This window comes from Stegostoma tigrinum, chromosome 11 (assembly GCF_030684315.1).
Source record: "Stegostoma tigrinum isolate sSteTig4 chromosome 11, sSteTig4.hap1, whole genome shotgun sequence".
Taxonomy (NCBI): domain Eukaryota; kingdom Metazoa; phylum Chordata; class Chondrichthyes; order Orectolobiformes; family Stegostomatidae; genus Stegostoma; species Stegostoma tigrinum.
In genome coordinates this window covers 61626736-61756822 of record NC_081364.1, presented here as the reverse complement: position 1 = coordinate 61756822, position 130087 = coordinate 61626736, and the positions used below count along the sequence as shown (strand labels likewise).

At 42.8% G+C, this 130087-nt stretch overlaps 2 protein-coding genes and 1 non-coding gene across 6 annotated transcripts; 2 read left to right on the top strand and 1 right to left on the bottom strand.

The window, feature by feature from the left end:
• Positions 1 to 12779: 12779 nt before the first annotated feature.
• Positions 12780 to 49345, top strand: amt (aminomethyltransferase). 3 transcript variants are annotated; one of them, XM_048548156.2, is made up of 9 exons: positions 12780 to 12916; positions 25208 to 25375; positions 29837 to 29917; positions 32896 to 33027; positions 34610 to 34688; positions 35783 to 35928; positions 40910 to 41090; positions 44489 to 44644; positions 46317 to 49345. In XM_048548156.2, exons 1-9 carry the CDS (start codon positions 12818 to 12820, stop codon positions 46493 to 46495), a joined length of 1221 nt encoding a protein of 406 aa, XP_048404113.1. In that variant the 5' UTR covers positions 12780 to 12817; the 3' UTR covers positions 46496 to 49345. The 3 variants fall into 3 exon arrangements, with proteins under 3 accessions (XP_048404113.1, XP_048404115.1, XP_048404114.1); XM_048548157.2 differs by having other exon boundaries at positions 12898 to 12995; XM_048548158.2 differs by lacking the exon at positions 25208 to 25375.
• Positions 49346 to 54381: 5036 nt separating this feature from the next.
• trnat-ugu (transfer RNA threonine (anticodon UGU)) lies at positions 54382 to 54453 on the bottom strand. Its single transcript has one exon. It is a non-coding gene; the product is annotated as a tRNA-Thr (tRNA).
• A 431-nt stretch (positions 54454 to 54884) lies between these two features.
• Positions 54885 to 123019, top strand: bap1 (BRCA1 associated protein-1 (ubiquitin carboxy-terminal hydrolase)). 2 transcript variants are annotated; one of them, XM_048548200.1, is made up of 17 exons: positions 54885 to 54976; positions 75970 to 75999; positions 76174 to 76228; positions 84321 to 84453; positions 89502 to 89621; positions 94432 to 94493; positions 96996 to 97138; positions 99731 to 99809; positions 100486 to 100609; positions 102261 to 102408; positions 102770 to 102954; positions 106672 to 106805; positions 108714 to 109171; positions 112842 to 113014; positions 120675 to 120767; positions 121284 to 121356; positions 122219 to 123019. In XM_048548200.1, the coding sequence occupies exons 1-17, from the start codon at positions 54940 to 54942 to the stop codon at positions 122350 to 122352; spliced, it is 2181 nt and encodes a 726-aa protein (XP_048404157.1). In that variant the 5' UTR covers positions 54885 to 54939; the 3' UTR covers positions 122353 to 123019. The 2 variants fall into 2 exon arrangements, with proteins under 2 accessions (XP_048404157.1, XP_059505477.1); XM_059649494.1 differs by lacking the exon at positions 120675 to 120767.
• Positions 123020 to 130087: the final 7068 nt, after the last annotated feature.

Here is a 130087-nt window from a genome sequence, read left to right as displayed (position 1 = left end):
TAAAACTGCAGATGCTGGAGATATGAAACAACAAACTGAGTGCTAGAGAAACACAGGTCTGGCAGCATCTGTGGAAAGAAAAACAGAGTTAATGTTTCCCATCCTGCGACAAAAGATCATAGGCCTCATTTCTGCCATCTTGGTGAGATTTCACCCAGACATTTCTTCCCCCTCCCCTCCTATGTCAGCATGCCACGGGCCATTCCTTCTGGGACATGCTGGTCCACGCCTCCCCCATTCTCAAGGCACCTTGCCATGCAATTGCAGGAGATGCAACACTTGCCTATTTATCTCCTCCCTACAACATCCCAGACACACTTTCCAGGTGGTTTGTTGATGTCCACCCAAATATTAGATATCCCAAACAAAGTAACAGCCTCACTGATAAATGTTCTGATGGTGATGGCATTTCTTCAAGTATAATCAATAGAGAATAAAGTCTACACAGAATCTCTGAGTACCTCCTCTAGGGAACACCATTTAAAGACCTATTTATGACAGAGATGAGAATTGATTTCTGAGGATCGTTAGTCTGCGGAACTTATCTTCCCAAATGCAGTGGGGTCAGGGTCATTAAACTTATTCCATCCTCATTTTGATGTTTGATCCACAAAAGAATCAAGGGTTTTGGGGCAGAACTCAGGTAAGTAGGATTGAATCCACAGTCAGATAAACCATAAATGACAGAGTAGGCTTGAGGACCAAATGGCCTGTTCCCTATGCTTGTGGGCCAAATCCATGTTCAAAGCCCCCATTTTCTCCCAAGGTATATACAGCTGTTACACCACATGCCCTAGTCATAGCAAATTCCTTGCCAAGGGTAGATCTGATATATCCTTGGATATTCATAATGCACTCATCAACTGTAACTTCCTCAACAAACAAATGTTGAAGAACCCTGAGTACTGCCCCACAAAATGCCCTGGAATTTCCACCAAACTAATGTCATATACCAAAAATTATCGGATAGATTAAACCCCACAGTCTACACTGCCTCATAGTATCAAATATACTTTTTGCAGTCCAAAATATTTCATTGACTGTAAACTGCACTGTATAAACACAAGTTATATGTGTTTGCAGAGTTAGAGACAAAAAAGAACTGCAGATGCCAGAATCCAAGGTAGACAAACAGGAGGCTGGAAGAACACAGCAAGCCAGGCCGCATCTGGAGGAAAGGGGTAATCAGTGTTTCAGGTATTACCCTTACATTGACTGCACCTTTCATCCAGATGCTGCTTGGTTTGCTGTGTTCTTCCAGCCTCCTGTTTGTCTACCTTAAATTAAGTTTGCCAATGCCTTCTATCTGAGCTGTTATTTGAGGCTATCTTAAACCAAATACTTTTGCACTAATGGCCACCATATCTACCATGCTTATCATTACAGAAAATTTGTATTTAAACAGTAGCTTTCCTGATATGTTCTGACAAGGGCAGGCCAGTGAGAGTAGTGTGTGGAAGCAGGGTTAGAACTTGTAGAACTTCCTATTTGTCTAATCTAAAGCAAAGTATTTCAATTGGGGTAAGTAGAACATTTCTGGTAATAGTAAGAATATAAGGCCAAACAAGCCCATGGGGTTTAATACAAATTGAAGAACTCAATTTGTAAATTAAAACACTGAAGATGGCAGGGCAGGTGATATGTTGCAACTACAAAATGTAGGTGTTCATGTATACCAGTGTGATTTCAGGCAAGCACAGTACATTTCCGCCACTTGAGGACCTTCAGTTCAGAATCATTGAGGTGAAGCTGAAAACTCTGTATATCATAGGAGGCCAGGGAAGAAGGGTGAAGCTACCTAACACTTTGTTCCAAAAAGGCATAAAGTCTTAAAGCTGAATGTCCATGGCCTTTGTAACAAACAGGTAAATTGTCGGCTCCAATGGAAATAAATTTGCGTGTCTTGTTAGCCATTACATAACAATGCTCAGACCTGAACATTTCAGAGTACTTGCAGTTTTGGATGGCCAGGCAACTCGGAAAGAATGGTGCAGTTGCCCTTTTAATCAAGAATAACATCAGTACAACAATGAGAGGTAATCTAAGTTCTAAGGATGAAGATATAGAATCAGTTTGGGTAGAGATGATTTTAATAAAAATACAAAGGTGAGAGGTAAATCTTGCTGTGGGACAGAGTAAAGTGGAAGAAATTAATAGTGTGTCTAAGAAAGAGATAGCAAGATCTCGTGAGATGTTATTTTGTGTGTAAGTTGTATTTATCAGATTGGCAAAGGTAAACTACTAGATCTGTTCCGTGTTTTTATGACAGTTTCATAGAACAGTATGTTGTAAAGCCTACCAGAGAACAGGATATTCTAGACCTAGAAATGTACAATGACAGTGTACAATAATTAATGAGACCACAGTTAAGGTGCCTTTAGGTCACAGCAATCATGACATGATTGAATTTTGCATTTGAATTGGAGAGAAGAATGTGCTGAAAAACAGTGCCCTAAACTTAAAGGGAAATATAAAGATATAAAGACTGAAATGGCTAAAATGAAGTAGGAGAGTAGGTCAGTTAAGAAACAGTGAGTGACAAACACTTGAAGTTGAAATTTCATAATACTCAGTGAAGATGCATTTCAATAAGGAAGAAAGGTTTCAGGAGAAGGATGCATCTTACATAGCTAATTAATAAAATTAAAAATAGTATCAAACTGAAAGAAGGAACAGTACAATTCTTCAAAGATTAGCAGTACCTTGGAACTTTGGACAGAATTTAGAAGGCAACAAACTATTTCCCATTATTTATTCTCCAGTATCACTTGCCTAAGAATCCATGTTCGCTTTTCCTTGTTAAATATGTGTGAAAACTTGTATCATCATTTTGTATTTTAAGCAAACGTCCCCTCATTCTCTTAATTCTCCCTTTTTACTTTTTAGCAAAGTAAAGTGGCCATAGTCCTACCTGACCATAGGCCTGCTTTTTCAGAGAGAGAGAGAGAGAGAGACATGATTGGTGGTTTAACCTGAGGGTCACCATGCATCAAGTAAGGGGAGAAGTTGAGAAGGAGAACTCTTCGTAGTAACCTCAACAAGTGCAGGAATTGAACCCTTGCTGTTGGCATTACTCTGCATCACTTCTCCCCTTGCCTGAGGTATGGTGACACTCAGGTTAAACCACCACCACACGTGTCTCTCTAATAGGAGAGAAAACCTATGGTCTGGTAAGACTAGGGCTACTTTACCTTCACTAGAAAGTAAAGAGGAGGGAGAAATAAGAGCATGAGAGAAAGCTGTCTTAAAATATAAAACAATAGTGCAAGTTTCTACAAATATTTAAAAAGAAGGCGAGTAAAGCGAACAGGGATCTTTTGGTGAGTGAGTCTGGGGAGTTGATAATGGGAAAGAAACAAATGGCGGAAGTGTTTAACAGATATTTTGTATCATCTTCACTATAGAACATAGAAATAACATCCTAGAAAACTCTAAAACTCAAGGAGAAAGAGAGGAGGAATGTAAAACAATGACAATCATCAGAGGTAGGTTAGAAAATGACTATGGAAATAGTAGATGCACTGTTGTAACTTCCAAAATTCTCTGTTTTCTGGAATGTTGTCATCAAATCGGCAAGTAGCAAATATAACTCTTCTAGAAAAGAGAGAGAGAAAAGCAGAAAACTGTGCTAGTTTACCTAACCTCAGCCACAGACTAAATTTTAGAAACTGTTGTTAAGGAGCCCATAGCAAGATACTTCAAGATGACGACAGAGAAGGTGCTTTAGCTGGTGCTCATCCACTCCATCTGTTTCTTTCTCTTTGTTCCTCTTTTTTGTTTGTTTTTCTGTCTTGGCATCTCTTTCCAGCCTCAGCATGAAACCAGCGAGGTGCCCGTGGCAGTGACTCAGCCCACTCTCTTGGCAACACCGTGGCAATGTCTCAGTTGTTCATGGCGGTGTTTCAGCCGGTCTCTCGGCGGCTCATGGTGGTCTGACAGCCCGGTCTCTCGGCTTGGCGTGGCTGTATCTCAGTGTGCAAATAGGTCCTGACCGGGCATGTTCTGGAGCCAACAGGAGAAGATCCAGGGAGACAACAACTTCAGCAGCAGTGGTGGTGGCATTGTGGCACAATGCAGGAGTAGTGAGCAGTAAGGGAGGTCCCGTAGTATCTGCGGTGGAGTCAAGGACATGCAGCTGAGGTCTCTGGAGCTGTTCTGCTCAGTAGCCTCATCAAATATTGTTGAACTTTTAATTCATTTATTTTTCTAGTTTAAATTAAAAAGGATTTTTACTATTAATTATTACCTGACTTCTTTATTTTCCTACTTGTTCTCTGAAGGTAAGGCTTAACTTTTTAATTCTGTTTCTCTTATTATTTTGTACCTAGGTACCTTTGTACCTAAGATGGGGCCATGTGTGGCGACATTATACAATTTTCAGTTCTCCTGTACTTGAATATACATGACAATAAATCTAAATCTTAAATCTCAGAACATTTTAATGCAGTCAGGCAGAATCAATATGGTTTTGTGAAGAGAGCAATCATGCTTACCTAAATGAGGGGGGACCTGTAGGTGTGGTGTGTATACGTATTTTGAAAAGGCTTTTGTTAAAGTGCCACATCAAAGGTTACTACATTTGAACGTACAAAATAGGAACAGAAGTAGGCCATTAAGCCCATCTTGCCAGCTCCACCATTTCGTAAGATCGTGGCTAATCTATTTGTGCTTTGAGTTCCGCATTCCCATCTATCTCTGATCATTCTGATTCCCTTACCTAACTTCAATCTACCTGCTTCTGCCTTATAAGGCATTAAATGATCCTGCCTCCACTGCTCGAGGTAGAAAGTTCTAATGTTACTTGAGAAAAGATTTCTCCTTTAACACGTCATATAGGCTGACCCTTAATACTGAAACAGTGACCCCTGGTTCGAGGAAATGTCTTTTCCATAGCCAACTTGTCATAATTGTTGAACCATATAAAATCCTGAATAAAGTCTCTCCTCATTCTTCAAAGTTCCAGTGGAAACAAATTGAGTCTCTCGAATATATTCTCATTGTTCCACATATCAATCTAGGATTCCTCCTCTGACAGATATCAGTACGCAAGAGCTTATGGCGTAGAAGGTAGCATATTATCACAGTTGCAGGTTTGATTTCTGAACAGGAAGTCAAGAGAATGGATGTATTACTTCATTTTAGGTTGGCAGACTAATTAGTGGTATGCCACAGTGGTCAGTGCTGGGTCTCAAATATTTACAATCTGTATCAATGACTTTGAGGGCATTATGTATGATGGATATTTTTGCTAAGTGTAAAGGAGATAGGAAAGTATGTTGTGAGGGTGATACAAAGTCTTTGCAAGAGAGATTTTGCTGAGTGAGTGAGCGAAATGAGTGATGGGAAAATTTGAATTTGACCATTTGGGAGAGAAGAGAAGAAAAACAATGTTACTTAAATGGAGAGTTGGAAGTTTTGAAGTATCAAGGAATCAGGTGCTGGTGCATAAATTACGAGTGTTAGTATGCAGGTATAGCAAGTGATTAAGAGTGCAAATAGAATAGTTTCAGTTATTGCATGGGGAATGGAACATAAAAGTAAAGCATTGTTATCACAACTGTACAGAGTGGCGAGACCACATACCCTATACAGTTTTGTTGTCCTTAAATAAATGTATTGGTAGCAGTCAGAGAATACTTACTCCTCTGATTCTTGAGGTAAGTGGTTATCTTGTGTGGAAAGGTAGACAGACTGGGCCTGTATTCATTGAAATTTTGAAGAATAAGGGGTGCTCTTATTGAAATATGAAAGACACTGAGAGTAATTAACAGGATCTCCTGCTGCCTCCAGAACACACCTGGGCAGGACCCATTTGCACGCCAAGATACCGGGCTCACAGACAACCATGAACTGCTGAGACACTACCCCAAGACGCCAAGAGTCCAGGCTGAAACACTGCCACTTGTTGCCAAGAGACTGGGCTGAGTCACCACCATGATTACCCAGCCAGTTCCGAGCTATTCCAAGAGGATGTTTCCCCTTGTGGGAGAAACTGGAACCAGGGACACGTTTTAAAAATCTAGAGTCCCATTTAAAATGAAGATTAGAATTGTTTTTTCTTTGAGTGTCCATGCTCTATGAAATCCTTTTCCACTGAGTACAATGGAGGGTATGCCATTTAACACTGTTAAAGCTGAATTAGATAAATTCCTGACTATTGAGAAACTAATGAGGTATGGGGATGGACAGGAAAGTCAAGGCCACAACCTTATCAAATGGTGGAGCATGTTTTGAGGGCCTGAATGGTCTATTCCTGCTTGTAAAATTAACATTTGTGAAATGCAGCATCCATTTGTAGTAACACCCATAGCCTGTTTTCCAGTGTAACAGATATCCTTAGTTCGGGAAGGCATGTTCAGTTGAAAGATCATCAAACTGACAGGTGACTCTTCCTTCAGAGATAGTGAGTTATGTACTGAATATTTCCAAAGTCAGCAATAGTTTGGTCTTATAAAAGGTCCCTGTTCTAAGACCATATGAAATAGGAACAGGAGTAGGCCATTTGGCCCCTTGAGCCTGTTCCACAATTTGATAGGATCATGGCTGATTCAATACTCTTCACGTCCATTTGTAGTGGACAGTGAAGAAGATTATCTCAGAGTACAACAAGGCCTTGATCAGATGGGCAAAGGTGTGTAATTTAGATAACTGTGAGGTGTTGCATTTTGGTAAGGCAGATCAGGGCAGGACTGATACAGTTAGTGGTAGGGCACTGGGCAGTGTTGCCAAACAAAGAGACCTGGGGGTGCAGGTGCATAGTTCCTTGAAAGTGGAGTCGCAGATAGATGGTGGTGAAGGTGGTGTTTGGCACACTTATCTTAATTGGTCAGAACTTTGAGAATAGGAGTTGGGAGGTCATGTTGCAGCTGTACGGGACATTGGTGAGGCCACTTTTAGAATACTGCACACAATTCTGGCCATAGAACTGTCAGCACAGAAAAAGGCCATTCAGTGCAACTCATCCACGCCAATCTGATATCCTAAATTAATCTAGTCCCATTTGCCAGCATTTGGCCCATAGCCCTCTAAACCCTTCCTATTCATATACCCATCCACATGCCTTTTAAATGTTCTAATTGTACCAGCCTCCACCACTTTCTGTGGCAGCTCATTCCACATGCACCGTGTGAAAAAGTTGTCCCTTATGTTGTCCCTTTGAAATCTTTCCTCTCTTACCTTAAATCTATGCCCTTTAGTTTAGGCCTCCCCCACCCTGGGGAAAAGACCTTGGGCTAGTCTCCCTATCCATACCCCCCATGGTTTTGTAAACTTCCATAAGGTCACCCCTTACCTCCAATGCTTCAGCGAAAATAGCCCTAGCCTATCCAGCCACTTGCTATAGTTCAAAACCTCCAATCCTAGGGCAACATCCTTGTAAATCTTTTCTGAACCCTTTCAAGTTTCACAATATCCTTCCTATAACAGGGAGACTGGAATTGAATGCAGTACTCCAAAAGTGACCTAACCAATGTCCTGTACAGTCACATAACCTAAATCCTTTACTCAATGCACTGACCAATAAAGGCAAGCACAAGAAACACCTTCTTCACTATCTTGTCGACCTGCGACTCCACTTTCAAGGAACTGTGAACCTGCACTCCAAGGTCTCTTTATAGGACCTTACCATTAAATGTATAAGTCCTGCCCTTATTTGCCTTTCCAAAATACAGCACATCTCACCTTTATCTAAATTAAACTCCATCTGCCATTCCTTGGCCCATTGGCCCATCTAATCAAGGTCCTGTTGTACTCTGAGGTTACCTTCTTTGCTGTCCACTACACCCCCAATTTTGATGTCAACTCCAAACTTACTAACCATCTCTCCTATGTTCACATCCAAATCATTTATAGTAAATAACAGAAAGCAGTTGATCCAGTGTTGATCCTCCTGGTACAATCCTAGTCACAAGCCTCCAATGTCCCTCTGTCTTCTACCTTTGAGCCAGTTCTGTATCCAAATGGCAGTTCTCGCAGTATTCTGTGCGATCTAACCTTGCTAAGCAGTCTACCATGAGGAACCTTGTCAAACACCTTACCAAAGTCCACGTAGATCATCACGCTGCCCTCATTAATCCTCTTCGTCACTTCTTCAACAAAAACTCAATCAAGTTAGACAGACATGATTTCCCACACACACAAAGCCATGTGGACTATCCATAATCAGTCCTTGTCTTTCCAAATACATGTAAATCCTGTCCCTCAGGATTCCCTCCAACAACTTGTCTGAGCACAGATGTCAGGCTCACCAGTCTATAGTTCCCTCACTTTTCCTTACCACCTTTCTTAAATAATGACACTATGTTAGTCAACATCCAGTCTTCTGGCACCTTATCCATGGCTATTGATGATACTAATATCTCAGCATGGAGCCCAACAATCACTTCCCTAACTTCTCACAGAATTCTAGGGTGCACCTGATCAGGTCCTAGGGATTTACCCACCTTTATGCATTTTAAGACATCCAGCACCCCTGCCCTGTAACATGGACATTTTTCAAGATGCCGCTATTTATTTCCCCAAGTTCTCTAACTTCCAAATGTTTCTTCACAGTGAATACTGATGCAAAATACCCATTTAGCATCTCACCCATCCACTGCTGTTCCACACATTGGCAGCCTTGCTGATCTTTAAAAGGCCCTATTCTCTCCCTGGTTACTCTCTTGTTTTTAATGTATTTGTAGAGTCTCTTTGTACTCTCCCTAACCCTATTAGCCAAAGCTATCTAATGTCCCCTTTTTGCCCTCCTGATTTCCCTCTTAACTATACTTCTACTGCCTTTATACTCTTCTAAAAATTCACTTGATCCCTGCTGTCTATACTTGACATATGCTTCCTTCTTCTTCTTGGTCAAAACCGTAATTTCCCCAGTTAATCAGCATTCCCTGCATCTACCAGCTTGTCCTTCACCCTAACAGGAACTAACTGTCTCTGGACTCTCATTATCTTACTTTTGAAAGTTTCCCATTTTCTAGCCACCCTATGAATTTCTACTCCCAATCAACTTTTGAAAGTTTTTGCCTAATACTGTCAGAAGTGGCCTTCCTCCAATTGAGAACTTTAAGTTTTAGACACAGTCTATCCTTTTCCATCAGAAAACTAAGAGAATTAAAATCAGAAAACTATGAGAATTGAAACTCAGAGAATTATGGTCACTGGCCCCAAAGTGCTTCCGCACTGATAATTCAGTTATCTGCCATTGCCTTATTTCCCAAGAGTAGGTCAAGTAGGTACATCCACATACTGAATCAGAAACTTTTCTTGTACACACCTAACAAATTATTCTCCATCCAAGCCCTTAACACTATACAAGGTAGCGAGTTTTGAGAAGATTTGTAGCTCAGGTTGAGTTTCTGGATGTGAGTTTGCTCGCTGAGCTGGAAGGTTAGTTTTCAGACGTTTCGTCACCATTCTAGGTAACATCATCAGTGAGCCTCCGATGAATTCCTTCATCGGAGGCTCACTGATGATGTTACCTAGAATGGTGACGAAACATCTGAAAACTAACCTTCCAACTCAGCGAGCAAACTCACATTCGTTATACAAGGTTGCTGGAAAAGCTCAGCAGGTCTGGCAGCATCTGTGAAGGAGAAAACAAGAGTTAATGTTTTGGGTCCAAGTGACCTTTCCTCAGAAAAGAGAGGGTTCTGAGGAAGGGTCACTTGACCCAAATCGTTAACTCTGTTTTCTCCTCCACAGGTGCTGCCAGACCTGCTGAGCTTTTCCAGCAACTTTGTTTTTGTTCCTGATTTAGAGCATCTGCAGTTCTTTTGGTTTTCCCTTAACATTATGGCAGTCGCCGTCTATGTTTGGAAAGTTAAAACCCCCGACCATAGCCACCCCATTATTTTTACAGATAACTGAGATCTCCTTTCCAATTTGTCTCTCAAAGTCCTGATCACTATTGGGGTTTGACAGTACAATCCCAGTAAGGTGATCCTCTCTTTCTTATTCCTGAGTTCCACTCAGTTAAGTTCCCTGGTGGAATTCCCAAGAATCTTGCTCCTAAGTACAGCTGTAATGTTATCCCTAATCAATAATGCCACTCCATCTGCTCTTTTGCAACCCTTTCTAAACTATCTATAGGATCTACTCTCCAGAAAATTAAGTTGCCAGTCCTGTCCATCCCCAAGCCACATCTCTACAATCGCTATGATATCCCAATCCCATGTTCCCAACCATGTCCTGAGTTCATCTGCCTAACTGTTATGCCTCTTGAATTTGAATAAATTCAGTTTAATTTATCAGTACTATCTCGTTCTCTGCTTTGTTTCTTCCTGCCCTGAACTGTTTGATTTGTTCCTTTTCCCAACAGCACCAGTATCATACTGATCTCTTTTCTTACTATCTGTCTGGGTCCCACCCAACCCCATTCCTAGTTTCAATCCTCCCAAGCAACTCTAGCAAATCTCCCTGCCAGTATATTAGTCCCTTCCAAATCACATGCAATGTCTTTCTTATACAGGTCACTTCCACCCCAGAAGAGATTCCAATGATCACAAAATGTGAATCCTTCTTTCCTGCACCAGCTCCTCAGCCACACATTCATCGGCTCTGTCCTACTTCTACTCTCAATAGCTTGTGGCACCTACAATATTCCAGACTACTACCCTCAAGGGCCTACTTTAAAATTCCTGCCTAACTTCCTATATTCCCTATTCAGCATCTCTTCCTATGTCATGAGTTCCAATAGTACAATGAGTTTCTGCTGATCCCTCTCTCCTTTGAGAATATTCTCTGAGATATCTTTGATCCTGGCACCAGGGAGGAAATACATTCTAATGTCCATCGTCAGCCAAAGAAACGTCCGACTGTGCCTCTGACTAGAGTCTCTACAGTCCAAAGATGTGCAGGCTAGGTGGATTGGCCATGCTAAACTGCCCGTGGTGTTCAGAGGTGTGTCTGTTATAGGGGGATGGGTCTGGGTGGGATGCTTCAAGGGGCGGTGTGGACTTGTTGGGCCAAAGGGCCTGTTTCCACACTGTAGGGAATCTAATCTAATCTAATCACAATCAATCACTTGGAACCTGGCATACCTCTCATTACATTAGAGCCAGTTTCAGTACCAGAGACCTGGCTGTCAGTGCTACATTCCTCTGAGGGTTCCTCACCCCCTACATTTTCCAAAACAGCCCTTCTATCAGAAGGTTTTGTTAAACTTGAAAGGGTTCAGAAAAGATTTACAAAGATGTTGCCAGGACTGGAGGTTTAGAATTGTAAGGAGAAGACAAACATGCTGGGGTTGTTTTTTGCCCCTGAGTGTCAGAGGCTTATAGAGGTTTATATAATGGTGAGGGGCACAGATAGGGTGAACAGCCAAGGTATTTTCCCTAGGGTAGGGAAATCCAAAACTAGAGGGCATTAGTTTAAGGCAAAGGTGGAAAGGTTTAGATATGACCAGAGGTATAACTTTTTCATACACTGGTTGGTGCGTGTATGGGATGAGCTGCCAGAGGAAGTGGTGGAGGTTGGGATAATTACAACATTTGAAAGGCATCAGGATGGATATATGAATAGGAAGAGTTTAGAGTGATATAGGCCAAATGCTGGCAAATGGAACTAGGTCAGTTTGGGATGTTTGGTTGGCATGGATGAGTTAGACCACAGGGTCTATTTCCATGCTGTACAGCTGTGACTGTCACCCTTGATTTCCCAACTGGTGAAGAATCTCTATGCAACCACAAATCTCTTTGGCAAAAAGTTCCAAAGACTCTCAATCATCTTGAGAGAAGAACAAAAACAATGTTGCTGGAATAGCTCAGCAGGTCTGGCAGCATCTGTGGAGGAAAAATCAGAGTTAACATTTCAGGTCCGGTGACCCTTCCTCAGAACTGATAGTGGCTTGGAGAATGTCAGTTTATACGCAGAAAATAGGCAGGTGGGTGGGGAAGGGAGTAAACAATAGGAATGAGAGAAAGACAGGTGGACAGACAAAGCATTTGCTAACGATCAGACTGCGGGGGGGGGGGGGGTGTGAATAGTTGTTAATGGGGACTGTTACTCACTAACAGTCGGGGGCTGGGACATGGGGGAGTTTAGGGAGTTGTTGAGAAGAATAAATTCCTCATTTCATTTTAAATTGGCACCCCTTTATTCTAAGACTATGCCCTCTGGTCCTAAATACTCTCATGAGGGATAGCAGTCTCTCAGTGTTTTTTTTCTGTCAAGCCCCTTTAGAATTCTCTATGTTCCAAAGAGATTGTCCCTCATTCTTCTAAACTCCAGTGAGTAGAGTCCCATCCTGTTTAACCTTTGTTCATTAAGACAATCCCTCCACACTGGGGATCATCTGAGTGAAACCTCTCTGAACTGTCACCAGTGAAATAATACATTTTAAATTAGTGACTGAAACAGTTCGGAATACTCGAGATGTGGTCTCACCGCACCTTACACAGTTGCAGTAAGACTGCTGTGCTCCTATACTCTAACTCCATTAAACTAAGGACCAATTGAGTCATGAAATGCTTACAACTACTTGACAGGTCATGCAAGACCTTAATTCAAGTCTTATCTGACAGATAGCACTCTGTTAAACAGTTTGAGAATCTCTGAATTGGAACACAACTTTAAAAGTACAGTGATATGAGGCAATTACATTCACAGTAAGAAGCAAAATACGAAAAGAGCCATTTAATTCAAATGAAGAAGGGATTTCAAAAGTGCCAACTTCCCAACTGAGTCCAATCAGGTGGCGATTCCGGTGCACTATGGGGTTTGTAGTTCCAATCTGTCGATTGGTTGACCGGAAGCGGACCCAGATGGACTACAATTCCCCGACTGCAACAGCGGCGGCAGTACGAGTGCAGGCGTGGTGTCTGAGATGCTGGTGGCTGGAGCTCGACTCGGAGTCCGGCTCCGACTGCAGCCGGAGGCCGCCAGACGGCTACGTCGCAATTACAGCCAGGACCATGGCAGCAGGGTAACTCCTGGGCACCGGGTTACAGGGGAGTTGCATGAATGGAGGTGGGATGCTAATGGTGTTCACAGGTTAGAAGGAGGTTAGTATGACAGAATCTGCTGATGGACATAGTACCTGCAGATTTGGGGGGGGGGGCGGATTCAGACTGAGCCAAGAATGGTCTTTAATTACCTGACTCTCACTCGTGCCTGAAATATGGTTAGTGAATAAGCTTGGATTTACATTATTACATATGTTCCAGACGGGGAAATGGGAAGCCACAGAATCAGTTTTTGTTTTGGTTGGTTTGTTGAGATGTTTTCAAATTTGAAAACTTCATTGAGATCACTGCATCAATTTTTTCTTGCAGCATAAGATCACAGTTGTGATTAGTTGAACTGCACTGCTGACTAATTCCAGCTTCAATCACACTGTGTAGGAACAAATCCTGAGATCAGCAAGACTAACTTTGTTTTTGTGCTGTTAACTGCCCAGTGATTTATTCTTGAAAATTTATTGCATGGATTGCATTAGCACAGTTTTGGTTTTACTGTAATAATTCCTCCTGTATAATGAGTGGCCAATAGGAACATTTGGAAGGGCTGATAGCCCATGTACACTGAAATGAGAGCAGGGTAAGCATATTTTTAGTGTGTGTTCACTAACAAATCTGAGTTGTAGCAATATTTAAAGATAAATGTTAATCTGTTTGAACTTTGATTTATGACTGCCGAAGTCATTGATTGCTCCCTTGTGAAATGCTAACTTTGCATTATTTGCATTATAAACTAATCAGGATCAAGTCTTTGTATCCAGGATTGTTTGATATCTAAATCATATTGCTAACTATCAGAAAAATTAAAACACTGGGTGTGTGAGATTGCTGTAATATAGTTATTGAACCATGAAAGCGCTAGCAGAACCATGATCTTGCCATTTCCAACTTGAGTCATAGATCACAACAGTGTTTTATGTACTTAGGTTGAACATCATACAAACATTGTCTACATGTCTGCAACGAACTTGGGAGAAGTTGACCACGATGTTGGGTTCTGTTCATCAGATTCCAGACCCTGAGTAGCTCAGCATTCCACTTTCCATTTTTCTGGACCTTTATAGGTGTAGCAATTGCTGCTGATGACCGTGGATCAACTTTGAACGTGTCCATTTAACGCATGGTCTAATTAATCTTTAAAGCTGTGTATACTCTAATTACTTGCATGGGAACCTATTTAGTATTAAAAGAAAAGAAACTTCCCGTAAGTTATACAGGTAGAATAGCTCCAATCCAGATATCCGCGAACCAGCAGTATCTGCAAGAAGGGCCTCTTAGATGGCCACGCAGTGAAGAAACTCACTGGTTTGTTCCAGGATTTACTGCTTCAGTGTGGTAGTGTGCCAAGCAATTGTCTGCATTTTTTGTCCGGTGTTTCCTGTGCTCCATGGGCTTTGCAAGCCTCACCCTCTATCTAACGCAGCTTGGAAAAGTTTGGGGAACTGTTGCATTGAATGTTTTTGCACAAAATTAAGGGATCCTGTCTTTTTTACCCCCTCTTCCAAAACCTAGGACGTTCTGAAAATGATATGGATACTGTCCTAAAGTTTTGAGCTATTCATGTTGTTGAGGGATTTCACGTTTTCCCATCCTTGTGTCATTTAAGCTTTGATTGAAAACTTATAATGTTGCACTTTTGGAACAGGGAGGTCTGAAATTCTCTGCATTTATTTTGCTGACTTTCAGCGGCCAGTTTATATATAGGAGAGGTGGTAGCATAGTAGTAATGACACTAACATAGTCATCCAGAGACCCAGGCTAATATTCTGAGGACGTGGGTTTAAATCCCACAAATTCAACGAATAAATATGGATCATAAAACAGTATGGATTGATATATAAACCCTAATAAAGTCCTTTAGAAAGGGAAATCTGCTGTCTTTACTCATTTGGACCTAATGTGAGTTGAATCCTGCAGCAATACTTTCAATACTTAATGACTCTGAGACAATCTAGATGGACAACAGATACTGGCGCTGCCAGTGCTGCCTCCATCCTATGAAAGAATAATGGGGCAAGTAAGTATTTTCTCCCGAATAATGCTGTTGGATCGTGTGGTGATTTATATTCAGGACATTGGTTGACTGAGTACAATGGCGATGTGGTTATGTTATTAGAATTTGAATTTCATTTTAAAAATTCTGGAACTGTTGGGGCTGGTAACAATAAAAACGGTAATCAGATTGTCCTCACTGGTCTTTCAGGGAAGGATGCCTGCTAGCTGACCAGTGTATGTTCCAGGTCCACCTTAGGCAGCTGTGCCTTTACCTCCCAAAGGGTCAGACCTGTTAAACGGACGTGAAGTACTGACCAGATGGGTCTCTTTGGCAATGTAAAAGGTATCTCAAGTCCCTAAGGCAACTTGAAATGGTTGATGCTGAACTGGTAACAGTGCTAACTTGAGTATTGGGTATTGTTAGGATAGGAGTTTCCACATTCTGCCTATGTCCGTATGGGTTTCCTCCAGCTGCTCTGGTTTCCTCCCACAGTCCAAAGATATGCAGGTTAGATAGATTGGCCACGGGAAATGTAGGGTTACCGGGATAGGTTAGGAGGGTGAGGGTGAGCCTGGGTGGAAGGCTATTCTGAGGGTCGGTGTGGAACTTGAGAGACGAATGGCTTCTTTCCACACTGTAGGGATTCTATGAATGGGAATTCTGGTTAGATTGATCACCCTTGTTACACAACCAAACAATCTAATCGTAATCAGAGATAATGGGAACTGCAGATGCTGGAGATTCCAAGATAATAAAATGTGAGGCTGGATGAACACAGCAGGCCAAGCAGCATCTCAGGAGCACAAAAGCTGACGTTTCGGGCCTAGACCCTTCATCAGAGAGGGGGATGGGGGGAGGGAACTGGAATAAATAGGGAGAGAGGGGGAGGCGGACCGAAGATGGAGAGTAAAGAAGATAGGTGGAGAGGGTGTAGGTGGGGAGGTAGGGAGGGGATAGGTCAGTCCAGGGAAGACGGACAGGTCAAGGAGGTGGGATGAGGTTAGTAGGTAGCTGGGGGTGCGGCTTGGGGTGGGAGGAAGGGATGGGTGAGAGGAAGAACCGGTTAGGGAGGCAGAGACAGGTTGGACTGGTTTTGGGATGCAGTGGGTGGGGGGGGGAAGAGCTGGGCTGGTTGTGTGGTGCAGTGGGGGGAGGGGATGAACTGGGCTGGTTTAGGGATGCAGTGGGGGAAGGGGAGATTTTGAAACTGGTGAAGTCCACATTGATACCATATGGCTGCAGGGTTCCCAGGCGGAATATGAGTTGCTGTTCCTGCAACCTTCGGGTGGCATCATTGTGGCAGTGCAGGAGGCCCATGATGGACATGTCATCAAGAGAATGGGAGGGGGAGTGGAAATGGTTTGCGACTGGGAGGTGCAGTTGTTTGTTGCGAACTGAGCGGAGGTGTTCTGCAAAGCGGTCCCCAAGCCTCCGCTTGGTTTCCCCAATGTAGAGGAAGCCGCACCGGGTACAGTGGATGCAGTATACCACATTGGCAGATGTGCAGGTGAACCTCTGCTTAATGTGGAATGTCATCTTGGGGCCTGGGATGGGGGTGAGGGAGGAGGTTTGGGGACAAGTGTTGCATTTCCTGCGGTTGCAGGGGAAGGTGCCGGGTGTGGTGGGGTTGGAGGGCAGTGTGGAGTCTGCTTTCCGGAGAGACCACTCTCTCCGTGACTCCCTTGTTCGCTCCACACTGCCCTCCAACCCCACCATACCCGGCACCTTCCCCTGCAACCGCAGGAAATGCTACACTTGTCCCCACACCTCCTCCCTCACCCCCATCCCAGGCCCCAAGATGACATTCCACATTAAGCAGAGGTTCACCTGCACATCTGCCAATGTGGTATACTGCATCAACTGTACCCGGTGCGGCTTCCTCTACATTGGGGAAACCAAGCGGAGGCTTGGGGACCGCTTTGCAGAACACCTCCGCTCAGTTCGTAACAAACAACTGCACCTCCCAGTCGCAAACCATTTCCACTCCCCCTCCCATTCTCTTGATGACATGTCCATCATGGGCCTCCTGCACTGCCACAATGATGCCACCCGAAGGTTGCAGGAACAGCAACTCATATTCCGCCTGGGAACCCTGCAGCCATATGGTATCAATGTGGACTTCACCAGTTTCAAAATCTCCCCTTCCCCCACTGCATCCCTAAACCAGCCCAGTTCATCCCCTCCCCCCACTGCACCACACAACCAGCCCAGCTCTTCCCCCCCCCCCACCCACTGCATCCCAAAACCAGTCCAACCTGTCTCTGCCTCCCTAACCGGTTCTTCCTCTCACCCATCCCTTCCTCCCACCCCAAGCCGCACCCCCAGCTACCTACTAACCTCATCCCACCTCCTTGACCTGTCCGTCTTCCCTGGACTGACCTATCCCCTCCCTACCTCCCCACCTACACCCTCTCCACCTATCTTCTTTACTCTCCATCTTCGGTCCGCCTCCCCCTCTCTCCCTATTTATTCCAGTTCCCTCCCCCCATCCCCCTCTCTGATGAAGGGTCTAGGCCCGAAACGTCAGCTTTTGTGCTCCTGAGATGCTGCTTGGCCTGCTGTGTTCATCCAGCCTCACAATCTAATCGTAATACCTTCCCATCAGGCATGTTAAACTAAACTAACACTGTCTCAGTATTTGACAATTTTGTTTGCAGTATAGGAATGTTCCCTCTACTGCAGTCTCTGAAGTCAAGACCCTTGGGTGATGCAATATTTGTCTGCTATTTTGCCTGGTAAATGAAGCTGATGGGCAAGAAAGCATTTTCAAGCACAAATCTTACATCTGATCTGGAATAGCTGAGACAAGTATATTTCAAAAGAAGACGATAGTTTTCTCACGTTGAATTTTATGAGCACCAACTGGCCTGCAGACTTCACCCACCAACAACACTTTTAAAGTTCATTCATGGGAGTGGGCTAAGCCAGCGTATATCACTCATCCTTAATTAGCCTTGAGGCAGCAGATACCATTTTTCTACCACCTTTTGAGTGAAAATAAGTTTTCTTACATTTCCTCGGAACCACTTTCTTCTCACCTTAAACTTACGCCATCTGGTCTTAGATACATCTGCATGAAGAAATTCTCATGATATACTTGTCTACACCTCTCATAATTTTGCATACTTCAATCAGATGCCCCTCAGCCTCTTCTGCTCCAAGGAAAACAAACCCAGCCTTTCCAGTCTTTCCTTATAACCGAGACTTTTCATTTCAGGCAATATTGTGGTGAATTTTCTCTGCACCCTCGAAAGTGTAATTATGTCCTTCCAATAATTTGCCAACCAGAACTGCACACAGTATTCCATTTGTGATCTAAACCAAAGTTTTATAAAGTTTTAACTAGACTTCCTTGTTCCTATATTCTGCTCCCCGGCTAACGAAGGCAAGCATCTTTTCACCATCCTGCCTACCTGTGCTGACACCTTTGGGGATCTATAGACATGTACACCAAGGTCCCTTTGTTCCTGAGTACTCCTTAGTGACCAACCATTCATTGTGTATGACCTTCCCTAATTAGACCTCCCAAAATGCATCACCTTGCACTTATCAGGATTAAATTCCATCTGTCAGTGTAGCCTGAGACCACTTCCTTGTGCAGTTTGTGTTAAATTTCCCTATCTCTGGACTAGAAGGTGCAGTTTGAAGTCCCATCAGCTCAGGAAGTGTGTCATTACCTGTCTGAACAGGTTGATTAAAAATACATATAAATGCAGTTCTTGCACCACTATTGCTTTAAAAATACAGGCCACCTTAAAACTAGATCACAGAGCAGGTTTGTTACATGCCCAATTCCAGTCTGAAAGAGGAAGTCGTCCAGCAGACCATTAGGGAGATCTGAAAGTAATCCCATTCTAACTTGACTGCTAGGAAGGAATAGTGCTGTAAGTAATGTTGCTGTATAAAAGTGAGGTTGTCTTGTATGAATTGCCCAGCGTGTTGGTGAAACCATATCTGGACTACTGTCTCCAGTTTTGGTCTCCTTTCAAGGAGGAATGTACCTGCATTGGACCCAGTTCCGTAAAGTTCACTAGGCTGATTCATGGGACTTTGTCTAATGAGGGAAAGCTGAGCAGTTTGGTCCTGCACTCAACATTGCTTGAGAGAAAGAGGGAGAGTCTAATTGAAACAAGTAAAATTTTGAGAGGGCCTGACTGAATAGATACTAAAATGGTGAATTCCCTTGAGGGTAACTCAAGAACAATGGGCTTTGCTGAGGTCTCTCATTCTAGGGTGCAGGTGTGGTGGAATTTTTACCCTCAGAGAGTTGGTCTTTGGAATTCTGTCCAAGTGAGCAGTGGAGGCTGGATCATGGTCCAACTCAGCCTTGAGTGTATTCAGACATTTGATCTGCAGGGGAATTCTGGGTTAATGGGAGGCAGGCAGGGAATTGCAGGTGAGGCCGCAGTTAGATTATCCATGATTTTCTCAATTTATGGAGCAAGCTTGCTTCACAACCTACCCAACTTTCATTCTAATGTCCTCAATCATAGAACTGCACATTGCAAAGTGAGGCCGTTTGGCACATTCCACCTATGTTGACTCTTTGAAAGAACTATTTGGTTAATACATCTGTGCTGCTGTTTTCTCACAGCCCTGTGAATGTGTCCACCTTGTGTATTTATCCTTACTTCCACCAGCTTTTCAAGCAGATCCCTGCAACGGTAGGCCTAACGTATGATGAACGGCTGAGGATCCTGGGATTGTATTCATTTGAGTTTAGAAGGTTAAGGGGAGATCTAATAGAAACATACAAGATAATGCATGGCTTGGAAAGGGTGGACGCTGGGAGGTTGTTTCCGTTAGGTGGGGAGACTAGGACCCGTGGGCACAGCCTTAGAATTAGAGGGGGTAAATTTAGAACAGAAATGAGGAGACACATCTTCAGCTAGAGAGTGGTGGGCCTGTGGAATTCATTGACACGGAGCACAGTGGAGGCCGAGACATTAAATGTCTTCAAGGCAGAGGTTGATAATTTCTTGATCTTGCAAGGAATTAAGGGTTATGGGGAGAGTGCAGGGAAGTGGAGTTGAAGTGGCCATCAGCCATGATTAAATGGCGGAGTGGACTTGCTCGGCTGAATGGCCTTACTTCCACTCCTATGTCTTAAGGTTTTATGGTCTTATCTCAAATTTCCATGTCACCATAACCTCATTGCATAAAAGTATCTGATCATCTTGCCAGCGGCTGTTCTGCCAATCATCTTAAATTTCTCTGCCACTGGAACCAGTTTTTCATTTGCTGATAATAAAATGTGAGGCTGGATGAACACAGCAGGCCAAGCAGCGTCTCAGGAGCACAAAAGCTGACGTTTCGGGCCTAGACCCTTCATCAGAGAGGGGGATGGGGGGAGGGAACTGGAATAAATAGGGAGAGAGGGGGAGGCGGACCGAAGATGGAGAGTAAAGAAGATAGGTGGAGAGGGTGTAGGTGGGGAGGTAGGGAGGGGATAGGTCAGTCCAGGGAAGACGGACAGGTCAAGGAGGTGGGATGAGGTTAGTAGGTAGCTGGGGGTGCGGCTTGGGGTGGGAGGAAGGGATGGGTGAGAGGAAGAACCGGTTAGGGAGGCAGAGACAGGTTGGACTGGTTTTGGGATGCAGTGGGTGGGGGGGAAGAGCTGGGCTGGTTGTGTGGTGCAGTGGGGGGAGGGGATGAACTGGGCTGGTTTAGGGATGCAGTGGGGGAAGGGGAGATTTTGAAACTGGTGAAGTCCACATTGATACCATATGGCTGCAGGGTTCCCAGGCGGAATATGAGTTGCTGTTCCTGCAACCTTCGGGTGGCATCATTGTGGCAGTGCAGGAGGCCCATGATGGACATGTCATCAAGAGAATGGGAGGGGGAGTGGAAATGGTTTGCGACTGGGAGGTGCAGTTGTTTGTTACGAACTGAGCGGAGGTGTTCTGCAAAGCGGTCCCCAAGCCTCCGCTTGGTTTCCCCAATGTAGAGGAAGCCGCACCGGGTACAGTGGATGCAGTATACCACATTGGCAGATGTGCAGGTGAACCTCTGCTTAATGTGGAATGTCATCTTGGGGCCTGGGATGGGGGTGAGGGAGGAGGTGTGGGGACAAGTGTAGCATTTCCTGCGGTTGCAGGGGAAGGTGCCGGGTATGGTGGGGTTGGAGGGCAGTGTGGAGCGAACAAGGGAGTCACGGAGAGAGTGGTCTCTCCGGAAAGCAGACAGGGGAGGGGATGGAAAAATGTCTTGGGTGGTGGGGTCGGATTGTAAATGGCGGAAGTGTCGGAGGATAATGCGTTGTATCCGGAGGTTGGTAGGGTGGTGTGTGAGAACGAGGGGGATCCTCTTGGGGCAGTTGTGGCGGGGGCGGGGTGTGAGGGATGTGTCGCGGGAGATGCGGGAGACGCGGTCAAGGGCGTTCTCAATCACCGTGGGGGGAAAGTTGCGGTCCTTAAAGAACTTGGACATCTGGGATGTGCGGGAGTGGAATGTCTTATCGTGGGAGCAGATGCGGTGGAGGCGGAGGAATTGGGAATAGGGGATGGAATTTTTGCAGGAGGGTGGGTGGGAGGAGGTGTATTCTAGGTAGCTGTGGGAGTTGGTGGGCTTGAAATGGACATCAGTTACAAGCTGGTTGCCTGAGATGGAGACTGAGAGGTCCAGGAAGGTGAGGGATGTGCTGGAGATGGCCCAGGTGAACTGAAGGTTGGGGTGGAAGGTGTTGGTGAAGTGGATGAACTGTTCGAGCTCCTCTGGGGAGCAAGAGGCGGCGCCGATACAGTCATCAATGTACCGGAGGAAGAGGTGGGGTTTGGGGCCTGTGTAGGTGCGGAAGATGGACTGTTCCACGTAACCTACAAAGAGGCAGGCATAGCTGGGGCCCATGCGGGTGCCCATGGCCACCCCCTTAGTCTGTAGGAAGTGGGAGGAGTCAAAAGAGAAGTTGTTGAGTGTGAGGACGAGTTCCGCTAGGCGGATGAGAGTGTCGGTGGAGGGGGCCTGGTCGGGCCTGCGGGACAGGAAGAAGCGGAGGGCCTTGAGGCCATCTCCATGCGGAATGCAGGTGTACAGGGACTGGACTTATCGTGGGAGCAGATGCGGCGGAGGCGGAGGAATTATCGTGGGAGCAGATGCGGCGGAGGCGGAGGAATTATCGTGGGAGCAGATGCGGCGGAGGCGGAGGAATTATCGTGGGAGCAGTTGCGGCGGAGGCGGAGGAATTATCGTGGGGGCGGAGGCGGAGGAATTATCGTGGGAGCAGATGCGGCGGAGGCGGAGACCACTCTCTCCGTGACTCCCTTGTTCGCTCCACACTGCCCTCCAACCCCACCATACCCGGCACCTTCCCCTGCAACCGCAGGAAATGCTACACTTGTCCCCACACCACCTCCCTCACCCCCATCCCAGGCCCCAAGATGACATTCCACATTAAGCAGAGGTTCACCTGCACGTCTGCCAATGTGGTATACTGCATCCACTGTACCCGGTGCGGCTTCCTCTACATTGGGGAAACCAAGCGGAGGCTTGGGGACCGCTTTGCAGAACACCTCCGCTCAGTTCGTAACAAACAACTGCACCTCCCAGTCGCAAACCATTTCCACTCCCCCTCCCATTCTCTTGATGACATGTCCATCATGGGCCTCCTGCACTGCCACAATGATGCCACCCGAAGGTTGCAGGAACAGCAACTCATATTCCGCCTGGGAACCCTGCAGCCATATGGTATCAATGTGGACTTCACCAGTTTCAAAATCTCCCCTTCCCCCACTGCATCCCTAAACCAGCCCAGTTCATCCCCTCCCCCCACTGCACCACACAACCAGCCCAGCTCTTCCCCCCCACCCACTGCATCCCAAAACCAGTCCAACCTGTCTCTGCCTCCCTAACCGGTTCTTCCTCTCACCCATCCCTTCCTCCCACCCCAAGCCGCACCCCCAGCTACCTACTAACCTCATCCCACCTCCTTGACCTGTCCGTCTTCCCTGGACTGACCTATCCCCTCCCTACCTCCCCACCTACACCCTCTCCACCTATCTTCTTTACTCTCCATCTTCGGTCCGCCTCCCCCTCTCTCCCTATTTATTCCAGTTCCCTCCCCCCATCCCCCTCTCTGATGAAGGGTCTAGGCCCGAAACGTCAGCTTTTGTGCTCCTGAGATGCTGCTTGGCCTGCTGTGTTCATCCAGCCTCACATTTTATTATCTTGGAATCTCCAGCATCTGCAGTTCCCATTATCTCTGATTTCATTTGCTGTTTGTGATTTTAAGCACCCACATCTTTACTTAAGCTGCTGTGCTTTAAGGAGAACAACCCAACTCTGCTGATTCTCCTTGTATCTGAAGTCCCTCATCCCTGACACCTTCCCAGTGTATCTCCTCTGTACCCTTGCCAAGTCTTGGTGATTACACCTTGTTTTCTGGTTAATGGAGGGACAGGGACACACTACAGTCATGTATGTGCAATGAAAGCAATGGTTCATGTCATTAATGATATGATTGTGTATAGCAATTGAGACTCAAGGGTCTATATTATGTACAATAATATGTAGCTAAAAGATTGAATCAAACTCTTGAGAGTCAGATAATAGTCTCTTCTAGATGAAGCAAAGACAGAGATGCTGCTGCTACTCTGCTTCACGTTATCCCCATAATAACTGGTGAGGAGAATAGTTCATCTCTTTGAGCACACTGAAGCACTGGGCCTCTTGACATCCAGAAGAAGTGGCTTCTGGAGCAGCAACATGCTCTCCTACATCTTTAACCTCGGTGAAACACGTTTGAGGCATAGGGAAAATGTGGATGTTATGCGAATGACCTTTAGAAATGATGTGCTTGCATTCATGGCCTCAGAGTATCCCAAAACACGTCGCCTTTAGAATTATTGTGTTGTCATTTAGACCATTTGAACACAGCCAGACCCCACAAACTGCAGTGAACTCACCAGATCGTAGAAACTTGCAGCATGTTAGTGGACCATTCAGCCCATTGCAGGGTGTGCTGTCCCATGTCCTTCCTTACTTCCATAACCTTGAATGTTCCTTGTCTTCATCTCCTTTCCTATCCCTATCAACTAGTCAAGGTCCTGACAACTCTAAGTGAAATATTTCTTCTTATCTCCCTGAGTTGCAAAGAAGAGTTATGTCGGACTCAAAGTGTTAACTGTTTCTCGCTGCCGTCTGTCGGACCCACTGAGTTTCTCCAGCACTTTCTGTTTTTAATTTTTTTTTCACTGAATATTTATTTTGCCCCTAATATTGGTTACTTGTACCTTTCCTGCTATTGACGTGAGGCATAAAAGCAAAAGGCTGGAAATATTCATCGCATCAGGCACCATGTGTGGACACAGAAACAAAGTCACCATTTCAGCTTGATAACATTTGCTAAGTGTGTTACCCATTAGAGTTTTACTTTGTTGAGCCAAGGATAACATTATAACAGGTGGTAGCTGGGTTGAAGATGTTATAAGGGACAAGAATATTATTAAGTTTACTTTCATCTCCCCTATCCCAAAGTTATTAAAAAATGGACTGCAGTAGTCACCTTTTGGAATAGGTAAGGAGAAGTGAGGAAGACCAGTCCAGCTAGGGAGTCTTGTGCCTTGTAATTGGAGTCAGTCTTTGGAATAAGTGGTTTAACCTGACACCATGGATTGATCTACCTCCTTCGATTGGGTGGCACAGTGGCTCAGTGGTTAGCACTGCTGCCTCACATTGCCACGGATCTGGGTTCTCCCCGTGTCTGCGTGGGGGTTCTCCCAGGTGCTCTGGTTTCCCCTCTCAATCCAAAGATGTGCAGGCTAGGTGAATTAGCCATGGGAAATGCAGGGGATACAGGAGGGGTGGTAGGTCTGTGTGGGATGCTCTTCGGAGCTTCGGTGTGGGCTCGATGGGTTGAATGACCTGCTTCCGCACTGTGTGGATTCTATGATATATATCCCAAAGTTGTTGTGACCTCGTGGACTCTGTCTGTTATGCGGTTCGCGTGTCAGAGTTTGGCCCTGCATTGTAGAGACTGCTAACTTAGACTATACAGTCCATATTTTGAGTTTGCTGCCTCTCTGTCTTTGCCTTAACTAAAAGAGACTATTACCAGCTCTCAAGAGTTTGATTCAATCTTTCAGTTACATATTATTGTACATAATACAGACCTTTGAGTCTCAACTGCATATGATTGGTATACATCGCCATATCATTAATGTAAACATTCTTACTGCACTAAAATAATTGCAACTTAGGTTCAGCTCGAAGAACACCAATATGTTTTTGAGTTTACTTGAGGGAATCTATTGTGTTTTCTAATCAGGAATCCCTCAAGAAGACAGTGCTGTATGAATTCCATCGGAATAATGGAGCTCGAATGGTGGAGTTTGCTGGGTGGAGTATGCCTGTACAGTACAAGGACAGTCACATCAGCTCTCACTTGCATACCCGCCAGCACTGCTCTTTATTTGATGTATCCCACATGTTGCAGGTAAGACCAGAATCTGGAGATTGTACATCAAGGAACTTTGCCGTGCCATTGTAGCACTGACCAGGACAATCTTTTCTAACGTAGGTTTGACCAGTGATGCTGACCTCTTGGTCAAGCTCAGACACCTGAAAAATATAAGGCAGTAAAATGTTGTGGATCTTGAAATAACTCCACAGAAGTCAGCATTTTGTCTCTAAGTCATTCTTTACTTACACATGCTTAGTACTTAACACTGATCTGGCTTCCTCTAAGCTAGCTGTCAGAGCGAACAGAACCTCTGACACTCCTATTTATATTTTTTTTTCTTTTTCTGAGGAGTTTCTAAATCCCCTGCTCATACCTTCTTGAACTGAGGAGATTTTAAATCCCCTATTTATATTTTCCTTTTTGTTTTCGATCCCCCAGCCCCCACTACCACTGTATAGCAGTAATGCATTTTTTAAAAAGTTAACCTGTTTTAAATAATCAACCTGTTCAGAGATGCTATTACACACTCTGGAGCAGGTGAGACTTAAACCCAGGTCTCTCAATCCAGGGATAGGGACACTTCCACTGCACCACACGAGGGCCGTTATTACTCATGTTTATATCTGTCACCTTGGGCTCCCTGATTGGACCAAATTAGAAGCCCCAATCAGGGAACTCGTTTTCTATGATGTCCATCTGGCTGTCCTCATTTCAGTCAGTTAAGGCTTCTTAGGTAACAAGCCACAGAACACCAGAATGGTTTTAGCACAGATTGATTCACTGTGACTTGTCCATAACTTTGCCTTTCTCAGTCACGTAGCTTGTGTGACTGTGAAAGGAACCAGTTCGATACTGTGGTGGGGATGGATGCAAACCTGTTTGAAACTACTGGGGAGAGAAAGATGGGAATGGGTTTGGGAAGAAACTACGCATTCAAGGATTTTTGAAAGGAAGGGAAGGTTGGTGATGGGGTGATAATTGACAATAATAGTGACAACTGAGGTGTTTTACTTTGAGGAAAGGGATGATGACAGCATATTTAAAGGGAATGGCCAAACACCTGAAAAGTGTTGGCTGACATGAGATCAGGAGAGGAAGTTGGATGCTCAAAAGTTTTTAGTGGGAAAATAGTGACATGGGAAATGAGGATCAGAGAATAGTGAGAAGGGCAGAGAGCAACAAAACCTCGGAATGTATTGACAATCAAGACCACGTAACAAAAAGACAACATTTAAGGCTGCTTATCAGGATGCGTGTTACATTTATAACATAATGTTTATAAAACATATAATACAAATAATATGTAAATAATAACAAATGATAGTGCCCATTGAAGTAAAGAAATGTGATCTGAAAGACATCACAAAAATGTGGCTTCAGGATGACAAGAACCAGTCCTGACTATTGACATTGAATTTCTTGAATGTCATATACAGAAGTCACACGACACCAGGTTACAGTACCACAGGTTTTTTTGAAGTCACAAGCTTTCATACCACCGCCCTTCACCAGGTAAAGTGACTTCACCTGACAAAGGGGCAGCGCATCGAAAGCTTCTGATATCAAACAAACCTGGGGGACTATAACCTGTGTTGTGTGACTTCTGACTTCATCCACCCCAGTCCCACATCAGCACCTCCACATCATGACAGTCAAGAAAAATAGGAAGCTCGGTGAACTGGGGAGGGGCTGCATTGTTAATTAAGAATAACATTTGCACAAAAGTTGGAGGTGAAATTGTTTCAGGAGATTGGATAGGGATAAGGAGTAATGAAAAGAATTCAGTTGTGAGAGTGGTGTTCAGGCTCCCTAACAATAACCATAATGTGGGACAAAGTATAAAAGAAGAAATATTGGGTGCTTGTGATAAAGGGACAGCAATAATCATGGGTAATGTTAATTTACATATAGACTATAAAAATCAGATTGGCAACTGTAGCCTGGATGAAGAATTCCAAGAAAGTTTCTGAGTTAGTTTCTTATAGCTGCACATTCTGGAATTGATTAGAGAGCAGGTTATATTAAATTTACTATTGTGTAATATGACAGGATCAATTAATGACCTCTGACTAAAGGCACATAAAGGAAGCAAAAACAGTGTGATTGAATATTACATCCAATTTGAAAGAGAGAAGACTAGGTCTAAGACTAGTACTTTAATCCTGAGTAGGGATAACTACATGGCCATGAAAGCTGTGGTGAACTTGACATGCTAGGCTAGAGGATGGATCAGTAAAGACACTGGCAGATCTTAAGGTGATGTCTCAGAATATTCGGAATAAGCATTTTCGTACCATAAAAAAAATTTCTAAAGGGACGACTCAATGTCTGTGGTTAGCACAATAAGCTGGGGAAAGCACTAAACTTAGAGAAAGCATAAAACTACCCGAGGTTGATTGGTTAAAGTATAAAAGAAATGCAGAGAATGACTTCAAAGAGAGAAAGAAACATGTATTTCTCAACAGCTTATTTGTTTCAGAGTAGGAGAACCAGACTTGGGAGTGTGGAATTCAAAACTTGACAGTTTTGTGAGGAGAATAATGTAGAATTTCAAAAAGAACATCTAGAAGGTTATTGGAGTAGGCACATGAGATTGAATACCAAGAGGTGTGTGAAATGTTTCATTCTGGAGGGAAGAAACTGAAGAGGAAATAAGAGGATAACATTTCAGAGTAGTTTGAGAGCAGTGGGCCCTGGGTAAACATTTGCATGAATCATTGAAGGTAGCAGGATAGGTTGAAAGTGCAGTTAATAAGACTTGTGGAATCCTGAATTTTATCAATGAGGCATGGATTAGAAAAGCAAATATGTTGGACTTTGTATAGAATGCTGGTTCAGTTTCTACTGAATTATTAAGTCCAGCTCTGGGTGCCACAGTTGAGGAAGGAGCAGAGAAGATTCACAAGCATGATCTTAGGAATGGGAATCTGCAGTTAAATAGAAAGATTGAGGGAGTGAGTCTGTTTTCTTTGAAAAAGAGAAGGTTGATGGTGATTTGGTAGAGATGTACATGATCTTGACCGATCTGGTCATAGTAGAATGGGAGAGACTGATCCTGCATGTGGAGGATCTGATTGCTCCCAGGAAGATCTAAGGGTCAGACTTAAGGGATTGGCAAAAAGAGGAAATGGCAGCATAATGATAAACACTTTCATACCGCAAGCGACTAGGATCTGTTATGAACTGTCAGAGAATGTGGCGGAGGTAGGTTCAATTGAGGCTTTCATGACAGAATATTACCAGGAAGGGATGAAAACAGGGTTATGGGGAGAAGGCAAGGACATGGCTTGAGGCCCTTCAGAGGGTCAACACAGACATGACTGACAAACTTCTGTGCTGTAACCATTCTGTGAAATAAACTCGAGTGAGGCTCATGGGTTGAGCATTTTTCCCTCTGGAGTAGTAATTATGGAGCAAAGTCCCAGCAACTTGTATTTATCTGGCAGCTTTTGAAGTAGTCACATGTGCCAAGGCTGCTCAGAGAATTTTTATCAAACAAAGCTTGACATGAGCATGTAAGAATAGAGTAATTGGGTTGGAATTATTGAGGCAAATTTGGACTGAGATATCAGAAAATTGAATAGGAATTTAGAGAGGTAAGCTTATATTGAGGTGATGCAAAACAATTGAAAACCGAAAGGTCTGTAAAGCAGGAACAAAAACAGAAGTTACTGGAAATCAGAGTTAACATTTCGGGTCCGGTGATCCATCAGTTCTGAGGAAGGGTCACCAGACCTGAAACGTTAACTCTGCATGTTTTCTTCACAGATACTGCCAGACCTGATGAGCTTTTCCAGCATCTTCTGTTTTTGTTCCTGATGCAAAACGTTTATTTGTTTTTACAGCACCTTTTAACATAATAGGTATCTCAGGTGAGCTTTATAAAGCAAATGTAGCACTGAACAACATCAGGAGATATTGAGAGAAATGTCCAAAAATCTTGGTCAAAATGGCAAGTTTTATGGAGGACAAAAGAGAAACAGAGATTAAGGAATAGTTTAAATCGGGGATGATCATGAGGTCAAAATTTGGTGCGATTAAAGACATTGTGAATCAAGCACTGAGAGTAGAGTAGTACAGATAGATTTAAGTTGTTAAAACACTCGTAAAACAGAATGTTTAGCACTAGCGTAGAATGCTTGTCTGGTGGGCAGCAGAAACAGTGGAAATTTGAGGGTGGATAAATTGTCTGGAGTTTTGCTTAGGTCAAACCTGCATCATTGGTGTGGACATTTATTTTAATTATGTTAAAATACATATGAAATAATATGTATTTTAACATAATTAAAATAATGTCCACACCAAAGCATGTCACATGTTGTGAACTTTTTAAAAACTCAGTTTGTTCCTCGACCCTAGAGACCGAACAGAATGTGCGGGTGGTTCTCCACATTTTCATCTACAAACTAATGTGGCTGGGAGAACATCATTTTTATTTCACCTCTGGCATAATTAGGAGTTACCAGTGACTACACAGAGTCTCCTTTGTTTCAGAGCAAGGTGATGGGGAAGGATCGAGTGAAATTCATGGAAAGTTTGGTCGTTGGAGATATTGCTGAGCTGAAGGACAACCAGGTGAGGATCAAATTTGCTCCTCAAAAAGCGCACACTTTAATTCTTATGGTCTGCCACTCTGTTTCAGACTACTGCAGTGGGAAAAGGAAAGAACTTGTGTCTAAGCAGTGCCCTGCTCTTTCTCAGGTCATGCAGATAAGGGAGTACTTGTAAGCAGACACACTAGTCAATTTGCACACGGCATGATCCCACAATCAGCACAAAGATCAATTATTGAATCATTTGTTTCAGTGATATTGGTTGCTGGGGTAAACATTGCCCAGTACGTTGGAGAGATGCTCTCCTGTTGTTCTTCGAATAATGCTGTAGATCGGATGCATCCACTGAGAAAGGGGACAGAACAATGGGTCAAAATAATTTGAAACATAGCCCCTCCAACCATGCAGCCCTCCCTCAATACTGCATTGGAATGTTGGCCCACAATTTGCCCTTAAACCTCTCGAGTGGGACTTGAATCCACAACCTTCTGAATCTGAAGGAAAACCTGTACCATCCGAACCATGGCTGACCACTTCTAGGAAAGTGCCTGACATTTCCTTAAGCTATACAGACCAGAAGACTCTTTGCTTGTCTCCTGATCTTTGCTGTTTGTATTTGGGTTTAATGGTTCAGATCAGTTTCATGGGTTAGAATGGAGAATCACTGTTCTGTGGTTTCTGTGCTCCCGATTTCTGCTACAAAGTTTAGTGGTTAGCTGTGATGCTACCTTTTGCCAAATAGCCTATAATTTTCTCCAATCAAAGTTGAATGCATGAGATCCTGAAATGGATGGTTAGTACCAACAAAGCAAATCCAAAAACCAGAATAGAGGGAGGAAATGTCAGGAATGTGAAAGGGTTAAGTTCAACGTAATTAATGTTATTCTAACAGTCTTTGGCTTGTAACTATGTTGAAAGAAAGTAGTCCTTTACTCGAGCATTTCCAATATTCTGGTATCTATGTCCATAATTCACTGAAAAGTAAATGAAGTCTTGAAACAATGTCAGACCAGGAACTATTTCAATGCTCAGGCACTCTAAAATTACTCAATGTTGATGGGAACTTTGAGTTCTTTCATTTTGCCCAGTTTTCAGCTGTTGCAAGTGAGCCCAGCATTTCTCTCTCCATAATTGTCCTGAAGAAGCTGGTGGTAAGATACATGCTTGAACTACTAAGGTTATCTGGTTTGACTTTTCTGTAGTCGTTTGATGAATGGCTGACTAAGCCATTTCACAAGGCTGTGAAGTATCAGCTGTGTACCTATAGTCACTAGTCTGTCATAACAGATAACGATGGAAAATTTTCTCCTCTTAATGATAAAATGAGTTTTTACGGCAATTATAGACTGAGGCTAATGCATAATTATTCATTAATTGCATTTAAATTCCACAAGGTACCATGGTGAATCCATACCCCAAGAGCATTGGACTGAACCTCTGACCTACTAGATCAGTGACATGACATTACATTGCATTATGTTATCATCTCCCCAGTTGTCTGGTTTCATAGACCTAAGTTGACTAGCTCATGGTGTTGTGAATACGTTTTTTAAATTTACAGATTGTTTTGAAAAAAAGAGAAAATTCAGAACTGTTTGAAAAGGTTTCTTGGAAATTAAGTCAATGGTTTAATGTGTGCTGTAGTTTACTTGCTGCTTTAAGAAAGTCAAATGACTGAGGAAAGATGAGCAGGAGAAGAGATAGAACTTATGGTCCATATTTGTTAGGAAACCTAGATTTGGTATAAATATGGAGGCCTGTTTGCTGGTTCCCTCATATGCTTTGCCTTTCTGGTCTTAGTTTTTTTTGTTTTCACTCAGTAGACCTGAGTTGTTATAAGAAGAAGAAGGTAAAGTCTCTCTCACTCCTCCTTTCAGTAGAAGCTCTTGGAAACCCAATTTAAAATTTCCAAAATATCATCATTTCTGACCATCTTATCAACCTTTAAATTGTGACCACTTTGCAAAGACTCATATCCAGTTTGATCCCAGTCGAACTGAAGATCTTCCATCAGTCTACGGTTGTCATCAGGTTGATTTCATCGAAAGAAACCTGGTGGACTGTGAGAAGTCATTTTGTTTCCAGACTTTCGGACAGCAAGGTTATTTTCTTTTTTACAAAAAAAATCTCTGCAGAGACTGTTGTCTTTTTGTGTTGTGTGAGTGTGTCTGTTTTGGGATTGAGACACAGTCCTAATTTTGAATTATCATTCTGATGTTGCAGTGTTTGCTGCTTGTTTTAAAGAATTCATTTTGTGGTATAATAAACAGATTATTTGAGTTCACTCAAGATGCCTGATGAAAGTTTTCTTTTAGTCTGGATGGGAGTACAAAAGACAAGCAAATGGCCATTTTGGCGAGTGAGTCGATACAAGACTGACTTGATTACCAGTGCACACCTCTCATCACAGTCATATCAAAGGCAGGCATTGAGATAGGGTGATGCCATATTTGGCCGTAGTGGTAATTAGCAGAGTGAGGTGCAATGTTAACCAGGGAAAGTGAACATTGAGCTGTATTGTGTGAGCTGTACTGCGATTCCGCTGCAGTCACATGGTCTACTGATACTGCCTAGGTTGACTGGCTGTAATCCAACTCCAGTGAATTGCATACCAACAGATAGAGCATTTCTAGGACGTTTTCTGTAGGAAATCTTTTCCCAATGATTTTCCTGAGTCACAGTGTACTTCAAGGATTATTCCATGGTCATGGAGTGAAGTGGTACCTTGCCATGCTACCTCCGAAAACTCCAGGTCAGTAAGTCCCATTCTGTCCATCATCACATTCAGTATCCAGAGAAAAACTTGCTCTAATTTAGGAAAAGGAAGCTTTTGGAAACTGCTCCTAGAGCCTGCGGGTGCTAGTCAGTAACTGATTTGGTAACAGTGCACACATTCCTACTCATTGATTGCTCTAGTCTGTTCTTCCTGACTCGCTGTATTTATTGGGCCCAGCGGTCTACGCGTCCTTTAGTCCTAACCTTTCACTTCTTTGCGTTCAGGGTACACTGTCGCTCTTCACCAATGAAAAAGGAGGGATAAAGGATGATCTGATAGTGACTCGGACTTCAGATGGATATCTGTATATCGTATCGAATGCGGGCTGTGCTGACAAGGACTCTGCCCACATGAAGGTGTGTTGGCTTTGCTGTAGGCATCACAAAGACACAAGCTCACAAACATGAGGCGGCTGAGCTATCATTGTGGGATCTTGATGCCAAGTTCACTGCTGAGCTACAGGTGCACAGAAGGTTTTGGATTCAGTCATGGCTTTGCAAATCCCTGACTTGCCCGGCTTTAGGCAGTATGTGCTAATTTGGCTAATGATGACAGAACAGAACGTGGGGTCATTTTGTTGTATTTTTGAGTGAGACTGCTATTTTTAAATAGGAAGAAATCCATTGTTTTGCTCCAGCTGTACTGAACTTAATTCTGATTTTTGAGGACCGTGTGGGTGTTTTACAAATTACCGCATTGGCATTCAGCAAGGAAACATGTTGGATAATAAAATGTGAGGCTGGATGAACACAGCAGGCCCAGCAGCATCTCAGGAGCACAAAAGCTGACGTTTCGGGCCTAGACCCTTCATCAGAGAGGGGGATGGGGAGAGGGTTCTTGAATAAATAGGGAGAGAGGGGGAGGCGGACAGAAGATGGAGAGAAAAGAAGGTAGGTGGGGAGGTAGGGAGGGGATAGGTCAGTCCAGGGAAGACGGACAGGTCAAGGAGGTGGGATGAGGTTAGTAGGTAGGAGATGGAGGTGCGGCTTGGGGTGGGAGGAAGGGATGGGTGAGAGGAAGAACAGGTTAGGGAGGCAGAGACAGGTTGGACTGGTTTTGGGATGCAGTGGGTGGAGGGGAAGAGCTGGGCTGGTTGTGTGGTGCAGTGGGGGGAGGGGACGAACTGGGCTGGTTTTGGGATGCGGTGGGGGAAGGGGAGATTCTCAAACCTATACTCTCGTCTCCACCTATCTTCTTTTCTCTCCATCTTCGGTCCGCCTCCCCTTCTCTCCCTATTTATTCCAGAACCCTCACCCCATCCCCCTCTCTGATGAAGGGTCTAGGCCCGAAACGTCAGCTTTTGTGCTCCTGAAATGATGCTGGGCCTGCTGTGTTCATCCAGCCTCACATTTTATTATCTTGGATTCTCCAGCATCTGCAGTTCCCATTATCAAGGAAACATGTTGGGGTTGATTTGGGAATGGAGTGTGTAACTATCACAGAGTCTGCAGACTCATGCTCTTCCGTTTTTGCCCTGACTTGACACCCAATCATTGGTTTTCCTAAGTTGAAATCACCTTGAGGTATGCCTAACCTGGCATTCCATTCATCAACCCATTCGTCCTCTTGGTGGGGGTGAGAAAAGACTTGGAGCTAATTTAGGAGAAGGCAGGGGTGAGCGAGTTAGTAACTGGTTTGACACTTGTGCGCACGCACTGGGAGCAATCTGAGCGCCAGGAAACAGGATCCAGTGAACGGGGTCTCTGGAGCTGCAGGCAAAGGATGCAGGTCCACACAACTGGGAGACAGAGGGCGCAGGGTTCAAGAAGTGCAAGGTAGAGGGTGTGGGTCCCTGAGCAAGAGACAGAGAGAGCGTCAAGGAGGGTTATGGGGGAGTACGCTGCGGGCTTGCCACATGAGTGCCTTGATAGTTAATGAGGAGCACTCCTCCTGCTCTGGCGTTCGGGCCTCTGCTAATTGCCTTCCTTCTGTCCCTAGGAGAAGCTGGCCGAGTTCAAAGCCGCCGGGAATGATGCTGACCTGGAGTTTCTGGAGGCGGGATTGATAGCTCTGCAAGGTGACCACTTCATTCTATCACCATGGAATAATCCTAAACTGTCAGAGTTCCACATCAGGATTTCTGTCTCTTTGGTGCTGCCTGATCCACAGATTTAATGTTTATGTTTTAAGGTGTCATTCTCGCATGAATGCATACGTGTTCACCACTTGCACAAGCAAATGCATCCCTATATGTGAGCACAGCTGATCACACTCATGGGGTGACCCCCCCCCCCCAGTCCCTGGGGCGTGTGAAGTGAGGTGCCCCTGGGCCCAAATGCTGCAGCTGCCCTTTAGCTTAAATGTCCCCCATCCTCAAGCATTTACCTGACTCCCCCCACTCTCTCACCTTTACCCATACTCTCCTCCTCGGCACGCACGCACACACACACGCTCAGGCACCCAGCTGTGTGGAGCGGTGCCCTTTGTCTCCTGCTCCAGAGGCTGGATCCTGTTTCCTGGCACTCGGATTTTCTAATAAACTTTCATTACTCAAAAACATTCCTCTTCTCCCACAACTTCTGTGTAATCGCCATTCACCAATGTGTATTAGTAAGCAATAGACTGGTACTAGGAGGGAGGTGGTGACAGCTTTGTACCCAGAGGAGATCCTCAAAGATCCAGGCACCAGCTGGGGGGTCATGCGATCAGGCACACAAGCACATGTACAGACACACGCAGGCTAGGGAGAAACATGCTGCTCTTTGAAATAACGCCATGAGATCTTTTACACCTTAAAAGATTAGAGAGACAGCAATGTCTCACAGTGCAGCATTTCCTCAGGGTGAACTGGGAATGTAAACCTGTTCAGGCTCTGGAGTGGGTCTCAAGTGTTCTGTCTACTGAGTCAGAGATGAGTTAACTAACAACTGAACCACAGCTAAACAAATTCTTTCTCTCACCCACCTAACCATCGACTTGCCGTCGAAATGTGAGTCCCCACACCAGGCAACAAATGAGCATGAAGGTGCATCAGGGGTCCTAGTGTCCACCCCATCCTTTTCCATCCTTAGTGATCTTGCTTTGATACACTAAAACTGCAGTCATTTAACTTCCTTGCGTTAGGGTGCTGGAACCTTCTAGATCATTTGGAACTGCTGTTTATATTGCCAGGTCCATCTGCAGCAAGCGTGCTGCAGGAGGGTGTGTCTGATGATCTTCAGAAACTGCCATTCATGTGGAGTGCCATGATGACTGTATTTGGGGTGCCAGGCTGCAGAGTAACTCGTTGTGGCTACACTGGAGAGGATGGGGTGGAGGTGAGTTAACTTTTCATAATAGATACAGTGAGACTCACTGCTTAAATGGGTTTCCTTTGTTTGTGAATTTTGTTCTGATTAAGGGAGCTGGTAACTAACTGAGAAATATGTGGTTTTCACTCCAGACTTACCTGTATCTAAATTTGCTTCCATTTCGCACCTTTAACATAGCAGGGCATCCAAAGCCACATCACTGTGGCACTATCAAGCTACAGAAGCAGAAATTAAAATGCATGAACAAAAACACAGACGTAGCAGGACCATAAAGAGAAAGAGAGGTTTTTTAAAAAAGGGATTCCAGATCTTTAGTGTCCAGAGAGCTGAAAACAGATTGACCAGCCTGCGGCAGAGTATTTCCAGAATGCTAAGGAGTTCAATTCCTATCTATCTAATCGTAGTCAGAGTTACTCTTACTTCTCATCACACTCCCACCACAAAGATCTGGCCTTCTTCCCTCTCAATGCTCATCTACATGCTGTTCGACAGCAATAACGCATGAAAGAATAGACATTAAATTTCACACAAATATGAATGATCCCCTACTCCAACTCCCCATCGTTTCTCTCAACCCTTCCACTCTGTTTAAGTTCTCAGACTTGATATACAGCACTTGACGCACAGAAATTTCCTCTGGGTAAATATTGGGAAGATCAAAGCCATTCCCAATGGAAGTGCCACTCCTAGTCACCAATCGCATCCCTCTCCCTGGCAAGCACGTGAGGCTGTACCGCAGCATCTTGTCTGGCTGTGAGATGAGCTTTCTGCGTTGGCAGCCACGTGGCTTACTCAATTCTGCCCTGCCTTCTGCTGACAAGGCAACAAATAAATTGAGACCCCGCTCTGAGGCTTCAGTTTAACAGCTGCAGCTTCTGGAGAACACCCGATTGAGAAAATAACCATACAGTGATATGACAGGAAGGTGTGGGTTGATTAATTTGTGATTAACTGCTACTAGGAATTCTGTGTATATCGCTAATATTGAAAAGGGTCATTGTTTTTAATGTCCTTAATTGCCTACCATTATTCATAACTTTAATCTCCTTCGATCAGTATTGGTAAAGTTTGGGAGGCTCAGCAGTATCATTTCCAAACTAAAATCATTAATAAACTAAAAATACGATAAAGATGGAAGGCAGGTGATGTACTGCGACTGCAGGATATTAGTGTGTCTGGATGCCTGTGCAATCCAAGGCAAATATGTCTGCAGTAAGCATCTATAGCTGTGTGAACTTTAGCTCACAGTCACTGAACTGAATGCTGATCTACAGGTTCTGTTGCACATCCAAGGATGGTGAAAATTACCAAGACATTTTATTCCGGGGGATAGTGCCATGTGATTTTGGCCAGGGCAGGAGGGTGTGACCCAGAATGAAGCACATAAAGGGACCCAAAGGGCAGAAATCTCAGCCTTTGCAATTGTCTAACAGGTTTGATGTTCTTTCAGAGAGTGAGAGCTGAGCCAACTGACCATGGCACTGTGGTACAGGAAACCATTCCAGCAGATGGGGGGTCAACAAAGGACTATCCTAGTAGTAAGGCATATTACAGTGACAGGAATTGACACTCATTGATTTTAGAAGGAAGGAAATCAAAAACAGGCAACTGTCTGTTAGCTTGATGTCTGACATGAGGGATTTGTTAAAATCAATCCTAAAGAAGGTTATAGCTGGACACTTAGGAAAAGCTCAAGATAGTCAGGAAGAATCAGCATGGTTTTGTGAAAAGGAAATCAGTTTCAACAAATTTTATTGGAGTTCTTTGAAGGAATAACATCCACTAAAAGGAGAAGCCCGTTGACACAGTATACTTGGATTTCCAGGAGACTTTTGACAATGTGCCAGACGAAAGATTATTGGGGAAAGTAGAAGCACATGGTGTGGGAGTGACATACTAACATTGACAGATGCCTGGTTGGCTGGCAGAAAACTGAGTTTGCATAAATAGGTTTTTTTTACAATTTATATCGATGATTTGAGATTGGTGGGGGGGGGTGAAAGGATAGCATACATATTTGCAGTAAGGTAGCTGGAGAAGTGCGTTGTGAAGAGGACAAAAGGAGATTGTAGACTGACACAGGTGAGTGGGTAAAAATTCTGGCAGATGGAGTGTAATGTGAAAGAATATAAATCATAGAATTTCATGGTGCAGAAAGAGGCTACTTGGCCTGTCGTGTCTGCACTAATTCTGATAGTTTGAGCCAATCTTTTTTTTCATTCTTGGGATGAGGCCACTGTTGGCTAAGCCAGTATTTATTATCCATCCCTAATTGCCCGGAGGGCAGTTAAGAGTCCATCACATTGCTGTAGGTCTGGAGTCAGACCAGGTAGGGACAGCAATTTCCTTCCCTAATGGACGTTAGTGAACCATTTGGGTTTTTCCAATAATTGACAATGGATTCAAGGTTATCATTAGATGAATAATTCCAGATTTTCATTGTATTCAAATTCCACCATCTGCTGTGCTGGGATTCGAAACCAGATTTTCAGAACATTGTGGGTCTCTGAATTAACAGTCTAGTGATAATACCAATGTCTCAACTGAACCTGCCTCCACCATAATTCCAGGCAGTACAGTGTTTAGGGGCGGCATGGTGGCTAAGTGGTTAGCACTGCTGCCTCACAGTGCCAGGGACCTGGGTTCAATTCCCACCGTCGGCAACTGTCTGTGTGGAGTTTGCTCGTTCTCCCAGTGTCTGCATGGGTTTCCTCCGGGTGCTCCAGTTTCCTTCCACAGTCCAAAGCTGTGCAGGCTAGTCCGTGCTAAATTGCCTGTCGTGTTCAGGGATGTGTAGATTAGGTCAGTTATGGAGGGTTGGGCGAGGGTGGGATGCTCTGAGGGTCACTGTGGACTTGTTGGGCCAAAGGGCCTGTTTGTACACTGTAGGGATTCTATGATACTTTCACGCCCTAACATCTCCCTCACAATACCCATGTTTCACGTTGTTGTTCACCTTGACAGGAAGAAATATAAAATAGAAAACAACTGGAAAATTCTGAGGTAGAGGGGGATCTAGCTGTTTAGTACGAGTCACAAAAAGTTAGTATCCGGGTACAAGTAATTCAAAGGCTAATGGAATGCTTTCCCTTATTATGAAAGGACGTTTCCTCTTGTGGGTGAGTCCAGAAATAAGAAGCACCTTTTTAGAACAGCGATGAGGAGAATTTTTTTCTGAGGGATGTGCGAGTTTGGAACTCAGTGCCTCAGAAACTGGTAGAATCTGGGTGTTTGAATACTTCTAAGACAGAGATGGATAGGCAAGGAAATCAAAGGTTATCAAGAATAGATGGGACTGTGGAATTCAGAACACAAACAGGTCAGCCATGATCTTGTTGAATAATGGAATAAGCTCCAGGTCTAAATGAGCAGCTTGTGCTTCTAACTTATATTGGCTGTGTTTCCTTCAAACCTCACCATTCCACATTTTACTTGCTCACCATTTAGTAGATGTGCCTTCAGGTACCTCAGTCCCAAACTCTGGAATTCCCTTCTTAAAACCTACCTGCCTCCCCATCTAATTTTATGCCTTTTAAAGCACTCCATTAAAACCAGTGACTTTGGCTAAGGTTTAATCATCTGACTTGATATCGCCTTAATATCTCAGGGTCAAATGAATAAATAATTCTAAAATGCTCCTGTGAAACACTTTGAAACATTTTGTACTGTTAAAGTTGCTGCATAAGTACGAGTTTGCGTTGTCCATATATCCTAGAGAGTTGTACTTCAGCATTCCCAAAATGTTTTTACCACGCATTTAGATACATCTTCTTCATTGACTATTTTAATACTACACTGACCATCTCCACCAGATGGTGATAGAGCACATCTTTTGTGTCGATCATTAGGTGCTATGCCTCCAGCAAATGACTCCTCTTCAAGTATTTAATTTCCATTTGACAGTTAGGTACTGAATCTGCTTCCTCCACCTTCCAGATTGGATATTACCTTCCAGATTGTGAAATCTCACTGTGTAACATTTCTTTTTCTCCATAACACTGTTGGACCATAAGAATTAGGAGCAAAAGTAGGCCATTCAGCCCATTGAGTCAGCTCTGTAATTCAATGAGATCATGGCTGATCTGAATATCCTCAAGTTCAATTTCCGGCCTTTTCTGAATAGCCCTTGATTCCTTACTGATTGAAAATCTGACTATGACTTAAAAACATTAATGTAGTTTTTCAGAGGGTGGTTCATACGCTGAATGTGGCGGATGCAGGTACAACATTTAAAAGACATTCGGATAGATACATGAATAGAAAAGGTTTAGAGAGATTTAGGTAAAATGCAGTCAAGTAGCACTAATTCTGTTTGGGAAACTTGGTCAATATTAATAAATTGGACTGAAAGCTCTGTTTCCGTGCTGCACGATTCTACTTGAATATATACCTAATGACACAGCCTCAACAGTCCCATGTGGTAAAGAATTCCACAGGTTCACAACCCTCTGAGAGAAGAAATTGCTCTTGTTTATCTTAAATGCAGGCAGATGATCTGAGGAGAGTGTAACAATTAGTTGGGATTGATACAAAGCAGTGGGGGAGAGTGTAGGGCAGTGGGGATGAGATTGGGTTTGATACAGGGATGTGGGGGAAGAGTGGGAGATAGCAAGAACTGCAGATGCTGGAGTCAGAGTCAACACAGTGTGGGGCTGGAAGAACACAGCAGGCCAGGCAGCAGCAGAGGAGAGGGAAAGTTACTGTTTCAGATTTACATCCTGATGAAGAGTGCGAACCCGAAATGTCAACTTTCCTGTTCCTCTGATCTTGCCTACCGTGTTCCTGCAGCTCCACACTGTGAATATGGGGAAGAGGTAGAGGGCAGTGGGGATTACTTTGGGTTTGAAACAAGGATGTGGAGGATAAGTTTGGGATGGTGGGGATTTGAATTTTGATTGTTCTGGTGTGGAGGTGCAGCAATATAATGAGACTCTCTTCCTGTGCTCGGAATGTCTACAGTTCTGTTATTTTTGCCTTTAAATTGTAGATCTCAGTCCCTATTGAGCGCACAGTGGAGCTGGCAGAGTCGCTGTTGAAGAACAGTGAGGTGAAACTTGCTGGCCTTGGGTCGAGGGATAGCTTACGCCTGGAGGCTGGGCTTTGTCTGTATGGAAATGACATTGATGAGAACACCACTCCAGTGGAAGCAACACTTTTATGGACCATAGGTATTCCAACTGCCCATTCCCTGTATCTATACAGGATATGGTAACCTAGCTTCCTAACCAGACAATGAAAAACATCCCTGACCACTTGATGCTTTGATTCAGTGCATTTATTTAGATTTTTTACATGCATATATATACATTCTACAGATTCCGGTCTAGACTTCAGCCAGATCTATCCCTCACTGAGTGTTGCTGCGTCTTTCTCTTCTATACCTTTGTCCAAGTGTCTAGCATCAGACAGGCTTGGTTACAAAGGCACACTTTCCTAACTGCTGATCACATATCTAACTTGTGCAGAACATTTCACTTTGTTTTGCTAATGTTTTTCCTTCCTCCACTTCAGCCAATCCTACTATTTTGATTTATTCTCAGTTTGTTTCTCTGCCAGCTCTGTTATTTAAAATCTGTTAGGTTACTGATACCCATTTAGTTCAGATTAAAACTATCCAATCTGAACAGTTTTTTGTTTTGCTCCAAAACGGGTATTCACATTTGAGGATTTTAAAACTAAACTTAACTCCTCCAAGCCTCTCTGATGAAGGGTCTAGGCCCGAAATGTCAGCTTTTGTGCTCCTGAGATGCTGCTTGGCCTGCTGTGTTCATCCAGCTCCACACATTGTTATCTTGGATTCTCCAGCATCTGCAGTTCCCATTATCACTTAACTCCTCCAAGCACTGACTGATGTGTCTAACCTGATTATCCCTAACTGTTGTGGTGAAAGAATCAACAAGTTATCCTCTTTAAACTTGTACCTAACCCACTTTGCAACTATGTGATGTCTTTCCCTTCCCAGTGGGTATTCCTTTCTGCTCTGCTTCCTTGTGGTCTTTTATCAGGAATCTGAGAAGTGCAATTCCATTTGAAAATCTCCGTAACAGTTGCCAATCCTTCTCACCTAATGGAAGAAGTAAAGCTTATACCTACACAAAAGCAAAATGCTGCAGATACTGGAAATCTGAACAAAAGCAGCAAATGTTTGGAAATACCTCAACAGCTCATCTGTGGAGAGAGGTGTTTAATTTTCCATCTCTTTGGTTTCTCTGGCTGCTCTGTTGAAAGGCTGTTGACTTTGGAATTTTAAACCTGTTTTTCCTGTATCCACGGATGCTGCCTGACCTGCTCAATATCTGCAGCATTTTCTGTTTCTATTAAAGCTTTCAGTTATATGGTCCATGTCACATTAAATTGCATAAACCTGTTGCGATGGCTTCTGACTCTCAGGATCCCTGGAGCTGACCTACCTTCCTCCTCCTCCTCCCCCACTGCGCTGTCACTCACTATCCTCAGCTGCATGTATGCTGAGTGACTCCCAGTGATTCTGAGCATGAATAAGTCCAAATGAACCGATACTTGCAGCACAAATGTCCTGGATATGTTTGGCTTCCAGAAGTCTCACTTCATCTGCTCTTTCAGTTTTTGCTTGTTGCCATCTGATGGATGAGATCAGCTTCCTCTGTCTGAATGCCCCCTCTGACCGAACTCTCTATTCGTTTATGGGATGTTGGTCCCACTATCAAGTTGACCCATGCAGCTGAGTGTTTGTTTAGGCCATTTCAGAGTCCAACATGTTAGGGTACCACTGGGACCTCATAAAAGACAGACCTGCGGTGGTGGCTTCCCTCAAGACCATAAGATGTAGGAGCAGAGTAGGCCATTCAGCCCACCAAGTTTGCTGTGCACAACTGTTCTGAAAATCTTCAGCTCCACTTTCCTGCCTTTTCTCTATAACCCTACATTTCCTCATTGTTTAGAAGTTTGACTCTCTCAACCTTGAATATACTTAATGACCCAGTGTCAACAGCCTTCTGTGGTAAAGAATTATATGGATTCACTATCCTCTGAGACAGTAAATTCCTCCACATCTCTGTCTTAAAAGAGTGACCCCTTATCCTGAGATTATGCCCTCTGGTCCGAGACTCTCCCACAAGGGGAAACAACATTTCCACATCTAAGATGTCAATTCCACTAACAATCTTGTATATTTCAAGAAGGTCACCTCTCATTCTTCTAAATTCCAATAAATATAGAGCCAATCTAGTCATCCTTGGACTGCCTCCAATAAGGAGCTCAACTGTTCAGTAATCCAGTCTGACTAGTACCTTGTACAGTTTTGGCAAAACCTCCTTACTTTACACTGTATTCCCTTTGGAAATAAAGGCCAACATTCCATTTCCCTTCCCTATTGCCTGCTGAACATGGAACGCTGCTTTTTGTGATTCATGCATGAGGCCTCCCAAATCCCTTCATTCTGTAGCTTTCTGCAGACCTCCTCCGTTGACATTTTTCACGTCCTCTATTTTTCTTGTCAAAATGCATAACCTCAAATTTTCCCACATTATGTTCTGTCAGCCACATTTTCCCCCCCACTGTCTTAACCTGTCTGTATTCCTCCACAGCCTCTTTTTGTACCATCCTTACCACTTGCCTTCCCACCTACATTTGTGCCATTTACAAATCTAGACTGTTTAAAAAATGCGAGCCTGTGTTAAAACTGCAACGTGAAGCCCAGCTTCTTAAATCCCAATGTTACTCAATCTTGCAAAATGTACAGACAGTTATTTTCTGAGACACCGTCAAAACAGTTGTGATCAGAATAAAGCGTTAACATAAATGCAAGTTACAATGACAGTCAAACATTTGCCAGTGTTTCAGCTGGCACACTGGCTTCAGGTCTAATGGACTTCACAGTGGGAGAATACACCTCTTATATTCTGCCTCACAAGCAGGCCCTAACTCAAGAACCACTTAGTTGGAAGAGGAATGTACGTAGTTTCCCAATACATTCCTCATAAGTCTATCTTGGGTGTACCTTCAACCAAGGCTAAAGTGTGACCCCCCTCCCCCCCACAACCTTTACAACACAAGTACTCCCACCAGGTAACAATCCTATATTCAGAGCCAGTGTTATATGGCCTGGAGCCCAAACTTCTGACTTCTAGGTGAGAATACCACCCAAGTCGGTGGTCAGAGCAGGGTCAGATGATGTCAGCAAATCTGTTGGAGATTTACAACAATCTTGCCATTATGTGGTCACTTTTACACAGAATTTATTTTCCAGAATTTGAAATTCAGTTGAGTTCTCAAAGTTGACGGGACTTGAACTAGTATTCTGCGGTCACTTAGGGTGATTTTTTTTTGTTTGGTCACATAAGTAACATGTGCCATAACTCGCATCTCCTGCTCGCCCCACAACCTCCAACGTCCTTGTTTTGCTCATTACCTCAACAGCTCATGTGCGTGTCTTTTAACCAACCAATAACTGTTGAGGAAGGGATATTGTGTGTTCTGTGCGTTTGCCTCCACAGACAAGGAAGATAGTTTTTGCCATTCCCTGAGCCAGGGCCCAGTTCATCATCTGGGAATCTTCTTTCCCTTTGCTTCCTCTCTCTCTCCACAGGAAAGCAGCGGAGAGCTGCTGCAGACTTTCCTGGAGCTGAGATCATCCTGAGACAGATCAAAGAGAAAACTAAACGGAAACGAGTGGGTCTGACATCGGCCGGGCCCCCAGTCAGGCAGCACACACCAATTTTGAACCTTGATGGAAAAGTCATTGGTAAGTTCTGGAATCGCAGCCACGTGGTGTATGGGGTATCCTGTCAGAAAAATTGTAGAGAATCCGGAATTACACTGCAACTTCAAAAAAAATTGGGTTTACATACTTGAGTAAGGGTTATATCCAGTAGCAGAAGTCAGGGCTGCAGAACAGCATCAGTATGCCCATCCTTGGACCCTTGGTTTAAAGCGAATGTTGCTGGCTGCCCAAAGCTGGATAGCACTCTTGCCTCAGAGCCAGAAGTGTGTGTTTGAACCCCATTCCAGAATCTCGAGTATGTAACCTAGGCTGGCATTCCAGTGTGATACTGAAGGAACATTGCACTTTCTGCAGCCAGAGAGTTATTAGTAGCTATTCAATCCATCTAAGTCATGCCACCTTCTCCGTAGGGCAATCCAGTTAGTCCCACTCCCCTGCTCCAAGTTTATCTCTATCAAACATCAACTAATTTCCATTGTAGTTTGGATGAGAGGTTAGACTGAGGCCTTGTCTATCTCCTTGGCTTAGAGTACAATGACTCATGACATTATTTTGAGCAGATAGAGGCTATTGCCCCAACATCCTGGTCAATATTTGTCCCTTAATCACAAAATATTGGCCCTTTTTATTCTTACATGGGATATAGAAACACTGACTAGGCCAACAGTAGTTGCTTGTCTTTCATTTTCTTTGAGAGTTGGTGTGCTGCTTTCTTGAACTGCTGAAGTCCATTTGGTGTCAACACATTGTAACTGCTAGGAGGAGAGGACATTCTAGCTACAGATAACCAATTATGAACTATCGACCTATGACCCTACTAGTGAAAACTTTTACAAATGTCCCCTCTAGGTACACAGACAAAAAGGCATGAGTTTTATGGGCAAAGGGCAAGACTAGGAAGGCCGTTCACTGGTCCGTGTTCACAGGTTTTGCTGAAATAGGCCTTTTGATACTTCGTGTTTGCAGGAGGTACAGGGTGACTGATTCCCACTTAGAACAATCAATCACAGCTTACAGCAACTGATATGGGGAAATAAACTAGCTATCTTCAGGCTTGAGGTACTTTCTGAACTGCAGAGTAAGAACTCAGCTCCTTCCTTTCAGGACCTCTGATTACTTCTGCCTATCCTGTTCATACCCTAAGCTGTCCAATTACTTGGGAACCAAACACAATTTTTGGCCTGCAGAAAGCCTGGTGATAGTGAGCAGTTATCAAAGACAACCCACTATTTGTTGCCAGCTAAATCTCCATTCACGCAGCCCCCTGTACTGGTTGGAATCGTCCCTGCAACACCTGCTATTTAATGGTACGCTCTGGTTGAACCTGCTCCTCAGCAGTGGGGCGGGACACGGACAGTCAGGAGTTAGTGAGATCAGGGAACGAGGGATCGATATATTCCTTGTACATAAACTCCTGCTGAATGGCAGAATAATTCTTAATGAATTTGAGGATTATTTGCAAAGTAATTAAACAAAAACTGATAGATTTTGAACGGTAAAGGAATTAAGGGTTATGGTGAGCTGGCAGGTAAGTGGAACAGTGGTGCACGAAAAGATTAGCCATGATCTTATTGAATGGCTTTTGGGCCAAACAGCCTACTCCTGCTCCCTTTTCACAGTTTCTTATGTTCTGATAAGAAAGAATATGGAATACGTTACTAACCTCTTAGCCTTGCTTTCCATTCATTCTCAGGGGAGGTAACGAGTGGATGCCCCTCTCCCTGTCTGAAACAGAACGTTGCCATGGGATATGTGGAGACAGAGTACAGCAAGCCAGGCACTCCATTAAAGGTGGAGGTTCGGAAGAAGATTGTGGATGCTACTGTCTCCAAGATGCCTTTTGTACCGTCTAAATACTACACTGTGAAGTGACTGTCTCATTTTCAGATTGAGTGTAAAGCATACTTTGAAGAGGATGACTAGATTTAATTAGGAATTTTTAAATATTTTTGTGGTTTTGTTTACAAAGGTTAGCTGTTGGCTTGTTCTGACCTCCTGTACTGCTGCAATAGGACATTGTGTGTGTTTTCAGAGGGATGGACAAAATTGCACTGGATGAAGAACACTGGGAAATCGTGTTTATTTCTATCTCCATTTGAGCCTTGCTCCACCCAGCTGATCAGCATTCTGATGCTCTCTGACGAAGGGTCTAGGCCCGAAGCATCAGCTTTTGTGCTCCTGAGATGCTGCTTGGCCTGCTGTGTTCATCCAGCTCCACACTTTGTTATCTTGGATTCTCCAGCATCTGCAGTTCCCAATCTCTCTGATCAGCATTCATCTTCCTTTGTGAATCTATGCCAGAGTCTGAGAGCAAGACCAATGGATAGTCAACAAACACTGCTAGTGGATCAACAGCCATCCCTTTGCGATCGCAGAGACATGCCAGGTGAAAATTAAACCAGCTAAAATCCTAACCAGCAGTTCAGCTGCAGAGTCCTGCGTAGCTGACAGCACACTGGATTTTATTTTTTGGATCTTTCCAAGGACAGTAAAGCAGAATTGAGAGTGTACAAAGGGCTCAAGTTGTGGGTAGGATTCTTCATCCAGACCTTTAATTCATGGGGCCATGTGGGGGTCTGGCTTTTGGTTTTGCACTTCCTCCTTGACCACACGTGGCACGATGGCTCAATGGTTAGCCCTGCTGCCTCACAACACCAGGGACTGAGCTTTGATTCCACCACCTGGTAACTGTGTATATGAAGTTTGCACATCCTCCCCATGTCTGTGTGGGTTTCCTCCAGGTGCCCCAGTTGTCTCCCACAGTCCAAAGAAGTGCAGGTGAGGTGGATTAGCCATGGGAAATGCAGAGTTACAGCGATAGGGTAGACAGGAGTGGGTCTGGGTGGGATGCTTTTCAAAGGGTCAGGATGGGTTCAATGGGCTGAATGACCTGCTCCCATAATATAGGAATTCTATGCTGCCTTCTGAGTTCTGACCTCAGCACCTTGCACACTTGGCTATTTAATGTGCACTGTGGGATGGTGAAAATTCAAGGGACATTTTGAGCAGAGACAATACCACGATGCCACTCAGTCCTCTGTACCAGCGAGTAGCAAGTAACAGCCATTCGCCAGTTGCCCCTGTCTCTCTGTCCTTCCCTACACCATCCTGAGTTTGAGCCTAACAGTTGCCCTGCTGACCCTGATTCACTACAAACAAGGAGTCCATGGGGCTCAGTGGGAACTGGTTGTACTACAAACTGAGCCCTTGCAGAAGACCATCAGGCTGCAATCTCTGATGGCACCTCATCACCCCCTGCAGCAGCTGCTCCTCAGTAGGATTTGAGAGTGACAATGAAGTGACTTCCAGTCTTCGTCTAACAGTCTCAAGAAAATTTTTAATCCACCTGTTCAGAGATGCTATTACACACCTCTAGAGCAGGTGGGACATGTACCTGGACTTCCTGGTCTGTAGATAGGATCACTAGCACTGCATCATAAGAGCCCCTACCAACAATCTCAACACAATGAGAAGTCATTGTCACTAGCTGTGCCTGTGGGAGCAGGGATGATTACCTTTATTTCTGAAAACTAACCTTTGTGGACAAAGCTTAGATACTGCAGCTATAAATCAATGTGGAATGCTTACTAATGAAACTAATTATAATTTAATCACTAAAAAGGGTGCTAATGACACTACACCAACTATCAACGTTGCCAAATATTTGCTGCAATAACTGAATAATGAGCCATTTTCTAGTTGGGTGTTATTGAAACAGATATGTGATGATGATGGCTAATTTCATACCTACAGCTTATGTAATGAATAATGTGTTTACAAACTGTAGTTGGAGGTGGCCTGATCTCAGTACAGAAAACAAGGTGTAGAGCTGGATGAACACAGCAGGCCAAGCAGCATCAGAGAAGCAGGAAGGCTGATGTTTCGGGCCTAGATGGTCCTTCAGAAGTGAAGAAATGGGACTAGGACAGAAACATCAGCCTTCCTGGTCCTCTGATACTGCTTGGCCTGCTGTGTTCATCCAACTCTACACCTTGTTACCTCAGATTCTCCAGCATCTGCAGTTCCTACTATCCCTTGAGTAAATGCTGCTTCTTTTTAAGTTTCAGGAAATACAGCAGTAAACTAACAAAATATAGTAACGGGTATTGAGTGGAGAAGGACTGTCTTAAACTTGTCTGAAAAAGATACCCTCCGTGTTTGACTAACCAGCCTCATCTCCTTCACTACCTCAGCCTTTCCCAGAACCTCCCTCCTCACTTAATTTGACGACCTAAATTCCAAACACCCTGCTTTCCTCAGGCTCCTTCCCTCCAAGTTTCCCCCTTCCCCTCAAGCAACTGTCATCCAGAATCCTCACGTTTTTTTACAAATTCCTTGCTCCTCGGCCTTCTTCCCTCCAAACTCCTTGCTTTTCTCAGTCTCATTCTCTCAAGTTCCCCATTTCCCTTAGGCACCTTCACTTCACGCTTCTCACTTGCTTCGGGCACTTTCCCTCCAAATTCCTTGCCTTCCTTCACCTTACTTCCCCTTCTGATCTGGAGACTTTAAAACGTAAACCTCAACATCACTGGGACACACGTTCCTGATTCGTCTCCTTTCCCTGCTCCTTCCAGCCACGATCATATCATGAGCTTCGGGCATACAATTCTCCATTTCAAAAATCGTACTTTGCAACACTATATTTGATGGATGCTATTTGATAATTGCTCTATTGGTATTAAGCCAAGCATCTGACATATTTTAATTAAAGTATTTGTTTAATTGTTGTCTCTACTTTTTTTGTTTGGCTGCATTTATTTGATGAGTGGAGCCTAGAAGGGTGAAGGGGGCCTGAGAGAGACTGGACGATGAAATATATTGTGAACAGCAGTGAGAGAGTCTGGGGATAGGTCAAGAAAACAGTGGAAAAATCAAAGAAACTTGCTGGGAGCTTTCTTTTCACTTTTTTTATTGTTGACTGAAGTCTATCTGTCTGTTTAGTCAGATTTTCTGAATCTTTTCTCCTGGCAGTTTCACCTTTCGTTCCCTGAATCATTACTGTTGCACACTTAATGATAATGCCCTTTCATTCTGATGTGCTTTCACGCTCCAGCTTATTGCTGCTTTGGGTCATTCGCTGATAACTGTAGATAATGGCATTTCCAGGCTGTGCTAAAGGTACAGATAAATTTGCAAGCCAAGGTGCAAGTGGAAAGACTATAAAGCTTTGGGATGTTTACGTGGAGCAGATCTGATGAATGACCACAGAATCCCAAAGCAGGTTTTCTCATGGGGAACGGTCCCAGAGCAAACAATATCAAGATGGTTAGTGCAAATAATCCCAGGATCCCAAAAAAAGTACCTCATAAACTTCTGTGTTGCAGACTGCCTCTCATGGGATAACACTACGGCTGGCCGATCTTTGAGGTCAACACTGAATTTCATTCTTCACCTTTTGAGGATCATCGTTGCCACACGTGCAAATTGCTCAGAGGTGGTGTATACATAGCAACTACTGCAAACACCAGGAACAACATGAACCATCTGTGGACATTCATCCCCATCTGGACCCTTTAGGTGAGAGAGAGTCCACAGAAGATGGCAATCATTTAAAGCTCAGGCCCAGTCGAGCAAGAAGGATCCTACCGTGCTGTGGAAGGTAACTCGTCAGCACAAGACTTTACATTAGGCCATTGCTGGATCTCTCCATTTCAGTGGAATGCATTGTAGGGTGAGCATGAGACAAGCCATTGACTCGAGCCATTGACTGTCCCTGTCACATGCTTTCACTTCCTTGCCAGAAACCATGGCTGCCTTGTTGTCAGAGTGTATCCAGGGATGTGTCACTGAAGCTGGAATTTATCTCCTTCCCTGGCAGCAACATGCTTTATCTATAAGTGATGAAAATGCAGTGCATTGCAGTAACTAAGAAGTGAGTGTGAGGACATGTAGGAAGCAGTAGAGGATTAGAGAGCTTGGCAGGGGGCATGAGAATTGTAAGAGTTCAAAAACTACACAGGGCAAAACCATGACAGTAATGAAATCTGAAAGTGAACATTTTAAATTTGATGTGAGGTTGGTCGGTGAAGAAATGATGGTCTTGAGAACAATGTATGACTTTAAGTTGAATTTATATTTTTGTATCTTGTGTGTCAAGATAGGAAACCATTGTGTTTCATTTTTGAGTTCTTATTGTTGGCACTGAGTTGCGTCAGGTCTGTTTGTTTGCATATAATTTTAATGAAGTTTTGAACCACTGAGGTAACCAGTTCAGTACATCAAAAAAAGGCAAAGAGAAAAGTTGTGCTGTGATATGGGTACAATTACAGACAGAGTAAAGCAGACCAATTTAGAAAGACAGTCAAGTCTGTGTGTAGCATTTGCTGGAGTGTGAAATACTGCTGAATGCTGTGTTTCAAGAAATCATACAATTGCCCTGAAGTTAAAATCATCTAAGGTTTTGGAGTAGATCTGTAGCTCGGGTTGTGGGTGTTGTGGTTGGTTGGCTCACTGAGCTGGTTTGTTGTTCCACAGACGTTTCATTACCCTGCTGGGGTAACATCCTCAGTGCAGCCTCTGATGAAGTGCTGTTGTGTTTTTCTGTCTGGTTTTTAAACTCTGGCGTCCATTGAGCTGGATTACCTCATTCCAGTTTTCTTTTGTATTGGAGTGTATATGGGGGTCAAGGTCTGTGTTTGTTGATGGCTTTCTTTGTGGAGTATCAGGCTTCTAGGAATTCCTGTGCCTGTCTCTGCTTTGCTTGGCCCACGATTTTGGTGTTGTCCCAGTCGAATTAGTGGTTCTCCTTATCCATATGGATAGAGATGAAGTATTGGTCGTGTCTTTTTGTCGCCAATTGGTGTTTGTGTATCCTTGTTGTTAATTTCCATCCTGTTTGCCAATGTAGTGTTTGTGACAGTGTCTGCAGGGAATCTTATAGATGACATTGGTCCTCTCCATAGTGAGTAGTGGGCCTTTAGTTCGGGTGAGTAGTTTTCATGGAGTTCATCTGGGTTTGTGTGCCACTCTGATGTCCAGTGGTCATAGGAATCTTGTGGTTAGTTCCAATGTGTTCCTGATGTAAGGTAGGGTGATGAGTGTCTTGGGGCATGTGGTATCTTCCCGATGTTGTTCGTGTAGGCATCTTCTGACCCAGTTTTTTTGGATATCCATTATCTTTGAATACCTGGAAGAGATATTCATCTTCTTCAGCATAGTTTTGTGCTGCTGCAGTGTGTTGGTGCCCGTTTTAAATAGCTCATAGTGAGTTTAATTTGCAATTTATTGTAGCTCTCTCAGTGGGAGATACGAAGGGGGGGGGGGCGGGGGGAAGGTATTGTGACTGCACAGAAATTCACCAAACTGAAACGGTACCAGCCCGAGTTTGAGCAAGAGGTTCTAATGTGGAGTTAGACATAAGTCTTCCCTGAGGGTTGAGGATTTGTAGAAAAATTGCTGAGATAAGAGGAATGTAGTATTAATTTGAAACCTTTTCTGATGGCTGCAGTTGAAACAATTTTTTTGTTTGTTGTAATATAGTTAATGCTTTACTGTTTAATAAAACTTTTACTCTTTATATGACATGTACACTGGCAGCCTCTTGCGTATATGTTCAGGAACTGACTCCCATGGTTTAGAGAAAAAAACAAAACTAGTGTCTATCAAGCCACGTTACACTCTGGGATCTGACTTGTCTAGAATTAACATCAGCTGGGATCGGATAAGAAACCAGATTGCAGGGCTTTAGATGAGCCTGTTTTACTGAAGTTGGAGGGTCAGAGGCTGGGCACCTGCCGTTCTTGTGAAAAGCAGGTAATGCTCCCAGTGTTTCCCTTAGCAAATTCACCAATATTCCTCCCTCAACTAGCAGAAGCAAAAATATAAACTGGTTATTCTGTTTGTGGGTCTTCACTGTGTACAAGTTAGCTGTTTGTGTTTGTCAACATAAAAAAGTAATGGGTGCTGAAGAAGGAAATTCAAATGTTGAAGGGACACAGTTGTAAAGCTCATATCATGCTGACCTGGAAGTCGTTGAAATTTTACGTGAAATTTTACATGAAATTACAAAAATACATCCAATTTAAAAGTTTTTTTATATGGCTCACAATTAAATAGAGATAAAATGAAGTGACACTTTCAGTATGACCAGGCTGTCATTTACATAATAGATTCCTCCAGATTTAATTCATCAACCTCCCACTCACCAATTCATATGTGTGTTCCTCAACATTTTGTCAAATTATATGCCCATTCTCCTCCTCCATTTCAAGTACACCATCGAATCACAGAATTCCTATTGTGGAAGGAGGCTACTTGGCCCATCAAGTCCATACTAAACCCCACAAAGAGCAGCCCACCCAAACCTGCCCCTCCCTGTAACCCTTCATTTCTCACGACCAATCCATCTGACTTGCAGATCTTTGATCTGTAGGAGGAAACCTGAGCACAAGTTGGAAAGGCCACACGCGGGGAGAATGTTTGGAGTTTACACAGTCACCTGAGGCTGGGATCAAACCCAGGTCCCTGGTGGTGTGAGGCATTAGCACTAACCACTGAGCCACCTTGCCGTCCCAGTGACATGTCTAGCATTCATCTATCTTAGACATCGTATATTGGCACTCTTTGAGTACACTACGTTCCCACTCTCACTTTAGGTGGTACATTCCTTCCCTACTCGCTCTTTAATTAATGCTGTTTTATTCCTCTTTTGGTGCCATGTACTCTGCCCCTCCTTCATAATGTGATCCATTTTGCAGCATCCCACTTACTCTGCTGTTTTTGTGCCTCCCTTTACCATGCATCTCTCCCCTTCACGCCTCCTCTCTGATACTGAAAGAACTGTGGATGCTGTAAATTGGAAACAAAAACAGAAGTTGCTGGAAAAGCTCAGTAGGTCTGGCAGTGTCTGTGGAGGGAAATCACAGTTAAATGTTTTGGGTCCAGTGACCCTTCTTCAGAACTTATGGGAGCTAGGCAAATGTCTTTTCTTATGTGGAATGTTGGGTGTGGGAGGGGATAATGAGTAAATGATGTGTGGGGAAAGAGCCCAAAAAGAGAGAAGGTCACTGAAACGTTCTCTGATTTCTCTTCACAAATGCTGCTTGACTTGCTGAGCTTTGATACACCCAAAATGCCCCACTCCTCTTCCCATGGTCGTAATGATCATCCGAATTTTGGTGGGGCCTGGAGAAATGTAGGTAATAACAATAACAGCTGGAATTGAACACAATGATCATGCTGGAGCTCAATTTTGAGGTCTTCAAGAAGAGCCATTCCTTTCACAGGCTTATATTGATGTTTCCTTCTAGGGTATAATACTAACAATTCAGAGGCTCCCAATAATAATTTTCTTTTAAATTAAACTAAGCACAGTTTGGATGATTTTTCCATAATTTTCTGATATTATTACAAATTTCCAGGGAACATGAGTACATTATTCCTGTTGCAGTTTGGGACTTAATAGACCATTAAGCTTGCAAGTTCATTTATGTAGGTTAGGTGGAGTCATAGAATCCCTACAGTGTGGGAACTGGCCATTCAGCCCAACAAGTCCACAACACCCGTCTGCACAGCATCCCCACCCAGAACCATTCCCCTACCCCACCTGACCTAAACATCCCTGGGCACTATGGGCAATTTAGCATGGCCAATCCACCCAGCTTGTACATCTTTGGACTGTGGGAGGAAACCAGAACACCTGGAGTAAACCCACACGGACAGTTGCCTGAGGCTGGAATCAAACATGGATGCCTGGTGCTGTGAGGCAGCAGTGCTAATCACTGAGTCACTGTGCCACCCAAATAACAAATGTCATGCTCAGGTACAAGTGGGAATCAAACCCACAACCTTTAGTTTACAAGACCAAAGCCTTCCCACTTGGCCACTGCACCTGATTGGCTGTGCTAAATTGCCCATGGTGTCCAGGAATGTGCAGGCTAGTTGGATTAGCCAGGGGAAATGCAGGGGTAGTGTCAGGGTGTGGGTCTCGATGGGCCAAATGGGCTGCTTCCACACCAAAGTGGTTCTACAATTTGTGTTACTGAGGGCATCGTTGATCTGGCTACCTTAGAGCTGACTGTGCCTCCACCTCAACTATTCAGAGATGTTGTTAATACAACTCTAGAGAAGGTGGGACAAAGGTGAGGAAACTATCACTGCAGCTCGAGACGGCCCCTGTACATTAACTGTATCCTGCAACTTAGGGCCAAATGGGGAAGCTGCTCCTGGTTCAAATGAGTTCGCCCCGCACAAACATGGCGGCGGGCGGGGTAGCAATGCGGCTCCCTGCGCGGGCGCGGCTTGATGACGTGCTGCGGCCTGCTCCGACAGGGCTGTGGGGCCTGGGCTGCGAGAGTAATGGAGAGCGGGGTGAGAACATGAATAAAGGCTGGCTGGAGCTGGAGAGCGACCCGGGTGAGTGAGCACGCGGTGAAATGGCGGTAGTAACGTACGAGGCTGTAGGGACGGGAGCGGTTCGGGTTTCCCGGGCTCAGATTTATCCGCCGGAGGCCGGGAGCAGCAGCCACTTGGAGCCGGAGCCTTGCAACTGAATGTGTTGCTAACTGAGTGGAGCAGCCTGTTATTTACCAGCACAGCCTCTCGCTGCTGGGGTTGCCTTGGTGACTGAGCCGTTGGTAAAGTTTGCCACCTGCCCAGGAGTATGGGAGAATGATTGTATAATCGCAAGCTGGAGGAGACCAGGACAGCTCCAGGTTCAAATTTGCCCTGCTCCTGGACTCTACATCATTGACTTCAGTCCATTCTAGCCAGGGCTGGGGATTCCCACTGCTGCTGTTGAGGTGACTGTCACTAAACTGTGTTCATAAAATACCCTGGTCTTGACTGTGACATTCACATAATTGTTGCCAGCTAACATGCAGCAAGTAGCACTGCCCCAGCAAAGCACAGGCGCTGCTTGCTTTCAGGGAAAATCAGGTGAATGTCTGAAAGAGAGGAAGCGAAGAGTACAGTGGACTGACTCATCTCTTCCACTGTTTTGTTTTGAGTGCTTCCAGTGAGGTGGGGTGAAATGGGTGCTGGAAGCAAATACTGTGGTGTTGCAAATCTTAACGAAAACAGAAAGTGCTGGAAATACTCACTTGGCCTGGTAGTATCTGTGGAGAGAGAAACTGAGCTGGTTTCAATTTGAATAATACTGTTTCAGAATTAAAGGAAGGTAGAAATGTGGTGGGTTTTATGCTGGTGAAAGTTGGGAAGGAGACGAAGAGCACGTGGAAAGCCCAGAATAGTTTAGAGGGAACATGCCTTGGAACAAAAGACAAAGGGGGTGGTGTTTGTTGTAAACAAAGAATCTCGGAATATTTGCAGCTCAAAAGAAGCCCATTGTGACTGTGCCGGCCATTCAAATCAGCAATTCGCCAGTGAATCACTCCCTTCCCTTTTCTCCATAACTGTGCACATTGTTCCTTTCCATGTGACTATTTAATTCCCTCTTGAATGCCTCATTTGAAACTGCTTCCACCACACTTCCAAAGACTGCATTCCAGGCCCTAACCATTCACTACACTAAAACCTTCTTCCTCACGTCACTTTTGCCCCTTTTACTAATTTTTTTTAATATATCTGTGGCCCCTCGTTCTTGGTCCTCTTACAAGTAGAAACATTTTCCTGTTTACTCCGTCCAGACACGTAATGACTTTGTGAGCTTCAATCATATCTCCTGTCAGTCTTCTCTTATCTAGGGAGAATGGCCCCAACTTCTCCAAAAAAATTTCATAACTGAAATTTCTCATCCTTGGAATCATTCTGGCAAGCATCTTTCTGCAATCTCTCCAATGCCTTTGCATCCTTCCTAAAGTCCAGTGCTGAGAGCTGGAAGTTATTTTCCAGTTGAGACCACATGAAGGTCCACACAAGTTCAGCATAACCTCCTTGTTCTTGTACTCTGTGGCCGTATTCATACAGTCTGGGATTATGAATCCTGAATAATCGCTGTCTCTCAACTTGTCCTGCCACCTTTGTTGCCTTTTACAGTGGGTTCTGCTGTAACATGATATTTGCATTCCTATGGGAACTATGGGAAAAGCGGGTTTGGGGTCAGACTACCAAAAATATCACTGAAAAGCCTTACATAAACGATTGCACAACTGCATGCAAGCAGTCCTTACTGACATCACTCCAGGCCTCCATGACAATGTTGATTACATTTTTGATGTTAAAGCTCTTCCAAAATGGATGAACACTGTCCTTGTCCCACTCAGTGGCTACCATCAGCCTCTTAAACATGTGTCTCAAATAATAAGCTCTAAAAACTGCTATTGCACCCTGGTCCGTGGGTTCAAGAGAGAGGTTGGAATCGATGGTTTAAGAAAAAGCTTTCCCTGTTTGTCAGTTGTGTTATAGCCAATTTGCATTGCCAGAATCCCTCTGCTAGTTTCTAGCAGAACCCCCTGTATACCAAGGTTTCTTGCGTCATGCTGCTGTGTTAAAATCATTTATTTTCTTTTATAGTCATTTAGTGGCACAGAAACATGCCCATTGAGCTTGTGTTTGCAAAAATGTAATCACGGCGTTCAAGATTAGATGGTTTTGTGATTGAACAGCATTTACTAAGTAATTGAGCGTGCTGGGAATTAACATCAATAGCTATTTCAGGATTGTCAGTCAGGCAAGTAGTGTGATGTGCATGTGTATCCTGAAACCTGTATATATTAGTATAAAGGGCCCTGTTCCTTGCAGACAGACAGACAAAATATGTATACACAATGCACCGGTTTCAACTGAACAAAGTAGGTGACAGCCATTCTCTAGTCCACCCTTGAACAATCAGAATAGACATCCTGGTTTACGTCTAAACACATTTTGGCAGTTAACTAGCAGCTATCATCTAACTTGTACATTCTTCATGGCAAGATCTCTACCAATCAGAGATGAATTGCTAACCAATCAGCAGTTTCTGTTCATGCAATATAACTAGTATTATTGCCCTTTACATTGGTGTTCCTATAAATTGTACTGATGAATGCAAGATATAAGCTTCAACAAAATGTGCCTTTATTTTCTGTGGTCCACCTATGTAGTTCTTGCCAAAATGAATCATGTTACACTTCTCATTAAACTTTGAGTGCCACCTATCTGTCCACACCACCAATTTGTAAATTTCCTTTTGAAGGTCCACCGAATTCTCACAAGACAATACTTCCAAGTTTTGTATCATCCACAAAATCTGAAAGCATATCCCTTGTCCCCTTAAGCCTAAAGAATATCCAATTGGCATTGCTTTCTTTTACCGCTTAGCCAGTTTTGTGTCCATGTTCCTTTCATTCCATGAGTTCTGACTTTGATCACAAGTCTTTTCTTGTCTGACACTTACCAAAAGCCTTCTGCAAGCCCATGTACGTCACATCAAGAACATTGCCCTGATCAACCCTCTGTTATCTCCTTAAAACAAACCTGCAGTGTTGAAAACTAACCTTCCAGCTCAACGAGCAAACTCACATTCAGAACCTCAACCAGAGCTACAAATCTTCTCAAAACTGCAGTGTTCATTAATTTCCTTTAAAGAAACCTCCTTGCTGACTCTCCTTATTTAACCCACAATTATCCATGCCACTATTAATTTTTGTCCTGAATTGTAGTATCTACAAGGCTTCCAACCATGGAATTTAAACTAAGATAATAAAATGTGAGGCTGGATGAACACAGCAGGCCAAGCAGCATCTCAGGAGCACAAAAGCTGACGTTTCGTGCCTAGACCCTTCATCAGAGAGGGGGATGGGGAGAGGGAACTGGAATAAATAGGGAGAGAGGGGGAGGCGGACCGAAGATGGAGAGTAAAGAACCAGTTTCAAAATCTCCCCTTCCCCTACTGCATCCCTAAACCAGCCCAGTTCGTCCCCTCCCCCCACTGCACCACACAACCAGCCCAGCTCTCCTCCCCACCCCCCCCCCCCCCCCCCCCCCGCCCCACTGCATCCCAAAAGCTGTCCAACCTGTCTCTGCCTCCCTAACCGGTTCTTCCTCTCACCCATCCCTTCCTCCCACCCCAAGCCGCACCCCCAGCTACCTACTAACCTCATCCCACCTCCTTGACCTGTCCGTCTTCCCTGGACTGACCTATCCCCTCCCTACCTCCCCACCTACACTCTCTCCACCTATCTTCTTTACTCTCCATCTTCGGTCCGCCTCCCCCTCTGTCCCTATTTATTCCAGTTCCCTCTCCCCATCCCCGTCTCTGATGAAGGGTCTAGGCCCGAAACGTCAGCTTTTGTGCTCCTGAGATGCTGCTTGGCCTGCTGTGTTCATCCAGCCTCACATTTTATTATCTTGGAATTCTCCAGCATCTGCAGTTCCCATTATCTCTGATGGAATTTAAACTGACTGGTCTGTACTTACAACCTTTTCTGAGCTTTTCCCTAGTCTCCTGGCATCACCTGAGTCTAAGAAATACTGCAGAAGTACTGTCAGTTCTCCTGCAATTTCCATTCTCACTTCCATCAGTATCCTTGGATGCATCTCATCTAGTCACAGTGCTTTGATATACACACAGCTTATTCATGATCTCGTCTTCATCAGTTTGAGCCTTTCGAGCCTCTGAACTTCTTCCTCTTACACCATGACTTGGGTAGCATTTCCTCTTTGCTAAAGATGCATGAGAAATTTTGTTAGACTGGCACATGACAAAAAAATCTAAACTATTCTAAAATTGTTGAATTCCTCATTGAGTGCGGAAGGCTGTAAAGTGCCGAATGGGAAGATGAAGTTCTTTGCGATGGCATTGCGCAGCACACCAGACTGAGAACATAAATTTTGATTTGATTTATTATTGTCACATGAACCTAGCTACAATGAGAAGTTCTGTTCCGCATGCAGTACAGGCAGATCACACCATACAAAACGCATTGGGGTAATAGAACAGTGCGAGGAATACGATGTTACGGCTGCAGACAAGGTTCACAAAGAGCGAGATCAACACTGAATGGACCTGTCAAATTTTAAATTTAGAAATCTGAAACTGAGGGGAAGAAGCTGTTCTTGAATCTGTTTAAGCTTTTCTGTCTCCTGCCTGAGAGAAGAGGTTAGAAGAGATAATCGGGATCAAAGGGTTTTGGATTATGTTGGCTGCCCTCCCAAGGCAGTGAGAAGTACAGATGGAGAATTGGGATGGTGAGAGCAGTGTGGTGAATTAAATGCCATGCACCCAGAAGCTTGGCATCATGCTTGCAGACTGACTTGTGTGTTGCTCTGCCCGGAATAGAGGACACTGCATTGTGAGCAGCAAATACTGTATTCAAAATAGAATAATAAGTAAAATGCTGCTTCATCTGAAAGGTGTGTTGGGGCTTTGGATGCTGAAGAGAGAGGAGGTAAAAGTGCCCCTCATGGAAATGTGTGAGAAGGGGATGTAGTGTGATTGAGGATGGGCCAGATTGTTAAAACGGTGACAGGAGGGGAGGGGAGGAGCACGTAGGTTTGGCGATAGTGACATGCCAGAGGTAGCAGAAATGGCAGACAATGATCCTAGAAGTACAAAAACTGGTGGGGCAGGAAGTGAAGACAAGGAGAACCTTAAATTAGAATGGAAATGTTAAGCAAGACTGGCAGAATAATTGGAGAGTTAATATTTTGAGTTAAATATGACCCATTAGAAACAGTATGCGGACCAACGATCTGTTCAAAATGTAGCCTGATGGTATTGTATGGATGGTGTTGCCCAATGTCTCAAGAACTGATGAAAGGGCTCGGGTTTCAGTAGCATTTGCTGCTTTAGAAGGAGTCCCTCACCATCCCAGTTACTGGTTTCAAGCTTTTTATTCACTCGCAGGATGGGAATATCTCCATTTGGGCCAGCATTTAGGGCCAATCCCTAGTTGCCCTTGAGAAGGTGATGGTGAGTGGTCTACTCAGTATGTGTTGTATGTATACCCACAATGGCTTTAAGGAGGGAATTCCAGGATTTTGACCCAGCGACCGTGAAGGCACAGTGATAGTTCCAAGTCAGGATGCCCTTGACCTTCTAAGAAGTAGTTAACGTGAATTTGGAAGGTGCAGTGTAGAGTCGTAGAATCATACAGCACAGGAACAGACCATGCGGTCCAACCTGTTTATGCCGACCAGGTTCCCCAAACTAAAATAGTCCCAGTCGCATGCGTTTGGCCCATATCCATCTAAACCTCTTCACGTACCTGTCCAAATGACCTTTAAATGATGTAACTATACCTTAATCTGCAACTTTGTCTGGCAGTTTGTTCCATGTATGAATCCCCTGTATGTGAAAAACTTGCCCATCATGTCCCTTTTAAATCTTCCTCCTCACCTTAAAATGATGCCCTCTAGTTTTGAACTCCCCAGCTCTAGTGAAAAGACCTCTGCTGTTCCCCTTATGATTTTATAGTCATCTTTAAGGTCAGCCCCAACCACCTAATCTCCAGTGACAAAAGTCCCACCCTCTCCATCTCCACCTCATAACTCAAACCTTCCAGTTCTGGTAGTATCCCTGTAAATCTTTTCTGCACCCTCTACAATATACTAAAACTCTTTCTATAGCAGGGTGACCAGAACTGTACACAGTACTGCAGAAGTGGCCTAACTGACATCCTGTACAACTGCAACATGACGTCCCAACTCCTGGCCTGAGCACTAGAGGCAAGCATGCTGGACACCTTCTTTACCACATAAAAATCGAAAGGACTGCAGATGCTGTAAATCAGAAACAAGAGTAGAAATTGCTGGAAAAGCTCGGCAGGTTGGGTGACATCTGTGGAGAGAAATCAGAGTTGACACTTCGGACCCTGTGACCCTTTCTCAGAATTCCTGCTTCTGTTACCTTCTTTACCAGCTTGCCTACCTGTGATGCTATTTTCAAGGAACTTTTCACATGCACCCCTAGGTGTCTCTGTTCATTTGCACTCCCCTGGGCCCTCCCTTTACCTGTGTAAGTCCTGCCCCTGTTCATCTTAACAAAATATAACACTTTGCATTTATCTAAATTAAACTCCATTTTCCACTCCTAGGTCCACTGGCCTAAATGATCAAGGTCCCTTTGTATCCTTGGCTAACCTTCTTCACTATCTACTATATCACCAATTTTGATGTCACCTGCAAACTTACTGACCATGCTTCCTGTCTTCTCATTCAAATCATTTCTAAAAATGACAAACAGCACTGGACCCAGCACCGATCCCTGTGGTAAACTGAGGAACCTTGATGACATTTTGCAATTATTCATGTAGATTTACTGCTGCTGAGCGTCGGTGGTGGAGAGAATGGATGTTTGCGGACATAGTGCCAATCAAATGGGCTGCTTTCTTCTGGATGCAGTCAAGGTTCTTGAATGCTGTTGGATCTGAACTCATCCAGACAAGTCGGCAGTGTCCCATCACATTCCTGAAAAGTGCCATGTACGTGATGGACAGGCTTTCAAGGATCAGAAAGTGAGTTGCTGGCTGCAAGATTCTTAGCGTCTAACCTGCTGTTGTAGCCACAATTAGTTGGATGACTAGACTAAAAGTACAATAATGCAGGAAATCTGAAATAAACAGAGAACACTGGAGAGACTCAGAAATTCTGGCAGCACCTGTGGCGAGGCAAACAGAGTTGAGTCCAGTATCACAATCCGATTACTCACTGACATCTTCAGTCTGAACCATATGAACTGTGGAAGAATTTAGTGCTTACGAGGACACGTTTTATGTCCTAACTTAGACAAAACAAAGAATAGCCTTGCTGCTGTCACTTCCCAGCAGAAATAAAATCAGAAGTCTTGTTTTGTGAGCTGAAGGCCCGTCAGTTTAATAATGATAAAGCTTTTGAGTTTTATCTGAGATCTTATGTAAAACTTAGAAGAAAACATGAACTGTTTGATGAGATATGGTCTGAATTGTATGTTTCAAAAAGAAAAATCAACTGATTCCAAATTGTATGATATTGACATAATTCAATTCAGGGATCGTTGAATCAGCAGTAGGGCTTAAGCTGTTGGGTCATGCTCAAGTGTCTTGATGGACAGGCTTCTGGTTCTAGTTGTGTTCAGCTCTCTGAGAGGAAGACCCTGTTTGATCAGATCTCTGGTGCCATGAAGATATGCCTGCTGAAGAATCATTTGCCTCGGCTTTCTGTGTGCAAGTGGGACGTTTCATGGAGACACAGAGAATGATCACTAGATTTTGAAATGATCCAGAGACTGAATGCAGTTATCAACACAATGGAAGTATTAATGAGAGAAGGAATGCAGAGTGCCTGAGTGAGATCTGGCTGTTATGGCTGAAGACAGAACAGGAACAGAAATGGAGTAGAATCATGATCATTTGAATTGTACTCTCAAATTCATTTATGTGAAGCTATGCAGTGGTCGAGGAAGCCCCGACGTTGCCTGACTTCCCTTCAAACATGCTGTATGTCAAAAAATTACATAACATGGTGACACAGTAAATATGTAAAAACTATTGTTATTTTTCAATTTAACACCTTACAATGGCCTTACTTGCAGTAAAAGGCAGTGAAAATGTTGTGAGTTTGAGCTGAAAAAACTCAGGAATGATTTTCTGCTTAGCATGCTGTCTTTGGACAAGTATGATACGGTCCATCATGATGTTGGAGCAGTCAGCCATGTTTTCTGTTTTCGTGCAGTTGTTCTCTTGTACTTTTGCCCCTTCAGCTACGGAAATGGGCTGGTGAGCAGTCATTGGACTCTGCTGGGCTCCTTGACTTAAGAAAATATTGTCTTATCTGTCAGTCCCATTGCATAACATACTATGTCTTCAACCTCAACTTAGATTTCATGGCTATCACTGTTGGAATTTCCATGCTGGCCTCCCAGAAGTGAGAAATAAAAATACCATCATCATGGTTAGTTTCTCAGCACCATTGTACGGTTACACTGTTGTGCCTGATGGAACCCAGTGTAACAGAATCGATACGGTTGCAAATTGTGCAACTTTTTCACCACCTTTCACATCATCACCTTCATGAATATAGCCTCTCAAAGAGTTGATTTGTACTCTTGCTTGCTCTCAATAAACTGAGAGATCAGCTGCCATCAATAGTGGCTTTTAGGTCCCTAAACATCCCTAATTCATTGGCTGGAGCTTGTCCATGGTGTTGGGAGGCAAGAACATTAGATTTAGGTCAGTAATATCAGAGTGCACAGTGCAGTTGTCTGTTATGATGATAATCTTACTTTTTCTTCCATTGATGTATTTTGTCCACTTCCGTGATCCAACACATCAAAAATGGAGGATGCCATTCAAACGCTTTTGTTAGCCCCATACTGAATAGGGAGTACCCTGAAATTCACAAAGTTTCTTGGACTTTCCTATCACTAGAAAGGGAAGCTTTTTGGTGCCATCTGTGTTGGCATAGACCAAGGTAGTGACACATTCCTTGCTTAACTTCCAAACATTGTGCATTTTACCTTGAAGCATTGAAGGGCAATCTGGTAAAACTCAGTGGCACAGCCCAGTTTCATTACACTAAAAATGTCTCTTAGCGCTTAATTATCCAAGAAGTGAGCACATTATTGCGGTCTGTCACCTGCCATTGCTGCCACTCTGCCATCTTGTAATCACTTATCACGTAGAAGATGAAGCCATGACCTTGTTTTGAATTGGTCCAGCCGTCCATCGCTGTGGGTGAATCCCTTGTGGCCTAGTCTCTTTGCTAGGCAACACCCCTTCATGTAGGAATAGACTAGAGATTGGAACGTTCTGTACTTGAGCTGCCTGTAACAACCTTAAGGGAGCGTCTTCAGCATTGGCATAGCAGCCGTTCTCATCCTTCCTTGGTGGAAAGAATAGCTGCTTTTCAAACTGTTCCAAGTTCTTCACCTTCTGCATCCAGTTGCAGCACTTTCTCTTGGGTAGGCCGTACTTGCACATAAAACATCTTTTCACATGGAGACCTTGATGTGAAATGATGCTTGCCTTTGATTTGCAATCTAGAATGGCCCAACTCTGCTCTGATTTGTTGATGTGGTCATAATGACAAGAATGCACAAATTCCGGCTCATTCTGATTTACCAGTCTGGAATTTTAGCTTATCAGTGGATTTCCTGTTTGACCAGAGGGAATGGCTGACAGCTTTGCCACAGCCAAACTTTTGGATTATCACCCATCATGGTTTCACTATAATAGAGGAGTGAATTCTAGGAATCTCCTAAAAACCTTTCGGAGGTGCTTTGTGTTAACCTCCTCCCTCCCTTCCATTATCCCCCGACACCCCTTCCAGCCCCACCTTCTGACCCTCAAGTCCAGCCACCAACTGGATTCATCCCTCCCATCAACCAACCAGGTCACACTTACCGCCAGTGTCTTCCTCTCACCATCATTTTGCTTCCACCCCCACCCCTCTCTTTATCTGCAGCTCCCCCTTCCTCCACATCCAGTCCTGAAGAAGGGTAACACCTGAAACATTGACTGCTCCTTTTCTCCAGATGGTACCTGGCATGCCGTGTTCTTCTAGCCTCCTGTTTGTCTACCATGATTTGAGTTGATTCATTATGTGGTAAATTGCCCAGAGCGAGTCCTTGGAATGATAGATGATGCAGTGCATTCTGAGGAAGAAGTTGAAGATAATGATGAATTGAAACAGGTTATACTGGTCATGAAGAAATTTACTCTTGTGCTGAATGTGTTAGGATTGGATTTGTTTGACTGTGTGTCAGCCTTTTCAATAGTAAGTAGACAAGACTGATTAAAATGTCATCTTGATTCATTAAGTGATACAGAACAACACAAGTCTAAGGAATATGCACATATTGCTTGTATAGCATTTGTTGACACAATTGAGATCAATGAAGAATTGTAACTACCTGTAAAATAATTGTATTTGGCATTTTTTATAAGTACTAATGGAGTCTCTAGTGAAGTATCTAGGTGTTGAGTAAACTTTATCAAAAGATCACAAATTAAAACACAACAGAGCACAATAAGGCAAAACCTTTTGGAAAATCAATGTATATTCAGTTTATATATTCAGGACACTATCGTATGTACCTAAAGCCTGATTATTCTGTCAGTGTGTTAGACAAGTATTCCAGACAAGGGGATGAGGTGAATTTAATTATTTTATTGATTTCCTCTCCTGTCTATGAGGTAGAAGTGTTTTTGAAGTTGCCTATTTCTTGTCACGTTCAAAATAGGCTGTGTGTTTTTCCCAAACTCTCTGTTGTGAACACCAGTTTTTCGATATTTTGCAAATATGGTCTATTGATACATTCAAACCCAGGGGATGCAAACTGTGACTTAACTAGGAGCTCCTGTGTCCCTGGTATGGAACCACTGGTAAGCCATTAGGGCTCTCCACAGGTATATTAAGTTTGAAAAGCTCTCCTTTGTTCAGAACAACTGGGGCACATATTATCTGCTGGTTTATTGGTGCTTGTAGACTGGGAGGTCCACACACCGCAAAGATGAAACCCTCCAAGAGGAAGGTGTAAGCTCGGTCCTGATTACTGCTGGTTGGAACTTCCTAGTAGCGTGATCAACCTGCATCAGGTGCTCAGTGGCAGGCATGTTGTAGACCAACAAAATTTATTTTAACGTTTAAACGAGAACATATGAATTAGGAGCAGGAGTAGCCCATTCACTGCCCCTTAAGCCATTCAGCAGGATCATGGCTGATCTGACTGTAGCCTCAAACATGCATTCCAGCATCCTCTAATATCCTTTCACTACTTTTTACAAAAACCTAACCACCTTTTTCTTACTAGTATTCAAGGACTCTGTTTCCTTCACATTTTTCAGGAACAGTGTTCCAAAGACTCGGGACCCTCTGAGAGACAAAATAAAAATCATCTCATCTCTGTTTGAAATGAGCAATCCCTGATTTTTAAACAGTCACCATTAGCTCTTCTCCCACAAGATTCCTCTCTACACCCACCAAGACTCTTCAGGGTTTTATATGTTTCAGTTAAGGCACCTCTTACTTTTCTAGGCTCCAGTGTCGTCTGTCCAACCTCTCCTCATAAGGCAACCCTCCCATTTTAGGTTTTATTTCGGTAAGCCTTCTCTGAACAGCCTCCAGCTCATTTACATCCTTCCTGAAACGAAACAACTATGCAAAATTCCAGATGTGGTCACACCAATGCCTTGCAAACTTAGGCATAACCACATACTTTAGTATTTAATGTCCAGGTGATAAAGCATAAGATAGTGCCAGCTTTCCTAATTGTACTCTTTGTCTGCATACTAACCATTTTGTGATTTTAGACATGAAGGACACTAAGAACCCTCTGCGTCTCAGAGCTCTGCAGCCTTTCTCTGCCTAGATAATATTTTTCATTCTTCCTCCCAAAATGGACAATTTCACATTTTCTCACATTATACTCCATTTGCAATTTTTTCCCCACTCACTTACCTGTCCATATCTTTATGTAGTTTCTTTATGTTCACATCACACTTAACTTCCCTACCTACCTTTGTGTCATTACCAAATATGGCACCTGCACATTGTGGACTTGATCTAATTCATTTATGTACGTTGTAAATAGTGAGATCACAGCACTAGTCCCCTTGGCACGCCACTCATTACTTCTTAACCACCTTAGTGAGTTTTAATATGTATTTGCTCTGCTTCCTGTTTGCTATCCATACAAATATGCTACTCCCTACACCATAAGCTTTTATTTTCCACAATAACCTTTGATGTGACACCTTATCAAAAGGCTTCTGGGAATCTACGTACAGGACATTCACAGCTTCCCCTTTATCTGTAGCACATGTTACCATTTGAAATAATTCCTGATTACCTTGAACTTTTTCAAATGCCATGCTGTAAATTATTTGATAACAGCTTCTAATATTTTCCCTATGACAGATGTTAAGTAAATTTGCCTATAGTTTCTTGTTTTCTGTCATCTGCCGTTTTCAAATAAAGAAGTTACATTCCCATCTCATTGGACTGTCTCTGGTGTTTTGGAACATTAAAACCAATGCACCAACTATCTCATGAGCCACTTCTTTAAAGTCCCAAGCATGGAGTCCATCAGTATCTGGACACGTCAGTCTGCAGCTGCACCAATTTGCTCAGCACCACTTCTGTGGTAATTGAGAGTTTCCTGAATTATTTCATTCCCTGATTCAACGCTGCTTCTGGGATTTACGTGTATCCTGTATATTTAAGATAAATTGTTCATTTCAACTGCTGTTTCCTTACTTTCCATTGTTTATTCACCATATTATCCCTAGATTGCTGAAAGAGGCTATTCGGCTCATTGAGCCTGCACTGGCTAGCCAAAAAGCTTCCCACCCAGACCCAAATCCCTCCCTATCTCAACCTCACAATTACCACGGCTAACCCTCCTAGCCTACACATCCCTGAACACTATGGGCAATTTACTGTGACCATTCCACCCAGCCTGCACACCTTTGGATTATGCGAGAAAACCAGAGCACCCCGAGGAAGCCCACACAGACAGATGGAGAATGTGCAGACTCCCCACAGACAGTCATTTGAGGCTGGAATTGAACACTGGTCCCTGGCACTGTGGGCTCATTTTCTATAAGGCAAACGCTCACTTTGTTAATTATTTTCTTCTTCAAATATTTATAAAAGGTCTTAATATCTGTTTTAATATTTATGGCTGTTCTACCTTTCATACTTATTTATCATACTCTATAAATTTTTCAGTTTTTTTATGCTGTTTTTCATATTCTGTCTGCTGACCTGCAACTTGTCTTTGCTCAATTATATGCTTTTTCTTTTACTTTAAGACTACCTTCAATATTGCTGTTAGCCATGGATAATGGGTCTATTTTCTAGTTAACCATGGATAATGGATCTACTCCTTGGAAATTTTCTTACTCTTTTGGAATGTATCTGACAGTATCACTCTAAAAACACTTTATGATCTTTATGATCTTTCTTCCACATGTAGTGGACATGACACAAGTACAACTGACATCAAATGATACAAATCAGAAAAGAATAAAGCAAATGGTCTTCAAATTACATATTCAGTTTTCTCACCCTCATCAAGTTGTAAAATGCTTCTAAAAGATGCAGGTGTGTTTTATGTTCTACACAAAGATTGTAGAATCTATTAATGAGAGATTTAATATCTTAAAAAGCGGAGGAAAATGCTTTTCTATAATAATGTTTAGCAGGACAAAAAGGGTTATTTTCAACAAAATCATGGTAAAATGAACTAGGCTTGCCTTGAAATTTCTGACTGACAATCAAAAGGTATTTGCCAGTGATAAATTCAGAGATATGTGAAACTATAACCATCATAGTTATGATTCTTCTCAAATACATTCATACTGTAATCTATGGAATGTCGCCTCGTCTTTTGGCTATCAATCAGATGCAAAATTGGGCAACTGGTACACGCAAAGAATTCACTCCAGGCTGTTAGCGAGTACAGGGGGTTCCACTATAATGTGATTGTCGTGGTCCTGCGCAACATTGTACTGTAGAAAATCATGCAGTAGAAATAACAGAGCCTATAGGGAAAGCAGGGTTGGAGCAGATCAACAAAAATATCACTCAAAATTGCTCAAAAATCACTCAAAAGCCTAACACAAAGGATAGCACAGTTTGAACAAATATTTAATTTGTTTCTAATAATGAAATAAAAGTAAGTTTAACACCTTAAATTGAAAAATTGTCAAGATGACTTGTTGGGGGAAGAGGATTTGACATTGCTCTGTTGTAAATGCAGGGGCTGAGAGTCGACATCGTCGTCGGCATCATCATCATTACCTTCAGGTGTATTGTGGTTGCAGGGTGAGGGCGAAAAATAGTTAATCCAGAAGTGGATGGCTGCGGCTGTTTCTTGGGGATTGGCTTAAAAAAGACTTTCAGTTTTTGCTGCTTTGCCCTTTTTCTTCTTTCATGAAGAATCTGTTCAAAAGGTGACAAATAAGATCTTATTCCATGCTACCCTCCTGCATTCTACATTGTAATCGTTGTCCTCTGAGAGCTGCAACTACTTCTCAACTTCCCTCCTGAAAGAACTAGGAACAGAAGTGGAAAGCTCTCGTGGTGTTGCATAGTGGACTATTATTTCGTCATCTCCAGCTTCCACATCATCCTCGTTGACAAGTTGTTGTAGATCAGCTGTAGAAAGGTCATCACAGTGAGACTCAAGCAGCTCTTCAATATTCTCATTCTCCACTTCTTCAAATCCAACTTGCTTTGCAAAATCTACACAATGTTCTTTGGTTCTTGGGAGCTCCTCTGACGGATCAGAGGTTTTCAAATATTGAAAAATATCTGGGAGAAGTTTCTGCCAAACTGCATGCAAGCAGCCCTTATTGACATCACCCCAGGCCTCCACAACAATATCAATTACATTCTTGATGTTAAAGCTCTTCCAAAATGGATGAACACTGTCCTTGTCCCCCTCAGTGGCTGCAATCAGCCTCTTAAATGTGCGCCTTACATGATAAGCTTTAAAAGCTGCTATTGCATCTTGGTCCCTGGGTTGAAGGAGAGAGGTTGTGTTTGGAGATAGAAATAGCACTTTGAGCTTTTCAGAAAGCTCACCAATGGTTGGAGGATGCCTGGTGTTTTAACCAGGATGGGGTGAATCTTAAAATCCAAACTTTTTTTTCTTGTAATATACTTTTAAAAACATCTTTCAAAACATTAACAAAAGGTCAGAAAAAAATTGTCATCATCCAACATCTTCTGCTTGACCTAAAGTAGATGCCTAGAGTGGACTTAAGGTAACCTTTCAAAGCTAGCAGGTTGGCAAAGGGGTATGCTGCCACAGGCTAAAGCTTCAAGTCTTCACTGATTGCTTCTCTGTTTTATCTTCTATCCACACACTTAGAAGCTGATCTATCTCCTCAAGTTCCTTTGTCTGTGATGCACAGATTTGCTAGCACTTGGACTTGTTCCAGCAATACAGCTTGCTTTAATCTTTTCTGCGTTGTTTCTCATGGTGCGTAACGTAGACTCCTTTATTCCTGTTGCACAGACTGTATCACATGTTCTTTCATTATGCTCAAAACATTTTATAACATTTAGCTTCTCTTCCAGTTTTACGTTCATTACCCGCAGTGTTATCTCCAGGTCATTTCTTGCTAACATTCTTGTCAATTTGTGCTCGCATTTTGTGGGTAACGTGGCAGAATTTGCAACAAAAGAATACTGTTCCTCTCGCAGAGAGGGTGATGATCACGTGATGTCAGCGCAGAGACTCTTTTGGCACTAACGTTGCGCATGCTCACGGCAAAGCCTGCGAAACAATTACGTGATATCAACGCATAGTCCTCCGTGCACCAATGGAGTTGTGCTATAGCCAACACAAGTTCATGTTTTAGAAATAGCGTCCCCTATTCGCCGGTCGTATTATAGCCAATTTGCATTTCCGGAACACGCGTTAAAGCAGGACCCATGTATAGCCTATTGCAATTAGTCTATGGGCAAAGTACCCAAATTACCTTCTGTGTTGTGTGTTAGACCTGTTATAGGTTCTACAATTCGGTACAATAATTTTCTGCACATTTGAGTGCTTTACAAGTAGGTGTACGGACTTTGATCAAAGGCTGAAGTCTCAGAGGAAATTATTTAATTCGGGACGTTTCAGGTATTCTTGAAGAGTGGGCCATGTACTGATTTAATGTAGGGGATGACAGCTGAGGAATGTGACTGGCAGAATGTGGTGAAAGGATTGAAAGTAAGAAAGCACAGTGCAACTTCCAACTGAAAATGTAAGTCCTTCCGACAGTGCAAATAGACAAAGTGCAAGTAACAGCTTTAGCTTGAATAGGTTAGACGCTGAAATAAAGGCCAAAGTATAGTCCAGGAACAGAATTTAAGCATAAAAGTTGTATTTCGTATAGGTAATACTCTGACGGAAACATTTCATAAGCCATAAAGCCCTAAACTCAAAGATGCAGCAGGAAAACTAGGGAAACTAAACTACTGTGCCTGCAGCCTGAATGATGTTTCAGGGGTTTCGTATTTTAAGGTGAGACCTGTTTTTTTCCTAAGCAATGTTGAATTCAATTAAAAGCAAATCCCACAATGCTTTGTTGGTTTGGTAGGTCTCGAATGACATTACTTTAACAATGCTATTTAAATAGGATGCAGATAACATTGTCTAAAAGATCCCCTTTTGATTTTTAAGTGCAATCCAGAATCTACCCTGAAGAAAACCATAGAGTAAACATCTTTTTTAAGTGCTGTATAAATCTAAAACTAAATCTATATAATTATTCATTTTGTCCTCCACTCACCAAGCCTCGGTGTAATACCCTGTGACTGCACATTAGCTGTGGCTTGAAGTTGCAGTTTGAGATGCTACTTATAAACAATCCATCAGACAGCTCTCTGTGAGGCAGGTGTGATACATAGAGTCATAGAGATGTACAGCATGGAAACAGACCCTTCAGTCCAACTTGTCCACGCCATCCAAATAATCTAAATTAATCTAGTCCCATTTGTTAGCATTTCACCCATATACCTCTTAAATCTTTCCTATACATATACCCATCCAAATGCTTTTTAAATGTTGTAATGGTATCAGCCTCCACCACCCACTTTGGCAGCTTCCTCATATACACATCATACTCTGTGTGAAAGAGTTGCCCCTTAGTTTCCTTTTAAATCTTTCCCCTCTCACCTTAAACCTATGCAGTTCAGTTTTGGACTCCCTTACCCTGGGGAAGAGAACTTGGATATTCACCCTGTCCTTGATTTTATAAACCTCCATAAGGTCATCCCTCAGCTTCCAATGGTCTGAGGAAAATAGCCCAAATCTATTCAGCCTTTCGCTATGGTTCCAACCCTCCAATCCTAGCAACATCATTAAATCTTTTCTGAACCTTTTCAAGTTTCACAACAGCTTTGTTTAATAAATGGGATGACCACAGCCCCAGTTTAATTTAAGCACATTCACAGCACTGATCATATGTGCTAAGTTTCTGTCCTTGCAGCTCACAATTCAGAGATAGTATGAACTGCAGATCTGGAGGGAGGAGGGTAACTTCTTCAGGGTAGGCATCCTTAATGTTATGCCTGTAAGGAGCCTGAAGTCAGGCAATCACGGCATGGTGGCTCAGTGGTTAGCACTGCATTCTCCCTGTGTCTGTGTGGGTTTCCTCCGGGTGCTCCAGTTTCCTCCCACAGTCCAAGGATGTGCAGGCTAGGTGGATTGGCTGTGCTAAATTGCCTGTAGTATCCAGGGGTGTGTGGATTATAGGGGAATGGGTCTGGGTGGGATGCATCAAGGGGCGGTTTGGACTTGTTGGTCTGAAGGGCCTGTTTCCACACTGTAGGGAATCTAATTTAATCTAATCTAATCATGTATTGACAGCTTGCTGCACACTTCATTCCTTAATTTAAGAAAATTAAAATTTTGGGCAGCTGATCTAAAAATATTTGCAGGATTGCTCCTCAACTTAACTACGTCACATCAGCACGGAGAATTAATTCACCATTAGCAGCATCAGGTTAGTTGACTAAATATTTCAATAAGCAGTGCTGAAGGGGTCTTGCTCAAATTGAGTTTACTGCAACTTTCATTAAATGTGAAAAGTCCATATAACTTTACTTGCTAATGCTTGCTGGTGTATTACACAGTGATATTTGACAAAAGAAGGGAAATCAGGATCATTTCTGCGTAATGCAACACAGCCTGCATTTACACTAAGCATGGCTGGTGTACCACCAATTGCAATGGAAACCAGTTTCTTGATTGGAATGTTTTTCTCAAGCATGTACTTTCCGAATTCATCGTAGATATCCTCATTCCTTGTTCTCTCTTTAAAGGGCAAAAAGGTGAGAAGATCCTCTTTAGTTATAGTCATAAAATATGGAAACAGACCCTTCAGTCCCATGCTGACTATGTTCCCAAATTAAATTAGTCCCATCTGTCTGCTCTTGCCCATATCCCTCCAAACCTTTCCTATTCACAAACTTATCCAAATGCCTTTTAAATGTTGTGACTGTACCTGCATCCACCACTTTCTCTGGCAGTTCACTCCACACATGAACCATACTCTGTGTTTTTAAAAAAAAAGTTGCCCTTTTATGTCCTTTTTAAATCTTTTTCCTCTCTCCTTAAAGATGTCCCCTAGTTTTAAACACCCCCACAGGAGGGAAAAGTCCCTTGACATTCACCTTATCAATGCTCCACATGATTTTATAAACCTCAATAAGGTCTCCCCTCAACCTCCTATCCTCCAGTGAAAAAAGCCCGGTCTATGTCCTTCAATCCATGCGCAAAAACGATCAGCCGGGCTGTGCCAGTTATGTCATTGGGTTCTTGAACCGTATTGAGGAGCATTTGCAGTCCTTCGGGCCCTGCTGTAGTGTCTTCAGATAATTAATTCCACTCATCTTGCTACCGTAGAAGGACCAAGTGACATGCTGTGGATTGCTGTTGTTCCTTAAAGTACTTAAATAAAGAGTCGGTGGGCATAGTCATCGTTTCGTTAATTACTTTGCCCTCTTCACCAAGAATGATTTATTGTTTTGTGCCAGAAGATAGCAAACAGGAAATGATGCTTCTGTACTGGCCTTGCTTTTTCCTGCTGTTTTAGGGGGGAAAAAAACTGAGCTTTTAAAACAGCCTTCAGTTCATCAACATTTTGTCTGAAGCATGCTGTCAAGCGTAAACTATGCTTCAGTTTACTGTACATCATTGTATGGTGTCACTCCAAATTCCCCTTTCTACTTAGCAATATACTTTAGTGACATGGGGTAAATGTTCTATTCTTTCACAGTTATGAACAGAAACTCATTTTCCCACAAGTGTGGAAGTTGTCCATTTTTGCTTTCTCTTCAGATGGTCCAGGTTCATCACTCATCAATATTGCTTCACGGTGTTGTTCGTGATGTCACTCTGCAGGTTAGCCTCTACATCGCACCTCCGGACCATCCAGAATGTTGCTGGTTGCTTAGAACGCACTGAGGAGCATAAATATTTCCCAGGATGTTGCCAGGAATGGAGGGTTTAAGTTATAAGAAAAGGCTGGGACTTTTTCACTGGAGCATAGGAGATTGAGAAGGTGATCTTACAGAGGTTTATAAAATCATGAGGGGCATAGACAGGGCTAGTGGTAGATGTCTTTTCCCTAGGATGGGGCATTTCAAAACTGGTGTTATATTTTTAAGGTGAGAGGAGAGAGATTTAAAAAGACATGAGGGGTAATTTTTTTACATGGAGGTGGTTCGCGGGAGGAATGAATTTCCCAAGAAAGTGGTGGATGCGGGCACAGTTACAGCATTTAAAAGAAACTTGGATAACTACATGAATAGGAAAGGTTTGGATGGATATGAGCCAGGACCAAGCTGTTTAGTTTGGAATTATGTTCGGCTTGGACTGAAGGGTCTGTTTCCATGCTGTGTGACTCTGATTACAGTATACAAACTTCCCACATCAAGCCCTAATATATTTTTGTTAATTTGTTTGTATTGCCATCACAAACGTACTTTACCCTCCAGTGATAGTCTATCTGGACCAAAGTGTAATAGGATGCAGTAGGTTGGTAAATCCTGCTAAGGCTTGTCTTTAGCCATGCAGCGTGTAGAACTGGAGGTAATATAGCAGCATGGTGATCAATATACATGTGGCAAGTGAATGTGGACGGTCAATGAGATCTGCTGTCACAGATTCTACAATCAACCTGTCGATCACAATCTATGTGTTAGGGCTCACAGGATTAGATCATCAGAGAAGGGTGTTGTATCGACAAGAACAAAAATTTTGGAACTTGTTTTATCAGTCGAATTGGATAGTTGCTCAGACTAGACTAGACTAGACTACCTTCTTCATGTGTTGGAGATTGTAAACTTGATGTAACACTCTAAAGTCAAAAATGTTTTAGGTGCAAATAAAGTATTGAAAGCGACTAAACCTGAAGCAGTGTGCACCTGTGTTCTGATCGTTGGATTACCCAAAAAATATTTTTAGCGATGCTTCTAGTGCTAATCTCCCTGATGAGTGTTTATTTGCAGCATTTTCATAATATTTCTGATTGGTGAAAATAGGAAATGTTGCTATTCAGCATTGGAAACTCAGAAAATGAGGGTTATTGAAAGTGTTTTAGTTGCTTAATGACTGACTCATAAGAAGCCACACAATCATGATTGGTTGAATGTCATCCTCCTGGAATGTAATTAACTGTGATCTTTTATTATCAACCCACATTATTGTAAAGCTGCTTCATCATCTAGAACTTTCAGTTCATTACTCCTATATTTCTCATCATTCTCGGCTAGTGGTAAACCTGTAATTCTCAAATATTTTCTCTTAATGCTGTTAAGCTCCAGATTTAGCCACATTTGAAGGGATTGAATCTAGATTTATAATGCTGGACGTTTTGCAAAGTTCAAACGGGGCTTAGCACATAAATACTGCCTGGTATGCAATAACAATCTGCTGTACACATATGTCCAATAGCCATTTGTCAAAACATTGTTAATGTCCAACGTTCTTATTACAGAATGTTTGAGGTGGTTGAGTTTATGTATGTTTTTGTTATCTCTTTCAGGGCTCTTCACCCTGCTGGTAGAAGATTTTGGTAAGTACCTGCTTACAATACAGTTCCTGTATTTCAATTAAATATAGGAACTTGGCCAATTGTGTTATTGGAGTGTTCTCAAAACCTGTCCTAAAATCTCTATGCTGCATTGTGCCATTCATCAGGAATTTGATTCAAGCTAATTGGCATTGGCTTCTCTATTCTCTCACCTAGGTGTAAAAGGTGTTCAAGTGGAAGAGATCTATGACCTACATTGTAAAGTTCAGGGGTATGTCCTTTTGATTTGTTTTTGCTTTTTTTTTCCTTTACTTCCTGTTGTCTTCTTTCCTTCAAGGTGGTGGTGTGGACTCAAGTCCTATCTGCCATGGTGGTGTGTCATAACATGTCCAAACTGGCTGTTTTACTTTCTTCGTAGTGCTGTTCAGTGGTCACCCTTTGCTAACCACCCAGGCCATTCCAATTATAGGCGCTTGGATCTTGGAGTGTACTGAAGTATAGGGTATTACAACCAAAGTGATGCTCTTCTTTCCAGGCACAAATACTGCTCAGCAAAGTTTAGTGAAGAGGAATGGGACCACTGGCTGATTATTTTTAATCCTTTCCAGCTGATACTAATTGTAATGCCTTTTTTCACCACATTAACTATGTTAGCTCACACTGGGAGTCAAACCAGGTAGCTTCTGATCCCAATAACTCTGTTCCAGGTTGTTATGTATGAATCATAATCCTAGTGAATGGTAACTCCAATGTATGTGTGCATTGTTGCAGTAGGGGGTGGTATTTTCTGCGTTCAGAGATAGCCAGGAAATTCTTGCCATCTCACAAGTTTCCCAGCAAGTGATTAAGCCCTGATTGTGCTAACCCATGCACAGAAGAGCATATAAACAGAAACTGCAGAGCTTTAGAGATAAACAAGCAAGACGGTGTATAGGAGTTCACTGAACTGTAATCCTAAACTCCAACTTCACATCCAGATGCTGCCATGTTGAATAGCTACTGAGTATTTGAAAATGAGGCGGGTTCCTCGGGTGAGAAAGCAGAAATCCGAAGCCCACTCTAGACAATCACAGTGGGTGACATCCAACTGGAGAGCCAGGACTGACAAGAGTCACCATTGACTTGGGTGGTATTCTCACCTAGAAGCCAGAAGGGCCATGTAGTTTGGGCCCCAGTCCATATAACCCCGGCTCTGAATACAGGGTTGTCATCACGTGGGAGTACTTGTGTTGTAAAGGGTTGGGGGCCACACTTTAGCATTGTTTGAATGTACACCTAAAATAGATCTTTGAGGAAAGCATTGGGAAACTACCACTATTTCTCTTCTGTGTAAGTAGTTCAAGAATCTCATATGTCAGACTTCAGTTAGGACCTGCCTTAGGGGCCGAATACAAGAGCTGTACTCTCCCAGGGCGAAGTCCGTTTGACTTGGAGCCAGTATGCCAGCTAAAACTTTGGCAAATGTTTAACCAACATTATAACTTCGTTCTTCCATTTTGACATGTCTCAGAAAATAATTGTCTCTACAACTTGAGGGATTGAGTACCGCTGGGATTTAAGAAGCTGAGCTTCATGAGGTTTAGTCAAGAGGTCTAGAACCTTTCCAGACTATAGATTTTACACAGACCCCAGTTTCACCAACCTAGACAACGGTTTACCTCTCCTTGGAAATGTCTTGTGGGACTGACAGAGCAATTCATTATCCTGTGAGAGCACAAGGAAGGTGTACCTGATAAGTGGTGTATTTCTTGCAAAGTGGATTGGCACAACAGTTTTGTCAGGCGGAATTAGAGACTTGATGTGCCATTTTCTATTGTCACGTGTACTGGCACAGTTAACAGATTCTGCCCATCCAGGTGAGCCATTTGAAATATAGAATTCCAGTCATAGTTGCATAACTGTGCCTTTAAAAAATTGTGATGTGGGCACGACATTTATCCAGCACTTAGTGCAGCATTTTAAATAGAGTGCAGGGAGAATGGGCGCAAATAGAAATGAATGAAAGCAATTTAGTTACTCATTACAAAGACATTGCAGGATAACATGGATTGGTACCTGAATATTGACTGAGACAGGAATTTTTGAAAGGGCAGGAAGCTAGGAGGGATGCAGGGGTGACTCGGCGGTATTAATACAATTGAGAGGGATGAACTGAGTTCAGGAAGCCAGGATTTGGAAACTGCTTGGTAGAGATGAGAAATTACAAAGGAAAGACGTCACTTTTGGGATGCAGAATTAGAGTGTAAAAGAGGGTCGTAAGCCTTTGGAACTCTTCCTGGAAAGGTGTTGGAAGCAGGGCCTTTGATTATTTTCTAAGGCAGATGTGGGTAAAACGTGGGTAAGCAAGGTTATCAGGTATAGGCAGGAACACTGATTCAAGGTTACAATCAGAACAGAGATGTTCTTATTAAAATGCCAAGCAGGTTCAAAGGATTGAATGGCCTACCCTTGTTCCTTTTTTTTTGTGTACGTTATATTTGAACATTTCAGGATAAGTTGAGAATGCCATTTTTTAAAAAAAACACATTTTGGGGATTTTTAACTTTTAGAAATAAAGCCATAGAGTACAAAATCAAAAAGATCAATCCAAACCTTTAAAATTCACAGATTAGACCTTAGTTGAATATTGTGCTCAATTCTGTCCACCGCGCTTTCTGAAGGATGTCAAGGCCTTAGAGAATGTGGTGGAGATGCTAGAGTGATAATGTGATGGGAGCCTGCAGTTACCTGGAGAGACCCGAGAAACTGGGCCTCCTCAGTTGAGATGGCTGGGGATAAATTTGACAGAGGTGTTCAACGTCATGAATAGTTTTAATAGTTTCCCTTTATTGACTCTGCCTCCAGTAGCAGAAAGGCACAGAATAAAGATAATTAGCAAACAAATGGAGATGGCACAAGGAAATCATCCTATACAATGAAATATAGTCTTCAGAAATGCACTGTTTGAATGGAAGCAGATTCAGTAAGTCATTTCCAAAGGGCATTAGGATAAAAGCTTGATGGCCATGAGAAAAGAACAGGAAAGCAGGACTCATTCAATAAGGCTTTGCATGGTAGACTGGTTAGTAAGGTTAGATCACATGGGACCTGGGTGAGCTGACCAGTTGAATGTAAAATTGGCATGAAAGTGTGAGACAAAGTGTGGTGGTAGACAGTTGCTTTTCACATCGGAGCCCTATGACCAAAGGTGTGCCACAAGAATTGGTTAGGTCCACTGCTTTTCATCATTTCTACAAATGATTTGGATGTGAATGTAGGAAACATGGTTTGTACATTTGCAGGTGACACCAGAATTGATGGTGTAGTGGACAATGAAGATTTTCTCAGAGTACAATGAGACCTTGATCAGATGGGCCAACGAGCTTGACAATTGGCAGATGGAGGTTAATTTAGATAATTATGGGGTGTTGCATTTTGGTAAGGTAAAACAGGACGTGTACAGTTAATGGTAGGGCCCTGGGGAGTGTTAGCCGAATAAAGAGACCTAGGGATGCAGGAGGAGCCTCAGTTCTTGGAAGTGGAGTCACAGATAGACAGATTGGTGAAGAAGGCGTTTGGCGCACTTTCCTTCATTGGTCAGATTGTTGAGTATTGGAGTTGGGACATCACGTTGTGGCTGTAAAGGACATTGGAGAGGCCACTTCTGGAACATTGCATTCAATTCTGGTTGCCCTGCTATAGGAAGGAGGGTTTGTATTGTAAGAGAAAGATGGGATGTGCTGGGGCTTTCTTCCCTGTAGAGTCGGAAGCTGAGGGGGTGACCTGATGGAAATTTTTAAAATCATGAGGGGCATGGATAGTATGAATAACCAAGGCCTTTTTCCCTTGAGTAGAGGAGTCCAAAGCTAGAGGACATAAGTTTAAGTTGAGAGGGAAAAGATTTAAAAAGGACCTGAGTGTTAACTTTTTGACTTAGAAAGTGGTGTATGTTTGGACTGAGCTGCCAGAGGAAGTGGTGGAAGTGGGTACAATTGCAGCATTTAAAAGGCATCTGGATGAGTAAATGAATAGAAAAGGTTTACGAGGACATGGGCTGAAAGCTGGCGGATGGGACTAGGTCAGATTGGGCTGTCTGGTCAGCGCGGACAAATTGGGCCAAAAGGCCTGTTTCAGTGCTATTTGTCTCTTATGACTCTATAATCATTGAACTCTTACAAAGAGCTGGTACGAACCAGATGGGCAGAACAGTTTCCTTGTTTGTAGTAGATTCTAGATCTGTTGTTGAAATGATTATGGAGGGCCGTCTCCTTGAAGCAATGCAGTCTACATTTTCATTGCAAATTTATAGTGCAGGAATCGGAGAATTTTGATTGGATGTAGCTGTTTCGGCAAATCCACTTTAGACACGTAGGAATATTTCAAATAACAGTTGATAAGAGTTCAGGAGCAGCATGTTCCTGCAAGAATGAAGGATGGGTATGGCAAGTTACACGAACCTTGGATGACCAGGGATGTTATGACCTTGGTCAGAAAGAAAAAGGAACCATACATAAGGTCTAGGAGGGTGGGAACTGACAAAGCCCTTGAAATATATAAGGAAAGTAGGAAAAAACTTAAATAGGGAATTAGAAGGACTAAACGGACTAAAGAAAAGCCAGGGGTTATGAAAAACCATTAGCAAACAGGATTAGGGAGAATCCCAAGACTTTCTGTACCTATATAAAAAGCAAGAGGGTAGCCAGGAAAATGGTTGGCCCACTCAAAGGCAAAAGAGGAAACCTATGTGTAGAGCCAGAAGAGGGGGGTGAGATCCTACATGAATACTTTGTATTGGTATTCGCCAAAGAGAAGGAATTGGTGGAGGATGATCTCCAGGAGGGGAGTATCAAGTTTCTAAGCCAGATTGCTATTAAAAAGGAAGAGCTGTTGTGCATCTTAAAAGGTATTATGGTAGATAAGTCCCCAGGTCCTGATGGGATCTATCCCAGAATATTGAGGGAGGCAAGAGAACAAATTGCTGGAGCATTGACAGACACCTTTGTATCCTGTTTGGCCACAGCTGAGGTCCCAGAGGACTGGGAAATAGCCAGTGTTGTCCCGTTGTTAAAGAAGGGTAACAGGGATAATCTAGGAAATTACAGGTCTGTAAACCTCATGTTGGTGGTAGGGAAATTATTGTAAAAGATTCTCAGTGACAAAACCTGTACACATTTAGTAGCAAATGGAATTTTTAACTACAGACACCCTGGTTTTGTGCAGGGGAAGTCATGCCTAACTTGATTGAGGTTTTTTGAGGAAGTGGCGACGAGGATTGATGAGAGAAAAATGCTTGTTATTTACATGGACTTCAGTAAAACCTTTAACAAGGTCCCTCATGGCAGACTGGTACAAAAGGTGAAGTCACATGGTATCCGGGATGAGCTGGCAAGGTGGGTACAGACCTGGCTTAGTCATAGGAGACGGGGTAGTAATGGAAGGATGCTTTTCAGAATCTAGGGTTGTGACTAGTGGTGTTCCACAGGGAATCACTGCTGTTCGTGGTCTGCATATATGATTTAGAGGAAAACATGGCTGGTCTAATTAGTAAGTTTGTGGGCAATACAAAATGGAGTTGTGGATAGTGACGAGGCTTATTAGAGGATACAGCAAGTTATAGATCAGTGGGAGGCATGGGCAGAAAAATGGCAGATGGTGTTTAATGCAGACAAATGTGAGGTGATGCATTTTGGAAGGTCAAGAACAGGCGGAAATTAGACTGTGAATGGCAGAATCCTTAGGAGTACTGTATTGAAATGCAAAGAGATCCGGACTCTCCAGTGTGTGAAAAAACTTGGCACCAAACCCAATACTGCAAACCCTTTTAAAAAAGGGATGATTACTTAACCTTACTATGTACCAAAAAAACTTCACAGAAACTAAAAAGATCCGATTATCCCCCCAAAAATTTCTTGAATATTTGTCTGAGAAAATAACAGGAAAGGTGAAATTTTTTTTAAAGGTATCAGTAGTGGGCTATTCAATATCAATAGCAGACATTTACATAGATCACCAATTTGGCAGTGCAGGTAGATAAGGTAGTAAAAAAGGAACCTATGGTATGCTTGCCTTCATTGGAAGAGGCATTGAGTATAAGGATAGACAAGTTATGCTGCAACTTTATAGAACTTTAGTTAGGCCACACTAGGAATGTTGCGTACAGTTCTAGTCACCACAATACTCGAGAGATGTGGATGCTTTGGAGATGGTGCAGAAAAGGTTTACCAGGATGTTGCCTGGTATGGGGGATTTCAGGTATGAAGAAAAGTTAGATAGACTGGGTTTGTTTTCACTGGAACACAGGAGATTGAAGGGTGACCTGATAGAAGGTTAGAAGATTGTGAATGGCATGGATAGAGTGGAATGTATGAGCTTTTTTCCCAGGGTGGAGGGGTCAGTTGCTTGGGGACACAAGTTCAAGGTGCAAGGTGGGGTGCGGGGAGTTTAAAAGAGATGCGCAAGGCAGATTTTTTTACACCACGGGTTGTAAGTGTCTGGAAACCTTTGGCAGAGGAAGTGGTGGAAGCAGACATAAGAGCTCAATTCAAAAACTACCTGAACAAATACACGAATAGAAAGGGAATAGAGGGATATGGATCCTGTAAGTGAAAACAGTTTTAGAATAGAAGGGCAAAATGTGTCAGCGCAGTTTTCAAGGGCTGAAGGGCCTGTTCCTGTCCTGTATTATTCTTTGTTCTTTATTTATCTGAGTGGCTCTAGGTTGAGCGACTTAAGAGGGCAATTGATGCTAGTAAGTCACATATCTGTATTTGTTGCAGACGAGTAAGAGTTGCATAATTCATTCCTGATGGGATACTACTGAACCATTTGGGTTTTCACAACAATCTGAAAGCTTCATAATCACTTTTCACACCAAGTTTTTCCGGTTCTTTTTGTGATTTCAAATTCCCAAGTTGCCATGATGATCCATTGTAACAAGCATTTTCTCTGGAGATAACATAGTGTCGAGCTGGAGGAACACAGCAGGCCAGGAAGCATCAGGGGAGCAGGAAAGTTGACATTTTCTGAAGAAGGTTCCCAACTCAAAATGTCAGCTTTCCTGTTCCTCTGAAGCTGCCTGACCTGCTGCGTTTCTGTAGCTCCACGCTCTGTTATCCCTGACTCCAGCATCGGCAGTTCTTACTTTCTCTAGGAATTACTGGTTTAGTAAGAATAACTACTATCTTACTGCAGTTACAAGCAACACAATATAAAACTGTGTCGGTTCACATGTGGTGTGATTTGTTTTCCCTTGGGGAATTTCAGTACCAATACACTTAATAAACCAAGTGACAACTTGGACTGCAAAGTGTAGACGACTTCAGATTCCATGTTCATTTCACTCAAGTCAGAGATGAGCTTAGCATCTGCTTACATAGTCACTGACCGTGGTGAGAGCGAAACTATACATAAACTGTTTGAAAAGAATTCCACTGTTATCAGAGTCAACTGGATTCCTGTTGTTTGGAATTCCCTGATCACTGCCAGCTGCTGGGCCCGAGATGCCACCGGAGGCATTCGGTTTTGGTTTATCATTTGATCCAAGTCACATGAGTCTGTCAAACTCATTGGTGCTCTCCCATCATGTTTGGCCTGGCAGGGTTACTTGAAAGTTGTAATTACAGCATTTGAAGAACTACATATTTGAGAATTTGTGCAGGCTACTGAACCGTAAACAATACATTATGAAACAAAGGGAACTCTCAGTTATGTTGCATCGCAACGTATCTCCGTTGGAAAGACCTCAATGTAGATGTTAAATATCAATCTGTGTGATGATTCTATCTATCCTGTGCTTTGTTGCATTGCATATGTAAGCAATGCGCAAACGAGTGTCTTGGCAATAAAATACTACGCGGTTCTTTAATATATAACTAGTGTTTCAGATTCAGTTATTTCAGTGCTCCTTTGGTGACTGACTCCTGCAAAGTCTGTAAATTTACCAAAACTGCGCTATCTCTGTTCTAATCCGCACCACGTTCTGACGACCCAAGAGCTTGTCCTGCACTCAGGATCTCAACAACCCCGATTTAAAATTATTAACTTTATATTTAAATCTCTTCATTGTGCTTAATAGCATTATAACACATCTCTATAAGTTTCCTCCTTCCTTTATCCCAATTCAGCAGCGATACCTTCCGCCTCTGGACCCTATAGAATTCTGTCTTAACTCTGTTTAATTCTCGGCCTCTCTGAAGCCCGATGCTTTTCATACACGTTTTTGGTTGCATTTTTCACTTTGTCCTTTTGTGGCTAGAGTCAATGTTTGTCTGATTATACCTCCTAATGCCTTTCAAAATGTTTTTCTCTGTTCAAGTGTATACATACAATTGTTAATGTGATACCAAATGTGCTGCCTCACATTGCTCCTACTGTCTTATGTTCAGCCCAGTGTATGGATTTATCTTCCTGTTTAAATGGATTGAAGAGCGAAGATCACGGCGCAAGGTGACACCCCTGGTGGATGAGACATCAGTAATCGATGAGGAAATTGTTAATGACATGTTCTTTGCTCACCAGGTAAGCTCTGACATTTCCAATGCTGTGTGTGCCAGGGTGGCGGGATAGTCTTGAGTTATAGAGTCATAAAGCATAATGTAATGCCATTTTGGCACATTTTTTTCTCTCTGAAACCAATCTAGTCACACATCCATTGATCTTTCCATTTCATTTTGCTAATTTCACCTTTTCACATATTTATCCCTGTTCTACTTTGAAACCTGTTAGCTTCAACCCTGGTTTTTATTTTTAAAAGTTTGTTCCTTGAGATTTTGATGTTCAGGGCTACATTTTGGGACTTAGGAGTTGTTTTTTCAGTCTCACTATAACATTTATTACATGACGCTATCACAAATTAAAAACACCTGTGTTTATATGACATATGGGGTATTTGGACACTCAGGGCAGAGTTAGAAGAATTTGTTAATATCCTCTGCAATCACCACCATTCTATTACACCTAAAAGCCACAACACACAAGGAAAACATTAATTTCAAAGACACCACAGAAATGTAAATTAGCACAAGTCACAGGCACAAATTGGCAACTTTTTCTTATAAATAACAACACAAGCTCCCACACAGAAAAAAGCCACCACCGTTAACACTGGTGACAACACAGCTAATGCATTCCTATTGGCTGTGCACAAAACTGGAACATCTTTTACCACCTAACAATAAGGGGTTACCCAAAAAACAGACTTGAGGCAAGAAGTTTTCTCACATGCAGTCATGAGTCTTTGGAATTCTCATCCTGAAAAGGCATGAAAGCAGAGTTTGAAAACCTTTTAAGACAGAGGTATATAGATTCTTGGTCAGCAAGAGTTAAAAGATGATCAGGGTTGGGTGGAAAGTGAATTTAAGGTTGTACTTAGATCAGCCATGATCTTGTTGAATGGTGGAGCAGACTTGAGAAGCTGAATGGTGTCTTCCTGCTCCTTGTCCATACGTTTATATTTCAAGCAGACAGTTTACTGCATATCTGATTTCAAATCCAGATTTAAATTTAACAATTGATGCAGCATTCATTACAATATAGTAGCTCCTGAAAGTTTTTAAAATCACTCATGGGATCCAAGCATCACTGGTTGACCAGCATTTATTACCTGTCCTTAGTTGCCCTCAAGAAGGTGGTGGTGAGCTGCCTTCTTGAACCCTTGCTGTCAACATGCTGTAAGTTCCCCAGAATTTTGGCACCGTGACCATGAAGGAACGGTCCTATATTTCCAAGTCGGGATGGTGAGTGGCTGGAAGGGAACTTGTGCTGCCTTGTCCTTCAAGACTAAAGCGTTCATGGGTTTGGAAGGTGCAGTCTAAGGATCTTTTGGTGAATTTCTGCTGTGCATCTTGTGGATAGTACACACTGCTGCGACTAAGTGTCTGGGGTGGATGGAGTGGATAGTCGTGGATGTGGTGCCATTCAAGCGGGCTGTTTTGTCCCGTTTGGTGTCAAGCTCCTTGAGTGTTGTTGGAGCTGCGCTGATCCAGGCAAGTGGGGAGTATTCCGTCACTCTCCTGACTTGTGCCTTGTAGATGGCGAACAGCCTTTTGGGAGTCAGGAGCTGAGTTACTTGCTGTATCCGTAGCCACTGACCTGTTCTTGCAGTTAATACATTTATATGGTGTGGCCAGTTGAGTTTTTGGTCAATGATAAACCCCTCCCGCCCCACCCCCGCGCTGGGATGCTGGTAGTAGGGGATTCACTGATGATAACACCATTGAATGTCAAGGGGCGATGGTTAGATCGTCTTTTATTGGAGATGGTCTTTGCCTGACATTTGTGGGGCATGAATGCTGCTTGCCACTTGTCCGCCCAAACCTAGAACATGGATTCCTTCAGTATCTGAGGAGTCATGAATAATGCTGACCATTGTGCAAGAAGGTTATGATGGAGCTGTTTATAAAGTTAGTTAGGCCACAGCTAGAGTGCTGTGTGCAGTTCAGTTCACCACACTATAGGAAGACTGTGATTTTAACTTTGATTTTCTTCTTCACGGATGCTGCCAGACTTGTCGAGCTTTTTCAGCAACTTCTGTTTCTGTTTCTGCATCAGCAAAGATTTCTGGCTGAGAATTTCATAACCTAAATATGCCTATTTTCTAGCTTTATCTTGACATTTATGTCCTCTGGTTAACTTCTCATTAACAGCAGGATTATGGAACCAGGAAATGGCAGAGGAGTTTGAAAGATATTTTGCATCATTCTTTACAGTAGAAGACGCTTAGAACATCATAATATCAAAGAGTACAGGGGAGGAATTAAACTCAATCACCGTTACGAGAGAAGTGGTATTTAATAAACTAGTGGAGCTGAAAGGAGTTATGTCTCCGGGCCCCGATGGCTTACACCCTAGGATCCTAAAAGGGATAGCCACAGAGATTGTGGGTGCATTGGTTGTAGTTTTCCAAAAATCTTTGGATTCTGGAGAAGATTAGAAACTTGCCAATGTGACATTCCTATTCAAATTCTATCATGGGTGAAAAGCAGGTTACATAGACCAATGAGCTTAACACCAAGTGTTGGAAAAGCATCAGAATCAATTGTGAAGGAAGTTAGAGGAGAAAGTTTCGAAAATCAGAATCTGAATATTTTGTTAGAATTTTTCAAGGAACCTTCAACACGTGTGGATAGAGGGGAATCAGAAGAGATGTTGTATTTAGCCTTCCAGAAGGCATTCAGTAAGGACCTCTAAAAAGGTAAAGTCATAAGAGGCCATGCTGTTGAATGTAGGACAGCAGCATGGATAGAGAATTGGCCACTGGCAGGACACAGCAAGGTTGGATAAGGGGTTCTTTTCAAGCTGGTGAACTTTGACCAGTGGGGTTCTACAGGGTTTAGTGCTGGAACGCAAATATAGCCATATTTGCAGATGGCACTAAAATAGTTGGAAAGGCACTCTATGAGATACAGTTTACATAGAGATATTGACAGTTTAAGTAAGTGGGCAAAAAGTTGGCAAATGCTGTATAATGTGGGAAAATACGAAATTGTTCATTTTGGAAGGCAGAACAAAAGAACAGAATGTTACTTAAATGGAGAAAAGTTGTAGAAAGCTGCTTGTAGAAAGGGAACTTGTAGGTATTTGTGCAGCAGCGATTGAGTGTAAGAGGTAGCGCAGTGGCTCATTGAGTTAGCACTGATGCCTCACAGCGCCAGGGACCCAGGTTCAATTCCAGCCTCAGGCAACTGTCTGTGTGGAGTTTGCACATTCTCCCTCTGGGTGCTCCGGTTTTCTCCCACAGTCCAAAAATGTGATGGTTAGGTGGATTGGCCATGCTAAATTGCCCATAGTACCTCGGGTGCGAAATGCAGCGATACGGTTAGGGCGTGGATCTGGGTGGGATGCTCTTCGGAGGGTTGGTGTATACTCAATGGGCTGAATAGCCTGCTTCCACACAGTAGGGATTCTGTGATGAAGATGAAGGAAGTCTGACTGCAACTGTGCACGGTACAGGTGAGACCATATCTGGAGCACTGTGGGCAGTTTTGGTCCCCAAATTTAAGGAAAAATATTATTTCATCGGAGGCAGTTCAGAGAAGGTTCATTTGAATGATCCCTGGGATGGAGGAATTGCCTGATATGCAAGCGTTAAATAGATTGGGACTCCACTGACTGGAATTTGGAAGAATAAGAGTTGATATCATTGAAACATGTTGGATTTTCAAGAGGCTTTACAGAGTAAATACTGAGAGGATGTTTCCCCTCTCAGACTAGGACCAGAGGGTATAGTCTCAGAATTAATGGGTGCCAATTCAAGGCTGAGATGAGGAGAAATTTCTTCTCTCAGAGGATTGAGAGTGATGGGGCTGGAGTCATTGTGTATATTTAATGCTAAGATAGATGGATTCTTGATCAGCAAGGGAATCAAGGGCAATAGGGATAGGGCAATAAAATGGAGGTGAGGATTGTCGGATCAGTTATGATTCTATTGAATGATGGGGCAGGCTGGAGGAACTGAATGGCCTAAATGGCCTGTTCCTGTTTACTATGGTCTTTCTTATGGTCTTATCGCTATTAACCCTCTCAAATTCTTAAAGAGACTAAAGGACAGTTAAGGATGGTCAATAAAATGCTGGTTTGGCCAGAGATGCCCATACCCTGTGAAGAGGCTGATTAATTTGATAATCCTGCTGTGGAATGCACTGACAGAATTAGTGATTGACCCTGTCAGCATTTTAATTGTGGTAAGTAGGTATTTGTAGGAGAACAGAATTATTGGATAAGAGGAAAGGGGTGCACAGAAGAATTTGGAATACTCCTTGTGTGAAAGATAAATGCCAAGGTGGACTGGATTTACAAAGCGACTTGTTTCTGTTGTATTTTCTATGTATTAACTAATTCCTTTAGACTTAGTGGAAATAACACGCCAATTTAAGATTGTCCTAATAATGGTTATTCCTGTTCCTGGTCTCATCTTGATCAGTCTGTTTTTGCACCCAGTCATTTTTTGCACCCAGTCATTTTCTACCCTTTGTATAGTGACAAAAGCTATCCTTCTGTTAGTGGCACCACCCCTTGATGACCCATGCATCTGCATATCAGGGCTGTTCTGCTCCTCGACTCCATTTAGAATCCCTGACTGCTTATGTCTTTCCCTCTGCTGTTTTTTCACTATCTTTGGAATAATTTATCATGCTTCCCTCAATTATCATTACCAGTTCTTTATGGCACTAACAGATCTTTATATTGTTTCACTAATTTCAATGTCCAGTCCATTTATGTAGCTTGAGTAAATAAAAACAGCCCTTAAACAGACTGCTTGGAATTCCACACTCCACATTCATCCAGACTTTTGTCTTCTACCCTTCAATCAATTCTGTATCTACCACGCCATATTACATACATTTCCATATGCCCCAAGTCTCTGAGGAAGTAGCTTTTGCAAATCCATGTGAACAACAACCTCTGCATCTTGCTTATCTACCTTCAGTTGTTATCTTGAAGAATTCTATCAGGAATGCCTAACATATCCTATGTTTTAGCGACCTGTGCTGACTGATCCTGATTAATTCAGGTTGCTTCAAGCGCACAGCAATTTAATTACATTTTTTTTGATTTTGTCTCAAAAGCTGATTCCAAACTCGTGTGCGACGCACGCTTTGCTCAGCGTCCTCCTGAACTGTGATAATGTGGAGTTGGGTCCCACCCTCAGCCGGATGAAGGACTTTACCAAAGGTTTCAGCCCTGAGGTATGGATTTACTTTGAGAATGTCACATATTGGGCTGAAAGTGCTTTGATTTCTTGAGTTGTTGGCATTGACTTTAAGAGCCACCGTAAAAATGCAGAACTGAATATCCTTTGAATCTGCTCATTCAAGAAGCAGCTATTTACAAATAAATCTTTCACTGTTCAGCGTAGCCACAATATTTTTATGAAGCTGCCAAGGCCACTTTAGCCTCAGTTTTCCCAAACTAAATGAAAAACTGCCTATGGTTAATGGTGCATTTTTCTAAGCACTGAATACTTTCATACCTCTTTGCAAATTCTAGGATTTTTCATTTCTTCTTTGGAAAAATAGTTGGTTTCTAATTACTGTAAGAATGCAATACCAACCCCCAGGGCACATGCTATGAACCATACTCCAGCTCAGTTCCTTATGAGTGTCTCATTAGATACCGGAGACAAAATCTTTCCTTTTGTTTGGTGGCAGGGAATACTGTGTAAATACCACAAAACCCCAGTTGGCATGGCTCCCTGTCACTGCTCCATCTGCAGGCAAGTTTCCCAGAAGTGGACTGCCAATGGATTTAACTTGCTTAACAGCTGTCTGAGAGCACAGTCGTTTCGAAGAGTTTTTACAATCTCCTACCTCCTTCATAGAGTCATATAGCACAGAATAGGGCCATCAGCCCATTGTACCTGCACCAACAAAAACAAACCCATCGTCGATCTGCAGTATTTCTGCCATTTCTGAGGTAGGGCCACAACCCAGAACATCAGCTTTCGTACTCCTCTGATGCTGCCTGACCTGCTGTGTTCCTCCAGCTCCACACTGTGTTTTATCTATCTACGTTCCGCTTTCCAACACTTGGCCCATAGCTTTGAATGATATGATATTTCAAATGCTTATCCATGTACTTTTTAAAGAGTAGTGAGGCTTTCTGCCTCTTTATTACCCTCGGAGGCAGTGCTTTCCAGACCACCCCCCCCCCCCCCCCCCCACCCCACCAACCCCTGCCTAGCCCTCTGGATTAAAGAAAATTCCTCAAATCACCCTGAAACTTCCTGCTTTTCAAATTAACATTATGCCCGCTCATTATTGACCCTTCAACTAAGGAGAACAATTTCTTCCTATGAGTCCTGTTCATACTCCTCATAATTTTATTAATCTCTATCATGTCCCACCTTCGCTTTCTCTGATCCAAAGAAGACAAACCAAACTTATCCAGCTCCTCTTCATAGCTAAACTGCTCCATCCCAGACAGCATCCTAGTGAATCTAAAAACCGAAAGAACTGCAGATGCTGTAAATCAGGAACAAAAACAGAAGTTGCTGGGAAAGCCCAGCAGGTCTGGCAGCAACTGTGAAGGAAAAAACAAAGTTAATGTTTCGGGTCTGGTGACCCTTTCTTAGAACGGATATTCCTCTATAAAGTTCTGGAGTAGATTTGTAGCTCAGGTTGTGGGTGTTGAGGTTCGTTGGCTCGCCGAGCTGGTTTGTTGTTCCGCAGACATTTCGTTACCATGCTTGGTAATATCATCATCATCATCATTAGCAGCCTCTGATGAAGCATCGGTGTGTTTTCCCGACTGGTTATTAAACTCTGAGTCCATTGCGATGGATTGCCTCACTTCCGGGTTTCCTCTGTAGTGGAATGTATATGGGGTCAAGTTCAATGTGTTTATTAATAGCCTGCTTTGTGGAGTGCCGTGCTTCCAGGAATTCTCGTGCTTGTCTCTGCCTAGCCTGTCCCAGGATCTTGGTGTTGCCCCAGTTGAAGTGGTGGTTCTCCTTGTCCGTGTGGATTGAGATGAGTGAGTATTAGCCGTGTCTTTTTGTAGCCAGTTGGTGTTCATGTTCTCTTGTTGTTAGTTTCCTTCCTGTTTGTCCGATGTAGTGTTTCTCGCAGTCTCTGCAGCAGATCTTGTAGATGATATTGGTCCTGTCCATGGCGGGGAGTGGGCCTTTAGTTCGGGTGAGCCCTGTCGTAGGATTGATGTGGGTTTGTGTGCCATCCTGATGCCCAATGGTCGTAGAAGTCTTGTGGTGAGTTCTGACGTGTTCCTGATGTAGGGTAGTGTGATGAGTGTGTCGGGGTGTGTAGAATCTTTCTGATGCTGTTCTTGTAGGCATCTCCGGACCCAGTTCTTTGGATATCCGTTATCTTTGAATACCTGGAAGAGATATTCATCTTCTCAGCATAGTTTTGTGCTGCTGCAGTGTGTTGTTGCCCTTTTTAAATAGTGTTCGCGCTAACACTCTGCAGCAACATGGAACTACGCCGAGAGGAGGAGGAATATCTCTTCCGTGCTTTCGAGGACAATGGACAGGTGCTCACCCGAACTAAAGACCCACTCCTCGCATGGACAGGACCAATGTAATCTACAAGATCCCCTGCAGAGACTGCAAGAAACACTACGTCGGACAAACAGGAAGGAAACTAACAACAAGAGAACATGAACACGAACTGGCTACAAAAAGACACGACTAATACTCACTCATCTCAATCCACATGGTCAAGGAGAACCACCACTTCAACTGGGATATGCGAGACAGGGACAAGCACGAGAATTCCTGGAAGCATGGCACTCCACGAAGCAGGCTATTAATAAACACATTGAACTCGACCCTATATACATTCCACTCTGGAGGACACCCGGAAGTGAGGCAATCCATCGCAACGGACCCCACAGTTTAAAAAGCCAGGTGGGAAAACACACTGACCCTTCATCAGAGGCTGCAATGAGGATGTTACCAAGCATGGTGACAAAACGTCTGCGGAACAACAAACCAGCTCGGTGAGCCATCCAACCTTAAGACATTCCTCTAGTGTATTCACATACTTCCTCTAATCATAGAATCTCTACAGTGTGGAAACAGGCCCTTCGGCCCAACAAGTCCACACTGACACCCAGAGCATCCCACCCAGACCCATCTCCCTAATCTCCACATCCCTGAACACTACAAGCAATTTAGCATGGCCAATCATAATCTGCACAATTTTGGACTGTGGGAGGAAACCCATGGAGACATGGAGAGAATGTACAAACTCCAGTCACCCGGGGGGGTGGAATCGAACCTGGGTCCCTGGAGCTGTAAGGCAGCAGTGCTATCCACTGAGCCACTGTGTGCAGAATGCCACACAATGTCGCCTATCCAAAGTACTGTGCAGCTCTAACACAATCTCCCAGGTCTTATAATTGATGAAGCCAAGTGTCCCATATGCCACCTTAACCATCCTATTAACCTGACGTACTGTCTTCAGGGATCAGTTGACAGTTTCTGTCTCTTGCTCTGAGCTTCCTGGGGTTCTGCTGTACATTGAGTACTCCCTTGTCTTATTACTGCTTCCAAAGTTACCTGTTCACATTTCAGGGTTAAATTCCATCTGCCATTGATCTGCCCATCTGGCCAACCCACCTATATCTCTGTGTAGCCTGCAGATTTACTTATAGTCTCTTCACATTTTCATCTATTTCGTTTATGAATATACAAACTATAAGGGACCCAGCCCTGATCCTTGTGATGTGCCACTGGTCACCAGCCTCCAGTCACAAAAACAGCCATCTGCTAGCACTCTCTGACTCTTGCCATTCAGCTAATTTTGATCAAACTTCCCAAGTTACCCTGGATCCCATTAGCTTTTAGCTCTTTATCAGTCTCCCATGTGGGACCTTGTCAAAGGTTTTGCTGAAATCCACATAAACCACATCAACTGCACTACCTTTATCCACACACTTGACCACCTCCTCAAAGTCCGACCAAATCTGTTAGGAATGACCTCCCTCTGACAAAGCCATGCTGAATAACCCTATTCAAACCTTGCCTGTCCAAGTGGAGGTTAATTTTCTCATTCAGAATTTTCTGCACCAGTTTCCCTATCACTGATATGAGACTGGCTGGTCTGTAATTCTCTGGTTTATCTTCACCAACCCTCTTGAAAAGTGGAAACACTTTAACTGTCCTCCAGTCTCTGGCACCTCCCCTGTGGCCAGAGATGAAGTAAAAAAATTGGGTCACAGCCCTTGTAATTTCTTCCTTCGCTTCCAGTTGCAGCCTGGAATACAACTTCAGCAATGTCCATTCTCCCAGTAGTATTGCCACTCGTTCAGTGCTGCGGGCCTTCTCATTGAACTAAAACTCATTGTGACCACGTTCATAATCCATAATTGGTTAGTGAATATAGAGGCAGCCTGTTAACTTGTCACATCCCATTAGACCACAATACTGTGTAGACAGACAGCAGGCAACAACAGGGTCAGCACCCAGAAATGGCCCCAGTCCTTGATCATTCTCTATGTCTGGAAGAGACATATTTATCTTATTTGAAAGTACCATGTTTTATCATTGTGAGAAAACATCGCTTGTTTATATATTTCTGAATAGCTGATGTGATACTGGGATATACAAACAACTTCACTCACTATGGTGCTGAAGATGCCACAGTTGACCTCAGCATTGTGAGCCAGGGAGCAGGTAATTCAACAAAACAGGCACTTGTTCCTGATGACTCTCCAGTGCTGTATGCAAGTAAATGTGCATGTCATGGGGATAGGTTCACAAGCCCTATTGTCAAAGATCTTGCTGAGATGTCCTGTCGAGTCTTAACTTTCAGAAAGGTCACTTCTATTGGTGACAGTCAGCAGCAGTCAGAACTTTGACAGGACTAAAACCAGGGGAGGGGTCAAACAGTTAGTACAAGCTAGATGTTCGACATGGGGGTTTGTGCAACTGGCAAGGTGAATGAAGTAGGGTCAGGCATTCTGGGTTGAGCTGAAAGCTGCTGTTTTTCATTGTCAACTCACAAGTGACCAGAGCTGTTCATTTTGGCTCCACAGAGTAAAGGTTATGCAATTGGCAATGCTCCAGAACTAGCAAAGGCACACAACAGCCATGCAAGGTAGGAATGCAATTTATTTTTCAGCCTTTGATGGAATGTGACACAAGAATTCAAATACAATTTAAAAATTCTGGATGATCTCCATGGTTTTTACTCATGGGTGCTCAGGAACGTAGTTTTGATATTTCAGAGCCAGTCTTGGCTATGATTAACCAGGTCCATGCCAATAAAACCTGGTGAGTATCCCTGGTCTAAAAAAGCAAGTCCATGTTACAGTAACTAAATTCCTAAGTTTTTAAAAATTTTCCTTCTTTCTGTAATCAAATCTGGGATATGCAGAAAATGCATTGATGTAAGGATTTATTTTGAAAGAAAGAGACCTAAGGGATGACATAACCTGTTTTTAACCAGAAAATAAAAGCTATAACAATAAAGCAGCAACTGAATGGCAACGTATCCAAGTTTTGTAAGTATGAGCTGATAACTTCCTCTGGGCTTAACCACTTCAGCTTCTGAATGCATTCCTCGCTTTTATAAAGAAATCTAAACACATCTGGAAGACAACATCAGGAAAGGAACAGAAAATGCGAGTTTTCAGTTGTCTTTTGAAAGTATTGTGGGATGTGGTATGGTGGAGGCAGTTTAGGGAGGCGAGGCTCTGTTTGTAAGTTACCCAGTAAGATGCAGAGCAGGAAATCCCATACCTTGTGTGCTGACTTACCAGATCTTAACTGGAGAAAGCCAGTGGTGCTCCAGATGGCCTTGATGACCATGATCTAGCAACGTTTAATGAGCTACGCTCCATGGTAGAAATGCCTGCCTCCCATGAGAATGGTTACTTTGCTGGATACAACTGTCATATGCTGACACCACCTATCCTACCATAGCTAAGGTCAGCGGCATCAGAATGGAAACATAATTATTGAATGTTCCTGGTGCATTATATAAAAGATTCCCCAATTTATCTGTCTTTTACATGTGACAGAAGGCATAGACCAGGTCTCTGTAGTTAATTAGAATTAATTTATTTCGAATAAATAGATCTTAACTGCAGATAAATAATTATAACCATTGACAAATTGCTCTGCTAGTTTGAAAAGTGTTAGCCCTTTTGTAAAACTCCTCCTACGCACACATGCAGACAGATACAGACACAAAATAAAATTGGTGTTATGGGTGGAGGGAAAGACTGGAAAGGCAGCTCAATTGTCTCTCTCCACAGGGTTCACTGTGTTGATCCTTTAGGCTTATCAAGACTCGTTGTTCATTAATCTCTCTCTTCTCCGGATACTTTCATTTGCTTGAGGAGGCACAGAGTGACAGATTCATAAAATCTCTGACTTATCGGCTAAAGCCACAGTGATAAATGGACTAAATATAATGTGTTTTACAGATCCCTGTGCATGTGTCTCATCAGTCTTACTGAAGATATTTTAAGAATAAACTTCGTAAGATGTTTATATCACCAAACAGCAAGTCTACATATTGAGCAGCATAGCAGTGCTATGACAAATAACTCAATCAGTGCAATCTGCCTTAGTGTAATGATACAGAATAATAAATATATTTCCAAATTTTGGTGGGAGCAACTTGTACCCATACCTTTCTGAAAAGTGGAAAGCTTGTCATTGCAGCTTTCTGTTTAAAACCAGACTGCCTGTCCACCCCCCTCTAATTTATCTATCTAAGATCTCAACAGAGTGGAGAGTATATCAGAAAATCCTTACTCTGAGCAAGAACTAGGAATCTCCAAACATAGTAGGTCAGAAGCACTCACTAACAAGTTGTTATTGTTTACACTCTTTAATAAACTTTATAGCTTAGCTCATTTGAACTTCGTTTCAGTGCCTTTTAGTAATATTGCTTGTTTGAAAAAGCATTTTCTGCTCCAAATGCTTTATCTCTGATGTAATGGTCTCAAAATCTAAACTGTAACAATCATTTGGTCACTTTGCTGGAACTGACATAGTTGCTTGGGACTGACTAAAGCAAAATGAGGTGTGTCTTTAAATAAACGTTACAAAAGGGTACACAATGAAATTTGGCTTACTTTACCGTAGCCTATGACCTGCCCTAAAGAAGCGTGCTTACCTCCTACCATCCAAAACACTGCTGTAATGTCCTTGTAGACAGAAAATTTGTGATTAAGATTTGATTTTGTGCCTAAAAGGAGTTGAAATTTCCGATTGTTTAACTTAAGACACATAATTGATGCAGCAAAATGAAGGCTTTATCTTGAAGGAAGTTGAATTTGTAGAGCGTGAATTGAAGTATACGTCCCATTCCGAATAATCTTTCTTCGAGATACTTATGTAGAATAAGGAACTCCTTAATTCTCCTCGATTGCTGGTTTTTTGTGCAGAGCCTCAGCTGCCTCCCATTTTGACCTTCCATGTTTAGATAACTGGCTAGTCTGATTGCATATGTAGCATTGCACTGCGACCTGAGGATGATGTGGGTTGGTGGGGAAGGTGTTGGGGTTTGAAGGGTGCTGAAATCCTGACTCATGTCCCTGCCATTCCATGAAACTCAACTTATGATCTCTTTCACTTGCCCCTCTAGGCCAGAGCCACGGCATCTTCCGGAGAAACAGAATGGGATCAGTGCTGTGCGGACCATGGAGGCCTTTCACTTTGTCAGTTATGTTCCCATTAAAGGTCGCCTATTTGAGCTGGATGGTTTGAAAGCCTACCCCATTGATCATGGTATGAGCCTCACTGCATGGTTTTGCATGTCAACATGCAGGGCAGCACACTGGCGCCAGGGACCCAGGTTCGATTACAACCTCAGGCAACTGTCTGTGTGAAGTTTGTACGTTCTCCCTGTGCCTGCTTGGGTTTCCTCCAGGTGCTCTGGTTTCCTCCCACAGCCCAAAGATGTGCAGATTTGGTGGATTCGCCATACTAAATTGCCCGTGGTGTCTCGGGATATGCAGGCCAGGTGGGTTAGCCCTGGGAAGTACAGAGTTATTGGGATACAATGAGAGGCTAGGTCTCTGTGGGATGCTGTTCAGAGGGTCGATGTGAATTTGATGGGCCAAATGGCCTGTTTCCACTCTGTAGAGATTCTATGAATCATAGAATCCATAAAATCAATGACATAAGGCATACCCTTCATTAGCATTGAATGCCCTGTTGCAAAACCATGCAACTTCCTTAATTGGTGGCAGATCTATCCTTTTAATATTGTACACCAATTTAGTGATTCAATCTTCAGTCTTGATAGTTAAGGCCATGCTTTCCCCTTCACTTTCCAAGCTGCAGTGTTTGTCACCTAAAGGATCAAAGTCACAAGGCTCATGGGAACACCACCTCTTGAAGTTCACCTCCAACCCACTGTACTGACTTGGAATACACCACCATTCCTTCTGTATCACTGGGTCAAAACCCTGGAATTAGTTGGAGTACAGAGAGCAGAACTGAGCATCACACCTCAGGAAGGAGATATTGGCCATAGAGGGAGCACAAAGTAGGTTTATGGAATGATAACTTAACCCCAAAGTCCTGGTATGAGGAGAGATTATACAAATTAGGTTTTGCTGGAAAAATTTCAGCTGTGGCAGCATCTGTGGAGAGAAATCAAATTTAAAGGTGGGGGTGTGCTGTAATAACTCACATCAGGGTGTTCCTTCCCTTCGCGATTCCTCAAGTCTGCCGAACAGATTCAGTGGCTTCCAACCCTATATCACTTGCTATCAATTTAATTTCAGTTATTACTAATAAGGCAACTCTGCCGCTCTGACCAGGGTGGCCCAGTGACAGATTACCTTCCCTTAAGGACATTTCGCTTTATAACAAACAGTTTCTTGGTCACCATTATTGAAACTGGGTTTATAGTCTAGAAAATAATCAGAGGGTTAGATAGGGTGGATAGGGAGAGCCTTTTTCCTAGGATGGTGACGGCGAGCACGAGGGGGCATAGCTTTAAATTGAGGGGTGAAAGATATAGGACAGATGACGGAGGTAGTTTCTTTACTCAGCGAGTAGTAAGGCAATGGAACGCTTTGCCTGCAACAGTAGTAAATTCGCCAACTTTAGGTACATTTAAGTCGTCATTGGATAAGCATATGGACGTACATGGAATAGTGTAGGTTAGATGGGCTTGAGATCGGTATGACAGGTCGGCACAACATCGAGGGCCGAAGGGCCTGTACTGTGCTGTAATGTTCTATGTTCTATTTATTCATTTAGGTTTCACCGGCTGCCTTAATAGAATTTGAACCTGTGTTCCCACAGCATGTGACTGAATCCTCTGGATTACAGTCCAGTGACATTATCACTATGCTACAGTACACAAACTTCTGGAGAATGCCTTCATCCAGCCCCACTTAACTGAATATACAGAGCTCTGTAATTGTATAATCTTTTATTCAAAGATTAATGGAAGGAAAGATGTACCTGATTCAGCATTGATAAACTCACTTTCAGACACTTATTTTAAAAGTAGGGTTTATGATGGAACTGAAAGTTGTGCATATGCAATTTTAATACAAAGTGGTACTAACTTTATAAATATATAATCCATTTGTAAAATTGAGTACAGTATATTTATGGTAGGATACCACTGAGGTGGCACGTGAGTGGTGTGTGGATGGCTACATTTCTTTTTATACATTTTGGTTTTGACTGCAACAACTTCTGTTAGTCTAGAAAGCTTTAGCACACTGGGTGATTTCAAGCCACTAAAATATTCAGTCTGTCACCTAAAGTAACATTGAGGGCTGTTGCAAATTGTTATGAATTTTTAGCAGTTACTGAATCCCTGCATTAATTTTCTGATTCTGATAACATATTGTAGCAGGAATTCTGCCAACTATTCTCCATCACATGAGTCTAATGTCTTGTTTCAGCATTTGAAAAATAAAATTCCCCACCACCCATCATTTACACTTCCTTTCCCTTTATTTTGTCATTACTTTTTGCAATGCTACCTTGCTGTTTCTAATCTCTGAGCAAACAGGATCTACTTCCTTCACATTTGCTCTGTTGATAGCAAGGCTTGTGGAGCATCATCTATTCAAATGCATTTGTTCCCAGGACCTCAAAACTCCAGAGTTCCATGATACCAGCGATCATCTCTTCATCCTACTGTCTGCAAGTGTTAGCATCATTAATCATTGCATCTCACGATTTAGCCCACCCTGCTTAATGAACCAAGGTTTCTTTATACAAGAGGTGTATTTTGTCAAAATAACATTTGAACCTGTAGTATTGTCAACATTTGTGATGTGTATGTATCTTGTTTCTGATGTAGTCCACCAGTATTGTGCTGAAAAGTGACACTTTCTGTTGTTCCAGGGCCTTGGGCTGAAGATGAAGAGTGGACGGACAAGGCACGACGAGTTATAATGGAGCGAATAGGATTGGCTACAGCTGGGTAATGATCTATACTAATTCAGTCACTTTTTATTCAGGAAATGTTATTAATAGCCCTAATTCATTTATTGATACATTTTATTGTTAGCATTTTGTTAATGCGATTGATTACTGGATCCATGCTACTTATAGCTCATCAGGTAAGAGTGTATTATAGAAATAGTTATTCAGTTTCGCCTTTGTAGAAGACATTAAAACACTGAGGTGGGTTCTTGCAATAATTGTTGGCTTCATTGCCACTTAAAATTCTGGACTTGCACTTATGATTAGGCTGTCTGATCTCAGCATTGCCATTCTAGTAACATTCCACTGTCATACCTTATTTCTAAATGATAAAGATCAGGAGCACTAATCCTTTCCATTTTGGTGTTCCCCACCAATCCTTTGTGGGTGTTCTCAAGTAATTATGATGCCCTTGCCACCATTTCATCTGAGATTAACGAACTAAACATGGATCTGGGATGCAATATTTTAACATTCCTGGTTCAATGAATAACAACCTACTGAGCCATCAACTGTTTTATAAATTTTCAGTAGTTACTGTTTCTCTTTGCTAGCATTTGACAGGCAGCAGTCACAGCGCTGTCTCCATATGGGAACTTGGGTTTAAGTGCTAAATGGTTCATTGCTAACACTAAATAACATAATGAAACAATGAAATTTTTGTTTTGTCCCAGAGAACCTTACCATGACATCCGTTTCAACCTGATGGCAGTGGTGCCAGATCGGAGGATGAAGTACGAGACGAAATTGAGCCTTCTGAAAATGAACCGGCAAACGGTGCTGGAGGCCCTTCAGCAGGTACTAACTAACAGAATCAGGTCATGAGAATTGACAACCTGTTCCAATAATGGTTGGTTAGGCAAGACGAGAGTCACATTGACAAACACAAGGCAAGATCTAGGTTAAAAGCCAGGGTGTGGTTCTCCTTCAGAGCAGGCTGTGAATGACTGTTTCTCCATTTAAGATCCACTGTGACCTGAGGCAACATTGTGTACACTGCCACTCAGTCCACCTATGATTTGGAGTGCTGCATTTTAGTGATAGAGTCGTAGAGCCACACAGCACATTAGTAGACCCTTTGGCCCAATCAGTCCATGCTGAACATAATCCTAAACTAAAGCAGTCCCACCTGCCTGCTCCTGGCCCGTATCCCTCCTAACCTTTCCTATTCATTTACCCATCCAAATGTCTTTTAAATGTTATAATTGTACCCATATCCACCACTTGCTCAGGAAGTTCATTCCACATGCGAACCATCCTCTGTAAAAACGAAAAGAAATTTGCCCCTCATGGCTTTTTTAAATCTCTCTCCTCTCACCTTAAAAAAGTGCTCTCTCGTCTTGAAATCTCCCATCCTAGGGAGAACCGCAAGAACTGCAGATTCTGTAAATCAGAAACAAAAATAAAGTTGTTGGAAAAGCTCAGCAGGTCTGGCCGCATCTGTGAAGAAAATATCAGAGTTAACTTTTCGGGTCCAGCGACCCTTCCTGTATTAACTCTATCTGTACCTCTCATTATTTTATAAACTTCTATCAGGTGGCTTCTCGACCTCCTGTGCTGCAGTGGAAAAAGTCACAGGCTATCCAGCCATTCTTCATAACTCAAACCTTCTATACCCGGCAACGTCCTGGTAAATCTCTTCTGAACCCTCTCTAGCTTAATAATATCCTGAGGAGCCATCCGTCTGCTTGGGTCGATGTGAAAAAACAAGTAGCATTGTTCGAAAGAGGGCAAGACTTCTCACAGTACCCTGACCAACATTCTTCCTTCAACCACCATGATTCATGCATTCTCACTTTGGGAACGTTACTGTGCATAAATTGATCTTTGCATTTCTAACAATGCTGACTACGTATCGAGTTAATTGGTTGTGAAGGATTTTAAGATATCCTGTTAGGAGAAGCTGAGGCACTGTGTTAATGCAAGTTCATTTTAATAAAATATTGCCTCTTTAGAAACAGCTGTGCTGTCATTAAGAGACTGGAGGTCTTTTAAATTCTTACTGTTTGACACAGCTCTCTACCAGATACCACTTGATTTTAAGTAGCCTTGTTGGAGTTTGTTCTTGTAATTCTTCTGTCACCTTAATTATCCAAACTTTATCGGGCAAGTTATAGGGCTCTCAACAATTGTCCTTGATCAATAGTGTTAGAGTAGAGTGAGGACAGCAGAAGAATCTTGCAGTTGCTGCATTTGACATGGGATGGTGTTATTAGTGGTCCTTCCTGCATAAGAAGATATTTCTCTACCGTAGGCGTGTCAGCTACTTATAGATTCCCATTCTTTCATGCCCCCCAGATCTATTTTAATTTCATTCCATAGGTCATGTTTCTCCCTGGGTTGAATTTCATTCTAGTCCACAAGCTTCATTTTATTTTCTCACGTGCACCACAGGATGTATCCTATCACAGTAACTCTTTGAGCTGCACCTTATAATTTCTTCCTCTAGCTCATCCGTGTCACCCAGCCAGAGTTGATCCAGACGCAGAAGCCTCAGGAAGCTCAAGCCATGGAGGAAGCAAAGCAGGCCCTGAACAAACCTGCTCCTGAACCAGAGAGCAACAAGGCATTCCCTGGACAGGACAACCTGCAGAGTGGTAAGCATTAAATCATTGCACAGGGCACACAACAGATGGTATATTCATTTAATCATCAAATCTTTCCTTTTTCTGTAGGAATATTTTTAGGTTGTTTAGGTACCAATTTTTGTTCAGTGACATGTAAAGCAGATGGTGCCATTTGCACTTATGTATACTCTCTCTCCTCTTCATGCTATCCTTTCAATTTTGATGTGAAATATTAGTATCTTATCCTGATTCCATTGTTGGTGCTATCACCTCTCTGAGTGACATGGACTTGAGCATTTCCCCACTGTAGTTGTTGATATAATGGGCAGACTGAAAAAAAATCCCACTTCTGCATTGAGAACATTGTGTAGCATGAATTTTCTTTTTCCAGGCTCCAGTGAAACCTCTACACCTCAAAATCATCCTGTTTGTACGTCCAGCCCTTCGAATAAACCAAAGCCTCCAACCAAAACTTCAGTGTCCAGCACAAATGGTCCCACATCAGCTCCCAGCCCTGTCATCCAACGCCTTCCAGCTTTCCTTGATAACCACAACTATGCCAAGTCACCAATGCAGGTAATCGCGTCTCTTTCTGTGGTGTCAGTGAGCAGATTGGGCTAACATTATTGAGTAAACTAAAGAGCTTGTAAATTAATTATTCCATTTACAGACTTGTGGAAATGATTTGTGGGCATTTCACATGAGAGATATATGTGCACAGGGTTGGAGCAGGGTTCCCCCAGTGTTAGAATCCAGTAATGCCTAACGTGAGTTAAATGATGATCCCTGGTCTCTCTACAATACTCAATCATTGTAATCCTAAACTGAGCACAGAAATTCTCCTTGAATAGTGCAGCATTTAAACATCAGCCTTTGTGACTGAAACTATGAGCTGTACACTCATTCGAATGTTGATACAGCGCAGCTTTCTGATACAGATCCTTGTGTAAATGGTACAATGGCTGGATTGTTACAGATTACCTGTTGAGGCTAGACTGAGTTTTGATTTTCTCGGCTAAGTTAGTGGTTAAAACCAAGAACAAGTTCCCTATTTTTCCTGCAAGATTACGCTTCTCTGTTTGTTGAACTAATTTTTTTTTCACCTGGTATCCTGTGTGTTTTCATTTTCTCTGGCATTTGGAAGGGATGGTGTAGAATAACTGAGCAATGCTAACACAACCCATTCGGTTCAAATATGGCTTGGCATGTTGCACTCTCAAAGTTGCAGTTTTAAAGCAACCTGATGATGTAATCTAGGCCAGCACTCTAGTGCAGCACATCAAGAATAAACCCCCTCAGCAGAGAGAGAATGATAGAACAGAATCAGGGAGTCCCTACAATGTTGAAGCACATAATCCAGCCCATCAAGTTCACATTGATCTCTGAAGAGCAGCCCACCCAGACCCATCCCTACCCTATCCCTGTAACCCTGTTTTCCCCATGGCTAATCCATGTTACCTGGACACCATGGACAATTTAGCATGGCCAATCCACCTAATCTGCACATCTTTGGACTGTGGGAGGAAACTGGAGCACCTGGAGGAAACCCCACGCGCCTGAGACTGGAATTGAACCCAGATCCCTCGTGCTGTGAGGCAGCAGTGCTAACCCTAACTCGAGCTGCCCTAAGATGCCCACGTCCCTATGCTAGGTGTATGGGGAAGCAATGCCCTAGTGGTATTATCGCTGGACTGGTAATCCAGAGATCTAGATAACGTTCTGGGGACCCAGGTATGAATCCTGCCACGGCATATGGTGGAATTTGAATTTTGGAATTAAGAATCTAATGATGACTGTGAATCCATTGTCAATTGTCAGTTGTCAGGAAGAACTCCTCTGGTTCACTCAGTCCTTTAGGGGAGCAAACTGCCGTCCTTATCTGGTCAGGCCTACAGACCCGCAGCAATGTGATTGACTCTGAACTGTCTTCTGGGCAATTAGGGATGGGCAATAAATGCTGCCTAGCCAGCAACATCCTCATCCCTATTACAGCCTTCTTAGATGGATATAAATGATTGTTTTTAAAAGGAGCGGGGGCATTCTCCCTAGTGTCCTTGCCAATACCTAGCACTCAACCAGCATCACCAGGACAAATGATATGCTTATTTTATATTATCACTGTTTTTATGGGACCTTGCTATTTTGTACAAGTTTTCCTGCAATAGTGATTGCACTTGAAAAGTAATATTCTCAGTGTAAAGCAATTCTGTGAAAGCTGATAAATAAATGCATGTTCTTTAGGTCTTTTTCCATTAAACCACTTTTTCATCGAATGATGTAACACAGCTAATAAAAATTCCAAGTACATCCATGTTCTATAACCACCACCACCCTGGCAATGCTTTTCCCTCCAAGGATTTCTCCAGTTTTCTCTTGAAAGTATTGGATCTGCTTCTTGCATCCTTTTGAGCGTGGCATTTGTGATCACAATTCATCGTGCAAAAGGTATTTTCTTCCGTCGCACCGAGCTGTTTGCTAATCACCTTTAAATCCGAGCCACTGGAAATCCTTCCTCCTTATTTATCAAAAGCAGTCATGATTTTGAGCATGTCTGAAATCTGGTCTTAAACTCTGCTTCTGAATGGAGATCAACCCAACTTCTCCCATCTCTCCACACAACTCGAGCATTCTAGGAAATGCATTTGACTAGGTTGACTTGACATCTTTTTTTAAAGTCTGATGGCCAGAATTAACACAGTACTTCAGCTGAACCAGCCTCTCATATATTTATATAGCTTTCTTGTGTTTTTTTTAACTTCTACTTGTTTTTATGCACCCATGGCTCCTACATGTTGTATAGCAACATTCTCAACTCATTCGTCATGATCTGGATGCTCTTTTCCTACACTTGCCTTAAAATTATGCCAATTAGTTCACTTTTCCCATCCTCATTCTTCTTTGACATAACTGGTGTAATGAAGGAAACCTGATACGTAATTTGCATTCTGCAAGATTTCGCAAACAGCAATGTAGTGATAACTGGGGATGAATATTGGTGTGTCAATGAGAGAAATCTCCTGTTCTGAATTAAGTGGCCCTGAACAAAGTAAGTACAAAGAGTTTTTAAGGAGAGCTCTTGTTGCAGAGTAGTAGTGCCCATATCTCTGAGTAGGAGATCTGGGTTCAATCTGCTCCAGACGTGTGCAATTTAGTCTTTGAACAGGTGGACTAGAAACTATAAAGAGTGTTTGATTGGAGATGTATGATATAAAATGCATACCTCCATAAGTAAAAGTACATAAGTCTATGAAAACCACAGCCATAATTCTGTCCTTCACCATCTGCATGTCTGAGTTCTAACACCCTAATGTATTTTAAAATAGGCAATGCAATCTCTTATGCCGTCCTGAGAGGGCGGAAACATGGCACCTCCAATAGTGTAACACCTGTGTCAATGCCATACCTCAGTGGCAAATCTCTAATTTGGGTCTTATTCTTCAGACTCTAAGCTGAGACTTACTGAACCATGGCTAACATTTATTTTTGGCTGTTCATGTGATGTTGGTGCCTCTGGCTAGGCCAGAATTTACTGTCTGTCTGCAGTTTCCCCAGAGAAGGTGCCTGGTTAGCTGCAGTTCTTCGGGCATAGGAATACCCACAGCTCTCTCAGGAAGGGAATTGGCCCAGTGACCTTGAAGATATATGTGGTGGAAATAGGCAGACTTGTTGTGGATGGATAAGTGACTTGAAGCTCACCTCAGGATCCAATATGACACCAAAGTTGCGAACAACCAGGGAGAGAAATGGTGTCAGAAGCTAGAGAATTAGATGTATATTGAGTAAGCTATTTAAAAATGAACCCATTCTGTTGCCAAGTTAGCTATTAACATGTTAGTTGTGCCAGAGTGCAGTGTATTGTCACATCTGTGCTCAGCAGATTGTGGTTTGAGTCCATTGTAGAGACTTGAGCACAAAAGCCTAGGCTGACACCTCAGCACAGACTGAGAGAGTGCTACAATTTTTGGAAGTGCCATCAGCTGAGATATTAAGCCAAGGCCCTGTCTTCTCTCTCAGAGAACATTAAAAGTCACATGGTACTATTTCAGAAGCAAGCTAGTGCCAGTGTCTTTATCCATCAATCAGCAAAAGACAAATTATCTGGTCATTATCCTACATGTTATGTTTCCTACATTACAACAGCGGCTACACCTCAGAAGTGTTTGCCAGTTGTGCAACAAGTCCTGAGGTTGTGAAAAGGCACAATATAAATGGAAATCTTTCCACTAGACGTGAATAGGGAGTTGCAGCTTGGCAGTCAGTTCATTTGTTTTGACTTGTTTTGATCTTTCACAGGAAGAGGAAGATCTTGCATCTGGTGTTGGTCGTGGTCGACTGCCCAACCCCCAGCACCACCGTTACTCAGACAACGATGATGAGTATGATGAGGAAGAGGAGGAGGATTGTCAGAACACCAACACTGCAATCAGGTCTGTTCACTGCGTAGTGATTTCACAGCATCCAATTTCCAGAATATAGGTATTAACTAACATTGGCATACTGCAGTCACCATTTCGGAAGAAAACAAGACAGAGAACAGGGCGAACAACTGTGATTCCAAGGACTGTTTTGTGCTGTCAGCCAGTAATGTCGATGTATCCTTTCTTGTAATCATACAGTTGTTAACTAACATACCAGTAAGCTTTTCCACGTTGCCTGGATTGATAAATATGGCAACTTGGAGTTTGAACTGAAGTGTATGGAGTTAGCAGATAACATCTCGGGAGATTGGTGCTGCAGTTGGCCTGGATGCAGGGTCAGAAAATTCAGCCAAGATCCTCACTGCTGATTGCAATTCATTGACCCCTGCTGAGAAATGTGAATTTGAATGAGGAAAGAAATACACTTGGTTGTGATATCTCCTCTCAGTAAAATAACCGTTGACCATTACCAGCTATGTTCACATGGTCATATGGTGATTGTATTTAGTGAGCTATCAGAGACTTATTCAGCTGCAGGTCATAGGCCCACATCTGCTTCTTTACCTGCCTTTCTTGAAGACACCCATTCTTTTTCATTCACTGTTATATCTGGAAGTACCACACCGATGCTTAATGTGTAAATACTCAGATAATAGGACTTGCAGGATAGCCAACTCAACGGTCATTACAACCAAATCTCAAAATGTTCACAATCCATGTTATCGCAGGCAGCAAAATATCATAGGATAGTTTGTCAGAGTGAGGAACCTGACGGCTTTCCAGGGCTGTGGGCACCTGCATGAGAGGAGAGGACTGATTGGGTGGCAAATGAACTTTGATCGGTAGCTGTGTTGCCATGGTAAAAACAGTAATTAGTAATGATTGGCAATTAACTGCCAAGATTTTAAATCAGGCAGATTGACACTGATTGACCAGGGCATTAACAACTATGCAATTTTTACTGCGTTGAAACAGGCGCAATGCGCATATGTGTTCTTTCTGTTTGCAAAGAATAGGGCCTGTGTCTCAACATTTTTAGCTTCCAGGTCGCAAAAGGGCACTATGTTGAGTGTCAGAGTGACAGTTTTAAATTGTTTGTCAGTATAATTCGCCATGTGAACCAGATTGTCCAGCAATTGGACAATCCAGATTCACACCAACTGTTGTTAGAGATGATGGGAACTGCAGATGCTGGAGATTCCGAGATAACAAAGTGTGGAGCTGGATGAACACAGCAGGCCAAGCAGCGTCTCAGGAGCACAAAAGCTGACGTTTCAGGCCTAGACCCTTAATCAGACCCTTTTCTGATGAAGGGTCTAGGCCCGAAACGTCAGCTTTTGTGCTCCTGAGATGCTGCTCGGCCTGCTGTGTTCATCCAGCTCGACACTTTGTTATCGCACCAACTGTTGGATGTTTGTTGCAAATGGCCAAAGGAATAAGCACCACTTCTGTTGCTACTGCATAGTAGCAGCATGAAGCAGCTAGCTTCACCTGTTATTCAGACACCTGAGATGCCTTACCCCAGACAATCTAAGATAGATTGGGCACTTTTGAGGGCCAGAAATGACCACCTATCGTGATTTTCATGAGTTTGCATGACGTACAGTATGTTTTGCTCTGACCAAGCCAGTATTTATGTCACCGGGTAACTTTGATGTACCATATTTCAGCATCAAGTTTTCAGGAGAACAAAAGACTTAGGATCAATTTACACGGTTGCCAATGAGGCCAAACATGCAGCACTTGGAACTAGAGGCATCCCAAAGAGGATACTGACCAGTGAAGTTAGGTTTGTGATAAGCAGTAGTGGAGAATCCCTGGCTGATTTTTCGACTAGGACATTGAGGAGACTGAGGCCTTCCTGTGACTTTCTCTCCAATAGTGATTACCAATTTCCTTTTCTTTCCTGGTGCGCAGGTATAAAAAGAAGAGCCATCTGTTGCAGGAACAACGGTCCAGTGAGCAGCTGTCCCTTCTGCAGCCCAACACTATCAACGTGCTGACTGAGAAGCTAAAGGAATCCCAGAAGGACTTGTCAATTCCTCTTTCCATAAAAACCATTAGCGGCAGCAGTGCATCTGCAGCCCATTCCCAGCCTTCTCCAACCCCCAGCAACGAGAGCACTGACACGGCCTCCGAGATCGGAAGTGCTTTCAATTCTCCGCTTCGCTCTCCCATCCGTTCAGCCAACCCCACCCGTCCTTCGAGTCCAGTCACTTCTCATATCTCCAAGGTGCTGTTCGGAGAAGAGGAAAGCCTGTCCCGATTGGATTGCATGCGTTACAACCGGGCAGTCCGTGACCTCGGGCCTGTTGTTAGCACAAACCTGTTGCATCTGGGCAATGAAGGAATGCTGCAGACCCTCGGAGTCACAGGTAGGAGCTAAATGATGAGAGGTTGGGATGACAGGGTGAAGTCCTGCACTGAGGAAGATGGGAGGAGGAGTATGCTAATCTTGCCCTTCAATCCTGTTCCACTGTTAATGAGATCACGATTGATCTTAGCCGAACTCCATCCTTTAATACCATTCATTAACAAAAAATATCAATCTCTATTTTAACAATAGCTATTAATCCACCATCAATTGGTATGGACCTTGTACATTCTCCCCGTGTCTGCGTGGGTTTCCTCCGGGTGCTCCGGTTTCCTCCCACAGTCCAAAGATGTGCAGGTTAGATGGATTGGCCATGATAAATTGCCCATATTGTTTAGGGATATGCTGTTTGGAGGGTCAGTATGGAATTGACAGTCTGAATAGCCTGCTTCCATGTTGTAGGGATTCTAGGAATTACCACTAATGAAGGAAAATTTAACCCTTTCTGTGTAGAAATGTTTCCTAATTTCATAACTCCACATCTACCTCTAATTTTTAAAATGTACCCTCTAGTCCTCGACTCACCAATGAGTAAAAATACATTATCTCTATCTCCCTAAATTTTGAATACTTCAAATCTATTGCCTCCAAATCTTCCAAATTCCGGGGAATGAACCAATTTATTCAAACCTTCCTTTTAGCTTAGCTTCTGCTGGGCTTCAGGTACCATTCTGTTAAATAAACTGGCACTGTCTCCATTCTTCTAGACATGTGATGCCCCGAACTGCTCACAGTGCACTAGGTGAGGCCTAACCAGGGCTATGTATTGCTGAAGAATGACTTCTACACCCTTATATTGTGTACTTTCAGATGTGAAGACCAGCATTCCATTAGTCTGCTTTCTCTACTTGTTAATGACATTCTAATTATCTGTTTACTTGGAACCCCACCAGTCCCTTTAGATCTCTCCAACTTACACTTTTTCATGTTTTTGGGTTCAAAGTAGATGGCTTCAAATTTGCGTAAATTAATTCTTTGGCCCACAGTTTTTCTCAATCACCACCAATATCAATATTTCTATGGTGTTAGACTATTATCTACATTATCTTACTTTCATGAGCAAATTTCAATATGTGGCTTTCCATTCCATAGACTAAGTTATTCTTGAATACAGTGAATATTTGAGGCATCAATTCAATCCTTGCAAAGTACTAATAGCTGCATCCTGCCCATTTTATTTCTCTCTATATTCTTTCATGTGCTCTGGGCATTGCTGACAGAGCCAGTGTTTGTTGCACATCCTTAATTGTGAACTGAGTCGCTTGCAAGGCCATTCAGAGGGAAGTTAAAAGTCAGCTTGCTGCTGGAGGTATGGAGTCACTAAGAGGCCAGACCAGACAAGACGGCAGATTTCCTTCCTGAAAGGACATTAGTGAACCAAATGGGTTTTTTCTATTTTTTGTTTTCTTTTCTTCATTCATTCATGGGATAAGGGTGTCACTGGCCAGGCAGCACTTATCACCCATCCCTAATTGCCTAGAGGGCAGTTCAGAGTCAACCACATTGCTGTGGGTCTGCAGTCACATGCAGGCCAGACCAGGTAAGGATGGCAGTTTCCTTCCCTAAAAGATATTAGTGAACCAGATGAGCTCTTCCTGGCAATCGACAATTGATAATGAATTCACAGAGTTTGTTAGATTCTTAATTTCAGATACTTATTGAATTCAAGTTCCACCATCTGCCATGGTAGGATTTGAACCTGGGTCCCCAGAACATTATCTGGGTTTCTGGATTAACAACCCAGCAATAATACCACTAGGGCATGCTTCCATAACAATCAATGTTAGTTTCATGGTCGCTATAGCTGAGGCAAGCTGTCAATTCCAGATTTAATACGAATTGCATTTAAACTCTGCCAGCTACTGTGATTGGATTTGAACTGTTGTCCCAGAGTATTGACATCTGAATCATTGATCTGGTGACATTAAAACCACAATAGGTGTCTTATATAGACCACCTAATAGCAGCTGAAGTGCTGGACTGTATAAATGCTGGAATTAGACAACAACATAACAAGGGCAGAATCATATTAATGGAGGCTTTTGATCTCAACATGGATTAGGAAAGACCCAACAAACATCTGCCAGAAAGGTTATGAAGTTCTTGAGTGTGTCTGGGAAAGTTTCCAGGAGTAATGTGAGTTGGATGGAACAAGGGGCGAAGCAATAATGGATCTAGTAATGAGCAGTGATCCTGATTTAATTAGTGATCTAATTGTTGGTGAGCATTTGTCAAGTAGTGATCATAATGTGATCGAGTTTCATGTAACATTTGCAAGACATAAGCAAAGCGGATACTAGAATTTTGTATTAAGTAAGGCAGACTTTCATGAGGCAGAGATTGTCCACAGTGAACTGGGAATCTCTGCTAATGGGTAAAACAACTGAGGAACAGTGGAAGGTTTTCACATCCAGTCAGTTGCTTTTACAAGTGTGCACAGATGTTATCCAGATTAACACAGCCATCACAATCCCTGAAACAGTAAGTGAGACAAATGACCACTTGTGGGTTGTGTTGGTCAAAGCAGGGATTTGCTCAGTGCAGTGCGTTTGTATCTCTCTGAATAGTGCCTTCTGATTCTTTGCACCCTGAGGTTAGTGTCTCATCATAACAGCCTTTTCCAGAAAGCTTTCTCAAATCCTGGAGTGGATATTGAACCCATAACCTCCTGACAAATTGGCAGAAATATTATCAATTGAGCTCTGAGCCAAGTTCTGCTTTAGTTCCAGACAGGCAGTAGGTATTTGCAGTAATATGTAGTGGCCACATCATTGAGATAGTGGATGACTGTTGGCACAGCTGGAAATTCCCAGCAAGAGTCAGCGCATGAGGAGCAGTTAGAGAAAAAAACTGATGCCATCAATTTCAGAAGAGATGGAGGGAATAGACTGGCGTTTGAACCAAAGAAAGGTGAAGAGAAGGAGAGTGGAGGGAAAGAAATAGGGGACATGGTACACATGAAGATCAAATAAGGAGACATTCTGCTCATCTACCCCTCAACATCACTGTAGTCTTTTTGACCCAGTATTGATGCAGTGCTAAATAGTGAGTCCCACTGGCAAGTGTCCAGTTTGTCCCCAGTTTTTACTGCAGCAGCACTTCTGAGAATAGATGTTAACCTCCCCACAGGAATTTGTTACTCCTTACTCATTTTAAGTCCACCTTCTACATTGATCTCAACATATTCTATGATAACCTTAATATTCCAAGAGGTTGCTCAGTTTGTCTGTGTGAAGATGGAGTACATATATAAGCCTACCGACAGAATTGCCAAGTGCAAATGGGGCACCTCTGAACGACACTAATATAGAACATAGAACAATACAGCACAGAACAGGCCCTTCGGCCCTCGATGTTGCACCGACCTGTGATCTAATCTAAGCCCATCCCCATATCCAGTCCCTGTCCCAAGGTGTTCATTTTCTAGGCTTCTGGATAGTGCTATTGTATAATTAGATACTACATAGTGCAGGGGCAGTCTTAATGAAGCTAAGATCCAGAAGGTGACTGACATTGTTGAAACCCTGAGAATACGAGGAATTCCAAATTTATGACCACTCTCTCTAATCGTAGTTGATCTCCCCTGGTATTGAATATCAAATGTTTAGGAAAAGTTTGTTAACTGCTATTTGGACATATGTTATTTTAAACTGTCACCTCTTTGGTTGTAGAGCAACAGAAAACAGACTCCATCAAAAGCTCACCATTACCTCACTGTGCAGACAGACTGACGGAAGTTAAAATGGAGGATGGAAAAGAGTCCCCCGGGTCCTGCGACAGGAAGGAGAAATATTCAGGGAGTGGAACAAATGAACAAAATATTGCAGAAAAATATTCCCCTAAAGTAAGTGACTAATACCTGTTTAATTGATGGAATGATTCACATAGATAAGTAGGTTATCGCACTATCTGGTTATGAGCAGCATTTTTTTCATTCACTAATGGGATGTGGGAGTTGCCAGCTGGACCAGCATTTATTGCCTGTCCCTAACAGCCCTTGAGAAGGTGGTGGAGAGCTACTTTCTTTAGCTGCTGCAGTTCATATATTATAGGTAGACCCTCAAAGCCATAGGGAGAGAATTCCAGGATGTTGATCCAGTGACACTGAAGGAACAGTGAGGTATTTCTAAATCAGGACGGCGAGTGGTTTGGAGGGTAACTTGCAGCTGATAATGTTCCCATGTATCTGCTGCCCTTGTCCTTCTAGATGGTAGTGGTCATGGGTTTGGTAAGTGCTATGTAAGGAACCTTGGTGAGTTGCTGCCATGCACATCATGGTAGAAGGAGTGGACGTTTGTGAGTATGGTGCCAATCAAGTGGACTGCTTTGTCCTGGATGGTGTCAGGCTTCTTGAGTATTCTTAGAGCTGCAATATTTTTAGCTTGTGCCTTGCAGCTGGTGGATAGTCTTTGGGGAATCAGGAAGGCAGTTACTCATTGCAGGATTCCAAACCTCTGACCTGCTTTTCTAACCACTGTGCTAATGTGGAAGTACAGTTGAGTTTCTGGTCAATGGCAACCCCCAGGAAGTTGATAGTAGGGAATTCAGTGAAGGTAATGCCATTAGAATGTCAAGGGGCATTGGTTGGATTCTTTCTTTCTGGAGATGGTCATTGCCTGGCATCTGTGTGACAGGAATGTTATTTGCCATTTGTCAGCCCAAACTTGGATATTATCCAGGACTTGCCGCATTTGAACGTGAACTACTTCAATATCTGAGGAGTCACAAATTGTGCTGAACATTGTACAGTTGTCAGCAAACACCCCTATGATGACCTTATGATGGATGGATCATTGATGAAGCAGCTGAAGGTGATTGAGCCTAGGACACCACCCTGAAGGTCTGCAGAGATGTCCTGGAGCTGAGGTGACTGACCTCTGACAACCGCAATCATCTTCCTATGTGCCAAGTCTGGCCTCAACCAGCAGAGATTTTTGCCCCCAATTCCCACTGACTCCTGTTTTGCCAGTGCTCCTTGATGCCACACTCGGTAGAATGCGGCCTTGATATCACCTCTGGAATTCAGCTCTTCTGTCCACCTTTAAACCAAGGCTATAAGGAGGTCAGAAGCTGAGTGCCCCTGACAGAACCCCACTGGATGCCATTCAGCAAGTTATTGCTGAGCACATGATGCTTGATAGCACTGTTGATGACACTATTGGAGAGGGATTTTAAAGAGGAGACTGAGTTCCACGTCCAGTAGCACAAATCAATCTCTATCCAGAGTTCCTTTACCACATGCTGGGAGAGGCCAGAGACCGCTCCAAATCTGGCTTTCACTTGGTGCCCAGCTGCCCGGTTGACCACAGCTCAGATAAGAGGTCAGTGACACTATCTTTCCCAATAAAGTAGAGGATATTTATATAAAGCACGTTACCATGGGTACATGCAACATTGACATAGTTGCCCTGCCATGTCCGGTCTGATCTACACATCCAATACTTTGAATACATGATCAATAGTGGACAATTTCATGGTCCACCTTAGGTCCTTCCATCGTCTTGTGATGTTTGGCAGACCCCTATCAAGTATCCTTGGGCTGTTACAATTATTGACCACATTCTAACACTGACTGTGATGTGCCTTCCTAGACATTTGCCAGCTGCATCATATACTTGCTTATTACTAATGAGTTTTCAAATTCGGTCATGCAATTCATATCCCTTACTGATCTTAGTACAAAAGATTAAAAAAAATTAATTTCTACCAGTTGTTGTAATGTTTGTAATATCAGCTCTAATATAAAATTATTTATAAAGTTATTCACACTTAAACCTAATACTATGTTTCTGTGACATAGCTAACAATTTCAGGAGCAGCTTTCCCTTTATCGGGCTGGTAAAGCAGCAGTTGTTTATTATGTTTCAAAATTGTTCCCCCCTCCCCGGCTATGTTTTTTATCTCTTGAGGTTATCCTGTTTATACCTTTGTGTTCTAATCTTTGTTAATGGAGAAATAAGTTTCTTCAAGGGTGTTTATTGAAACTAGCCTCTGTACCCAAGGCTGACTGCTTTCAGAAATTGAATTCCCCAACGTCTAATAAATTTAAGCTTCTATTCTTGTATAAATGTGTGTCAACTGTTATATGTAATTATAGTTATCTAAGAAGTCTCAACTATTTCTACTTCATTTAAAAAACAGAAATCTCAAATCAGATGGTTTTCACCTCAGCTGCCTTTTCAGAGTCTTACTGTTTGTATTCTAGTCCTATCTTAGTTAAGACTCAGACATTTTGTTGTCTGGCTGCGAAGGCCATGATTTGAGCTAAATGAAATGATACATCAGCTAAAATTTCCTTCGATTGTCTGTGCCCGTTAAAATGAAAACCCCTATAGTTATTTTGTCATATTCTGCCACGGGCAACTACAGTAGACACTTTCCATCCCTTTAGTGATGATCAAAAGTAAACTGATGGGCCAGTGATTGCCGGGTTGGATTTGTCCTTTTTTTTTGTGTATAGACATACCTGGGCAATTTTCCATATCATCAAGTAGATGCTAGTGTTGTGACAATACTGAAAGAGCTTCGCGAGGGGAGTGCCAAGATTTGGAACATGTGTCTTAAGTACTATTGGCAAAATGCTGTCAGAGTTCAGATCCCATGCCTCCAACCTTTTGATTCACATGAAATGGATTGAGTTGGCTGAAAACTGGCATCTGTGATGCCAGGGTCTTCTCGAGGAGATGATGGCCTCATGGTATTGTCGCTAAATTAGTAATCCAGAATGTTAGGAGGATCTGGATTCAAATCCCGCCATGGCAGAAGATGGAATTTGAATCAGTAAAAATCTTACCACAATGACCATGAAACCAGTTGGTTGTCATAAAAATCAATCTGGTTCATTAATGTCCTTTAGGGAAGGAAACTAATGTCCTTATCTGGTCTCACCTTCATGTGGCCTCCTTCTATTCACCTTCAACTTTATACATTCCTTAACTTTATACATTCCTTAACTTCATAAGTGGGCCATTATTGGTTTATCCCTTTCTTAGAATCTTTTCTCTTTACCAGGATGTATTTTTGCTGAGTCATGCATTACCTCCTTAAATGTCTGCCACTGCTTCCTTGCTGTCATTCCTGCCATACTATCTGCGCAGCAAACGTTAGCTAACTCTATCCTCATTTCATTATAATTCCCTTTTAATATGTTAAACACAGTTGTTTCTGACCCAAGTTTCTCACTCTGAAACTGAATAGTAAATTCTATCATGCTACTTCCTAGGTGATCTTTTACTCAGTGGTAATTTATTAAACTTGCCGCATTGTCCATTACCAGTTCCAAGGTAGTCCACTCCCTGTTGGGACTAGGAAACTATTATTAATGCACTCTGAAGTAATTGTCATTGCAACCCTTTCCAATTTGATTAACCCAATCAACATGAAGTTTAAAGTAACCCATAATTATCACTCAATTTTTTTTGCATGAACCTATTATTGTTGATTCATAGTCTTGCCCACAAAGTGGCTACTCATTGGGGTATCTCTCTACCACTCTCACCAATGTCTTTTTTCTTAACCTCCCGTAAAACAGACACTACATAATCCCATTATCACCACTACATAATCCGAGTCTAGATGATCTCCCACAACTGTTAGAATTTCATCTCTTATTAGTAGTGCTACTTCACCAACTTTTCCATCACTCCTGTCTCTTCTAAGGGTCAAATGTTCCTGGATGTTAGGTTCCCCATTTTGATCTCCTTGTAACCATGTTGCTGCAGTAACTACAAGATCATATTCATTCAATTCAATTTGAGCCGTTGGTTTGTCTACCTTAGTCCGAAAGTTTCCTGCATGAAGATACAAAGCCTTTAAGTTTGTTTCATTGTTCACTTTCCCTGCACAGTTCTGGTTTCTTGGTACAATGTCACATTCACACATTCTGTCCATTCCTTCTATTTTCTGTTAACAATCCACCCCATTAATATCCTGCAATCCTACCTTCTCCTTTATCTTCGGTTTTATAATTTTTCCATGCAACTGACCTCCCCACCCCACTACTTAGTTTCAAGCCTTAACTACAGCTCCCCCACGCTATTTAGTTTCAAGCCCTAACAACATCCCAAGCTATCCAGTTTGCTAGGACTGTGATCCTAGCATGATTCAGGTAGAGCCTGTCCCATTGGAACAGCCTTTTCAGTACTGGTGCCAATGTCTCATGAATTCAGACTTATATCTCCCACACTAGTCTTTGAGCCACGCATTTACCTCTTTAATTTTGTTGACCCAGTGCAAATTTGCTTGTGGCTCAGATATTAATCCAGATATTATTGCATTTTTGATTGTGCTTTTTAATTTAGCCCCTAGCTGCTCATATTCCCTCAGCAGAATCACTCTCCTCTTTCTACCAATATTGTATCTATCTTGGCCATGACAAGTGGATCTTTCCCCTCCTATTCCAAGTTCCTCTGCAGTCCCGATGAGATATCATTAACCAAGGCACCAGAGGGTTTTTGGGACTCTCAGTCCTGGTCATAGTGAACAGTGCTGTTCACCTGCCTATACTATGCCCGTTCACAACTACATTTCTCTTTTCTCCACCCCACCCCTTGAATAGCTCCGTACTATGGTGCTATAGTCAATTTGATCATCCTCCCTGCAGCCCTCACTCTCATACACAAGGAACAAGAATCTCAAACCTGTTAGACAAGCTCAAGGACTGAGGCTTCTTCAGCACTACCTCCTGGATCCCTCTATCTGCCTCACTCATAGTTACACCCTCCTGTCCCCTGACCACTGACCAGATTCTTGGTAGTTGATCTAAAAGCTGTGACTGCTTCCTGAAACAACAGTGTCCAGGTAACTCTCTCTCTCTCTGATGTGTTGCTGCGTTTGAATCTCGGACTCTAGCCCATCAACTCTGAGCCAGAGATCCTCAAGCAGCTGACACTTGTTCCTGATGTAGTCACTATAAACTACAGTTGGGTTCACCAAATCCCACATCATGCACGTACAACACATCACTTGTCCCTGCATATCTATTTTGTTAACTTAGTTCTAAAATTTTTATTTTAAGAATTTCCTTCTGGTCTTTTAGTTTTAATTTGTATGTAGTTCTTCCATTTACCTTCAATCTGAAAATAACCTATTGCCAACAGTCAAAATAGTTGTCATTTTCAATCGAAGGGCTTACAGTTTTACAGTGATATCATGCTTTGTTTTATGCTGAGCTCCGATCCTGGACTTCAGTGTATACTGTTAAAAGACATTACAAACTATGAACCAAATAGCCTGCAAAAAAGCTGCTCTGCACTTCTGCACTGAATTCCCACGCTGTGTCCAAAATTCCTGAACTGTGTACTTATTTCGGATGTGATCTCCTCCTCATGATCATGCAAAACTTACTGCCCATCAGCAAGAGTGAGCAGCTCTCCTGACTGAACTAGCCAAGTCCTAAAGGACATTGCTACTGGACTGGGTCTGCTGCCTGTTGCAGATACATCTGTCAATGACAGATTGGTAAGAGTGGAAACAAAGTCTTGGCTTTATGGGATAACAAAGTGTGAAGCTGGATGAACACAGCAGGTCAAGCAGCATCTCAGGAGCCCAAAAGCTGACGTTTTGGGCCTAGACCCTCTCTGATGAAGGGTCTAGGCCCAAAACGTCAGCTTTTGTGCTCCTATGATGCTGCTTGGCCTGCTGTGTTTATCCAGCTTCACACTTTTGTTATCTTGGATTCTCCAGCATCTGCAGTTCCCATTATCTCTTGGCTTTATGGGAATGCCCTCCATCGTGCCTGGTGCTTTGCGGTGCTAAATGAGATAGACTTTGAACACACTGGGCACACACGAGAAGCTGTGGACAATCAGCAGCAGCTGAACTCTAAAACAATCCACAACCTCGTGGCCTGACATATCCCCTATTATACCATTATATTAAGCCAAGGAACCAACCCTGGTTGAGAGTGCAGGAGGGCATGCCAGGAGCATCACCAAGCATACCTAGAAATGAGGTGTCAACCTGGTGAAGTCACCAAAAAGGAAGACTTAGCGGAGGAGGCAATGGCCCAGTTGTATTATCGGCGGACCGTTAATCCCAGAGACCCAGATAACATTCAGGGTTCGAATCCCGCCACGGCAGTTGGTGGAATTTGAATTCAATAAATATCTGGAATTAAGAATCCAATGATGCCCGTGAATCCATTGTCGATTGTTGGAAAATCCCGTCTGGTTCACTAATGTCCTTTAGGGAAGGAAACTGTCATCCTTACCTGGTCTGGCCTACATGTGACTCCAGACCCAGAGCATTGTGGTTGATTCTTAGCCTCCCTCTGGGTAATTAGGGATGGGCAATAAAAGCTACGTAGCCAGCGACGCCCTCATCCCATGAATGAATAAAGAAAAAAATAATCTACCACATGAAAGAACGTTCCAAGTATAATCTGTTCTTCATTCTAGCTTGTCTTGGTGTCAGAGCAGTGGTAAGTTCTGTAAAGCTAGTTTCACCTCCCTTAAGAAGACTCAGAGTTAACTAGAAATCTGTAACTGATGCTTTCAGTAAGCGATGTTAGATGGACTTTGGTTATGAGTGACAGGCCACGGTAATAGTAAATATCTGACAACCCTGAAATATAACCTCAAAAGAGGTATCCACTTCAACAAAGGAGAGAGCAAGCTAGGTCTAGTTAAATATCATCAACTGTGTTTTTGCAAATGTTATTCTCTTACTTGGGATGGCTGCAAACCTGTGCAATTGTATTGACTTTCTGGTTACTACGGCAATTAATCATATCGATTCCGCAGCTAGGGCAGTGCTTCCCACTCAGTGGAACACGACCCGCAGTGAGACTGAGAGATGAGATTCTGGAGGTTGCGTGCTGTGAGACCAGGACTCTGTGGTAACAGTGGCAAGGTCCCTTTAAATCCTCGTTTCTTTTAAAATGGTCAGCATGGACCAACTGATCATTGTGGGCTAATTCTTAGTAGAAAAATAAAGCAGTAGCAGTTTTTAAAAATGCCAGAAGATTAAAATATCTGCCTCCACCTTCTCAGTCCAGTGTTCCCACAAGTCTCTCTGTCTGTCTCCACCTCCCTGACTCCACCCCGCCGCGCGCGCGCACACACACACACACACACACACACACACACACACACACACACACACACACACACACACACACACACACACACACACACACACAATCCTTGCATAACAGTGGTAAGGGAAGAGAGTGTTCCCCTGACTATCCAGGTGTGAATTGCTTCAAGAGACAGTATTCAGGTTGATTTACTATATGCAGTGATGGCCATTTATATTTGTAGTTAGTGAGTGGATAAGGCAACAATCTATGATAAACACAATTAAGGCACATTTACGCTCAGGCAGTGAGAAAAGTCAAACTTTAATGAAAAGCAAAGCTGGAATCATTTTGTTTCTGTATTTGTTACACTTTACTTTTTAATAGGTGGAGACAGAGAGATGGTGTTGTATTAATTGGGAGCGAGCTGAGTCCTTTCTGGAAATGCAGCCCCTTTCCCCTTTACCAATTTTTGTGTCGTTCCCAGGAGCTGTTGGCATTATTGAAATGCGTGGAGGCCGAGATCTCTAACTGTGAGATATGCCTTAAGGAGGAAGTGGAAAAACGCAAGAAGTATAAGGTGAACGGAAATGATAGCTAATATCTCTCTCTCTTTCTCTAATGTTCTCTCACTCACACCGAATATATACAGTGCAAGCAATTTGTACTGTCAGCCACTCAATCTCAAACTTCTCATGTTTTGCATTCACCTCTGAGAAAGATGCATTCTTGACCGACAGTCCAACCTGAGTCACTGGGAATGGCCTTTCACTTCAGCAACCAAACAGAATGGCTGGTAGCAAATCAGCTGCCTGTTTTGGATCCTGCCCAAGTTTGTTTTTGGTTCAAGTCTTGCGGGAAGGAAGCAAGGCTGTAAGTTGTTTTTCTCGTCTTCCTTGACTTCAATGGAAGTGGAAAAAATGAAGGGGAAAATAATCTTTGAATTGCTGGGGCTACAGCTGAGCTGTAACAATCGACATATATTAGGTAAAATGTCACTGCTGGGCGTCAGGTATTAAATTGTCACTTATTTGTTTCACTGACGTTTTAATAAGCAGTTTCTCAGTAACCATTTCTTTGTACCACTTTTGACCAGATTGATGACCAGCGAAGAACCCACAATTATGATGAGTTCATCTGTACGTTCATCTCTATGCTTTCTCAAGAAGGTAAGGGACTGTTTGTCAAAACCTTAAGGCTGTTTGAGGTCCTTACCAATAGGGAAGAGCATTGCTACAAATAACCACTTATGGTTAATTTATAGCCTGACCTTCTGGTTTCTGTATACAAGTGCATGGCATGTTGCAGTCTCAACAACTTTGCATCCTTCAACGTGACACTTTATGGCACTAAACCTTGACTTAATATATGCACTGGGAGTTAGTAAAAGCTGTGTCTTAAAGTTAACCTGTGCATTGTCATCTTTCTGCCCTTGCAGAGTGCACCCTCATGGTGCAAGTGTTATTTGCTCCTTTTCTAACCTAGCCCCGTCCTCAGTAAGAACAATAAGCTCTGTAGTGTTTCAATCATCAGTGCTAAAATCTACTTTCATAATGAGCGCACAATGTTAACAGCATGAAAGCCTGGAGGGAGCATTTTTACTTTAACAACTCAAAACCATGAACATTGTTGCACATGTAATGTTGCGATGAGGAAACTTGTGGGTAGGACCTTTAAGTCAGTTAAAATCACTCAAGTCATCTGTGGGCAGTGCAGTGTTAGCAGCTCAGCTCATGCAGAGAATGTAATCAAAAGAAAAATGTCCAGTACTTTGAATGGAAACCACACCTTCCAGGCTCCTCATCCCTTCCCAGATGGACATTTGTAATTTGATGTTAGTATTGGTCAAGAATATTATTGTGTGGGTAGTCTGGGTGCTAGTTCATGTGGGGAAAACGATGTGGTTAGCCAACAGGGTCACACTCCACAATGTGGAATGGAAATGTTTCTCAGGTCACTGCTCCCTAAGATGAGCATCCAATCTAACGGATCCCTGAGTTATTGATTACCATTGTTTCAATTTCCCGACAGGAATGCTGGCCAGCCTCGTAGAGCAGAACATCTCAGTGCGGAGGAGACAGGGCGTCAGTATCGGGCGCCTTCACAAACAGCGCAAGCCAGACAGGCGGAAACGTTCCCGGCCGTACAAAGCTAAGCGACAGTGACACTTGCAGCCCCACGTGCGCCCAGGCACCTGCGCCTTCAGCATTGACCCACCCATCCCTGCAAGACTGGCAAACAGCAGCTCTTGACTGAGGTTGCGTGTGCTGGATTCAGCTGGCGGAGCTGTGCATTCCCTTTACGGACACGCGGCTGGAATGCAAGATAATTACACTAACTTCGGGTCTGGTTTGAAAAGTTGAACCGTCAACCATCCACCAAAACCTTGCATGGGATCAGTCAGTAGTGGGGCCACTGGTATGAAGCAGCTGCCTTCTAATAATGAACCAACTGTAGACAGGATCTGTGTGCTGTTCCCAGCAGTGTTCAATGCTTGCAAGCAGGACAGTTCTGAATACATGGGAATTACAACCTTGTTCGTCATTCTGTAAACACTGTCTGAATTTGCTCCATTTTATCGTCTCTCCGTTGTGCACCATCCAAATTCAAACTTTCCTCCGAATTCCCTGTTGTCTTTGGAAGTGCATTTTTACAGGGGATTTGCTAAAGGACCACTGTTACACGTCTGGCCACTGATTGAGTACCTGAAGGAACTAGGTTGCTTGACCTGCGATGAACTACCGTGGGAATAAACCAAAACTGTGGAATAAAGCCCTGTTTATTCAAAGGGTAACAATTCCGATTTTGAGTTAAATGCCAGTTCAAATTAAAGAGCACTTTTTAAAAAAAAAACGTTGGGTGTAGTCAGTGATCAGTTAAAACCGGTCTGGATTAAAAGGAAACAGTTCCTGCGTTTGAAATGGAAAGTCGTTTGGTGAGATTGTGATGTGTTGATGCCATACAGTCATAAAGAACAGAAACAGACCCTTCAGCCCATCTAGTCCATGCAAACCATGCTCCCAAACCAAAGTAGTTCCACCTCCCTGTGTTTGGCCCATATCCCTCCAAACCTTTCCTATTCATGTCCTTACCCAAATGTCTTCTAAATGTTGTAATTGTACCTGCATCCACCACTTCCTCTCGCAGTTCATTCTACACACAAACCACTGTGTGTGTGTGTGTGTGTGTGTGTGTTTAAAAAAAAGTTGCCTCTCATGTTTTATATCTTTCTCCTCTCGCCTTAAAAAGATGCCCCCCTAGTTTTGAAATCCCCTACTCTCGGGAAATGACCCTTGATATTCAACTTGTCAATGATTTCACAAACCTTTTTAAAGTTCCCCATCCCTTCAACCTCCTACGCTTTAGTGAAAAAAATCCCAGCCTATCTTTATAACTCAAATCTTCTGTTCCCACAACATCCAAGTAAATCTTTCCTGAACTCTCTCTAATTTAATAAATATCCTCCATAGATAGAGCAGGGTAAGCAGAACTGTACACAGTACTCCAGAAGAGGAGATAATGGGAACTGCAGATGCTGGAGAATCCGAGATAACAAAGTGCGGAGCTGGATGAACACAGCAGGCCAATGCAGCATCTTAGGAGCACAAAAGCTGACGTTTCGGGCCTAGACCCCCTCTGATGCAGTGTCTAGGCCCGAAATGTCAGCTTTTGTGTTCCTAAGATGCTGCTTGGCCAGCTGTGTTCATCCAGCTCCGCACTTTGTTATCTCGTTTACTCCAGAAGAGGAGTACATTTGACAAGGTGAATACTGTTCACCAGAAACTAGATCTCCCAACGTATTACTGCCTGCTTACCTTTGTTTTATTACAGTCCAGACCTGATTGCAGTCTCCATAAGACCTCATAGGCATAATACTGGAAATATTAGGCATTTTAACAAAAGATGCAAGTAACCTTGTTATTTGTGCCCCAAAATACATTGTGATAAATATTATAGAATCATATAGTACAGAAATGGCCCTTCAGCCCACCAAGCTACTCTAAATCTACACAAGTCCTGCTTTCCAGCATTTGGCCCATAGCCTTGAATGTTATGACATTTTAAGTGCCCATCCAAGTACACTTATTGTAAAGTTGTGATGTTTCCCGCCTTAGCTATCCTCCCAGGCACAGTATTCCAGCTCCTCTTTGTGGAGAAGTTTTCCTCAAACCCTCTCAAAATCTCGTGTCCTCCACCTTAAAATTAAGCCCCACTTGTTATTGACCTGGTTAGGGAGGGAACCATCTGATTTCTATCCATCCCGTCTGTGCTTTTCACAACTGATCCACCTCAGTTTGGTTCCCCTCACCCTGCCCAACCTTCTCTGCTCTAAAGAAGACGACCCGAGCCTGTCCAACTTCTCACAGTTAAACAGTTCCATCCTCATTTGCACATCCTCTGGTGCGATCATAATTTATTTTGCTGTACTTTCCATGGTGGATTTTAAGTATCTCCTTCAGATTTTTGCACTTTATTTTGAACCTTCTTTGACTAAGGTCCAAGTGTGAACTGACTAATTCCAGGTGCAGTATGTAAGGTCTGTGTCCCTTACCAAGTCCCCGCAGGTTCTAACACAGGCTTGTCCAACAGGCAGCCAGTGGCCCACTGAGGGGTCCTATGGGGCCCACTGAGCTGCTGTTTAAAATGCAGGTAAGCGTCACTAGAAGATTTTGCAAGGAGCAGTTCCTTTAATTAGAGCCCTGTTGTCTCTGGTATTTGTTGTTGATAAGCCCAGTGGCAAGGAAAGCAGTCTGTACTTGAAAGGAGCAGTTCGAGGTCTGAAACTGCACCAGCAAGTCTACAGGCCACGGATTGAGAGGGTGCCAGGGATTCGTCTGCCCGAGGAGAAAAGGAATGAGTTGGGGGCTGGCGAGGCTGAGTCGGGCTGAAGAGTTGGCAGGTTTGGGGAGGAGACAGGAAGTTGACAAGGAACGGTGTTTACAGCAAGAGCATGCCCCATGACAGGGGGAGGATCAGCCAGGAGGAAGTGCCTGTTGGCACATTCAAAGCCACCCTGCATTGCTTCGCAGTGGTTGTATCAGCGAGCCTCCAGGATGGGTGTGGGTGTCAGAGGGTGGATTGGTGGTCTGTGTAAGTGAGTGCCTGAGTGAAACTGAGACACCGCCCCATTCTCCCATTCTTCTTGGCCTAACAAAGCCTGCTGGGAAAGGAGGAAGCCTCAGGCTGGAAGGCCAAAACATGAATTCCAAGGGCAGCTGGGAACACGGACTCCACCTCTTCCCTCGGGTCAGGACTTGGGGTATTATCATTTTCTCTCTACCTTTTGCTTTTTAACCTAGAAGACCAAAAAATATTTTATTAGTTATCTCTGATACTTGATACTTCCTCGAACGTTTCTTTTTAATCAATAACTCATGTAAATTGTCAGTTTATTGCTTTGGAATTGATTATTTCTGGAATTCATGTTTGTTGTTGTGGCAAATCTTATATGTGTGAAATTCACTTAGTGACCCCTCCAAATGAAAGAAAATTGAAAGGTAGCCCATCGTATATTTCTCAGAGTGGTGTTTTAAAAAATAAGTGGAGGTTTTGATAAAACTGTACAGGATGCTACTCAGGCCTTAGGCTCCTTTATCTAAGAAAAGATCTACTGCCAATGGAGTCAGTTTGGGGAATGCTCACAAGAACTGATACCAGATATGGGGAGGGATTGCCTTATGAGGAGAGGTTGAGTAGAGTAGGCCTGTACTTTTTAGAATATAGAATAATGAGAGGAGACTTTATTGAAACCTACTTGACAGGGTAGATACAGGTTGCTTCCCCTTGAGCACCAGAGGACACAATCTCAGAATAACGGGTCACAGCTAAGAATGAGATAAGGTGGAATCTCTTTGAGGATAGTGTTTCTGTTCAATGCTTCACTACAGAGGGCTGTTGAAGCTGGGACATTACATGTAGTTAAGGTTAAGGTAGACCTTTAATCTGTGAAGAACTCAAGGGTTATGGGAAAAGGGCAGGAGTTGAGGAATATCAGATCAGCTATGATCTTATTAAATGGTGGGGCACACCTGATGGGCTGAATGGCCTACTGCTTTTACATCTTATGTTCATGTGAAAGAGTTTTCTAATGTAAATACCTATTCACCACAGCGACACCAGCATTCATACCACAAGTTTCAATTGGTTCAGAAATTTTATTTAACATCCTAAAATCAAATAAAAATCTGAAAAAAAAAGTTTTGAGAAACAGTTGGTAAATTAGCCCATACATCCACTTTAGATTTTGATGTATATATTGGCGGCGTTATATTGGGTACAGGAGGCACAATGACAAAATCAGTTCACAGGGGATTCAGCAAAGTGCAAGAAGGATTGTGGAAGACTTTGAGAAAGACATAGAATGGCTAAACAGCTGGCAGATGCCATTTAATGAGGAGACGCTTTCTGAGAGATAAAAGCAATAGGATCAGACAAGCATTTCTGTGGCATTAAATGTAACTCCAGGATGGTGGGTTGCCTCCCTAGTAGCAGAGTCAGGGATGTCATTGGAGCAACGGCGGAGATCCCTCAGGAAAAGGGGGATCAACAAAAAGTCATGGTCCACGTTGGTACTGAGCAACAGGGATGAGGTCCCGATAGCAGATTTTAGGGAGCCTGTAAAGCAATTAAAAAGCAGGACCTCAAGGGCAATCAACTCATGATTTAACCCAGTGCCATGTGCTTGTCAACGTCAGAACAGGAGAACTGGTCAGCTGAATGTGAAGCTAGAGAATGAGTGTAGGAGGGAGTGTATTGGATGGTTTAAGCAGTGGGGCATCTTTGTAGGGAGATTTGCTAATGCGGTTGAGTTGTGTTTGAACTAGCTTGTCAGCGGGGTGGGACCCTGAGGGGTAACCCACATCAGAAAGAAGTAAAGTTGGTCACAGGAAGTAGAAAAGCTATTAGGAAGACTAGAAAACAGAAGAAGCAAAGCAAAGCATATATATATTCAAATGCAGAACAGTGTGGAAAAGATAAAGTTACTGGCATCCTATCTAAATGCACGCAGTGTTTGCAACAAGATAGATATAAACAGATACGATCTACCTGCCATTACCGCTGCATGGTGACCAGGACTGCGATCTAAATACTTAATGATACTTAACATTTAGGAAGCACAGGCAAGAAGGAAACGGTGGTGGATTTACACAGATAATCAATGTTGGATCAGTGCATCAGTAAGGGATGTTCTTCAATTGGAAGAGAAACATGTTAGAATGTGTTTGTTGAAGCTAAGAAACAGCAAGGGCCAACAGACATTGTTTGGAGTTATTTGTAGGTCACCAAACAGTATTGGTAGTGTGGTGCATGGTTGTTAATCAGGACATGAGGGAAGCTTGTAGCAGAGACAGCTCGGTTACCTATCATGGGTGACTTCAAACTGCACATAAACTGAGTAAACAAACTAAGCATGAGAGATGTGGATGACGAGTTTCCGGAGTGCATCAGGGTCGGTTTTCCAGAGCAGTACGTTGACAAGCTGACTAAAGCACAGGCTCCTTTTAGATTTTGTATTTTGTCGTGAAAATGCATGAATTAACAACTTCATTATAAAAGAACATTTCGGGATAAGTGACCACAATATAGTGAAATCTAACATTATATTTGAAAATCTGAGGCAAGGATGTTACTTTTGAATGAGGGAAATTATGAAGGCAAGAGAGACAAATTTGATTGAGGTAGATTGCTAAAATATATTAAAAGGTAATGGAGAGTGATGAAGAACTGTTGCACAGCTTACAGTAACAATATATTGTTTTCAAGGTGGAGAAGCTCAAAAGCTAATGAAGGAAGTTAAAGATTGTGTCAGATTAAAAGAAAAAGTTTAAAATGTTACCAGAAATAACAGTAAATCTGATGATTGAGAGTTTTTAGAAGATGGCAGTGGAGGACCAAGAAGCTGATGAGAAAAGGCAAAATCTAATATGAATGCAATCTTGCAAAACCATTTTTTTTTAGAAATGGACTGTAAAAACTTCTGTACATATGTAAAAAGGAAATGTTTGGCTGAGACAAGGATCGATCCATTACAGACAGTGTCAGGAGAATTTATAATGGGGAACAGAAATGACCAGGAAGCTAAATGATCACTTTGTGTCTGATTCACTGAAGAAAACATAAGAAATCTCTCAGAATTGGAGATTCAAGTGACTAGGGAGAATGAAGAGTTGAAGGAAATTAGTAATAGTAAGAATTGCAGTAGAGAAATTAATGGGGCTGAAAGTTGATAAATCCCCAGGATCTGAAGGTCTATATTCAGCGTGTTGAAGGGGCTGGATGCAGAGATAGTCAATGCATTGATCATTATCTTCCAAAATTTCTCCAAGTTTTGGAACAACACCTGCAGATGCGAATGCCTCCCCATTATCTATGCAAGAAAACACAGAGAACGGCTTACCTGTTAGCCTTCCATCAGTAGTGGGGAAAAGTGCTACAATCTATTATAAAGGATATTGTAAATGAATGCTCAGATAATAATGATCTGACTGGGCATAGCAAGCATAGATTTGCACCTGGGAAGTCGTGTTTGACAAACCTGTCGGAGCTTTTTGAGGATGTTATGAACAAAATTAACAAAGGAGCGTTTGTAGATGTAGTACGCTTGGATTTTCAGAAAGCTTTGTGAGCTTGGTTCACAGATTTAAAGCACATGGGTCAAGAGGTAATGTACTGATGTGGACAAGTAATTGGCTAACACAGAAAACAGGAATAAATGGGTCATTCTCACGTTGGCAGGCTGTTACTAGTGGATTACTGCAAATTCTTGAGATGTTGTGTATGGTGTTTGTAAACAGAGTGTAGACATTGGGATTTGTTGAATTGATGAAATTCAATTTGGTTATTAAGTTGAAATTATATTGGTTTAGGGATAAGGAGATTAAGGAGGTGAACACTTGGCTGAAGGAATGATTTGGGTTCCAAATCATGGGACATGGCACTGACACTGGGACATAAAAGAACTGTACCACAGTAAATAGTTCTCATATCTTTACTCCCCTGGCCAGGTAACCTCACCCAGTCCAATTTATTATCAGCTAAGAGAAATTTGAGATTTTTAAAGGAGCTTAGTTCTCTTTGTCAATTATAGACTGGGTACTGCATTGTAAAGACCTCCCACAGAGGAGCTGTCAACTCAGGGTAGAACCTCCAGGTAAAACATATCTTCAGGTATTTTAGGTTACCGATATCAACATGTAGAATCCCCATTAAGAATCCTAAGATAAGATAAAGCAGAGCAGGTGCTGGAAATCTGAAACAAAAACAGGAATGGCTGGAGAAACTCTGCAGGTCTGGCAGCATCTGTGGAGACTCTATTTTCTCTCTTGTTTTTTGGTTAAAAATTCTCAGATGTTATTATCCAGTGGTGGGTTTGTGACGATATAAGACTGCAACTTTTTAAAAAAACTTATGAATATTTATTGCAGGAATTAGTTTTAAATTACATTACAGGAATAAATATTGTCATAGAATATTAAAAATCGTTCTAACTCGACTTTTCCATTTTTAAATAGATACACATTTAAATCTACCTTAACAACCCTTTTTAGATATTCACAAAAATCATGTTTAAAGCAAACTACTCACAATCCAGCACAGTTTCTGTAGAGTGTCTTTATCTCATCCTTCAAAGGAAGTTAGCGGTAAAGTTAACACTTTCGTATCTCTGTCAGTGTGCATGTGTTGCCTTTGAAGGGCTTAGTTTTGTGTCTCTAGCAGTTGAGTAGTCTTCAATAGTTAATCATATTCCTACAGAAATTTTATTTTAAATAAGGCTCGTCATTGTGTTTAAAACTCTCTCCTACTTTATGAATGCGTGGGGTTCACTCTTCCTTTTGTCTTTTTTTTTAATCTTGTAGATATTTTCCAGCAGGCAAGATCCCCAAAAGTCTTGTGCTTTTC

Excerpts from the sequence above, each read along its gene's own strand:
- amt (XM_048548156.2), top strand. The coding sequence starts at position 12,818 with ATGCTGGTGGCTGGAGCTCGACTCGGAGTCCGGCTCCGACTGCAGCCG. Across the intron at positions 35,929-40,909 it reads CTGGAGAGGATGGGGTGGAG|ATCTCAGTCCCTATTGAGCG; the intron begins GTGAGTTAACTT and ends TTTAAATTGTAG. Across the intron at positions 41,091-44,488 it reads AACACTTTTATGGACCATAG|GAAAGCAGCGGAGAGCTGCT; the intron begins GTATTCCAACTG and ends CTCTCTCCACAG.
- bap1 (XM_048548200.1), top strand. The coding sequence starts at position 54,940 with ATGAATAAAGGCTGGCTGGAGCTGGAGAGCGACCCGG. Across the intron at positions 100,610-102,260 it reads TGCTGGAGGCCCTTCAGCAG|CTCATCCGTGTCACCCAGCC; the intron begins GTACTAACTAAC and ends TTCTTCCTCTAG. Across the intron at positions 102,955-106,671 it reads ATGCCAAGTCACCAATGCAG|GAAGAGGAAGATCTTGCATC; the intron begins GTAATCGCGTCT and ends GATCTTTCACAG.